This window comes from Asterias rubens, chromosome 1 (assembly GCF_902459465.1).
Source record: "Asterias rubens chromosome 1, eAstRub1.3, whole genome shotgun sequence".
Lineage (NCBI taxonomy): Eukaryota > Metazoa > Echinodermata > Asteroidea > Forcipulatida > Asteriidae > Asterias > Asterias rubens.
The window spans coordinates 10,302,444-10,446,622 of record NC_047062.1 but is presented as its reverse complement, the minus strand read 5'-3'; the positions used below and the strand labels follow the sequence as shown (position 1 = coordinate 10,446,622).

The 144,179-nt window shown below is 38.3% G+C and overlaps 5 protein-coding genes across 5 annotated transcripts; all 5 read right to left on the bottom strand.

The window, feature by feature from the left end:
* Positions 1-23,939: 23,939 nt before the first annotated feature.
* On the bottom strand, positions 23,940-57,683 carry LOC117296707 (ryanodine receptor-like). The gene is made up of 6 exons (XM_033779750.1): positions 57,125-57,683; positions 46,656-46,781; positions 38,464-38,562; positions 35,580-35,648; positions 25,364-25,439; positions 23,940-24,091 (listed from the first exon to the last, which is right to left on the bottom strand). The coding sequence occupies exons 1-6, from the start codon at positions 57,173-57,175 to the stop codon at positions 23,940-23,942; spliced, it is 573 nt and encodes a 190-aa protein (XP_033635641.1). The 5' UTR covers positions 57,176-57,683.
* Positions 57,684-64,165: 6,482 nt separating this feature from the next.
* LOC117295355 (depactin) lies at positions 64,166-73,093 on the bottom strand. The gene is made up of 3 exons (XM_033777959.1): positions 72,966-73,093; positions 70,174-70,469; positions 64,166-66,175 (listed from the first exon to the last, which is right to left on the bottom strand). Exons 1-3 carry the CDS (start codon positions 72,966-72,968, stop codon positions 66,019-66,021), a joined length of 456 nt encoding a protein of 151 aa, XP_033633850.1. The 5' UTR covers positions 72,969-73,093; the 3' UTR covers positions 64,166-66,018.
* Positions 73,094-78,126: 5,033 nt separating this feature from the next.
* Positions 78,127-113,738, bottom strand: LOC117290858 (WD repeat-containing protein 81-like). Its single transcript, XM_033772416.1, has 27 exons — positions 113,614-113,738; positions 112,667-112,823; positions 111,609-111,790; positions 110,127-110,289; positions 108,415-109,581; positions 106,760-106,975; positions 105,753-105,941; positions 105,001-105,191; positions 102,349-102,517; positions 101,614-101,792; positions 99,461-100,944; positions 98,126-98,268; positions 96,288-96,407; positions 95,557-95,800; positions 94,499-94,672; positions 93,747-93,876; positions 90,868-90,992; positions 89,979-90,029; positions 89,132-89,309; positions 88,801-88,868; positions 87,552-87,608; positions 86,205-86,428; positions 84,863-85,052; positions 83,720-83,859; positions 82,722-82,818; positions 81,165-81,265; positions 78,127-79,981 (listed from the first exon to the last, which is right to left on the bottom strand). The coding sequence occupies exons 2-27, from the start codon at positions 112,763-112,765 to the stop codon at positions 79,853-79,855; spliced, it is 6,210 nt and encodes a 2,069-aa protein (XP_033628307.1). The 5' UTR covers positions 112,766-112,823; positions 113,614-113,738; the 3' UTR covers positions 78,127-79,852.
* Positions 113,739-120,282: 6,544 nt separating this feature from the next.
* LOC117291923 (breast cancer metastasis-suppressor 1-like protein-A) lies at positions 120,283-131,191 on the bottom strand. The gene is made up of 9 exons (XM_033773934.1): positions 130,960-131,191; positions 128,767-128,857; positions 127,562-127,769; positions 127,178-127,274; positions 126,619-126,708; positions 125,910-125,974; positions 124,155-124,191; positions 122,544-122,670; positions 120,283-121,825 (listed from the first exon to the last, which is right to left on the bottom strand). The coding sequence occupies exons 1-9, from the start codon at positions 131,084-131,086 to the stop codon at positions 121,708-121,710; spliced, it is 960 nt and encodes a 319-aa protein (XP_033629825.1). The 5' UTR covers positions 131,087-131,191; the 3' UTR covers positions 120,283-121,707.
* A 2,503-nt stretch (positions 131,192-133,694) lies between these two features.
* On the bottom strand, positions 133,695-140,725 carry LOC117299324. Its single transcript, XM_033782846.1, has 6 exons — positions 140,593-140,725; positions 139,167-139,232; positions 138,308-138,440; positions 137,350-137,412; positions 136,516-136,651; positions 133,695-135,899 (listed from the first exon to the last, which is right to left on the bottom strand). The coding sequence occupies exons 2-6, from the start codon at positions 139,183-139,185 to the stop codon at positions 135,096-135,098; spliced, it is 1,155 nt and encodes a 384-aa protein (XP_033638737.1). The 5' UTR covers positions 139,186-139,232; positions 140,593-140,725; the 3' UTR covers positions 133,695-135,095.
* Positions 140,726-144,179: the final 3,454 nt, after the last annotated feature.

Below are 144,179 nucleotides of genomic sequence, written 5' to 3'. Positions count from 1 at the left end.
GCTCCCCTTGTGAGAGTGCATTGTTTGCTGACTCATCTAAATGTGCTAATTATGCAGGCGCGGAATTAGGAGTTTTACCAGGGGGGGGTCGAAAGTATATAAAAAATTAATATGTGAGAGACTGCTTTTGCAGCAAAACAAAATGGGAGGGGGTATTTGGACCCCCATTAGCTCGATTTCAATAACCACAAAAATTCATCCTATGGTGAGTTGGCAATATCACCATGGTTTGACCGACTATACACTGAAACCTCTGAACCCCTATAAATAAGCCCACAGTCTCTTCAATCTCCTGACGATGACTCAAAACGTTGAGACCAATTTAAGAACTCACTCTGCGTTAGTACAGTTAATAACAATCCTATAAGCTAAAGTAGTAGTCCCAGCCAATTTTCTAAACCTTCCGCCCAGGTAGTAATTAAAAAGCAGGACTTTTCAGAACTGAGAAGTCTCCCGAACAATCCGATTAATCTACTCCGCGGTAGTATAATATAATAAAGCAAGACAGTTCTCCAAAGAACAAACTCTACCTGGCAAGTACATACACACATGGTGTTACCGCAAACCAAATATATATTTATACCTTACCAAGCAATGCCTCAAATCAAAGATATAACCATTGTTTATGACATTACAATGTGCTAAGCAAATTGGGATTGATACACATCTTAAGATACATCTTAAGATAAATCTAAGCTAACCCCCGACACACCACCTAGATGATCGACCAGCAGTCAATTGTTCACATTCTCCAAATGTGTAAATTCATATTTTAATTTTAAACACAGGCATCACTTCCTGTTTTCCAAACTGCCTATTAATTAAACTTGGTCAAAACATCTAAGCACCAAAGACTTCAACAAATAAAATATAACTACTACCGGCCGTTCTTTTTCTTTTTCCTTTCTTTTTCATATCTTCCATTCCTTCTACTTCATAATGTTATTTATATTTTTTCTTTCCCTTGAGGGAGAGGATTCAGAGAGAGAGTTAAATCAATTATTCTTCTCTAATTTTTTTAATATAAATCGTATCGGATCATATGGGCGAGGGGGAACATATGTAACTTGGCACATATTATTCCAGTTGACTTCTCAAAAAATTAAAAACCATTTAAAACAGTAAAAAGAAGATAATGAGAAAAGCTTACTCGCTCATCAACAATGAGCGAAGACCCAAAGTATTGTGCCTATTTTCTAACAGATCCGGTAAGCAAACATTTTGTGCTGAGCAATAAGTGTGCTTAACAGTTTAATGACACAGGGCCCCTTTAACAGCTGTGTGGTCGGTTAAAACCATAAGAGCAAGGTTGAATCTTTCCAGTCTAAAAGAGTTCCAAGATGTCAAGTTACCTTTTCTTTTATCGCCGCGGATTTATCGTGGCTATTTTCGGAGCATTGCCTGTGATTAAGCCACATGATATTTCCACAGCCTTGGTATGGTGGTTTATATTTGTACACTGTGGAATCCTTGATGTTGCATTTGCCATCCTTCAGCAGTCATCACCTCTGCCAGATGGCGACAAAAGTTGATCACAATTCAGTTGAACTTGTCCTAAACCTAAAATCCAACGCAACTTAGCAATGGATTTTGAATAACGATTTCACTTGTTTGTGGTCGCAAAGTAAAAGTTCATCGCAATCTTAGGATACATTGCGCCATTTTGTGTTTACCTAATAGCGGTGTACGTCTTTACTTTAAGTTTGTGCGTGAAAATGGCACTATATTTACCATTTATTATCTTCGCTGTATTTTACTGGCGGTATTTTACTGGGAGACATATGCAACTGCGGCTCAAACATGTAAGAGAGCTTAAAATCAGTATAAAAGTGACTTTCTCGGGCAATTCAATTATTTTAACCATCAATTTTTACTATAAAATGTGTAATGTTGACCTAGGCAAATTGACATTGCAGCCCAAAATCGTCCTTTTCGATGTAATTTCATGGACCACTTTTCGATAAAATCACTTCTGACAATATTATTTGCCTATTTCAGACATTCAGAAATGAATTATGTCGTCTCCCTTTTGACGTTCCTACAATGGCAGAAGGCAGTGAAGCTTATGGAGACAGACATTTACAGTTGTCAGAAACAAAAACCGTCATTCTGATAATAGATTTTACAAGTTGTAAAATTGTCATCAATCTCAACATTACAACAGATTTACAAAAATTGTTTGATTAAAATCTATAATTATAGCCAAAACGGAACAAGTTTCATTTAAATGAATGCATAGAATTTTAACATCGTCTTCAATAGTAGGTAATAACTTGTTATACACCAACATGAAAACAATTTACACTTTAAACTGCACATTATCTTCTTATCATGCATTTCATTTTTGTTTAATCCCGATGACCGACGATTTTGTGGCAGGTTATGTCAAAGGTCACTACTTTTAGCCTTGTACAAAACTTTATTTACGCAGTTGTGATGGATTTGCAGTTTGCAACGCAAGTGTGTTAGCGATGATCAAAAAAAAACATCGCAAGTGAAATCGGCCCCTAGCACTTTTCCATTGGTTTTCATCAAAGAGAGCGGTCAATGACGACAAAAGTTGATCATAATCTAATTGAACTTGTTCTTGATTCTTTTTGAAATGTAATGTCTTCATATGGTCTTACTGCTGAGTGTGTTTCAATGTCTTACAGACTCATTGCATTTGGCAGTCATCATTGGTGTCATTGACTGCAATCTTTGATATATAAAAAAACACAATGGAAAAGTGCACTTAGGTACGCATGCATTTTTCATCAATGATAAGTACAGTGAAGTACAATGTGCACATGATGTCGGATATGTCACTGACTACAATCTTTGACGTAAAGCAACGGAAAAGTACACATCCATCTATTGTACAACCTCGATAGTGGTTAACATCGAGATTTATTTTAAACACATGTCATGACACGGCGAAACGTGCGGAAACAAGGGTGGGTGTTCCCGTTATTTTGTCCCGACTCCAATGACCGATTTTCACAGGTTTGTTATTTTATATATAAATTGTGATACACGAAGTGTGGGCCTTTGGACAAACCTGTTTACCGAAAGTGTCCAATGGCTTTAAAGACATTCAGGGCATAGTGATTGAAACGGTGAATTGTAAACAACTGGTTCTTTTCAAAACCAACATTACTTAAAATAAAATAAACGATTTAAACATGGTGCTCACCTGAGTACTATTATGCTAATGGATCTTTAAGATATGTTGTACAAAATTTTATTGCCATTTTCAGGTATTTAAAACAAAAATTCACGTAACAAAAACGTAACAATTACAATTGACCCCTTGATTGTGTTTTGCGTCACAGATACTCAAGTACCATAGAAAGAAGTCCAAAGCTATTATTAAAGCTGTGGTGTTTTGAAGAGTACCAACTGTGTCACATAGATGGAATCCTCCTTCACACCAGGCCTGCTAGGATGTCAGTCTACGTTTACACTAATGTAAAATGACATCCGACCATGGTATGTGCCCACATCCGACGTTGAATATACTTTGAACATTTTGTCTGGAGCCGAGGATATGTTTCCTCCTTTAGTTCATGCATTTTTGCATAATGTGATGCGTTCAAGCAAAAATGAGTCATTTGTCAACCCAGGTAATTTTTCATTCTTGAAAAGAGCATCATGTATGCTTTAAAGAAACTATTAAAACCCCATCATGATACCAAATTTTGTTTGAAAGATGTAGTAGAAATACCTAGAAATGTAAGAGGAGAAAACAAAGGGTTTTAAGGTCGAGCTGTTTATTGATGTACAACAACCCTGCTGAGAAGTCGTCTTCGTTTGATCGGCCATGCTCTTCAGACACCTGAGGTGCCTCTCGCTACCTTCTTAAATCCACAAAACCAGCCATCTGAACCATTTCGACAGGGTGGAAGCCTCCACTGCACCTATATATCACAGCTTATAGACGACCTGAACACAATCGGCCTACAACATGATCAAGCTGTTCGAGCTGCCCAGGTTCGGACTGGATGGCACAGACGAATTTCTAACAATAGACAAACCCGTGGTCACAACGCCTCGAGCCAAGTTTGGCCCGAGTAGCATCAACTATATATACATTTATGTACATTGGCTTAATTTATTTCAATGCTAATTCTAGTCCCTTTTGATGTTATTTATCAGAAAGGAAGTTGCCAAGATAAATAAAACAGACTTTGGCATAAGTATATAACACAAATATTTGTGAAAAATTTCAGCCCTGCTGACCTATTATGGCTGGTTTATCCATTTACTGATATTTCCTGACAAACGACTCATTTAGCTTGATCGCATCACATTTAACGAAAAAGTAATTAGAACAAATTGAAAACCAATAGAATTTTGAACATTTCCACCCAAATTCCTGTTTCCATATTGAAATGTTCACAGCTGTTCGAGGTCATCATATGTATCGAATCAATATTATGCAAATTTATTCAACCTTCCCAATGCAGTACTTCAGTGTCATGAGTATTTGTTAAAAAACAATCAGCTCGTAATAGTGGATTCTTCTTTTTAGTCGAGTATACATTAAATGCCCATGAATACTTATGATTTTTAAAGAAACACAAGTTAATGTGTTGATAGGAGAGTCGCGCTTACTATGAGAAGTTGATGAGGAACATTTGCCTCAAACTTCTCTGAATTTTGCTGAAAACACCTACAGTATGTTGTAATTATTGAGCAGTGTTTTAATAGCCAACTGAGTTCTGACATGAAATTATATTTGTGAGGCATATTGTACTACTTTATCTTTATCGTTCATTTCGTCTTCATATTCAATTATCAACCCGACAGCAACAGCCACCGTGCTCTTTTCATGGGGTCTGATACTTCACAGGTAACAGAGGCAATACCACAAATGCTAAAAAAAAAGCAGCTCAGAAGAAATGGAATTACATGGAGGCAATGGCCTCTATTGCCCCTGGTCCTGACCTTGGTGCACCTTTAAAAAAAATTCCCATTTACTTTAAAGCAATCGTACAACATTGGTAAACAGTATTGTCCAAAGGCCCACACTTCATGTATCACAACTTATATATAAAACAACAAACCTGTGAAAATTTAGGCTCAATCGGTCATCGGAGTCGGGAGAAAATAACGGGAAAACCCACCATTGTTTCCGCACATTTCGCCGTGTCATAACATGTGTTTAAGATAAATCTATTATTCTCGATATCTAGAATTGATAAAAAGTAAAGCATTTCATGAAATAATATTTCAAGGGAAGTCTTTCACCATTACCTTCTGTAAACCCTGTAAGTTATTTGTAAATCTGTGAACTTTTAATTTTTGTTCAGAAAGTGTCCAATAGCTTTAAAGATTTTTCAATGAAAGTACCCTTTGCAAAATGAACATATCCTTGCCCTCTAACTTTTTTTTGTCTCATTTTGATTCTGGTCTTGCACAAAAAATGCTCATCCAAAACATTTTGAGCTTCCAGTCAACTTTTCTCCCCAATTCGAGCCCTGAATCAATCAACTCAAGAATCAACATCGCCTTCAAATCTTGTCATACATAAAACCAGTACCCTAATGAGTAACCACAGGGGGAATGGAATGTAGAAAAAACATTTGGAGGGAGGGGGGGGGGGGACATACCTTATTAGGATATTAACAACGCAAGCCTCAAGGTTTTCAGGAAGAACAAACACTTATGAGTTTCTGTCTTTGTATTACTTGAATATAAAAATATGAAGAAATTTATGGTTGTACGTTGTCAGTGAAGTGTATAGTAAATACTCATAATGGATGAATCTTGAAATGTGCAATTAGTCATCAAATTAACATAAACATCTTGAATTATGAGCAATGAGAATGGATTCATTCTTTATCCCATAGAGAAGTAGGGGTTATTGCTCCATGATTACTCTACACAAATACATTCTTCGAAAACCAAGAAGTAATTTGATTAGATGAATAATAATAAAAACTGTGTATTCTTATACAGAGCTCAAATCCGTCGCTCATGACGCTTCAACATTCAGTATTTTCCTGTAAGGTATTGATTGTGGAGCTTGAAGTATTATGAGACAAATTTCTTTACTGTAGCACCATGTTAAGGTTTACAGGGTGCTGTGGTGAAATATGCAGCAAATCAAACCAGGAACATCAGGGCAAACTCCTTCTCTTTCAATAATTGTACTGGGTTCTTTAATGTGCATTACACAGCACACTGGACCAACAGTGTAATGTCCCATCCGATGGATGAAACAATAATGGGGTCAGGTGTCTTGACCAGGATTCGAAAACCCTCACTCTGCTGAACAGAACATCCGAGTTTTAGTCTGGTGTTCTTAGCCAAGACATGACACAGTGACACAAGTGCAAGCAATGAACATAGACAGTTGTGTGGAATGTTCGTCTACATACTATTTTATGTCACATTTTTGTGTAATATACAACATGCAAACACTGACACACTGAGATTTTGCAGACACTGAACAGGATTGGTATTTGTCAAAGACCAGTCTTCTCACTTGGTGTATCTCAACATATTCATAAAATTACAAACCTGTGAAAATTTGAGCTCAACTGGTCGTCGAAGTTGTGAGATAATAATGAAAGAAAAAGAGCCCTTGTCACACAAAGTTGTGTGCTTTCAGATGCTTGATTTTGAGACCTCAAATTCTAAGCCTGAGGTCTCAAAATCAAATTTGTGGCAAATTACTTCTTTCTCGAAAAATACGTCACTTCAGAGGGAGCTGTTTCTGACAATGTTTTATACTATCAACCTCTCCCCATTACTTGTTACCAAGTAAGTTTTTATGCTTGACAATTATTTTGAGTAATTACCAATATTGTCTACTGCCTTTAAATTGATTCTTCTCAGTATCTACAACACAGACATGGTGTAAGTCATCCTGATTACTGTATTAATAGGGTGTTACAAAGTTTGGAAAAAAAATAATCCTTGGCTACACTGCAATTAACAGTTTCTAACCCCCGCATCCCAAAACAAAACTTATTGACAAAATAGGAAGCCCGCCAGCATAGGGCTGGATGGCTCATCAGTTGGTAGAGACCCCGCTCATTAATCCAGAGGTGGCTGGTTCAAATCCCGCTCTGGGCAGTTTTTTCTTCGCTTACCCCAAAATCAAACGAAAAGGAAGATAAAATACCAGGCTGGCCAAGATCCTCAATTTCAGTCCTGATTTAACTACAAAGTAAAAGTTTTAGGTGGTTTTTTTAAGCCAGGAAAGCTATTGAAAACTACTGATGTTAGACACCTTTGTATCAAATATCTGGTTCATTTGAGACATAACTTTGTTCTTCCATGTACATATTATTTTATGAAGCCACTCATTATTTAAAAATCTAAGTTTGGGGTGGGTGGTTTGGGTCAAAACTTTGACATTTTTAAACATTGACTACCATGATTTGCCCCTAACACCAGTGATTTTGCTGTCGCCTAATTATTTGAGACGCTTCTCACACCCAATGTGCTATTGTGTTTCCCAAAAACTTGGAGTAAAACAAAATCTTAATTAAATTTTGTAAGGGCATTCACCCCTGTCCAAGTTCATCAGCACCAAGCGTTAATCTCAAAATAAATTTTATTTTATACAACATCCAACAGCGCAAGAACCAATTACAGGACTGATAAAAATATTCATATTAAACTTTCAAGAAAGAAAAAAATTCCAATCTTTCCTGGTAATTTCCTGTTCTTTTGCGATGCACTTCCTTGTTTCTATACGCACCACCAGCATAAAACCTAATTAAGCAGAGTGAAAAGGAGCAAAAGGCCTAAAAACTCAAAATTCATCAGCTTCACTTTCACTTAGAGCCGGCATAGTAGTTTGGTAATTAAAGAATTTGCACACCAGGGCTATTGAAGTACAACCTTTTCCTTTCTTTGGTGAAACTTGAAGACACTGAATTTGGTATGGGGTGAAGATGTAAATGAAGCATTCTTCATTAAAAGTGGTCGGCTGGCCAAATGCCAGTTAAAATGCCCAAGGGCCAGTCAAAAGTCTCTCCAAGTGGTCCGGATGGCTAGTTCAGTGTTGAAAAGCATCTCTATTTCATATTAATTATGGACAAGTGACAAAGTGGCAAACTAGTGAAATGACAAGCTAACTAATAACCTGTCAGTCACCAGGAAATGAAAAGGGCAAACCTGAAATGATGTATGGATCAAAACACACTATAGACCCCTTCCATTTTCCGTGCAAAAACTATTATTAGCTGAGAGTCGTGCCAATCGTATACTTTATTCTATTAGTTGTTCAACTCGTCCAAAATACTTTTTTTTTTAATGGTAAAAATATTCCTATGGTTAAGGTTTGTTGAACCCCTTCATCTGGTTATAAACTAATTTGTGTAACTTTTTAAGCAGAAAATATTGTTCAGCTGCACACAAATTTGGAGAAAACGACCGACTATCAGAATCCACTGCATAATCAGCCAGGGAGGTGTCTGGGTGTCTTTTTGATACCTTATTATTAATTTGGACACCCTGTTTTAAAATTTCAAGCAAATTTGAACACCCTTTTACCAAATCCACGCTAAAGCCTTGAATTTCATGGTTTTGCCAATAATTTTAAAAGCTTCTAGCTAAATTGCACGCTTGACAGCCTATATACACAGCTGGCATATTATGATATTGGGACAACTCTGCATAATTGGGTAGTCTGGTGGCAAACTGTAAATAAACATGTGAAAAATCAATTATACATATAATTCCTGATGGGTCATCCATTCATGCTAGGTTTGTTCACTAACATTGTGTACAGTGTACATGTGCATGTGCATGTAGTGAAGCGGTGCTGTACTCATTTATGTGCCTACGTTACATTAGACTTGTGACAAGTCATTGAATGTCTGTCGTGGAGATAGCGTTCCGACTCTCTCGGCGATTCCCACGACACTGACTGTATTCTTAGGAGTTGTAGTCAGCAGACGGCAGCTTCGTGCAAGAGCACTGATCTCGCGAGAGCAGTATTATATTGCAGAGACCTGGACCATTACTCCGCCACCATGACTAGACTATCATCGCGACAGACCATTAACGACTTGTCTACAAGTCTAACAGTACATGGAAAATCTACAAGATATTCTTGAAGCTGTCCAAGTGTGGGATGTCCTAGCATTCCTACAATATACAATTTTAAAATAAAACACTCAATTTGGGGTGAATGAACTCAGAGCATGGAGCTATTAAGTCATGGACAATGGGAGACTTTCTGGGACGATAGAGGGCAGCAGACTTACCGGGTAAATCCATTGTTCTCAGAATTATGCGCATGTTCAGAACTACGTAAACAATGGAAATTTACCCGGTATGTCTGCTGCCGCCTAGCGTTGGAAAGTCTCCTATTACACAGTAGCCACAAGGCGCCCCCAGGGATAATTATTTTAATTAAATGGAGTCAATGGTACTCCAAAAGCAAACTCACATTTGATTTTTACCTTTAATCCAAAAGTATCCCTATAAATCTCTTCCACAAAACACATCGCCAATTATAGATTTTTCCAAATCCGTTTTTCGCTCATTTGCACATTTGCCAGAAGTGTTTTACAGATAAACTCTCTTTTGAATTTTGCCGTTAATTCAAGACTATCTCAATAACTTTCCACAACACCTCGCCCACAATAGCTTTTCTAAAATTGGATCCCGCAGATAATGTGTTGCCGTTAATTCAAGACTATCCCAATAAAAACCTTTCCACAACACCTCGCCCACAAACGCTTTTCTAAAATTGGATATCGCAGATAATTTGTTGAGTTTTTTTAATCACTTGCTTAAGGATCTTGTGAACCTTTGTTACGGTTTTGGATCATTTGCAAGGGGTTTAACAGATTGGCTGCAAATAGCCGACTTACAGTACAAGAAATGGCTTACTGAACATCCCTGTAATCCATGCTCCAACACCTTGCCCAAAATAGCATGTCCCAAGTTGGATATCTCAGATAAGTTGCAACGGTTTTCCATCATTTGTACGTTTGCCCAAAATAGCATGTCCCAAGTTGGATATCTCAGATAAGTTGCAACAGTTTTCCATCATTTGTACGTTTGCCACGAGTGTCCTACATTTACCTTAAAACAGATTGGCCGCAAATCACCGACTTACAATACAACAAATGACTTTCTACACCATGCATGTAAAAACACGATATATTATTAGCCTTGAATCATCATCTTTGGACATGATATTTACATACTAATTAGCATACTCCATTATCATATTCTATGCTGGGCAGACAGTTATAGACACAAGGATTACAGTTCACAAACAAACACTGTCAGGTGCTATGCAAGGTTCTCTCTTATATATAGGCACTGGGGTGGATTTCACAAAGAGTTAGGACTAGTCTTATCTCGAGTTATTTTGAAAAAAAGTATACTCTCACCTTAAAGGAACATTCCAGAATTGGTAAGAAACAAAAATCATGAAGATCACAGATTTACATAAAACTTACACGGTCTAATAATGATGATAGAAGAACAAATTCCTTGAAATATTTCTGTCTAAAATTTCATATTCGATGAGAAATAAATAGTTTAATTTCGCGTTTGGAGTTTATCGCTCAGTGAGCGTTTTATTCATTTTTGTTTTTGGCATCGATGCAATGCAAACATTGGAATCGGTTTTTCACTATTCTCTTGTGACCCAGATGGCTGATCGATCTCTAACGTCTACAGGTTTGTCAGTTTATGTATATGATGGATTACATAAAGCAACTTTTTTGCTAGCAAAACCAATTCTGTAATGTTCCTTTAATAGACCACTATCTCTCTATGTAATCATCACCAAAATGCACCCAGACATTTTGATTTCTTTCTCTCTTTCTTTTCAAGCTTTTAAATGAGCTTCAAAATGATGTCAAGAATATGTGTTCAAAAACATCTGTTTTGTTAGGAATGCAGATGGAATCATGTATTGTCAAGTTGGCTGAGTAGCATGCCTTTATACTTTGTTTCTGAAAGGGCATGGGCACTAGGGCATCCATCTTTATCCTTGGTAGAGGGCACTCTATGAGGTTTTCTACTGAAGTATTTCAGGGGCAACCAGGCAAAAACCAGGGAGCTTGGAGGCAATCGTCGTTGATCCCTCCATGAGGTATCAGGCCCGGAGTGGCATTATCTTAAACCGCCTATCCACTCTGTGGACCCCAGTTCCAATTCCATTTCAGCCTCGAGCTCGCAGGTAGATTAAGTTTTCAGTCCCATGTTTGTTTTTTATCTAGTCAGATTTTCCCTCCAAAGACTGAACATTTCTTCTTGTATCTTCAGGACGAAAGAATGAAGTGCCAGTTGGTTTTTAGGATACCTTGGTTCGGGTACCAGAAACAATTCAAGTAAACCATATAAACAACTAATCAAATGAGTAATATGGAAAATTGTGAACTTGGAACATGCCCTTTTCAATGAAAAATGTTTGAATGAGCTGCCTGTAAATAGGTTAAATTTGTAAAGACTTTTGGCCACTAGTGTCTCTAAAGGGTTCAAGAAAAACATGCATATTGCCACCAACTCTGAACAATTATTCTAAATGCAAATCATTTCTTACACAAAAGAGTTAGTACAGGACCCCTTGGCATCTCTAAGTTCTGATGAAACTGTCTCAACAATTCATGGATATAAGTGTGTGTCAGTCTAGGTGAAACAATCCACTGACTTTAAAAGGTCTCGTTGGGAGTTCTCAAATTTTTAGCTTCAGCGCTTTAGAATAAGCCAAGAAACTAAACAAATTCACTAGGATTATACTGCTAAAAATGGTGTTCTCGAAATAGACCACTTGCAAAGCGCCCTCACTGGGGTCAATGGAAGCAAATCATTAGTGGATAGCTGTTCTTTGTGCGTAAAAACGTGGGCGTGAACTCAGCGTCCCATTAACACTTTATATCATGCAAGGAGTTTATAAGAACAAAATATATATTTCAAGGAAAAAAATTCTCCAAAGAAATTTTGTCTACTAAGATTTTTGGGAGTGACCCAAGGAAAGTTTTTTAAAATAAGTTGTTTTCTTATTTCAAGAATACAATTTTTACACGGGAGAGAGTTAATTTGTATGTTGATTGTCAACAGTAGGGCGCCCCTAGTCTCCTTTTAAATGCCTCAAGAAGGTTGCTCATTGTCCCATCCTCATTGTTTCTTCATTGTTTTAACCTTTACGATGGCGCCAGATGACTTCATAGCTTAAGGTTCCCTGTTTCTTATTAATATGCCAGCGCCATCGATGTCCAAGGATTTCCCGTCACCCATACCCAACATCTAGATCTACACCAACTCTATAAGGTCTTTAAAGGGAAGGTATCTGTTTGGTAATCGCTTTTAAAATTAATGGTAATAAAAACTATTGGTCAGAAGTCTACACAAGCTCTTTCGTAAGTTTAAAGCCATTGGACACTTTCGGTAAACAGTATTGTCCAAGGCCCACACTTCGTGTATCACAACTTCTATAAAATAACAAACCTGTGAAAATTTAGGCTCAATCAGTCATCGGAGTCGGGAGAAAATAACGGGAAAACCCACCCTTGCTTCCGCACATTTCGCCGTGTCATGACATGTGTTTAAAATAAATCCGTAATTCTCGATATCGAGAATTGATATTGTTTTAATGTTTTCTCAAAAAGTAATATGGAATAATATTTCAAGAGAAGTCTTTCACCATTACCTTCTGTAAACCCTGTAAGTTATTTGTAAATCTGTGAACTTTTTTTTTTTTTTTTTCTGTACCAAAAGTGTCCAATGGCTTTAAAGCATTTTGAGAAACATTTCACCTCAAAGTAATGTGGATTTGTAAAAGAAATACATCAGTTTTTATGCCAAAATTTGAACAAATATGGATTATTCTCACTGCATAGACATATTCGCTCTGTACTTTTGTTGATATCTTAAACACTGTCGTCTACCTTATGAAATAAAACTAAAACAATTGAACAGTTCCAGAAAGCAAAGGTGTATTTTGCCTTTGATTGTCAGTCATTGTAATGGCATGCTATACTGAATAAATCATGAATAAACCGAGACTCATGAGTACAAACTTTTACTGCAGCCCAGGAAAATAAAAACCCAAATCACAAAACCAAATACCCTTTAGGGACGGTCGAAGTTTGACAATGCATACTAAAATTGTCATTATTTATTCCAGAAAAAAAAATTCAGTTAACCTCAAATAATTGTTAGCAGCAGAACAAAAAATCCATATTTTTCTTCTCACCCCCACAGGGAGAAAGAATCTTTGATGTTCTCAGAATTCGACTGGATTTTTTGTCGCTGACATTTACTGTATTTCAATGAACAACCTTGTAGTTATAAACCGATAAACTCTTTTCACTTATTCATTCACAACTTGTTTTCTCTGATGATGGCTGGCTGGCTTAATTTCCAGAGCATACTTAATTCATGGTGTGTCATTCAATTCAATTCAATTCAATTCAATTCAATATTGGTTTATTTTCATATAAAAATACAAGACCAAATAAAAAGTCATAGACTAATGGCATTTGGTTAACAATAAAATTACATCAAAAATATATGTACAAGTTTACATGATAAGACAGTAATTATTATTAAAAATATTACTATAGTAATGGCCTAGCAGTTAAAGCACCGGGTTCAAGCTTTGGTGTTGGATCAGCAGAGTGTGGGTTCGAGCCCCGGTCCTGACACTTGTGTCCTAAAGCAAGACACTTTAACATGATTGCTTGGTAAAGTTGGGGAGGTAGTGCTTTCTGCTCTACCAGCCAGGCTTCTGATGAATAAAACCCAAACCTACATCCGTACGGACTATAAAGGAGGTAACCCTGTTTCAGCCCCAGGAGTAGGTGGTAGCCGGGCCCCTGGAAAAATAGATTGTAGCCCACACCTTGAAATGGCCTTCAGGCCCCCGTGTGTCTGGCGACTTGCATACACATTTTTTGTTTGTTTTGGGGTTTTTTTGACAAATTTACCATGATGATTGTGTGGCGCTTTCATTCTACACACATCAGCAAAACACCTCTAATTAATGTTAGACCTAAAGCAATCGATGGACTGACATGTTATATAGGCCAATTAATAAAAGTATTGATTTTGCTTTGGACAGTAAGTATCTATTGATGATGATGTTATTTATATCACATCAAAGTAAAAAGGTTCAGTTGTGAATTTGCTGGCAGGCTCTCGCATGAACAAGCTGCATGGGTGTAATTTGGGCTGGTGTAATTGCTATTGACATTTGAATTTAATAGATTTTTATTTATTTTTGTAAGAAAAGAATTTATTGACACAAACATCACTACCATTTCCTCAGAAACCATCGTTTAATCTATGCTATTAGAAGGCGCAAAAAAATAGTTAATGGCCTGACGTTTCGACTCTAGTAGAGTTAGAAGATAGAAAAAACACTTAATGGCCTGTTGTTTCGACCCAAGTAGAGTTAGAAGATGCAACAAATAGCATACACTTGTAACGGCCTGACGTTTCGACCCAAGCAGAGTCTTTCTCAATAAAAATTTATACTTTCAGAGTTGCATTGCTCTAGCTTAACAAGTCACTAACATTAATTTCATCATTCATTTCATATATTAAGCACCAAAAGTGTTATGAAATGAAGCACTGAATGACCAACATAGGAAATGAACCTGCATGTGTTACATAATCTTGCTGGAAGCAATAATTCTATTTTAGTAACTTGATGAGAGGAGTTTGTAATAAAATGAGGGTTGATGATTTATTTATTCAAGGTGTCTGCCATTTGATGAAGATGTCTAAACGTGTACAACTTTGACACAATAAACAATCACGGACTCTACACTTTTTAACCCAAAAATTTTGGACAGTGACACTATTGGTAATTTTCAAAGCCCAGTCTTCTCATTTGGTGTATCTCAACATATGAATAAAATAAAAAGCCTGTGAAAATTTGAGCTCAATTGGTCGTCAATGTTGCGAGATAATAACGAAAGAAAAAACACACTTGTCACACAAAGTTGTGTGCTTTCTCATGCTTGAGTTCGAGACCTCAAATTCTACATCTGAGGTCTTGAAATCAAATTCATGGAAAATTACTTCATTCTCGAAAACTATGTCACTTCAGAGGGAGCCGTTTCTCACAATGTTTTATACCATCAACCTCTCCCCATTACTCGTCACCAAGTAAGGTTTGATTCTAATAATTATTTTGAGTAATCACCAATAGTGTCCACTGCCTTTAAAGACACTGGACACCTTTGGTAATTGTCAAAGACCAGTCTTCTTACTTGGTGTATCGCAACAAAGATGCATAAAATAACAAACCTGTGAAAATTTGGACTTAATTGGTCGTTGAAGTTGCGAGAGAATAATGGAAGAACAAAACACCCTCGTCAAACAAGTTGTGTGCTTTCAGATGCCTTGAACTGGAGACCTTACTTCTTTCTCAAAAACTACGTTACTTCAGAGGGAGCTGTTTCTCCCAATGTTTTATCCTATCAACCTCTCTCCATAGCTCATTACCAAGTGAGTTGTTTTATGCTAACAATTATTTTGAGTAATTACCAATAGTGTCCAGTGCCTTTAAGTCCAGCTCCCATCAAGCATTTATTAAAAACTGCTCTAACAATTGGAAGCACTTAACGCATGTCACTCTACAAAGACCAAAAACCTCATTATACTTTCTGAATTGATACTTTTTCAAAATTCATCCTGGTTTAACACCAATATATGTGTGTAAGTGTTGCGCACTTCGATGTTAATTCTTTGTCTGAATTAATTTCACCTGCTGTCAAGCCCAATGAATTAATAGCGGCTAAAAATCTCTGAATCAACCGGCAAGCATCGGACATCTTTAAAGAATTGTGAGGGGGAAAACTCATGCATTGCTAGCTTTACAGGTAAAATTCATTTACTAAGTGAGTGGAGCAATGAGTGGAGCAGCTAGGCCAGCAGCTGCTCCCACTTGGTCAATTCATACAGGCGGGGGACATGACTTAGTGTATGCGGATCTGTTATTTGTAAAGATTCATGGTTAAAACAGCGCTGACAAGCAACGACAAAGACAGTGCTAGATTAGACCCAAAGATCATATGTCATGTTTTCCGTGAAATTATTGAGTTAGAAAATACAAATGGTACTTAATTTTTTTTCTGAATAAACTGTAAAACTTTCAATTTTGCCCCCCCCCCCCCAAAAAAAAGGTAGTTATAAAGATACGCGCCATTGGCAATGAGAAATATGAAATATGAATCCACACATGGCAAGTTTGTGCAATTACGGCCTAATGCGTTAAAACTACTTTTAAGATATGATTTCACTCAATTTTATAGATAAATCCTGATAAATGCCTGATCTTCTTCTTTTTTACGGCAACCTCCGTTTCGCCTTGAATTTTTATGAGTGGTTGAATCTTACTAGCTTACCCCCCCCCCCCCCCCTACACCCCAAGTCAGGTAATTACAAAATACGTAATAACAGTCCGCACTATGACAAACCAGCACAAATACATGTACCCCCTCTTTGAACAGAAGCTAAACATACTCTTTACATCCAATTTAGTATCGAAGTATAAAGGAGAAGAAAAAATGTCCCGCCATCAATCCACAGGGATTATGACAGCAGCAGCAAATAATCAAGATATTTGTTTTGATAAAGAGAACACCTTCATGATCCTCCGGGAAAACTTCCCATATATTTGACTGGAGAAGATGCGGCAACAGTGATATTGCATGACGTGGATGGGATAATTCCCTTTGCTTAAAGGCACTGGACACTATTGTTCCTCCAAATAATTGTGAGCAAAAAACATACTTTTTTTACGAGCAATGGAGAGCTGTTGACAGTATAAAACATTGTGAGAAACAGTTCCCAATGAAGAAACTAAATTCTCACTAAAATATTTGAATTGAACTTGAGACCTCAGCTGAGGTTTTGAATTCAAGGCATCTGAAAGCACACAACTTGTGCAACAAGGGTGTTTTTTCTTCCATTTTTCTCTCACAAGTTCGACGACCATTCGAGTTAAGAATTTTCACAGGTTATTTTATACATATTTTGAGATACACCAAGGGAGAAGACTGGTCTTTGACAATTACCATACACAGTTTAGGGCTCAGAATGGAGAAGACAAAGTTGTAGATGTGGCAACAGTGGTATTGTATGAAAGTGGATGGGATAATTCCCTTTGCTTAAAGGGGATGTATGTCACTGCGTTTTCCCTGTCAAATCTTCTCCTTGTCAATTCGCTGAATACTAGCTTTATGGTTTAGAATAAAGAAGACAAAGTTGTCAATTGAACATCCCTGCCATTTAAAGGGTGTGTACAACATTGATAAAAAAGTAAGATAATCAGATATACATACATGTAAATGTTCATTTTGGTTTTACGCATAAATCTTTTCTCAGAGGGGTTTGGGTCCGTTGGCGACTGCTGCAGCCAGAGGAAATATAAGAAAGATACACTTTCCCTTGAACTCAAATCTGAATTCATTCCATTTTTCCAATATGGAGGTGTGTTTGCAAAGTAACAATATGCACACGTGGGATTGTCTAATAAGCAATAAAAGATCAATTTTGCATTTTGACAAAATCTCATCTTACAAATTACATGCAGATGAAAGTATGAAATAACTCAGTTCAAGACAAAATACATTGAGATCTACGTAAAGATAAATAGGCTTTGAGAGGGCAATGGCCATGTTCATTTTGCAAAGGGCACTACCAATGGACAATCTTTAAGTTCATAGTTGGGAAATTTTGAAGGGGCACAAAGGTCACGGCCAAGACCAGGGGCAACATATTTCATGGCCTGAGTGGCCTCCATGTAATTCCAGACTTGTGGTACATACCTAAATTCACAATATTGTGCCTCCCCAAAGATTTTACAAATTCCTGATCGGGCCTGAATTATAGCTCCACGATCCTTTGCGGTCAGCAAACTATTTGGTTTAATTTCGAAGAAGTATTACTTGCCCCTGTAAGTAGTATTTTTATTATTCCCTATTATCATAATTTTTTTGAAATAATTAATTAATTTATTTTCCATTTAGGCTAACTGGTGTAATGAAAAATCCATTTATTATCCATAAACTTGCCGAGTAACCATGGTAACTGCGAACACCAGATATATTTTTTAAGATAAAAGAAGGTCAAACCAATTCTCCAGGGCCTGAGCCATTGACAGACAAAAATACCCTGAGCAGATAGGCACTGACATCGCCCCTCAAAAGTCAATACATTCACTCACTCAAAAACTGTTCTTTTTAGAACTGTTTGACTCAATATTGGAGAGGAGTGGGGAAAATCCATATTACCATCTCAAATTCTCTAAAGCGCTCTTATCTTTGATCTTGCCTTTCTGCTATTTTTCCTTTTTTGCGGTCAGAGAGGGGTACGAGGGAAGAAGTATGAAGAGAGCAAACCGTGACGACGCTAACATGCACACCACGTCCCCCGAGAGCCATGCAGGGAGAGCGCACCAAGGCAGTGAAATGTATCTATCCGTAGTCTGGCAACACGTGTCAACTTGATAGCCCGCATAGATTTCATCATTGGCCTGGGAGATATAGACCGGTGCTTCTCCACAATAGAAACACAATACAGTCACCTGGATGAGAGAATTTGTGTTTCCGCACGCTCATCAACATTATAGGCATCTTTCTCATCTTCCTTTTTTTGTTTTGAGAGGGATATTTTCCGTTTTTGTTTTATTTCTTTTTTAAAAGAGTTTTTACAGAGGGATCAATGGAGACAAATTTATATTTTTTTATATTTTATAAATTAGTTTAAATTCTAGTTTGCAGACTAGTTAGAGTATCCATAATTTGAAAAGCATTTTATTACTAACTGGTCAAGTATTAAACCACAAGGGAAATTTTCAAAAATAATTTGGGGTTTGTTCTTCTGTGTCATTTGTTGGTATTTCTTCCATGGTTGCCTTGCCAGTAAGTTTAGTTTCTTCACATACTGTAGGCAAACTTATCTTTTAACATAGCATTGTTACTTGGAAGTGAAATTTTCTCAAAATACTTTACACTATCGAAAGCTGGCTGTGTTCCCTCTAAAGTTTTGATTGCCATTAATTTTGAGAGTGAATTCCAAACGTATACCTGCCCTTTAAATGTTTAATTGCACTAGTGGTTCAAAACGCTTTCACTTGTAATAATAAAAATCAAAATAATTTGACCTTTTAAGAAAAAGAAAGAAACAAAAGGTGCTAAAAACTATTGCAAAATGGTGTCAATAAACGACAGGATCTTGTCCTATGACAAGGATACATCCGTATCCTATCCGATAACTCATTTTTGTCAGACTTTATTTCCATGAAAACCTCCTGAGGCTGATTTCAATTTCCGAAGCCATCCATCGCTGGAGCAATACTTGCAGCATCATCAGGAGAGAGCTGCAAGATGCTTCTAGGAACACAATTGCTCCTCATGAACACACAGGGACTCTTGTTCTCTCTCGCTGTAAGACGTATTGTCCGAGGGGGTCTCTGAGGAACGGTTCTGATAGGGGATTAGGGTGCGAGACTGCCACTGACAAATTTCCCTCTCCTTCAAGGGGCGTTTTTGTATTGCGAGATGGACTAACGAGCACAATGTATTCGGAAATTTGTCTCTTCTTCTCTTCTGGGTTTCATATTCCCATGCATGCGTTTTGTGGAATTCTGTGTTTATAGCGCGTAGTTCTTTACAGGGCACCCTTAAGCACAGAATTCTGCGGTTAGCAGAGCCATGAAACTGGGCCGTGTTTGTCTGTTTTTCTATTCTTATGATGTACTATTTCTGTATATATTGTGGTGCGAATGCATAAACAGAACAGTTGTGCTTGGGTCTATTTTTTATATTTTATGTTCACAACACAAACATTAAGCAGCAACCGAAAATATCAGTCTTCATTTTAGGCTTCAAAATATACACTTAAGAACACAATTTGTTGATATATTCATTTTAGAACGAATCAAATATTGATTGTTAAGGTCCATATCCAATAGCCACCATGTCGCAATTGGGTTTGAAGACAAGAGGCTCCTGCTGTACCATGATTAAAGGGTTTTGATACTTTTTGTAGATCAAGATTTTGGCCATGAAATGAATCCCCACTCACGGTGATTGAAGTAGTACAATTGTATTGTAAGCAATATAATTTACCAGTAGAAGTTTCAGCTTCATTAGCTGCTTAGTTTTTGAGAGAGAAAAAGTAAGTGAAAATCGCAGCGCATTCTTATAAGGAGAGTCCCAAAAACTGTCGAGAGTTTCCGCAACTCTTTTAGCTTGAAGCTAAAATAATTTTCTACAAAAGTACAGCACCTCAGCAAGTAATATTTTAAGGGAAGCTTTCTACTATCATTATCTTTCAAAACCGAGTAAGTTCAATGTTAATCTGTCATGTCTGTAGACGTTTGTGTGTTGTGTCAGACAAAAAGTACCCAAACCCTTTAAATATGTTCATGAATTGGAGACTTTCTGGGACGATAGAGGGCAGCAGACTTACCGGGTAAATCCATTGTTCTCAGAATTATGCGCATGTTCAGAACTACGTAAACAATGGAAATTTACCCGGTATGTCTGCTGCCAACTAGCGTTGGAAAGTCTCCCATTGGACTATTTCGGCTATCACAATACAACAAGAGGGTGCTGCTTTACTATAGACTTCAATAAGGTCACACATTGGGACCATTTAGCCATCATAATACATGTTACAAGAGGGTTGATCACACGCCCCACCGAGACACTTTGATGCAATGTTGACTTTACAAGTTGTGTTTGTGAACCACCTTTTTTAGCCTGCAAGAGGTTCAGTTCAGTGTGAAATCTTGTGTCATAATAATATGTGTTCTACACGTATGTACAAAGTCTATGCATGTGATAAATAGATGAGTTACTGTTTGCATTATGTACTAGTGAATCTGCACTTAATTAAAATTGCAAACAGTATCAGGGTAAAGAATGCAGGTACTGTAGGTTTATATAGTCATCATTAACAGTTACATTTACATCATTAAAGGAACGTTACAGAATTGGTAAGAAACAAAAATCGTGAAGATCACAGATTTACATAAAACTTACATGGTCTAATGATGATGATAGTAGAACACACCCACTGAAACATTTCTGTCTGAAATTTCATATTTGATGAGTGAAAAAAATAATCTAATACCGCGTTTGGAGTTTATCGCTCAGTAAGCGTTTTATTTATTTATTTGTGTTTTGGCATCGATAAAATGCAAAATTTGCATTTTTTTTTTTTTTTTTTTACTATTCTCTCGTGACCCAGATGGCCGATCAATCTCAAACTTCTACAGGTTTGTCAGTTTATGTATAAGGTGGATTACATAGTGCTTACACTGCCAGCAACTCTTTTGCTAGCAAAACCTGTAATGTTCCTGTAAAATTAACAGTAACTGTCGCTACGTACTGTACTGTACTGTACAGTCAAGAGTTCCCGACAAAAAAAACCACTGTACTGTTAGAAGACAAGACTAAATATTTCTGGCCAGCATAGTGTTAGCCAGAGGGGTGCCAGGGTGTCTTTTGAACACCCTGTTTTAAATGTGGACACCCTGTTTTATCTGTCATTTACATGTAAATGTATTGCAATGTTTTCCTAATAACAGGGGTCCTCGCCACAAGTATTTAAAACACCAGAGGACCATTCAAAATTGACTCAAAGTAATCCTGCTGGCTAGTTCAGTTTGAGAGAGAGCAATCTCATGGAACATTTGAAATTTTGTAGGGACTAGTAAAAAAAAAAAAAAGCTGACGGACCAGAGAAAGGACAAGTTAACTGGTCCTGCTGGCCAGTCACTAAACAGTTTAAGGGCAAACCCTGTATAATTGTAATGTAAGTGAACAATTTAAACAACCAGTTTTTAACTTATCATTGCTAAAACGTTGCAGTGGCCAACACTGTACACTGATAATTCTACTTGGAAATAATTTCAAAAGTAATGACAATTTATGGCAACGATTTCACACAATATTTTTTGATGCAGGAATTTCAAAATAAGCCGGTATAGACTGCTACTACTAACTTTACACATGTATGCAGGGATTACTTTAATGTGAACATTAAAACAAATGTAGCATAGGAAATTCTCATACTCAGTCTGGAGCATACATTTTATAGTAACTCTTAAAGACATTGGACACTATTGGTAAATGTCAAAGACCAGTCTTCTCACTTGGTGTATCTCAAAATAATGCATATAATAACAAACCTGTGAAAATTTGAGCTCGATTGGTCGTCGGAGTTGCGAGGTAACTATGAAAGAAAAAAACACCCTTGTCACACGAAGTGGTGTGCTTCAGATGCTTGATTTCGAGACCTCCAATTTTAAACTTGAGGGCTCAAAATCAAATTCGTGGAAAATTACTTCTTTGTCGAAAACTACGTCACTTCAGAGGGAGCCATGTCTCACAATGTTTTTTACTATCAACCTCTCCCCATTACTCGTTACCAGATGATTTTTTAAGCTGATAATTATTTTGAGTAATTACCAATAGTGTCCACTGCCTTTAAACTTCTGGGGATTTCCAATCCTGATCATATCTCGTTGCCTCGTTAAAACTTCATCAAATTGTAAGCATTGAGAACATAGTAAAAAGCTGAACACACTTTTTTAATGAGCTCTGGACACATTGTGTCAGTTCATGGCATCATCAGTAGTGAACTATTTACATCAATGTAGCTGAAATTATTAACAAAATCAATTCCAGAGCGGAAAAGTTAACAAAAAAGAGGGACAATAAGAGGTTCACAATTGCAGTGTGCCATAGAAATCAAACTGGAAGCGCTGCGTGATCCATTGATGTACGCGTTTAGACGCGCATACGGCCTGCCCTACAATATGGGCAGTTTCTTTGCAACGAAGGGGTAAAACAAAATTAAATTATCAATATCCCTGATGCAAATCTAACATCTCTTAAAATCAGTTCCATAAAAGAATCAGCAATTAAGAAAACCGGCACACTTTGTCTTTGAATGGACCCGTCACGTAACTCCAGGAAGCCCTACAGTCTTCGCCATCGTCTGCCCCACATTCAACAAACACCCCAGTGATGCTTGCACAGCCTGCTATCCAGTTCTCCAGTGATTGGCGAGCTATAAACTCAATCTCCATAGACACTAGATTCAATTACAGTCCAGGGGTGGGGGGTGATGCCTCAAATTCCCCCATCATCCTGATGCCTTGTAGCGACAGCGCAACTACATTTAAAGGCACTGGACAATCTTGGTAATTACGCAAAATAATTGTATAGCATAATTATTAGCAATGGAGAGCTGTTTAATAGTATTCATAGTTTTTTTAGAAAGATTATTAAAAGAATTTGTAGGAAGCCTTTTGAGGCATTTGAAAGCACACAAGGATATCTTTTCTATTTCATTATTCTCTTGCAAATTCAAGGACCAATTGAGTTTAAATTTTCACAGATTTGTTATTTTATGCACTTACACTGACTTATGTTTTGATACACTAAGTGAGAATACTGGTCTTTGATAATTACCGAAGGTGTCCAGTGCCTTTAAAGCGAGTGAGGTTTAACCCTTTTGCTCTTACAAGATCAACCCACAACAAAAATATCTGGGATCACCCAGGAGCAACTACAGGTTTGAAAATCAAACAGACGGGTCTTTTATATTCTAAACAAACCATTCATTAAAGGAATCCTCAACCAGTCATGGATTATGCTGGGGTATACTATATGCTGGACTATCGACAATTCTACAAGTATCTGTCAATGAAAGGCCTGATGGATAATACCCAGACAAAACCTAGTCAAAATTATGAAATCTCAAGTCATTACTTGATGTTTGAAATAAAAAGTCACATCCTCTTTTGGTGATTCCTCTGCTACTTATCCCCAGGTCTAAGGGCATTTCTTGTATTTAAGTCAATTCATTTAAGCCTCAGAAATCACAGGCAAACTTATTGTTTACTGTTCGGCAGATGCGAACGCTTCCTCCTTTCTGATAAGCGTTAGCGTCTTATTAAACACTCCTTATCCACTAAAAACCTTTCGGCTGATGATCCTCTCTCATCTAGTGAATGTCACTGAAGACACATGAGATACAAGTGTACACAATCCCAGAGCCCAAGACGCTAGACCGTCACCTTCAAACATACAGTCTCGCCCCTGGTTCACTCGTTGACACTTATTACCCATTCCGATGCAATCCATGCCAAAGACTGATTGCACGAAGTGAGAGAGTGAGAGTCAATTAGAAAGAAAAAAAGATAGAGTGCGGAGGTCGAAACACGAGGCACATCCGCTTCCCCGGTACTTGCACTGTCCCTGTTAGCTGGTAACAATAGCCACGAGCCACATCATGAATTACGGATGGGGAATCAGGGACGGGAACAGCCAACCTCGGTGGGAATCCGACTGAATAAATCTCAGTATAAATTAGGGGGGGGGGGGGACATCTGGGTTTTCAATCCAGGGTTTAAATTTTCGGGGAAACTCTACAAGACGTTGCTCAGCATGTTTGCTGGACCGTAGTTGTACAATTACAAGCCCAGAATCAAGACGGAAAATGTCTTGACACAGGTTGACAAGCATTAACTTTTTTTTTTTTTTTTTTTTTTTTTTTTAAAACAAGCCCCAAGATCTCTACAGTCAGGGCTTGATTTTGGGGGGATAAAAACAACCCTTGTTGTACCTCAAACTTGAAAAAATTACTGCACCCGAAAGTGACTGAATTTCCCCTTAGAGCATCTCTATACGTGGATGTAATAACTATGTATCGGGATAAAGAATACTATATTTTCACTCTTAAACTACACTGATGTGTGATAAGCTCTGTACACTCAGGTTGTGGGTTCGAACCCCACAAGAGAAGAACCTCAATCCACAAGACTCCGGAAAACACAGGGCTCATTACACATTGAGGTAAGCAAACATTGGATGAGGGACAAATAAAATTGTCCTCATTGGGATTTGAACCCAAGACCCCTGACACTCTGGGCAGATGCTCTACCAATTGAGCTATGAGGCACAGCGGTATACTCCCTCAGGAGTTTTCCCTAAGAACCACTTTTTTCTCTCGGTGTTGCATGGATGCGCAACTGGGCAGCGTAACGAACACAATGATTTGGTATGGTGCCCTTTGGTATGTTGCCCAATCACCATCGAAGTGAAATAATCATTTCATATTGTCTGTTTTCTAAATTGTGGCATCAGAAGTTTAACTTGATAGTAGTTTAGCTTAATTTGTTTTTAAATCCACCAGCGGTGCTACTTTTTTTGTTCTGTCTCCTATATGAATGTGTATGTTTTCTTTATAGTTCCTATATTTTGTACTTTGCATTCTTACATGTGAAAATAATAAATGAAATACCAATAATAAATCAAATCAAACTTCGGATGAGAGAACCATTCAAATGGTCCTCATTTACATTGAGGTAAAGTAAGAGTGAAACAAATGACAGCATTTTAGCTAGAGCAAAGAATAAAGTTACCTTGTAAGGATTCCTGAAGACCGACATCAAAGGCTAGCTTGTCTGAAGAGGAGACTGTCGAAAGACATGCAAGGTACTGCAAAACAAAGAACAATGGTCAAAGGTGAGAAACACATGGCAAGGTTATAATTTGAGGGATGCAAGACATCCACATATTACAATGCTTTCTAAAAACTAACAACAGACTCTTATTATGGTTATTTCCTTGCCTTTCATGCAGTAACAGTGTTCAACTTTGAGTTCTGCAAAAAATGGACAACCACACTTAACTTTGTGGGGGGGGGGGTCAGTTTTCTATGGCACTATTATCACAGAAAACCAGCTGAAAAGTTTTAAGCCCGAGTAATTCCTAAAATTTTACATTGTGCTCAATACAAACCAGCCACAGATCTCAAGCCAATATACTCTCAGTCTAATTTAAATTTTAAAGGCAATGGACACTATTGGTAATTGTCAAAATCCAGTCTTCTCATTTGGTGTATCTCAACATGTACATAAAATAACAAACCTGTGAAAATTTGAGCTAAATTGGTCGTCGGAGTTGCGAGATAACTATGAAAGAAAAAACACCCTTGTCACACGAAGTTGTGTACTTACAGATGCTTGATTTCGAGACCTCAAGTTTTAAACTTGAGGTATCGAAATCAAATTCGTGGAAAATTACTTCTTTATTGAAAACTACATCACTTCAGAGGGAGCCGTTTCTCACAAGGTTTTATACTATCAACCTCTCCCTATTACTACTTACAAATTAAGGGTTTATGCTAATAACTATTTTGAGTAGTTACCAATAGTGTCCACTGCCTTTAAGAGGGTAGAGTTGAGCAAATAGACACTCTGGAAAATTTTCAAATAATTCTCTTTCTCCAAAACAAAAGACCTACATGCACATGTACCTCTAAATTAATACATTTAAAGGAGTGAACTAAACAGCAAAGTCCCAAATAAAACGGGGGACAAGGTCTAACATTACTAATCCTCAAGAAAAACTTGAGTCCTTGATTCTGATTGGTCAGTTCATAGCTACAAGAGTGTGATATAGACCTACATTGCACGGCCGATTTTCAAACCCTGTTCTATAACACGCTGTTCTAACTCTGCGCTATTTTAAGCTAAAATTTGCTTGAAGATAAATTTGTTATCACGGGTGCACTGGTGGAATACGGAAGAGTAGAACGCATAGACTGCGTCCCATATCCAACTCAGCATTTGGCCTCGTTGGATATGGGACCAAGAAGCGCTATAGTTTTCCATAAGCTACTCATGCTTAATACTCACATGAGCTACAAAATGTAGTACTTTTGTTCCGAGCACATACTACATACACAGACAGTTTTTTAAGGCATTCGTTGTAAGGTCATCATGTTACAAAGATTTCTCCTTTATTTTAAGAAAAAATGCAAGTTTTTTTTTTCTGGATTCCAAAATATTTGTGTGGGGTTTTTGTGTGGGTTTTTAAATATTATTTCTGAGATTAGTATACAACTGCCTGCAATAGTAAGCACCCCCCCCCCCTCCCACTCATTCCAATTCATGAGCCTTTAATCAATACTAAATGCACTTAATAAAAACAAGGAGGAAAGAAAAAAAGTTATCCTCACATCCACTGTCCGTTTTTTGTGTGTTTTTTGTTGTTTTTTTTCCATGTTAAAAAAAAAAACATATCCAATAGTGTGTAACATCTTCAGTTGTATCCTTCTCAACTGACAGTCTTCACCTAAAGACTTCACCTAAAGTCGACTCTATATTAATGGAAAGTCTTTCAGCCTGTCAGATGCTATCGGCCATTTCATTAGCTATTTAGGGGGCTTTCATCCAGCGGTGAAATTACACGTAAACTAATATAAGCTCCAGACGTTCTCATCCGTATCGCCGCCGCCAAACTACACGCGTTGCTTACAAGAGCTTCTTACATCCAGGTCTGCTTTGTGCATTAATGCATGAACGCCATGATCAACACCATGTAATTGCTGTTGTGGAAGGCAGCGTGGCCAACAGGCGTTCAAATACTCTCGTGACAGCGGGAAATAGAGTGGTGCACGTCTCACTGCGCCAGACGTGACTTAATTTGGAAGTAGCTTGTTAAGACCTGATTGAGCATGTGATGCTTTAGAAACAATGGCTTCTAATGATCCATGAGAAATGCCAGAGTTCCCCGTCGTGACATTTTTCTAAAGACACGTCTTAATTTTCATCCAGCGTAATACCCTGCATATGTGAAGCAAAATAGGTCACATAAATCAGGGCCCAATTTCATAGAATTGCTTAGGCACAAACATTACCTAAGCACAACCAGAATAAGGTTACCAGCCAAAAAAACATGTCACATGTACAATCTGTGACTGGTGTCCTGCCTACTTTTGCTCAGCAGATAGTTTTTACCTACTATTTCCTGCTTAAAAGCCTTTATAAAAGCGGATTAAGAAAACCAAGTTTTTGTTCGTCAAGCAAATACACATGCATCCTCGCTATTGATGGAGTCCATCATGGAAGTGCATATGAACACACCGGTCCAATATGGAGTGACTATCTGGTCAATATTAACCACAGATTTCCGGAGTAAAATAGGGCAACTTAATTACCAGCAACCCTAAACAAATATCAATTTGTCTGCCATCTCAATTCTGCTGCAGTTTTCTACTGTGATGTGAATGAGGCATACTCAACGCAATGAAGGTTGTGATAATTTCATGGACGATTGCCAAAACGATGCGCATGTTGAACTGTGTCACGTAGGCCTGGTTGGATGGTCGGAGTGGAGACTATGAGAGCTTACTTAATGCGGGGTGAGAGCGTAACTCTAGTAGAGATACTTAAAGTACAAACCACTGATATTAAATATTTAATAAGAGGAACCTTGTGTAAAGTGCCTGCAAACAATCTATGACAGGTTCCTAGCAAATTCTTGATGCCTTTTATGTTCTCCTGCTGGAGATTCGGAGACTAGCACAAGACAGGATAATAATATGATGATAGTAACTGGATTTATATAGCACCAAATTAACAAAGGATGCAAGGCGCTTATAGAGAAAAGAAAGACCAAAGTGAAGGCCACAAATGGCTACACTTTTTGAAGGACTATAAACTGACTGAGCATTTTAAATGGAGACATGAAGACCATTCCATAGGCGGGAGGCAGCAGTGGAATAAGCTGTCTCACCACATGGTTAATGTGACTTGTTCATCACAAGGGAGATGGCATCATAGCTTCAAAGGGACGATGGAATGGGGATTCAATTACCAAACATTGATAAAATGTTATATATTTTTGCATTGCAAATATTTCCAAGACACAGTTAGTTCCATGGTTGATTTATCCATCAAGTGTCCATCATATAACAACACAATACACGGTTTAAAGGGACAAAAGTGGGAATATTTTATAGAGGGCAAGGATGGACCAACATGTCGGAAATCAGACTAAAGTAGGATGAATATCACGCCTGCATCTTACTTAGGAACTTGAGTGTCCCTTTAAAGACAACAACTAACCGGTCTCTTGAGTCGCAATGGATGGGAGTCCCTTGGGCTGCGCATGAAGAGGTTCCGCCTCTTCCGTGTAAATTTACATGCACGCTTGTTTATCTTCGCTCCCCGAAATCTCTTTCTGGGGGTAACTCAATCCTCCATGGACATAGATTCTAGAAAGTTCCTTGTTTGTACATACGGACAACTGCAATTTGCTCCGCGGTGTAAAAACCCGACATGTGATTAATGCAAAGGGATTAAGTGTGCGGACTAAAATGGCGCAGCCATGACGTCTCCATGGAAACGCTACGATCATTTTTGAAAGGTTGTCACTGTATGAAACAGTGTCTGTGTACTGTACATCTCACTTCCGTTCTTCTACACATGTACATATTCATATTATATAGGGTCATCACAAAGCTGTTTAGAGCATCAAATTAAATTTAATGCATTGGAGTGTGGGTTCTAATCCCGATCATGACACTTGCATCCTTGAGCAAGATGCTTTACTACAACCAGGGGTATAAATGTGTACCTGCGAGGGCAGAGGTTGATATTGTGTTTTGATAAAGCCTTCTGAGGGCCACGGCAGCTCGGGGCTGTATACTCCCCAGGGAGCTGAGAAACATTAAATGTTATTGGCCCAATGACCAGGCCACTAATGTGTAAGCGCATTGACACGTATGTAAAATGCGCTATATGAGAACCAGTTTTTATTAGCGTTGTGATGAATGACCTCCAAAAAAAACAAATTGAGTAATTTCTTTAGCAACAATTGTAAAGCTTCCTGAAAATTATTTCTAGTATCCATGCAAACCTTAAAATATTGTAATATGTGATAATTTTATCGTAGAGGTAAAGAACAAAAATTGAATATTACCCTCTTATCGATAAGTAATAAGCACTGAATATTTTCGTAACATCTATATAAAAAAAAAAGCAACAAGTGTAAACAAAATAAGTAAAAAGTCAAATCAAAACAAAAAGCGAAGACATCTCTCGTCCATTTTACAAACTACTCTGCACTCAGGCAGATATTCCAATAATATAATATCTACTGCCATGTAAAATAAACCAAAGCCTCTTGTTTGGATTTTAAGAAGATAAATAAAGACCTCTGGAATGTCTGACGTGAGATAGAAAGGTCATCGGAAGCTGGATCTAGCGATGTGTAATGTCAAAAGGACTCGTTAATAAGTCAATATATAACGACACTGCTCTTTCCACAAGGGTTGTGTAGACAATGAACTGAAAGCGGTTGTCCGATATCGGTTGTCCGTGGTCCTTTCTCTATGGTTTAACACATGTTAAGTTTGCATCAGCGATAAAGAATATTCATTTTATATGCCTTCATGCATCACCGCTGATCCACCGCCCAGTACTTAAGCAGCATACAGCATCAGAGTCCAGCATTCTCCAGAAGACGATCAGAGCATACTGATCGAAACGTCGAGTTAATCCAACGGTTCTTTTCAGAACCACCCCAACTCATTGAGAGATTGTTATTACATGGTGTTACCGCAAACTTTTCTATATCTTACTTCCACCATGCAAAGTTTCAAATCCTACTTAATATTCATTTTGGTTTTACCCATATACACCGATGTGTGTTGGCACTGTATTCAGTCATGGGTTGAAGTCCCACCCGTGTTATATGCCAGGAAAGTACTGAGTATACAGTGCTAACACACATCGGTGTATGGGGAAAGTACTGAGTATACAGTGCTAGCACACATTGGTGTAAGGGGAAAGTACTGAGTATACAGTGCTAACACACATTGGTGTAAGGGGAAAGTACTGAGTATACAGTGCTAACACACATTGGTGTAAGGGGAAAGTACTGAGTATACAGTGCTAGCACACATTGGTGTAAGGGGAAAGTACTGAGTATACAGTGCTAACACACATCGGTGTAAGGGGAAAGTACTGAGTATACAGTGCTAACACACATTGGTGTAAGGGGAAAGTACTGAGTATACAGTGCTAGCACACATCGGTGTAAGGGGAAAGTACTGAGTATACAGTGCTTACACACATCGGTATAAGGGGAAAGTACTGAGTATACAGTGCTAACACACATCGGTGTAAGGGGAAAGTACTGAGTATACAGTGCTAACACACATCGGTGTAAGGGGAAAGTACTGAGTATACAGTGCTAACACACATTGGTGTAAGGGGAAAGTACTGAGTATACAGTGCTAACACACATTGGTGTAAGGGGAAAGTACTGAGTATACAGTGCTAACACACATTGGTGTAAGGGGAAAGTACTGAGTATACAGTGCTAGCACACATCGGTGTAAGGGGAAAGTACTGAGTATACAGTGCTAGCACACATCGGTGTAATGGGAAAGTACTGAGTATACAGTGCTAACACACATCGGTGTAAGGGGAAAGTACTGAGTATACAGTGCTAACACACATTGGTGTAAGGGGAAAGTACTGAGTATACAGTGCTAACACACATCGGTGTAAGGGGAAAGTACTGAGTATACAGTGCTAACACACATTGGTGTAAGGGGAAAGTACTGAGTATACAGTGCTAACACACATCGGTATAAGGGGAAAGTACTGAGTATACAGTGCTCACACACATTGGTGTAAGGGGAAAGTACTGAGTATACAGTGCTAACACACATCGGTGTAAGGGGAAAGTACTGAGTATACAGTGCTAACACACATCGGTGTAAGGGGAAAGTACTGAGTATACAGTGCTAACACACATCGGTGTAAGGGGAAAGTACTGAGTATACAGTGCTAACACACATTGGTGTAAGGGGAAAGTACTGAGTATACAGTGCTAACACACATTGGTGTAAGGGGAAAGTACTGAGTATACAGTGCTAACACACATCGGTATAAGGGGAAAGTACTGAGTATACAGTGCTAACACACATTGGTGTAAGGGGAAAGTACTGAGTATACAGTGCTAACACACATTGGTGTAAGGGGAAAGTACTGAGTATACAGTGCTAACACACATTGGTGTAAGGGGAAAGTACTGAGTATACAGTGCTAACACACATCGGTATAAGGGGAAAGTACTGAGTATACAGTGCTAACACACATTGGTGTAAGGGGAAAGTACTGAGTATACAGTGCTAACACACATTGGTGTAAGGGGAAAGTACTGAGTATACAGTGCTAACACACATCGGTATAAGGGGAAAGTACTGAGTATACAGTGCTCACACACATTGGTGTAAGGGGAAAGTACTGAGTATACAGTGCTAACACACATCGGTGTAAGGGGAAAGTACTGAGTATACAGTGCTAACACACATCGGTGTAAGGGGAAAGTACTGAGTATACAGTGCTAACACACATCGGTGTAAGGGGAAAGTACTGAGTATACAGTGCTAACACACATTGGTGTAAGGGGAAAGTACTGAGTATACAGTGCTAACACACATTGGTGTAAGGGGAAAGTACTGAGTATACAGTGCTAACACACATCGGTATAAGGGGAAAGTACTGAGTATACAGTGCTAACACACATTGGTGTAAGGGGAAAGTACTGAGTATACAGTGCTAACACACATTGGTGTAAGGGGAAAGTACTGAGTATACAGTGCTAACACACATTGGTGTAAGGGGAAAGTACTGAGTATACAGTGCTAACACACATTGGTGTAAGGGGAAAGTACTGAGTATACAGTGCTAACACACATCGGTATAAGGGGAAAGTACTGAGTATACAGTGCTAGCACACATTGGTGTAAGGGGAAAGTACTGAGTATACAGTGCTAACACACATCGGTATAAGGGGAAAGTACTGAGTATACAGTGCTAACACACATTGGTGTAAGGGGAAAGTACTGAGTATACAGTGCTAACACACATTGGTGTAAGGGGAAAGTACTGAGTATACAGTGCTAACACACATTGGTGTAAGGGGAAAGTACTGAGTATACAGTGCTAACACACATCGGTGTAAGGGGAAAGTACTGAGTATACAGTGCTAACACACATTGGTGTAAGGGGAAAGTACTGAGTATACAGTGCTAGCACACATCGGTGTAATGGGTAAAACCACAATTAATATTCTCCAAGGTTTTTCACAGCATTGGAACAAAATAATTATGAGCATTTCAGCCAGGTAAAAAAAAAATACAGCAGCTGATCATCCAGGTTGGGGGGGGGGGGAGAGGGCCTTTTTATTTAATTTTACTACTCATTAGTTTTGGGGTTTTTTTAAGTTGGAAAGAGTGATCCTTAAAAAATTCCTGGCTTTGTAAAACTTAGAAGTCTAAAATACTGGTAAATTAAATCAATCATCGAAAGAAAAGTGACACAGCGCTGCTAACCATAATCACAAGAAAGGGCATGCTAACCCTTCCGGTATGAAATTGAGTGATGTAATAACTGAAACGCGCAAGCTGGCTGCCTAATTTCTTTCTAAACTGTTAAATACGCTTAAGCTTTTAAAAGCACATTTTTCTGCTATAGTTTGCAGAAACAATTTGCTTATCAACCGAAAAGACCTGTGGTATAAAAGCAAGAAATGGGAGAAGAAAAGGAGAAATCGTCTTGCTGTTCCAACCATAGCAGAATCTTTCAAATATAACTCTGGCAGAATAATAATTTGAGGACATTACCAATGATTTACAATTACATACTTAATGAATAAAAGATTCACATGTAAAAAAAAAAAAGAAAACAAAAAAAAGGAATTTGAAAGACTTTGCTATGGTTCAAACTGTGAGGCTGTACAAACTTTTTTACAACTACTTAATAAGATGTATTTACTGTACAAAAGATGTGAGTTAACAATTTAAAACAAAAAACATGGCATTGACAATTATACTTGACATATTTCAACCCTAGCAGCATCTCAAATCTCTTCTAAGGGTCAAACTTTGAGACCTTTTCAACAGTTCTCCAATTACTTAAGATGTAGTTTCACATACACTTCAAAATACTAAGCCATCAAAGCAAATTATGACAATAAAACATTAAGAAATTTACCATTAAATATTGCTTCCCACTGATAAGAAAAAAACACCTGCCACGAGTGCCACTCTCATCCTATCCAAGTTCACTGAACTCATGTCTAAACTTTCAACTATTAACGAGGAAGGGAAATGTCAACTTTGATTTTGTGATGTACTGATTTTCCAATCGAAAGAGTCCCCCTTGTGAGTGGGACATTTTTACCCGTGTAAATTTTTGTACAGGGATGTTTTGGATCGTTCCTGTTCTTTTTAAAGAGCAAAGTTCGAACATGACATCATTGGCTTTTTAACAACTAATGCGTCATTACATCCAAATGAGGAATATTTCATTAAACAAAATGTCTAACTCAATGCCGTTTTCACTGAAGATCATTAAGAAAGTCTGGAATGAACCAAAACATCCCCCTACAAAAATGTACAGACCCATTTTTTTTTCAGAATGATGTACTGTAATTGGATGTTTTGAATGTTGACAAGTTTTGCCCCGAAAGGATATCTTATGCCATGACTATTTACATCATTTTAACATGAGGATAGCATTAAGCAGGCAAGACATTTGGTCCCTGGGGGAAAAGTAGGAAAATTGTATTGAGTACAAGGGCTGGCCCACTTATACACTCATAGGCTAGACTTTTCTGACCATTTAATAAATATTTTGATGATTTTTTATGAGAGTAAATCAATTTGATTAAAGTTCTATCAAGCATGGGTTAGAGAGTTGTCATTTTTTCCCCACTCATGTGAGGACTCTATCAATTTGAAGAATAAGTCCATCACAAAATTGAATTTGAAATTTCCCTTGATATTTAAATATAACAGAGTCAGGGCTGCAAACACATGAAAAACATTATAGGCAAGCGCTCACTCTCAGTAGCACTACAGTCAGGCAATTTTCTTCAAATATCATAGTTCCTATACTTGAGAGAGAATCAAATTAATATAACCGTAAGGGTGTTAAAGCCATTAAACACTTTCGGTACAGGGAAAAAAAAATTCACAGATTTACAAATAATTTACAGGGTTTACAGAAGGTAATGGTGAAAGAATTCTCTTGAAATATTGTTCCATGAAATGCTTTACTTTTTGAGAAAACATTAAAACAATATAAATTCTCGTTAGCGAGAATTACGGATTTATTTTTAAAACACATGTCATGACACGACGAAACGCGCGGAAACAAGTAAGGGTTTTCCCGTTATTTTCTCCCGACTCCGATGACCGATTGAACCTAAATTTTCACAGGTTTGTTATTTTATATATATCAGTTGTGATACACGAAGTGTGGGATTTGGACAATACTGTTTACCGAAAGTGTATAATGGCTTTAAAATAACACAATTTTATTGAACTTGTTTGTGCAGAATTTTTTTCACAGTGTGAATGTTTGTTCTCTTTTTAAAATCTATATGTGACAACACCAATGGTGTAAATTTAACACCCCAGTTTATGCAGTATAGCTTTAAAGGAACAGTTTCCTCACTACTAGAATAGCTGGAAAACATTAAAGCTGATTTTCTTCACCAGGCTGACTTAAAAATTCTGAGTTCAGATAAAAGTCTGAAATTTCTCATGCCTCGTCCCAATTTCATAAAGACTGTAAGCACACAATCTTGCTAAGCACATAAAATCCAGCAGAAACAGGTTACCAGCCAACATTCCATATTCCATAAAGTTTCTAATGTTGCCATCGGTGCCCCACTCATTTCTTGCTCAGTCAATTTGCTGAGCAGCATTTTAAACAGCTTCATGAAATTGGGCTAGCTGGTTTTTAAACACAGCATTTGTTAGCTTACCATGTTACTAAGGCAGTGTCGTAGTAAGATTGCGTGACCATAAAGCAGTGTGCGATGACCAGCTTGACCCTGCAAATATAAAATTACAAAAGCATTATTATTCTTCTGTTTAATAATTATTATATATCTATGACATCATTAGTTTGGGGAAACAGTGAGCCTTCTTGTATATTTTCCAATGGAAACACAACACAAAAAGCTCATTCAGGGGTGACGAAAAAATCTGAAACTTGGATACAAATTGAAAGGTATGTTGAAATGATGGTATTGCTACCATTTGGTAACCCCCTGGGGTTATAGATTCCATTGAGCTTTTGGAAACAGTATCCAAATCACTAGAGAAGTAGACCAATGAGCAGGATTTATTTATTTGTGGAAACAAATATTGACTGATTTTCTCCACCAGGCCGACATAAAAAGTCAGAATTCAGACGCCGACATAAAAAGTCTGAATTTAGACAAAAGTCTGAAAAATCTCATCCCTGCTCATTAGAATGTTTGTTCATTGTGCTTCTTCTATAAGCAAATGAACATAGGAATCTGAGTGTTGGGGGGAAAAAGTTGCCTCGCGATATTGGACGATGATATTTTTCAAGAAATTTGAAATTATAAAAATTGTCCTTGTGCTAATTAGTGTCATTATGAAAATATAACATGGAACACTTGAACCTGGTGGAAAATGTTGATGTCATTAATTGTTATTAACATTGAAAATGTGTGAAAACAAAGGTTTGCCAAAATGTAGATTTCTTTAAAAAGGTGCCTCTTAGCAAAACCTGCTATCAACAGTGGTAAAAGCTATATATTTTGACTTAATATGTATTAAAAGACAACTACGCCATTCAGAATGATCTCATCATCTAGTTAAAATTCCACAAAAACTACGGAAACCACTTGAGACCTTTTGCAAACAAAACCTCAAGTGGGAAATGGAATACCTGAGCCAGACATCAATACTGAATTCCGAATGCACTTTAAATTATTCCCTGAAATATGTTGGCCTGAACAACTTTTCCTGGGGTGGATTTCACAAAGAGTTCAGACTAGTCTTCTCTCGAGTTAGAATGAGTTACTCGTCCTAACTTAGGACTAGCCTGAAGTTTTTAACATCTCCTAGGACCCCAAAATCGACCCCAGTGCCTTTAAAGCGAGTGAGGTTTCACCCTTTTGCTCTTACAAAGATCAACCTAGAAATAGATCTGGGAACGCCCATGAGCAACCACAGGTTTGAAAATCAAACAAACCAAGATCTTCTAGACCAGTCCCAACTCTTTGTGAAGTCTACCCATGAACACCCATTATAAGAGAAAATAGAATCAACTGTTGCAAACTGCTGACAACCCAAAAGAAAATATGGTATAAATGCAAAAAAATGTTCAGCGGCCTGATGTTTTGACCCTAGCAGAGTCTTTGCCAGGGTCGAAACATCAGGCCACTAACTCAGGGTTGCTACTTCACAGAGGCAATGAAGGCAACTGCCTCCATGCACCCTGGTCATTGCCTTGATGCCCTTGAAATGTTCCAGCAGGAATTTACCATATCCTCATAGGGTGCCCTTTATCAAGGAGAAAACGCCTTGGTGCCCTGGCCCTTTCATGAACGAAGCAAACAGACCTGCAAACTATTTCATGTGAAATATTATGTATCAAAGTCAAGTCTTTTGGTGCAAGTATTTCTGATCCAGTGTAATAAAAGCCATGAGTCATAAGTCCCATGGTCTATGGGATTTTTGTTTCTTGGCCTCATGTTTACCAAGGGCATCTCAGTTTTCTAGAAAAAATGGAAAAGCCTAGGTTCTGGCCGATGCAGGTGAGGATACCCAGCGAGGGCCAAGGGGATAGTGCGATTGATCGGATTGATTAACCCCTCGGTGCTCATTAGTCGCTTCAGTGTACAGACAATGCTCCCCGGGGAGTTGAGAGAAAAGTCCCTAGAACTTATTGGGATTTGTATATTTGTGCATCTTCACATTTTGTATTCAGCCTTGTCATTGATGCTAAGTAGTAATAATAAAGGTAAAAGTCGCTTAGGAAAATGCTCACATAAAAACGAAGAAGCACCTTAAAGGAACGTTACAGAATTGGTAAGATAGAGTATTAAAAAAATTGAAGATCAATCATGATTTACATCAAACTTGCACGGTCTAATGATGATGAAAGTAGAAAACATCCCTTGAAATAGTTTTGTCTGAAATTTCATATTTGATGAGAAATAAATAATATAATTTCGCTCAGTGAGCGTTTTATTCATTTTTGTTTCGGCATCGATGCAATGCAAAATTTGTAATCGTTTTTTCACTATTCTCTCGTGACCCAGATGGCCGATCGATCTCGAACGTCTACAGGTTTGTCAGTTTATGTATATGGTGGATTACATAAAGTGCTTACACTGCCAGCAACTTTTTTGCTAGCAAAACCAATTCTGTAATGTTCCTTTTGAGTGGTGCATGAAAAAGCAACGCTTAGGCTGTTTGACGTGGAATCAAATAAAATATGATTTGAGTTGAATGAAGAAATATTGACGAGAGCAGGAGTTGAACCTGTGATCTCATGATTATTGTGCCCACTCTACCAACTGAGTTGTAGCCTGAATGTTGGCAGTCTCCCCCTATTTTGCCAGTCAGAAGCCATTTAATCTGTAACAGCAGAATGGATGGGGAGTGGTACAATCCTCCTCACCACCCGGGTCATCCTAAAACCTTTTAAACTTAAGTACAAAATTAAATTAAGTATGCTGTTTGGAAAAGCAATTACACATACATGGAGATAACATGTGTGAGTTGCAAGATGAAAAGGATGTTTTATTCTAGGTCTCTTCTTTAAATTGAACTTTCCCGTCATAAAAGGGTTAAATATTAAGAGAACATTTATAAATCTTTTCTTACCACTTCCACGGTGTCAGCCATGACCATTTCTTGTAGCGCTCGTACTGATAGAGCCTGCTCAAGAACAAACATACAGATGGACAAATCTGGAGGAACACTCTGTAAATAAAAGAAAAACACACCTCAGTCACTAAAAGTACATTCAATTCCCAACATCTCCCGACGATGACTAGATGACTAGAGCAAGCCAGTCGAAACGTTGAGACCAATTCAATAACTGATTCTGCGATAGTACAGTTAATTACGACCCTATAAGCTAAAGTAGCAGTCCCATCCTATTTCTATACCATCCGCCCGGGTAATAGTTAATAAGCAGGACAGTTCTTTTCAGAACTGAGAAGTCTCCCTAACACCCGAACAATCTACTCCGCGGTAGTATAATTTTAAAAGCAAGACAGTTCTCTAAGAACAACCTCTACCTGGCAAGTAGATACACACATGGTGTTACCGCAAACCAAATATATATTGATACCTCACCATGCAATGCCTCAAATCCTATATACATTAAATGAAATCGTTCTCCAGTCATCAATTGATCTAAAATGATTCAAGCTCATTGATTATTGGCAGTCTACCTGGATCTTGCAAAATGTGATTGTCTTTTTAACCGATGAATTTTTCACAAGCAAGTTTTATTGTTTACGATCTACATTTAGGATTAAAACAAATGGTTCCAAAAACCAAAGGTATACTTTGCCTTTCATTGACCAGTGTAATTTTGTGTATTTTTTCACCATGTTGACTTGGCGCAATCCAATTATTATAAACGTTTTCCACATCAAAATGTGATTTTTTTGGGGGGTAAGCTGTTTCTATCTGGAAACAGACTATTTATTTTTGGTCAAGTGGTCAGAAAAATATTGCTTTAAATTAGAAAATTTAATGTAGAGAGTCAAAATTTCTTATATGTCGTGGCTGATAAAATAATAGGTAGTAAATAGAGCTTCATCACGCCCGAACAGGCGCATTAAAGTGCTTACTGTTTTTACAGCCAGTAAGCTGATCTATGGTTTGTGTTGTGAGACACATTTATAGCGCCTTATAAGAGTTTGCAAGTTGATGTGGCATCTGCAGCCAACCATGCAAGGCCCCCCCCCCCCTCGTCCCCTTCTCTTAATGGTATAACAAGGTTCTTTAACATGAATTACACAACACCATGGGACCTAAGGGCTTGATACTAACATCCTATCCCCAAGGATAAAGAAGTTACAGTTAAGTGTTTTGCTTAAGAATGCAAGTGTCATGATGGAGACTGAGCTCACACCCTGACACTCAACACCCAGGGAACACCAGACCTTTAAGTCCAATGAAATAGGCTTGGGGACTCCCCATCAGGCAAGAGTAGCTAGGATAAAATTGGGCATCTAAAAGGAATACATCACTCCTCTTGCTAAAAATTTGTCCTTATAAATCTAGTCTGACATCCCCTGCTGAGTCTTATTGACGCCATTTGTGGTCAATCTTTGCTGACAATTTTCCGGCCTGTGCCCAATTTCATAGAGCTTCTTAAAAGCACAAAAGTAGCATCTCACATGTCACACAATATGTTGCTGGTAACCTGCTTGTGTTTGCTTAGCAGAATATTGTTTTTAAGCATCATTCTCTGCTTCAGCAGCTCTATGAAATTGGGCCCTGGAATTTAATATCTTGAGGGATCTGGTTGGTTCAATCATGACTCTATGGCTCAATGGTTTTTTTCCCTGCTATTCGCCTCTGTGGACCCGGATCGAATCTCATCTCAGACCAGAGGTGAGGTTTTCAGTCTCTACCTGATTGTGTGGGTTTCCCCCATTTGAGGTCTTTTTGTTTCTTCTAATCTCTTCATACTGTTTTTGGCACTAATTGTGATGCTGGTTGTGTAATAAATAAAGGGACAATGTCACTCTGTGACATAAAGGCACTTTCATTTGAAACTCCCATTCTATGAAAACAGTTGTAAGGAACACCAAGGAAAAGATATGGGCTGCATAAGCACAGCAAGCCAAGAACATCACAAATTATGCAATACCAGAACAAGGCTACCCAAAAAACACCTTATCATATGTACCATCTATTACTCGGTCATCCTGCGCTTTTTTGCTTAGAAATTGTTTAAGCAATATTTCTACTTAAAGGCAGTGCACACTAGTGGTAATTGTCAAAGACTAGCCTTCACAGTTGGTGTATCTCAACATAAAATAACAAACCTGTGAAAATTTGAGCTCAATCGGTCATCAAACTTGCAAGATAATAATGAAAGAAAAAACACCCATGTCACACGAAGTTGTGTACGTTTAGATGGTTGATTTCGAGACCTCAAGTTCTAAACTTGAGGTCTTGAAATCAAATTCGTGAAAAATTACTTCTTTCTCGAAAACTATGGCACTTCAGAGGGAGCCATTTCTCACAATGTTTTATACCATCAACCTCTCCCCATTACTCGTCACTAAGAAAGGTTTTATGCTAATAATTATTTTGAGTAATTACCAATAGTGTCCACTGCCTTTAATAAGCAGCTCTATGAAACTGGACCAAGGGGGAAAACAATGGTGGCAGTGGTCTCCAATGGTTCAGATGAATTTCGTGAACTGAATTTTGAAGCTAAAAGAGCCTCTTATAATATTATGGCAAAGGGAATCTAAAATGATTAGAATTGTCCATACAGAAGGATCCATCTATCCTAGTAATAATAATAAGACTTGTAATGCGCACATATCCACCCGGCTGGGTGTTCAAGGCGCAGTAAAAACCAACAACAAAACAAAAAACAAAACAAAGAAAAACAGACACAACAAAATTAGTCCTTGAAAACCTGTGACATAAGATAAGTTTTGAGAAGAGATTTGAATTTTGTGGTACAAAGACAAGATTGAAGATTAAACGGTAGAGAGTTCCAGATGCGTGGCACAGCTGAAGAAAAAGACCTGTCAGAACACTAACGACCCAAGCTTTTACTTGTAACTTCTCTGGGGTTTTTTTTTTCCTCTTCAGTTTGCTTGGTCATGTAGATATTGGAACAGACAGTTTCAACATCTAAACATCAGCCTGAAGGGCAATCTGAAACCCTGCACCACGCCAAAGAGAAATTCAATGGTAAAGTGTAAAGCCACACTAATAGATTCATCACGCCTTCTCTAATTATTCTTAAGGCTCTGGGAAGGATTGAGGGGTCTGAACGTCCCAATCAACTCAGGTTGGTGGACTCGAGGAGCCCTCGAGAGTCAAATTTAATTCCCAGGTCTTCCCACACCGCACTTGAGCTTTTGACTTCTAATCATCATCTGTTGCAAGACGACTTTGTATAAAAGTGACGCAGCGCAGATTAAGGACGGCTATAGTAATTTTTGATCCCTTATTGATATCAAGTACATTTTTATTTATTTTTTAGAATAAGCTGATTGCAAGCTGCTTAAGGACCTAAGGTATAAGTGCAAAAATTATTAAACAACCTAAAGCATTTGTAAAGGCTGAATGAGAACACACCACATAAACAGGTAAACTAGTTTAAACTTGAGCTTTTGACTTCTAATCACGCATCCGTTGCAAGACGACTTTTTTTCCAACAAGGGACTGATTTAGGATAGAAACAGTCACTTTGGTTACATTATTGAAATTAAGTACCATATAAATACACAAAAAATTGAAATAGAATTAGCTGTTGCCAGCTGCTTAAGGGTCTTAAGGCTAGATGACAACACAACACACATAATGTGTATACTAGTTTAACCAGAATCAGTTATAGGCAGTGAACACTATTGGTAATTAATCAAAATAATTATTAGCATAAAACCTCACTTGGTAACGAGTATAATGGGGAGAGGTTAATGGTATAAAACATTGTGAGAAACGGCTCCCTTTGAAGTAACGTTGTTTTCGAGAAATAAGTAATTTTCCACGAGTTCGATTTCGTTACCTCAGAATTAGATTTCGAGGTCTAGAAATCAAGCATCTGAAAGCACACAACTTAGTGTGACAAGGTTGTTTTTTCTTTCATTATTATTTTGCAACTTCGACAACCAATTAAGCTCAAATTTTCACATTTGATGCATATATTGAGACACACCAAGTGAGAAGACTGGTCTTTAAAAAGTACCAATAGTGTCGAGTGTCTTTAAGTGGTATTAAATGAAAAGAGAGAGAGAAAGGCAGAAAGCACAGAAAAATAAGGGGTTGAAAAAAATGTTTTTTATGAGAACATTAAAAGATACCCTATGCTGTTTCTTATATACTGTTATTAATCTGAAATGACTTGCAAGATTTGGCTGCATGCTTTATAATTATTGTTTAACCTATGATTCTGTGCATTTTAAGTTTGGCACAGGTTGTCCATGTTGCATAGCAACACCTTCATGTGCATGCATAAAACAAGGTGTGTGAGAACTATTTGACTGTAGGTAAACTGATCATATTTAGCAACACTGAATGTTCATTTTGAGTAGAAACTAATGCATAGTTTCTCCTGAAGACAGAGTTTACTGTTCGAAACTTCAAGACCAAACCGGAGCCACCACTCCTTCAAAAGAGATTTTACTCATGGTTGTACCCGCAAGTTTACTATTCATGTTTATATTTACAGTTACTCTTAATGCATTGTGTGTAGCATTTTTGCTACTTTATAAAATGTACAAGTCAAGTGTACAATTCAAGCCCTGTTGTGAATAGTGGACCACCAGACTTGTAAACCAATTTTTCAGAAAACCAAATGAAAACTTTTTGACTGACAAACCCTTATATTAATGGGATGGGATATCAAAATACTATACTGAGCACTAGAGCAGACCCCTTTTGAATTCAATATAAACCACAAGGGAAACTGACAGTTTCCCTTGTGGTTTATATTGATATCTGAAACAAAAAGTCGCATCCCCTTAAAGCCATTGGACCCTTTCGGTTCAGAAAAAAGAAAAAAAGTTCACAGATTTACAAATAACTTACAGGGTTTACAGAAGGCAATGGTGAAAGACTTCTCTTGAAATATTATTCAATGAAATTCTTTACTTTTTGAGAAAACAGCAAAACAATATAAATTCTCGTTAACGAGAATTACGGATTTATTTTAAACACATGTCATGACACGGCGAAAAGCGCGGAAACAAGGGTGGGATTTTCCGTTGTTTTCTCCCGACTCCGATGACCGATTGAGCCTAAATTTTCACAGGTTTGTTATTTGATATAGAAGTTGTGGTACACAAAGTGTGGGCCTTGGACAACACTGTTTACCGAAAGGGTCCAATGGCTTTAAGGTGATCCCCTGGCTGCCGCTTCCCAGGTTGTATCGTAATTTGGGTGTGATCCCTGGCTACACAGCAGTTAACGGTTGTATGGCTTCTGACTGGCACCCCCGAACAAAGATATTGACAAAATAGGGACACCGCCAATATAGGGCTAGATAGCTCAGTTGGTAGAGCGCCGGCACGTTAATCCGGAGGTCATTGGTTCGAATCCCACTCTAGTCAATTCTTTGTTCAACCCCAAAAACCCTTTTGAATTCAGCAGAGATTTCAACAAACTACGAAATGTATGCATCATTGTCAAGGACCAGACCTTGCTCCATGATCCTACTGTGTACAGTTCATCTTTACATTGCTTATAATCTACAACAAAACTTGATCTTAAGCTCATTGTCTGCACAGATAATTAAATTTGATAACATCAGTCTGATGTTTGATTATATGCTTGCACAGCTTGCGTATTGTTTGCCGTCTGTTCTTTTCTATAAAACTCCAGTTTGATTTCCTGTTTGCTGTATTCCGTAACTAATTTAATTTTTCTTGGGGATTTTCTTTGTAGGGGACGGGTTTTGTGGATTCTCAGCTTATATGAGCAGACTTTGTAGTTGACTGCCTTAATACATTGCTCATCAACGGGCAGACTCTGGCATGAATGTTTGCCTGATTTATGGTACTCTTTAAATTTGTTTGTATTGCACAGTTGCAGTGAGCTGAACTGGTTGTTACATGTAGTTTGCAAACACAGCCTTCACCACTAGTAGCATCTACTGTAAACCACCCCCACCCCCATTTTAAGTTTTGACTTTTGAGACTACAAATTAGGTCTATCAGAATTAGAAGATTTCTTTTAAAAATTTCAATGTTTTTAGAACTATTTTTATTATTCACACGCTCGCAGACATTGTACTTGTGTGTTAACTTCCACATCAGAGTCTCTTATAAAAAATAATAAATGACGAAATGAAAGCGCTTGTTTACGAAAAAGGCTTAAAGTCAACGCGAAAGAATGGAGTGACTCCTTGTAAGGGGGCTTTTCTTCTAACCCCCCCCCCCAAAAAAAAGTACCATAGTTCCGTCACTAAGAGTACTAACTAATAATAGAGGAAAAATACTCGAAGAACGTTACACCACCCTAACATTAACAAAATACATAACGTCAGGCCACGAACTATTTGGGGGTATATTACAACGGTTTACAACAGCTAATACTATTTTTCATTTATACCCTTAACAAATACTGCTTAGTTTTATGAAACTGGATTTTTGTTTAGTATAAATAAAAATCCTGATCCTCTTTAACTGCACTGAGGCTCGACCAAATTAATCACCAATTACTTAATCAGGATTGAGCTGCTAACGATGTCTCCAACCTCAGTCCCATCCGTCCTTGTCCCCAGGGGGCATTCTTACACGCAGCCAGCCACCTCTCAAGTGGCTCTTACTCAAATAGAAAACGTGTCGTTAATTTGAAGAAAGGGCATTTTGTATTAGACGGGTATTCACTTTGAGCCATGAGATGAGAAATTGCTCGAGACGGTTTCACCCGTTAGACCGAGGCCTTTTTGAAGAACAAACATCGGTATACCCCCTGTGATTACCAAATTAATTACGAACCATGTAGGGGTACTTTGAAATATCATTATGTGGTAATATTTTTCATTCAGATTTGGTGCCTTTTGTGTAGATTTGTCCATTATGGATTGAGGCGAAAGTTTCGCTATGGGGAATTTTGCATTTGCCTATTGAGGAAGAATTCATAATCAGAAAGGGCTGTTTAAGTCCTTGATCAATGTCACACAAGAAACAGTATTTAGATTTAGTATGAATATTCATTTTTATTCTTTACATGATTTACATAATACCCTTTGTATACATTGTAAATATGACAGCCTGGCAAACAGACCTTTACCATGGTGCAGCCATCTTGACTTTTTTCCCATTCAACTCAATGTAACTAAACCAAGGCTGAAAGAACAAAATAGTCTGGTTCCTTTTTGTGCATGAATATTAGCATCAACTGCTAACAATGGATACAGGGAACCTGACCAAGACGGTGACAGAATGATAAAGGTATATATAACGCCAGAAAAGCCGATTTCACAAAACGCAAGGATTAATCCTATAATGAGTTAGGACGAGTAGCGTGTCCTAACTTAGGATGTGTTCAATGCGTCCAAATGTCTTTGAATACGGAACTTAAATCGTCCCAAGTCCTAAGATTAATCCCAAGTTAGAAAGAGTTTGGTGAAATCGACAGTAGAACCCAGTGGCCATGATTGTGTAGTCCATGTCCATTGCACAGTGCTGAGCCCAGGTTTGTATAGTCACAGGTTTAGGGTCCAGTAAGTCAATTTGCATATATTCTAATAAGAAAGAGATGTGTGCTGGTGTGATGTGTGAGGGTATACAGCGTATGCTAATTTGGGATGGCAATAGGGGGTAGAGCAATTGAGCTTTGGTGGGAAGTGAACACAGTCCTTCTGAGAGCTTGTGCTGGATGCACACACCCTGTTTTGCTGTGCGGTTTTTGGAAACCAAAGATTTTCTGAGAAAGACATTGGAAAACCAACCTGATATTTGCTGTGCTAGCTTTGCAAGCTTAAGTCATTTTTAACAGCTTTTGTAAGCTTTTAGCCTCATTTTGCCAGCTTGAGAAGTAAGACAGGTTTAAGGATACATCTACAATTGTAAGTAATTTCTTCAAAATCAATTCATTTATTCAAGAAGTCTTAATTACAAATCTTGGAAAACTTTCAGGACCGGAAATGAAACTGAAGACATAGAAATATCAAACAAACAAAAACAAATTGTTGCTTTTCGTCAGGTAGTAGTATAAATGTTTGGGGGTTTTTTTTGGGGGGGGGGGTGGGTTCTTAATGGTTGTGCGTTATCATTTTTATTAGTTCGATGTGATGTATAGTATATAAACAAATATATAAAATAAATAAAAAAAACATTTTCTAGAATATCAAGGAAACTTACCGGATTACAAGTGTCTTCCAGAAAACACTTCCTACTTCCGAATCCCTCGCCAGCAAGAAGAACGTGGGAAGAGGTGCCATCTTTGCTTTTACCCTGCGTGGAACACACAAGGCACAACTGGTCGCCCTGAAATGGATAGAAGAACACGGACTTTAATTCATTGAAGGATACATCTTTAAAGACACTGGACACTATTGGTAATTACTCAAAATAATTGTTATCATAAAAACTTACTTGGTAATGAGCAACAAAGAGCTGTTTTGGGTTTTCTTTTATGCAAGTCGCCAAACACACAAGGCCGGAAGGCTACTTCAAGGTGTGGGCTACAATTATTTCATACCAGAGGCCGAAAGCACTACCTCCCCAAGTTTATGTAGCAAGTGTCACCAAGAACCGGATTCGAACCCACACTCTGCTGATCAAACACCAGAGCTTGAATCCGGTGCTACCGCTCGGCCACGACACGCTGTTAATAGTATAAAACATTGGGAGAAACTGCTTCCTCTAAAGTAACGTAGCTTTTGAGAAAGAAGTCATTTATCACTAAAATATTTGAATTGAATTCGAGACCTCAGCTGAGGTTTCGAATCAAGCATCTGAAAGCACACAACTTGTGCGACAAGGGTGTCTTTTCTTCCATTATTCTCTCGCAACTTCGACGACCAATTGAGTTCAAATTTTCACTGGTTGGTTATTTTATGCATATGTTGAGATACACCAAGTGATAAGACTGGTCTTTGACAATTACCAGATTGCCAAAGGTGCCAATTGGCTTTAACAAGTTGACATTTTTCAGGGCTTGTATTTCAAGAAAAATTTCCACTTTATTACAGGTCTTGTCACTCAGAGCTTTCACTGGGCAAAAGGAATTTTTTTTATATGAGACCATACTTATGTTTGGCTTTTTAAAATAAAAATAACAAGGAGTCTATGTACATGTACCTATCAAAAAGGAAATCAAGGCACGTGAACAAGCAGACACATTTGACGACAGACAAACATTCCACCACCTACATGTAGCTCTAACGCAATAACTACATCTGCGCACCAGACAACAGAGTTACAATCAGTTCACTCAAGTCAATCAATATCTTTTTACATACATTGAAATGTTTCTCAAAATGCTTTAAGCCATCGAAAGCTGCCGCCGGCTTCAAACCAAAAGTCTTTAATACCATTAATTTTGAGAGTGATAGTTACCGAACAATACCTTCTCTTTTCATGTAAATCTCAACAACCCCTCCCATAACACAGGTAATTAATTTGTTATGATTGTAACCATGTTCATCCACTCCATCTAGAGGTTATGTTTTCAAGTGTCCAATCAGCAAATGGACATGAGCAGCAGCAGTCAAGTTGAATTTGTTATTGCCATTTGTTTATGGAGGCAGCCACAACAATTGTGGTAGGGAAAAAAATATACCAAAGAAAATGGTGTCCACTAACCCCTGCCCCCCAACGAAACGTGGCATGAATTAATAGATCCTGACAGGAACTTCGCTACCAATGCTTTCAGTCCATCTCAACCGTCCCTAAAGTGCATTTTGGCATTACCACATCTCTTTAATCTACGTCCGACCTTTCTCTCATGGAAAAAAAAAAATATCGGCTCATTACTGATTCTTCCCTCGCAACAGCGCCTAATCACAGTTAATAATGATGGAGAATCGTTTGGGAGTACATTGCCTGTCCATCATATTGTGAATCCCTATCAAGACACACAGATCAATAACAAACAATACCTGTATAAATTATATCATTCATTAGAGATATTAACCGTCTGCTTTTGTTTGTTTCTGTACAAAGGTGTGCTGCGCAGGCTGCTAAAGTTGAAGGCAATGGACTCCTTTGGCAGAATCACATAATATCAAACATAATGCATAATATCAAACATAATGCATAAAATAACAACTCTGTTACAATTTGTGCAAAGTCTTGCAGTGCCATGTACTTGTTATCTTCTTGTAACACACTGTAGTTGCATGCCTCAGAAATAAAAACTGGATATTTATTAGAGATGTTAAATTTGCATCGGGGATAAAGAATATTAATTTTGGATATTTATTATAACAACCTGAGAAGCAGCAGCCAGGTGATCACCTTGAGGGGAGGTGACTTTTTATTTCAGAAATCAAAGAAATTTACATGTGTACATAAAGTATTACCTCAACTTGATCTTTAAGCCCTCTGTACGTAGCTGCAAATTACAGCTTTAATCCCCAAACAGAGACCATTTTTACTTCTGAATGTTTTTTTTAACTGAGTGAATACAAAACTGTCCATCATTTGCCATGCTTAGAGAGAAGGTATAAATTAGTGATCACCCAATTAAAGTCAGTGGGCACTATTGGTATTTGTCAAAGACCAGTCTTCTCACTTTGTGAATCTCAACATATGCATAAAAAAAAACTGTGAAAATTTGAGCTCAATTGGTCGTTGAAGTTGCAAGATAATAATAAAAATGAAAGAAAAAAAACACCCTTTTCACACGAAGTTGTGTGCTTTCAGATGCTTGATTTCGAGACCTCAAATTCTAAATCTGAGGTCTGGAAATCAAATTCGTGGAAAATTACTTCTTTCTCTAAAACTAGTCACTTCAGAGGGAGCCGTTTCTCACAACGTTTTTATACGTTCAACCTCTCCCCATTACTCGTTACCAAGTGATGTTTTATGCTAATAATTATTTTGAGTAATTACCAAATAGTGTCCACTGCCTTTAAATATAGTGGCAATAAAAACTCACTTGGTACGAAGTACAGCAGCTTTTGAAGAGATATGTTTTTAAATCCCCCCCCCACCCAAAAAATAAAACACGTTACTGTCACAATATGATTCTGAGATTGTGTACCCTATTAAGGAAAATTCTTTCTGCTTAATCACTCCAGATTTTGGCGATATATTAAAAAAAATTCTCCTACCTTTTGCAATTAAATTTGTGCACATGTTTGTTTGTTTTATTGTGTTGTCATTAACCTTCGAAACAGACTCTGCTAGGGTTGAAGCGTCATGCACTTTATTTTATGAAAATAATATTTACGTATTTTTTAATTGAACTTAATGTACTTAATTGTTTCCTCTTCTTTGAAAGGTCCCTGAAGAGTTTTCAACATATGACATTTCTGAATGATGTACTTTTAAAAGCACATTATGTTTCATAACCAAGAGGCTCTTTCACTGAACAAACAATGTCTCTATTTGTGTTTGTTTTTGTGCGTGTATTTGCTTTGCAGTCATGGGAGTAGTCCTTAACAACCTCTAGTAAGTCTAGAAAATGTTTTGACGAGTTATTACTGACATGGGTGTTGTAGCATTAGGAAGGGGCGAACTAAATTGACAGTGTTCAACACATAAATTAACTGCATGTGTTAAGGTGTTTGAACTGCAATATTAATTGTGACACTACAGGGTACCCGGTTACAGTTAAGCCAAATCAATACATGCCGAATATAACCAATGAAAATTCCATAGCTCTCTTTTAAATAGTCAGTCCAGCTCCTATTTCATCTGCCCCTTGCTTTAGCCCCGTTAGTTTTAAACATCAGGGCTTGAATTTTACACTGAACAGAGGCCAGTAGATTCAGTGTCAGGCCAGTGAACTCAAGAGACGACAAGTCCAGCAGCCGATTTTCACGAAACGCTAGGATTAATTCTTTAGCTTAGGATGGGTTCAATATTGACTAATGTCTTTGGACTAATGTCTCCTAAGATTAATTCTAAGTTAGAATGACCCCGTTCCCACTGGACCCCGCATTGATCTCCCAATTCGAGAAAAGGGCTATCAAGACCCTGACAGGCTCCAGTGGGATCGCAACGGGGATCAGGATCTGATCATGCAATTTTGATCCTCCTCGGGAGTAGGATTAAAGCGGGATCTGATCGCCCTTTTGGATTAATGGGCGATAAAAAGTCTAGTGGGAACGCAAAGGGCGATCAGACCCCGCAATTTGCGAGTAAAACAGTGTTCTTTTGAACCCACTTCCGTTCCCAAAAAGGGGGATGAATGCGCGATCATACTCAAGTGGGAACGCGACCGCGATTTCACGCCTGCAACCAATCTTGTTGCGTGATCCCGATCTCGCAATTGTGGATCCAGTGGGAACGCGGTCAAAGAGTTTGTTGAAATCGACGGCAGCAGTCTTGTGTTTATCAATTGATTAAAAATAAAACACTGTGTAATAAAATCTCAAAAAAAAGCAAATATTCAAATGTCTAATGTTGACTTTGAGTCAGATAAACAGCAATAAAAACAGCAAGTTAAAGGCAGTGAACACTATTGGTAATTACTCAACATTAGCACAAAACCTTACTTGGTAACCAGTAATGGGGAGAGGTTGATAGTATAAAACATTGTGAGAAACGGCTCACTCTGAAGTGAAGTAGATTTCGAGAAAGAAGTAATTTTCATCGAATTTGATTTTGAGACCTCTGATTTAGAATTTGAGGTCTCGAAATAAAGCATCTGAAAGCGCACAACTCCGTGTGACAAGGGTGTTTTTTCTTTCACGATTATCTCAAAACTTTGATGACCGATTGAGCTCAAATGTTCACATATTAATTTGTTATTTTATGCATGTTGAAATACAGAAAGTAAGAAGACAGGTCTTCGACAATTACCAATAGTGTCCAGGGTCTTTAAACTATTCTGGTCTTATAAGAACACTTCTATGCTAGTAAACACTTCGAGCAACAAGCCCTTTGGTTTTGTGCATTTGTCAAGCCCTGATAATTCTCTCATCGCAACCCAGTCTGTTTTCGTGTTTTATTGTATTCCTGTTTGTCTTGTCTCTGTGTTTGTGGTTTGTCTGTCTAGCCTGTCTTCTACAAGCCATGGCTTCATCTGACAGCATCACTCTCTTTATTTTGGTTTTACATCCGGATTTATTATTTTCCCTCCATCCTAAGTGCTTATTATTTTGCTTAAAGCCAAAAATACACTTACAAAACAGACAACAAAATAAAAGTTCACAGATTTACAAATAACTTACAGGGTTTGCAGAAGGTAATGGTAAAAGACTTGTCTTGAAATATTATTCCATGAAATGCTTTACTTTTTGAGAAAACAAAAACAATTATCAATTCTCGACATCGAGAATTACGGATTTATAGTAAACACATGCCATGACACAGAAACATGCGGAAACAAGGGTGGGTTTTCCCGTTATTTTCTCCCGACTCCGATGACCGATTGAGCCTAAATTTTCACAGGTTTGTTGTTTTATTGATACACGAAGTGTGGGCCTTTTGACAATACTGTTTACCGAAAGTGTCCAATGGCTTTAAAATCAGTGCAATATTTTGTATATAGATGTCATAGCCTATATTGAGAAGAGTAGAATAAAATAAATTTATTGAATTGAATGAATGACTGCTTTGCATTCGGGCATCAATGTTGTACCATGTACTGCATGTTCAGTTCAAGTGTGAGAACAGCATGTGCAAGGGTAACAAACATGAAATAACAGTCAGCGACCCTGTCTCAACTGTGTGGTAATGAGACCACCAAATATGGGCATAACCGTGCAGTGACACGGGGTCAACTTATCACACAGTATTAAAATGGAAACAAAAATGATAAAATCATTGAAATTTTTGTATTTTTTATAAATACTTTAGTTGGTAAACTTAAAGGCAGTGGACACTATTGGTAATTACTCAAAATAATTATCATCATATATAACCTTTCTTGATTACGAGTAATGGAGAGGTGGATAGTATAAAACATTGTGAGAAACAGCTCCCTCTGAAGTGATGTAGTTTTTGAGAAAGAAGTAATTTTCCACGAATTTGATTTCGAGACCTCAAGTTTAGAATTTGAGGTCTCGAAATCAAGCATCAGAAAGCACACAACTTCGTGTGACAAGGGTGTTTTTTTCTTTCATTATTATCTCGCAAATTCGGCGAGACTGTGAAGACTAGTCTTTGACAATTACCAATAGTGTCCACTGTCTTTAAATGCTTTGTACGTGTGGTATGAACAGGCATGTGGCACCAAAATCACCTGCCAATATAACAAAACAATTTAAAGAAGGCAATTAATTCCATTCAATTTAATTTGTAGGTAAATGTTCTGTTCATGTACTATTGCTTCTGCTTATAAGGTATGCTGATACTTTACATTATTCACTGAGAGCAAACACTGTCCGTGTCGCTTTCATCTATGAACTCGTCAAAAGTGTAAACTAACTGACCAATGTAGTTTTCTCCTAGCCTCGGTGACTGCAGTCATTTGCACTTCAACTTCAGCGCAAATGCACCACGGAGGCCACAAACTCATTTGCTTCGTTTTTAAAAGGGAAAGGGCACCAAGGCATTTCTATTGTAGCAATTCAAGGGCACCAAGGCATTGACAATGGGGCATGGAGGAAATTACAGCATTGCCTCCGTGAAGCATCAAACAGGCCTTAGTTTTTAGTTTCTGGCTTTTATTTGCTTTTTGATTTTCTCTCTCTCTCTGTTTTCATCCACGAGCAGTGAGTCCACAAAGCAAAACAAATGCACTAAACAAACATCGAATCATTTATTATAAATAATATTGTAAAAAATGACCAGATGCACCCCAAGCATCTAGCCTGCGCTGCGTGAACTACACCCGTCAGACAATGAAACAGATTTAATCCAATTAATCTGAAGATTTTCAAGGTTCTTGCTGTTGTGTAATTGGTGAATATATTATTTTTGTATAATAATGATGCATCTAGCTTGTCATGGCATGTACAATAACAATCTGTTATCTGAGCACTACTCATGGTTGTACACAATACAGGGTGTCTCAACAAAAAAACTCCACACATTTAAAATGGCTGCCGAATATGATTCGGGGGGGGGGGGGAAGGTTTATGTATAGATAGCTTGGATTCAACTTTCACACGACACCAACAAGTCTGAAAATAATTCATGATTGGGTGAGCACTGCTCCCTTTTTAAAGGGTATGAAAATGAGGCTGGGCAGGAATTAGCCTTCCAATTTGTGAGAGGCACAATGTACATAAGTCCTTTGGAGCTTACCAAAATGTGATACTTATTCTTCAGTGAGCAGTGCTCACCCAAGCAGGGACTATTTTCAGAATTTTGAATTTTAAATTATGAAAGTTGAATCCATAAGGTATCCGTATCTAAACCTGTTCCTCCATAACCCTTTTTTTTTTTTTATTCAGCAGCCATTTCAAAAGTGTATAGTTTTGTTTAGACACACGGTATTGGTAAGATCGAAAGTATAAACCTTCACCGTAAATTACATGATAAAGATAGACAGGGTTCTCTCCATGAACTAAGCTACTAATAGGCCTACCATCGGTTCCATTGACCGTTGCGAAGACAACAAATTTTTTTTAAATAATAATAAACCTTTAAAATGTTAAATTTGCATCAGGATAACAAATATTCCAGTTTGTTTTATCCTTATTATATACATTGAAACTACCGATGCGCGTTTGCACTGTATGCTCAGTACTTTCCCGAGTTCTGTGAGTAATTTGACTTGGATTTTTTTCACAGAACTTGGGAAAGTACTTAGTATACATCGGTTTCTATGGGTTAAACCGAAATGAATACTAATAATATTCTTCTTTTATTATTACTAGTTTCATCAAATAAAACCATTGATGCTCCAGAATGAACATTTATGGACACTATTGGAAATTACTCAAAATAATTATCATCATAAAACCTTTCTTGATTACGAGTAATGGAGAAAGGTTGATAGTGTAAAACATTGTGAGAAACGGCTCCCTCTGCAGTGATGTAGAGTGAGAAAGAAGTAATTTTCATCGAATTTGATTTCGAGACCTCAGGTTTAGAATTTAAGATCTCAAAATCAAGCATCCGAAAGTGCACAACTTTGTGTGACAAGTGATGTTTTTCTTTCATTATTATCTCGCAACTTCGACTACGGAGTGAGCTCAAATTTTCACAGGTTTGTTATTTTATGCGATATGTTGAGATACATGTACACCAAGTGAACAGACTAGTCTTTGACAGTTACCAATAGTGTCTAGTGTCTTTAAACCCACCCCACTTTACCCCAATCAAATTATCTAACTAAATAAAATAAAAACATCCTCATTGATATTTTGTCCAGTGGAGTTTTGACTATCCTCAAACACTCCAGAAACTAAAAGCTACAAAGTACAAGGTTATGACCCGGCAGATAAGCCTTAGGGTTTCAAAGGGCTTTAAACTGAAGTGCTTTTTAAAGCAGATAAAGTACAGTGTACAGTGTATATGATACATACTGTACATAAACCCTGATTTAGAGCAAATGAAAGTTATGGTCATATTATTTGTTATGATCCTAGGCCTACATTGTAATGGACTTTAATTAAACACAATTTTGTTTTACTCGACTTTGACACTTTTTTTGCAACAATAAATTTGTTGCTGCAAACTCTGTTTATCAGTCACTGTTGAAGTATTACCTTTTAATAAAAACACTTTTGTAGTTTGATAATCAGGTGAGGTTTATGACCTATTAAATGTATTGGATTACTCCTTAAAATAGAAAAGATTTGATGCACTCTCAAAAACAAACTACAGCAACTCTTGGCGCAATTTCATTCATAGTACTCACTGCTGAACAAGTGAACTTTAAAGGCAGTTAGTGCTTACTACTTGGTGTTTGCTTAGATGTGTTCTGTACCCAAAGGCCACATCACATGATACAGTTTACAGACAACCCGGTCCAGGCAATCTCCGCAAAAGTTCAGGCCTGGAATTTCAACTTTGAGAGAGGGCAAGGCCATGATTGATATTTTGCAAAGGGCACTTCCAATGGAAAATCTTAAAGTCTATGGGAAATTTTTGAAGAGGCACCTCAGCCCAAGACCTCATGTAACAGAGTCCATGGCCTCGGTGGCCTCCTTGTTATTCCAGGCCTTAAAGTCACCTGGAAGTGGTATTTTGTTAAAGTAAAGCTTTTGTCACTAAAATATGTGTTTTGATGAGTGGAATATGAATAAACAATTAACTAAGGTTTAAAAAAATTAGTTTCCATGTTATTTACAAATTTGAAAATAAGCCCGACTCGAGAGGGTGCTGCTGGTGACGTCAATCGAGGCGCGATATTTGAAGAGAAGGTGCTGCACAGTGCTGAAAAAGACGTCGGACCGTTGTTTTGTTGCATCCAGCAGCAAAACAAATGCAAGAAAACAACTTTTTTGAAACGTACAAACTCAATGACTTGGACTTGCATTTGCACGTGTGTTTACTCTACGCATCAAGGCAAAGTCTGCCTCGATTGATGTCACAAAAGGGGTAGGCGGAGTCAACCCCCAAACAACTTTAATTATTTTTTAAACATATAAATCGTGACAAACAATTACTACAAAAATTGTTTTATTGTTACTAAATATACTCTTATGTTTGAAAAAATCAAAATTCTATTTCCAGGTGACTTTAAAGTTACCTTTACATTGAAGTTTTCACATAATTAACATGGAGGAGGTACCGGTAGTGCAATCACTGTTCTGCCCCAACTTGACAATCGCCCAAACTATAATTGGGACTGTTGATAACTAGAGTGTTAATTCTATGCGTAGTACGTCTTTCTCATTCAGTATAGTCCACTCCATCATAACTACACGGCAGGATGGTTGTACAAAAAATTGAGCAAGCTCAAAGTTCTGGAGCACAATCCCGATCAAACCAGATAGAGCCCGGAAACATGAAGCTCACAAACATATCGTAAAAAGTTGCCATACGTCCACTCCATTTGCAAACAGATCAAGTACGTTCCTCTACATTTCTTCTAAAACCTACGTAGGAGAACGCTTTCGGTGTCATGGCGCTTACAGTTGGGGCGCCACAACAACAGTTCAAAAATGTTAGTATTGCAGCATGATCGGAGCCAGTCTCCACTTGTAATCACTAATCCCAAATGTAACATGGATATTTTTTTGCATAAGCACCATGAAATTTGAAATAGGCCTGCCAACTTCTTTTGGGATGTTTGTTACCATGAATTCATTTATGCCAGCATATATTATCGCAATGCTGCCCGTTTGATTATGCACAAAGGTCGACAGGCATTGTGGGAAGGAAAAGGGAACACTGTTTACACCCTTTTCATTCCCACAATGTCTTTTGGCCATTCAGCTAAACAGGCAGTATTTGCGATAGGTAGGCCTATGCTTTCATTGTGAACAAAATTGGTTAGGACTTGGGTAGGATACAATATTCAGTCATATCATACATCAAATGTCAACAGTTGCGTTAAGGTAACCCTCCTCCCAACGGTGGGGGGGAGGGTGCAATGACGTAACCCTCCTCCCACGGTGGGAGGAAGTTTACGTTGTCACATTTGAGATACAATACACACCTTTTTTATAAATGTGTTGGTGTTCCTTCATGAAATTTTTTAGACCTTGCTTTTTATGATGATGTGATATGATTGATAAGCAGTTTTTTCCTCTTTAGTCAAGCAGGTTCATTATTTACTATTTAGTGTGATCATCTTCAATCAAAATGCTACTTACAATTCTTAAGAAAGAAACCTCATCCTCTCCATCTGCTGAAGCCGAAGCCATCTTCCCAATAAATCACATGAGCTTCAGCATTCAGTAACACATTTATTTACTTCCTCTCGAGATGGCGAGCCACCATTTAAGTCAACAAGGCCCAGTAATTAATTCCTCCAGCTAGGACATAGAGTAAGAATAGCTGTCCATGAGATGGTAACACAAGTTGGAAGTATTTATCAGTATGTATGGGTCCGAGCGCGAGGGTCGGGTATGGTGCAACGACTGCTCTCTCCTCCAGTCTCACTCAGTCTCTCAGCCTAAACTGGCTACGACCAGTACAACGAACAAGCACGACAAAATGAACATGATGATGAAGGCTTTAATTTTGAAATTGAAGCAGATGTTGAAGACAGTATTATTTCCTTTGAGCAAAGGGAAGCGTTGCTGTCGATTGCAGACACGTCGTCTTCGTTGGTGATCATGCGCTTTTAACGATCCTTCTCTTTGAGAAAATGTCAAATATTTGGAGAATGTGGGATGGAGGGACGTTTTAGATGCTGCGCTGATTCCGGGAGCAGAGAGACATTTGCGAGATGATGGTGTGGTTTGTGATTGTGTTATAGCGCCACCATTAGTCCAAAAATAGCCACTCAATAATTATTGTAAAGTTTACTGTACGCAATGACTCCGCTGCGGCCGCATGAAATTTAAAACAATTAGCAATGAGCAAAATAAATCGACCCTGTCTGCGTTTTATGTCGTTTAATTAATGAGTAGGTTTAATTACCCTATCTCTAAACCAAAGATAAGCGACGAGGGATGCAGAGGGAAAACGCCCGCTTGTAAAAAGTTTCATGACCTGTCGGATTATTTTAGAGGGACCTCTCCCTAGCCCCTCGAGTCTTAGGCCGTGTCCGAAACGACGACTTCGGCTACAGCTACGTCTATATCAGCGCGTCTACCAGTGTTGAAGAATAGGCAGACGCGCGCGATCTAGCCGTAGCTGTAGCCGAAGTCGCCGTTTCGGACACGGCCTCACCCTGGATATGTTGTATGCAGGTGATGTGATAAATGCAATCGGATTTAACTTTAACTTAAGCGTGAAAAAATCTGCCCCACGGTAAATTTGAGTCATTAAAATAAAAATAATAGTCAGCAAGAGAAAGTCACGATGAGTGCCCCCTCCCCCATCCCGCCGGGGGCGACATGGATGATCCAAACACCTCCGAGTATAATAGGCCGTGTCCGAAACGACGACTTCGGCTACAGCTACGTCTAGATCAGCGCGTCTACCAGTGTTGAAGAATAGGCAGACGCGCGCGATCTAGTCGTATAGCTGTAGCCGAAGTCGCCGTTTCGGACACGGCCTAAGCATATCATGGAATGCATACTAAATCATTTCTGATTTTTTCCGCTACGGTCTGTTGTATTGCAAACAAAAACAATAATGTCTCCCCAAAAATAAAATAATGATTTAATACAAATTGTGGCTTTCATGGCCGAGCGGTTTGTGTTATGTGTGTAGTTTTTAACTTAAAAGTCAATGGGTATGGGTTCGAATCCTGAGTTTCCTTGACAAAGTTATCTTACAGGATGTAAATGGGGTCGACGGGAGTTACGGTTACCTGTAATGTGAGGTTGTAGGTTGAATATTGTGTTTGAAAGGAAAGAATAACTGATTTCATTTGCATGGAACAGCCAGTGCTTACCTAGTAGGTAAAGAACGGAAAGTGGCCCAAGGAACAGTGCCCCGTTTCATAGAGCTGCAACGCACCAACATTAATTTGCTTTACATTAAACGTCTTCCTTCAAAATAGGGTTACCAGCCAAATTTATATTTGTTGCATATTGCTTGTTATTGATATTCAGCTGTTGTATGCTCAAATATATCCTGAAAATCACATGAACATTTGGTTTGTAATTCTGTTTTGTTATTTTTCAAGGAAGAAATGTCATGCTTAGAAATTAATGTTTGTGCTAGGCAGCTCAATGATATTGATTTTGGCCAAGGTGTCACTTGACTAATGTAATGTAAGGGACGTCCTGATCCTCCCTTATAATATACCACATAGAGTGTCTGTCCTTACTCTATGCTGGCATCAAATCGAACAACATGTAGATCATTATGAGGAACATGCACCTGGCTGCAGGAACTTGAAAATGGAGCACGCAGCTGTCCCAAGAGCTAGAGAGGAATTATTAGGCGACGAATGTGTCGTGTCGCGCAATGGCTCCCCTAATAGCACCTTGACAGATTTCCTTGGGACACCCATACGACGAACTGTGTACTAACTTCTGGTAGCCCCTCTTTTGAATAATCCTCCTCCCCCCTTCAGCCCAATGCTAATTTCTCATATAATTAGGGACAAACTCTCCGGTGGACAGATTTCCTTGGGGACAACAGCATAACAATAAGATGTTCCACATCTTCACATTTCTTGAATTAAATTTTGTTGGGCAACATTGCCAATTGCAGCGAGTTACCAGAGTGAGATTGTGATTCTTGTCTTCTATAATAATGTTTCAACAACACTGAACCGAAGATGGCAACCCATGCTTGACGACTTTAGCTGGTGTGGCAGGCGACTGTACCCCCCCCCCCACCCCCACCCTCACCCCCCCCCCCACACCCTCACCCCCCCCCCCCCACATTTGGCAAACTGTGTACAAACTTCTTCTTATAGCGCCCTCTGTCGAATCATCCTCCTCCGCCCATGTTGGGGACCGAATCTCCGCCCGGCGGACAGAATTCCCTAGGACACCGGTCTCCCGGGGAAGGTGTCCGCCGGAGATACTACTTCTACTTCTACTTGGTAAAGCCGATGGACTACACTTTTCCATGAACGGTGCAGGGTTGCATGTGTACAAGGTGCAAGTAAAACAACTCATTGCTGCTTATAGGTGAGCAGTCAACAATCCCCTGGATACCTCAACTGAAGGGGAGGCGATGATCTTGCCGTGGAGAGAGTTCCACCGTAAGTGTAAGCACGACCGCTTATCTAGCATACCGCCCTCGACGCCAGTAGCGCAGCCTAACCCCAAAATAGTAACAACATCACGGGGATGAGCTCTCCGAGTAGACGAGCGGATAGGATTTGTAACACAATGTGAGATGACGTGGTTATAAGCCGACGAACAAACAAGGGCGGACTGAGCGGCCCACCCGTGTTTGTTTGATTCCCTATAGATTAAACAAAATTGACTTAAGGTATTCTCAATGAAAACATTGCTGATGATTGTGAACGATTATCTCACAGCCACGTCCAACTTTTATTCAATGGTGATATCAAATAACAGTTTTGTTTGAATTGAATTTGGTTTATTGTGGTGACTGACTGGAAATTACTTTAGTAGGGGGGCGGGGGGCTAACCCAAAACCCAACCCTTCGAGTCCATAACAAAAATTGATAAAATGAACTGCTTGTCTGCTATATCATGGAGGAATAAACTAATTTATTCCTCCATGGCTATATCCACCATTAAGGTCAAGAAAAAGAAGGGGAAACCTCCACGATGCTACCAACCACCAACATCAAAAACACCGAGCTTTGTGGTTGGCCTACCTGGAACGATTTTGTTATCAACAAACGCACCCATCCCAAACGGACCTCGCACATCACAAGTCCCCCTCTTCAACAACTGTTATTTCGACCTTCGCACTCGGTCATCAACTGTAAAACCTTGAATAAATGTCGCTTGGTCGATTAGTGCGTGTGCACCGACATCCCTACGCTATAAACTCAATCACAAACAAGTGCATGAACACAGTGCCTTCAAAATTTGTATTTTGCAAATTTGACGACATGTATTAATGGACATCATTCACGAATCTAATTCAGTCTTCCATTTAAATTTTTAAGACAGTCTGATGACTAAAATAATGGTATTATGAATAAAACAATGTTTTTTTTTTTGCCATGCAATAGAAAAGACAATGACTAGTAATGACCTCTGTGTGATGTGGTAAACGAAGAACAAAAGCAAACTGCCATCCAAACCCCTAGCCCACCTTGTTGGAATAAAGACTTCTTTTATCATCGGCCTTTGACAAGGCCGCGGCCGATAAAAGACAGGGCCATATAATAGGTCAACATTAGAATCACATTATTCCTTCCTTCACACAGGGGTTGTTCTACAACCCCCTCGACCCCCACGACTCTCCACGACTCTCCGACGTCCGCCCCGTGTTCGAATAATGTCCCAATTCCGAATTCATAAAACGTCGCTTTACGGCCGAGTAAGAATTAAGTCCCCGATTTAGAATTCACAGTGTGTGATCCCGCGACGCAACTTCCTTCCACGACTATCTGCATCAGCCACACAGAATTGGGAGTATTTACTCTCCGCTTCCGCACGACAAGTGCACACCGATTGGGGACCCCAAACACGTCCGTGTGGCCATTCGGTCGGTCGGGTCTACAACCTTGAGCTCCACTTAAAGCAACTAGTAGTACCATGGGGGAATAGTACACAGGACGAGAGCGATCGGCCGGAAATGGGTCCGCCTGATCATCACGTAATGAATTGGCCGTAATCGTACTCGGGCGGTACACGCAGGTTCCCAGTTGGGATAATAATCTCGGATCGGCCAAGAGATACACGTGGAAATACCGCGTTTTTTTATTTGTACATCACAATTGCCATAGGCCCGATCGTGCATACTACGTGTCTCGTGCGCTGTTGTGATGTGCGAGGCATGGTAGTCGATGTCAGCATACAAAATTGTGTGTGTGATTGGCTGAGGTTGTGAACTGTGGCAATTTCGGTGTACACAAAAAAAGATCGCGCAAAAGTCGATGGTCGAGGGGGTCGTGGGTCGTGGGTCGAGGGGGTTTTAGAACAACCCTTCACACAGTTACATATATCATCAATGAACGTTTTTAGTACATGACATTTCCCTTTGTTGTAGAAAAGAATACGCGAGTGGTTTTGTCCTTCGTATAATAATCACCACTGTTGAACGCGGAAGTGCACATTACAGCAGACATGTACAAGTACATGTACATATACATGCAGTACACAACACTGATGCTATAGTACACACCTTTTCCAAACAAGGAAATAGAAAATGGGCACAGGCTGGTGGGACGGATTTCCGATGCTGCTATCGATGCCCTACGCACCCAACAGATAAATAATCCACGACTGGCTATTTACTTTAAGATAGCGAATCTTTCCCCTCCAAAATACTTACAACCCTATTTCTTCAAAGCCAAACGATGAATGTTCATGACACTTTTAACTTTTGTGTGTAACTCATTTTGTGCATGATTCACGGGTGCGATGACCTAAACCCATGAACATGTAATATGAATCATCCACATTTAAATGTTTGCATTTTGTATGTGTTTCCAAACCAAACAAGAATGGAACAAACACCCCTTTTTATGACGACAAAAACAGCAATGTGTTGACTTCTGAAATGATTTTCCACGAGTTTACCAAGAACCGACAACGGACCACTTGCGAGGTTGGAGCCTGCTGCTGGAAGATTCTTACGCATGGGGGTTTCCTACACTGTACATGTGTTACCAACAAGTGGTTGGCCCAATTTTAATATTGGGCCAAGTTCCTCCATGATTCAACAATGTAAATTTGGCCTTTATAGAAGTTGAATCACAGTGAGTCATCATGGTTGTATTTTTCCCAACAAATTTTAATCTATAAAGTGAAGTGAGATAACAAATAAAAAATTGAATTAATTTTGTCCTGGCAGAAATTACACTGGTAAATATGTAGCTGTGATTGGGGTGGGGGGGGGGGGGGGGGGGGGATATGGCACAAAGGTGTTACGTGGGCACATGTTCATGAAGTTGTTAAGCAGAAAATATTGCTTGAAAGTCTAAACAGTTGTGCCCTAGCCTTTTTTGGCTTGTTTAGCATAATCCTTTGCTAAGTAAGCAGTATTTTCTGCTTAACCAAATTGGTTCCTTGCAACTTCAGGTCATGTAATCATCCTATGCATGGACATGCACAATACATTGTACACCAGGCATTTATAACGCACATTGACCGAGTTTGGAAATGGTTTATCTTGTTTCCTCATACTGATCACTATTTCCTTATTAAATTATCTTTATTTCCTCCACAGAGATCCCTATGATTTTATTTATGCAACTCTAGCCGTGGTTGTATCTTTTTCTCATTTCATTCAATACTTGTAAATACAAATTGTTGGGGCCACATAATATTATCTGGTATTTCATTATTGCGGTCCATCATTATTTGTTCATAAATACCTCAGACAGTTTCACTATACCTATTGGTGAAGAGCGCGTCACGTGGGTGTGTATAAACCTTTGTTTATGACCAGTAAAAAGTGTTGAAACATGGGCGTAACACGCGAGCTTGCACCTGTTCTATAAGACAGTTTCTTCATACCTATTGGTCGAGAGCAACGGCCGAAACAGTTGTGCCACATCACGCGACGCGCACAGCATTCCCTTATAAGGAGTTGTTTACCCGAAAGAGCATTCCCTTATAAGGAGTTGTTTACCCGAGGGCGGCGGAGGGCTTTACCATTTCATAGCTGGAGCCTGGAGGGGTGTTGTGTTGAAAGAAATCGCTGAACAATTAGAATTTTTGCATTTGAAAACCTCTTCACCACACATCGATTCCCTTAGTTACAGTCGACTAAATGTTTAACTGTAGATTATGACATCATAGACTAAGGGAACTGCCATGCTGAAGGTACAGTTCGGCATGCTCAATGTTCGGCATGCTCAATGAAACATATGTACTCATAATCCAATGTAATGTTCAGTGGTAAAAACAATGGCTGTAAAATATAGTGTCTAAAATCCTTCAAAAAAAAAAAACCCTAATTAATGCAAATGACCCAGGCAAACCATTCCAACTCATTGCAAGAAAATGACCTTGTAGGAAATCTTTCACACACTGTATTAAATATAAAAGGCTCCCAAGACTCATTATTTATGCATCGTTGACTTTACACCTCTGCCAAAACCTGAACCAGTGTCTAGAAAACGAGAAGCCCATTAATCCACGATAAACACACTTCGCTAAATGAAAAATGACACATTGAAAATGAAAAAGTGTGAGACTTTGTGCATACATATGAATGAATGCGGAGGCCATTTTAATATAAAGCGGATTACAAACTACATGTATTAACTAAGTATATAAAAGAACATACAATTTGAGCATACTCCATCAAAACTTATCATATAATTTCCATAATTACTTGAACAAATCTGACTCAAATATTCTCATTTTTAAGTTGATCTTATGAGAGTAGCCGTAATGTGTGTTAGGAAGAAATATTTTATCTAGTAGGCCTATAAATTATATGTTAGTAGAAACTTATCACGTCTGATTTTCTTTAGATGGCATGGATCTCTTTAAAGAGAACTGAAGCAAGCAAACGCAAAGCAGTAGGGTACATTTATAAGGGGCCTGTGACACCACATTGAGTTAAGTTTCCTTAAAAAAGACAACTGTTTTCCCAGACAAGGTAATATTCATAGTATCCACCATTGTGTTCCCACAAAACAAATATTGACAAACAAACCCCTCACAGGCTAGACTGCTAGTAACGCTTCATATGAGAACTTAGGCAAAGAACAAATGCTCACAAACACAGTGATGCTTTGGTGGTAGCTCGTGTAGATTCATAATACAGGAAAGACTACAGTCATACCCATTCACAAGTGCGTGATTACATTGCGCAAAGAAATGTTATTTCTCCTCGCAATGCAAACTTAAATCATGCATAAACCTGGCGGAAACACATTGCCCTGCAGGCCTTCCTGTGTTTTTTTCAACGCACACCCATTTTATTTTATATTTTACATTTATTAATTGTTTGTTTCCCCCTAGTTTACACTTTAAAGATGAGCCATTTGTTATTTTGCAATTTTGCAGATAATTTATGCTCGAGTTGAAAATAACCACCCTGGTGTGTGAGAAAATCAGTCATCAAAATGACCTGGATGTTCGAGGGGCTTGTTTTTCACTTTCTTACACAAGATAAACTATCTGTAAAACTTCCAAAAAACTACAGGCCGTCAAGTGTCAATCTCTCAGCATTTCTAAATCTATCTGTAAACATGTTAACTTTCAGAATAAGTATTGTTAAATTGTCAACTGTTGGATTTGCTCAATTTTTAAGCTTATTTTTCAGAGGTCAATCAAAGTCATAATTTGACATAATTTTTTTTTCAAATGATGATCGAACCATATACACCAATTTGTTGATATCTGTTACCTGATTTTATTTGAATCAAATCAAATTTTGCTAACAGAACATGGCTTGATGATTCTATACAATTTTAACAACTGGCACCCAAAACTTTTAAACTTCCAAGAGAAAATTAAAATGTAGCTTCATTCAGCAAACTACAACGACAGTAAATGGACCGTAGGAGAAATGAACTTCAAAACAAAAGGCGTGTCACTCCAAACAATAATCGTTACATAATCAGTTGTATTCAATCAAGTGGGGGTGAACATTGCATGCGTCTTAAGCATGGCTGCCCAATATTAAGTTTTATTTTATTTTTTGTAAAAAAATTGTTAACTACTAAAACAAAGCATGCCAACCACCGTCAATATATATTTATACCTGGGGTTTGACCTTCAAGAAAAAATTGCTTGTTTTTGTTTTCAATATACTATATAATTGAGATACACACCCTCCCCACGATTCACCAGGACAAACACCCAACGCTTTTCTAAAAAGCGTTGGTGTTTGCAACACACAGATGTATGATAAAATGCACATTGGGAAAGTGAAACAAATTAACACTCTTTGCTTTGTGGAGAATGGTTGTATTTTGTACAACATATATAACAGCTTCTTAACCTCCCCTCATAGTCACCGATCATACTACATGTACTATCAATAACCATAAAAGAGTGCTACATGGACGAGCTATTTAGCATTGATCTTAAAAATTCTTAATCTTATCTCCGATGGCTTCTTCACTGAGATCGTCGAAATCGTGAGCTTCAAGGTACGTTTTCAACGTACTGGTTGCCGACTTCAGTGTTCCAACTGTGGATGAGTACTTCATTTTAAGCTTGATGTTGGCAGTTTCCATTGACCTGAAAGGAAGAGACAACAAAAATAATAAATTTTTAATGCAGGCCTGGAATTTCATTTTTTGATATGTTGAAAGGGCAAGGCCATTATCATTTTGCACAGGGCACTTCCATTGGAAAATCTGAAAGTCAATGGGAAACTTTTGAAGGGCACGAAGGCCAAGACCAGGTGCAACATGGCAAGGAAATACCATTGCAAGGAAAAACTGTGACAGTTGCTGTCTTTTAAGAAACCTACCGAATTAGCAATTCCCTATGATTTTTGCCGCATATTAAAGGCAGTGGACACTATTGGTAATTACCATAGATATAGAACCCGGGGGAACGCTGAGTGTCTCATTGTGCGTGCGGTTTCGTTGGGAGACCATTTTTATGGACGCGCACACGCCATTTTCGTAACGGGTGTATGGCAAAATATTTTGCCATACAATTTTGCCATACAATGACATCATCATTGACCAATGAAAAGACTAGAAATGGTCTATGTGCGCTGACATCTTGCCATTTTGCCATACGCGCGTGTCACACGATGAAAATTTTGCCATATGCGCATATTGCGCGGTATTGATACGCCGCGTCCACAGAAGACACAGAGGGTGGTCGAGCTCAGCGTTCTCCGGGTTCTATTTCTATGGTAATTACTAAAAATAATTATTAGCATAAAACCTTTCTTGATTACCAGTAATGGGGAGAGTTTGATAGTATAAAACATTGTGAGAAACGACTCCCTCTGAAGTGACATAGTTTTTGAGAAAGAAGTAATTTTTAACAAATTTGATTTCGAGACCTCAGATTTAGAATTTGAGGTCTCTAAAACAACCATCTAAAAGCACACAACTTTGTGTGTCAATGGTGTTTTTTCTTTTATCATTATCTCACAACTTCCACGACCAATTGAGCTAAAATTTTCACATGTTTGTTATTTTGTGCATATGTTGCGATACACCAAGTGACAAGACTGGTCTTTGACAATTACCAATATTGTCCAGTGTCTTTAAGACCAATTTCACCAGATGAGAAACAAGTAAACAACCATGTTTTTTTTTTTTTTTTTTTTTCTGTTATGAGTTTGCCTGTGTATCTTTTTCTTCATTGATGCAAACAAATCTACTGCCTATTGATAGATCTTGAAATTTAGCTTGAAATCTGAAGGATGCCTTGCAGTAATTTTTTGGGTCGCAGGGCGAAACATAAATGATGGTAGAATTCATGCTCAAAATATTAAGTTTTAAGTATCTTCTGATGCAATCAATTCAAATGGGAGAAAACTCAAACTGATAACGACATACTTGGATGTCGGAATTCACAACAAGCAATTTCGGATAGGTGCCCTTCTAAAAGTACCAAATGCACCCGTTCAAAAATGTAGAGCCCAGACACAGTTATCGGGTGTCCAGGCAAAATCGTCAGCACTAAGCTTGGGCGATATTGATTTATTTTATTCACGATATATCGCCGACAATATATCGCGATATTCGATATAATCGCGATTAATGAAATTTGACATCATCAGTCTTAAAACTCCAAGTGAAAGTTGTAGAAGAGACAGTCCTAGCATAAGAGAGGTGTTCTAATGACCTATTCTTCTGGTTTTACTCCAAACCTATGGGGTGCAAGATGTCTCAGCTAGCAAATACATCGCGATATTTAATCGATATATTGCGATATCTCAATATTTCGATTAAAACCAAATCCATCTGATATCGAAATCGTGTCCAAATTAATATCGCGATCAGCACTCGGAAAACATTTTGAGAACATGGGGCAGAACATGTTTTCACTGCTACAACCAATAACTGTTTCGGTATACTACTGGCCAGTTATTGGTTATGACCATGAAAACGCACTCATTTCAAGAGTGAGTTGAGGGCGCCAAGCTTTGTCCAGAATTATTCACTTGGTATTTTTGCCAATGCTGCCTAATTTATAAGCTTGTCTTACATTATTTTATAGACAAAGTCTTCACCAGCTAAATTAATTAACCTGATCTTCTATGGCTTATTATTATATTTCAATGTCCGGGTGACTATGATTGCAGAAAATATCTCCCAATCCAAGCAAAGAGATTATCTGTCTACAAACGGATACTAAATTTTTGGGGGCAGCGCATGATGTAGTCTAGTCAGTCAAAAGTTTGGACTCTTCTGATGCAACAATATATCAAAGCAAAAAACGAAAAATTCTACAATTTCTATGAAATTCATAACAAAGTAACAAAATGCTTAAAGAAATAGCACCAGTTTGTAAACTGAAAACTACATGACGCATTCCCCATAGAGTTGCAGCTACGCTTACTGTACAACCAACCTCCTCTGATAATCAACCAAACCACACAATCCCACAACGTGATAGTGAGTAGTGCTGGGCGATTAGTGAAATTTTGATATTCGGATATCTCTGGCCAACTATCCGAAATTAACCGGATATTCAAATAGTTTTTTCGCCACTAGAGGGCGCTATTAAAAAAAATAAAAAAAATATTTATATATATTTTTTTGCCGCTAGAGGGCGCTGTTCGTTTGTGAATGAGATCGTATGGGCGGATTGATATTAGTTTTAGACAGTGTCACTCGGTTCATTCATAAAAATAACCGGATCTAATTTAAAGATGGCGATTTGCTTTTTCTTTTGATGTGATTGACTCTACGTGAAGGAAAACTTTCTTAATCTTTGAACAAATTACGTCAGAAACGTCATTGTTTGAACTCTTCACGGAGGTGAGCATAGTTAAATACTTAATTTATGCTGTTTTACGCTGTCTGAATAGAAGTTTCATAAGGATTCAGACCAAACATTCCTATCAGTTGTCGCCCGACTTCCGCGGATATTCGGATATTAAAAGAATATCCGGTTACTTGGTTGTAATTACTGAACTATCCGGTTTATAAATAGCTATTCGCGCCCTTTAAATAGCTATTCGCGCCCTATGCGGATATCCGGTTAAGAAAAAAAAGGCATTCGCGGTTACGGATAGGAAAACCTATTTGCCATTAACCGGATATACGATTAATTCGCCCAGGCCTAATAGTGAGTATGGACTGGATGAGCCTGCATAGTGCTAAAGGAATTCCAGACACGTGCAACAACAAGTCTGGAATTTCACCCAGGCCAGAAAGGCCATAAAGCCAAGGCCTCTGTTGCCCAGGTCTTGGCCAAGGTGCCCCTTCTAAAGTTTCCCATAGACTTTTAGCTTTCCAATGAAAGTGCCCTTTTTTAAATGAAAATGGCCTAGCCCTCTACAAAATTAAATTCCAGGCAAGCAACAGCAATCCCTTAACTGCGCAATCAACAAGGCTTTCGTCTTGAAGGATGTACAAAGATGTGAGGGACACAAGTAGTGTGGAAGCAATAAGGTAACCTTTTTTGTAATGGTCGTGGCAGCTGTTAACCAAGTAAAACTGTTTTTAGCGTGCGATTGAGCCATTGTTGTCCCCTTCTCAGGCATGCAACTGCCCGTTGAAAAAAGAAGAGGAAAATTTTCGGAGGCACAACGCAAGTGCGGAGCAAGGCAGCCGAAACGCCGCGGGACATGAGACCCACAACGGTACTCAAGAAAATGCTGAAGGTTTATTATGCTCTAAGGTGCATTGTTAGCATGTACTAGGCTTATTTTACATTGTTGCAGTCCTATTTAAGGCCCGTTTCTACTGCGGAAAAATTTCAAAGCTTCATAACTAAAATCTTACCACTAATTCCTAATAAAGCCACTAATTTCACAACAGATTCACATTCCATGGCGGCATAAATTCTGTGGTGGGGTTTGGTCGTCATATAATCCTCACAAATCCGTCATTTCGTGAAAAAATACAGCTCCCAACATTAAAAAATTCCTGTTTTGATCACTTGCTAACAGTGTTGTCTGTTGCCGTGCGTACACGTATACATTCACGTGCATTTTTTAATCAATCACAACAGGAAATGTGCACATACAGCACTGTTAAAATTAACCAGAAAAGGGGGTCAATATTCATTTGCTATAACAAGTCAGAAAATTTACTTACCAAAAGCATGTCAATGGGTAAGTCTTGCCTTTAGGGATATTGTGTTTCGCTCTCTTCTCCTCTGATGGTTCATAGTCCAATACAAAATATACCACTTCTCTTTGTTTTAGTTCTTCCCGGAGGGTTTCCAAATTATCAGAGGGGCCGGCTTTTTTGGTAACCTTGACAACATCGATGCGGTCGTCATTCTGCACTATTTCCATAAGCATCCATGGAACCTTGACTTTCGATTGATCCATTTTGAATGCTCTGATCTCTTCCTTGACATTCTCGTCTAGTGCTGTTCCTGATTGTGGCTGGAAAAACACAAAAACAGGATTTCCTATTAATCTTCAGGTTGTTGACTTTCAATCAAATTTCAAAAACCTAATCCCTCTTTATTTAAAACACTTAAGATAGTTTTTCAAATAAAAAACTATTTTTAAGTCTTGATATTTGATAATGTGACCACGATCAGGAGCGTGAACGTTAATTCAAGTATACAAACGTTAAAACACGGATGCACATCCCACCGCCCGCCGGTCATCCATGCAAACACAACATATGGTCAGGGCTGTATGCTTCGTTTTTTTGGCAAAGGGCACCCTATGAGGAAATTGTAAATTCCTACTGGAGCATTTCAAGGGCACCAAGGCAATGACAAGGGGCAACGAAGGCAATCGCCTTCGTTGCCTCCGTGAAGTATCAGGCCTGCATGGTGAATGTGCAGTACACCAGATCAGGTCCATAAAACCATTCTGCACGCTGTAATTGGCCATTTGACAATTCAGGCATGAGAATGGGTGATGACAAAAAAACAGAAAAAAAAATTCAGTTTAATGCAAATGTTAATATTTCAACATTTGTGTGCCCATTCGACAACAAAATAAAGCATTTGCAAAGTGATACGACAAGTTCAAAATACAAACCTGGGAATTCGCTCCGGGATCTGGTAAGTTTGTCCTTTTTCTTCAAAAATATTTTCTCAATGGTATTTTGATTGTTCATTAGACATTGAGGATTAAGTTTGTGCCCTCAGAATTTGTGTCATGATTTTTGAAAGTGGTAAAAACGGGGCAAATCTGGTGACTAGCTGTCGAAATTATACGTGTTGTCAATTGCCGATCAACAGAATCTTGTAACTTACCCTACGGCTGCCAGGCCGTCGGGAGGAGGGTTACGTTATTGCAACTAATCTTCTAGTTGCGATAACGTAACCCTCCTCCTGACGGCCGCCAGGTTGGAGGGTTACGAGATAGGTTCGAGCGGCAACGATTAAACTGGTCCAACACGTACTGCAGTGCGTGCGCGCCATTATGAGTGAACGGCGTGCAATGCAAACGGACAGCGCGCACACGTACTGCAACATTGTAACACCTCTTTCACAGAATGGTTTAGCCCCACAACAAAATAATGCGTTTGCAAACTGATGCGACAGGTTCAAAATATAAACCTGGGAATTCGCTCCCGGATCTGGTAAGTTTTTGCTTTTTTTCTTCAAAAATATTTTCTCAATGGTGTTTTGAGTGTTCATTAGACATTGGGGATTAAGTTTGTACCCTCAGATTTGTGTACTGATTTTTGAAAGTGGTAAAAATGGGGCAAATCTGGTGACTAGCTGTCGAAATTGTACGTGTTGGACCAGATTAACTGTTGCCGCTTGAACCGATCTCGTAACCCTCCGGCCTGGCGGCCGTTGGGAGGAGGGTTACGTTATCGCAACTACTAATCTTATACAAGCTGCCGGTAGATGGCGCTCTAAAGATGTAGCACCCAACCATTGATGGCTTGAAATCTGGCTAAATACCGGTGGCAAGACGTGCGCACTGCTCGCTTACGATGCCCGCCGTTCACGCATATAGCGTACACTCACTGCCGCATAACACCCCTTCTACAGAATGGTTTAGTCAAACTCGGTCGTGGCTTGGCAGTTCGGCAAGCGAGTAGGCTGGTGCCCACGTGTACAGCACTTGGTGACCAAGTGATCAAAAGATAAAGCGTCAAGCATATTGAGAAGTCAAAAAACGTGCGATGCGGCAGAAAAACAAAGGTGAATAGGCCTACCGAGCAGAAAATGCCCTTTTTTGAAGATGTTTTTTTTTATTTAACTCCACAATAAGGCCATACAAGCATCATGAATGAATGTATATCGAGTGTGTGGTGAAAGTTTCTGGTGGTGTAGGACTGTAGACTAGTAAGTATTACAAAGGAAATTTTAGTTAGGCCTACTGATGGCGAACGGTCGTAAAACATTCACCTATCAACGCAGATTTTAAAAACGTATTGTATAGCGTTAAGGAGGTCCAAAATATTAGACCCGCATAAGGCTCACGGGGGAGCCTTATAGTTTCCAGAAGTACCACCAGGCCACCAGTTTTTGTTTTCACTGATTTTTACAACCAAACAAAAAAAGAATCTCAATCTCATCGACTCTCCCCCCCCCCCCGACTGAACTCTCATACAACGAATGAAAAAGTGGTGGCATGAATCTGGACACTTTTCCCATTTTACCAATTGCCATTTCACCCAGACATGCCATATGTCACAATTTCTAAAAAGGGGCACAGTTCCCCAGTTTTACTGGGAATGTTGTGTCTATTGAGGTCATGGAGGACTAGTACAGTGACAGTGACACTGTCCCGTCTACGGTGCGATGTTGCCGTGACCGGTTCCACCCTCGATGACACGACATGCAATCATGACTTGCCTCCACATTATTAAAATTACTAACTAAAATATGCAATACTTATACAAACAAAATAAATGTCACATTCCTTTGTTTTCGAAAGTCCATGATGTACTTTCTAACTTACCATTTTGATTTATTAATTGTCGCTTTCTACACGGAGAAGGATGGACTTAAAACTTCTTCCTGGATTCACACGACGGAAAGAGACGAAAAGAACGTGCGGATACCTAAAGTGCGCGGAGGAGCAATGAAATAAAATAGGATGACTATAAGAACCGCTAATATATCACCGCACATTTGATTGGATCGATCCATCAAGGTGCAGAGAAATTACACAAGATTAACCAATGGGAATGCCTGTCTCAAACAGTCTGGTGATTTACGCGTATTAATATGCAGTCTGCAAATAGAGCCAATGCATGGACATAGAAAGTACAAATGTACTTGTTTTTACCACCAAAATATTTGGTCGCAAGTCATAATCTTAATGCGTCATTGTATTAAAACAAATATCGGAAACCAATATTTTATGCTTAAAACACTGGGGATAATGTCGATCAACATTTCAGCTCAGCTCGAAGATCTGGCGCCGCCCTTTTAAAACTGCATGTACTGGGCTAGACGATTTACGAATATTAAACTTTGACCTTAGCTGGTTACAACAAGGGAAGACATAACTTAAACCAATATTGCGCGAACCAGCTAAATGCATTGCCGATGTTTTAAATAAATTCAACGCACTACCCAGAGCCTTCATCACTTCTTCGGCAAGCCAGATAGAAGGGGCCAGTCTACCCCGCACGCCCACCGTACCACAGCATGGCATTACGTCACTTGATGGGCGAGGCATCAACTTCATTTTCACCAAATAAGGACTGGACACTTTTGATTGGCTGTACCTGCAGCACTAATGTCACGTTGACACAACGGTTTGCACTGCTGGTACTGTAGTCTCGGTGATCTTTTGTAGTAATCTCAACTCGTAAATAGCGCGTCCCCGTTTTCGATATGGACCATCTATTTATAGGTAAGGCTCAACCTCACACAAGAGAAGTTTGACAACAATTTTTTTTATACGGAACGCTAATTTCTTTTTTTGACAAAATAATGTACACGTAACAAAAATTAAATAAATACGAAAACACATGTCAAATCATGCTAAATCAAGCAGTTTTACCAGCTTTTAGCAACCACCGCTTAAAAATGGTAATTGTTCAAAAATACTCGACAAATAGAAAGTCTCACTCAGCCTCTTGAAAACCAATCAATGATATTGTTTTCGGACAAAATAAACTTAATAAATTTAAATTTTTGCCAAGTCGGCCGTGCAAAAAATTAATGTTGCCCACAGAAAAAGCGTTTTTCACAACCGACATGACTCCTCAAGTTTCTAAGATAAATATGACCAACTTTAACGCATAAATTTACAAATCTCCACACACAAGTTGAAAAACAGAGCTATATACACCACTACAAGACCCAAACACGTTCAAAAGTAACTCGTGGGTTTAAAAATTATAATTAGTTTGGCGCATGATTTTTGTAACGCTTCTTTTGAATCAACCTTCCAGGGGCCAAAGTTCATAGAGTTGGTTAAGCAAAAATAGCTCGCTTATTTTACACATGGTTACTGGCCAAAATTTCCTGCCATATACACTTGACTAGCTGTTGTTTACTTAGCATAACAATTGGGTGGAGTCTTGGCCGGTAATCTGATTTTACTAAGCAATGAATTTGTTGCTTAAGCAAAATTTTGTGCTTAAGCAGCTCTATGAAATTGGACCCTGTAGTTACCCTATAAATATTGGGTACAGAATCTCCACCGGGGGGGGGGGGGGGGGGGGGGGGGCAGATTCCCTAGGACACGGCATGCATGCTGATCCGGAGGTTCAAATCCCGTTCTATAGTCAATTTTTCTTTGATCCTCAAACCGCTGTATCTATGGCCCATCATCTTGTAACCTGCATCGAAGAGGCACTGCATAGCCTTATAAAAGTTATGAATGAGAAAAGGGAACGTGTTATTCAGCTCGGTGAGACTATTTGAAGCACTCTTACAATGTGGAAATTATGACAAACGCTATCTTGCCTGCCAGAAATTAACGATGGTGGAAAGTTTACACTGTCACCCTTTTCAAGGCTTGGTAAATAATGTGACGTCAGGATAAAAACCCAAAATTAATTATATCAGTGTAGCCTAAAATGGTAATGATGAGTAGCCACACCAACTTTGCAGCGGCGTTGGCTCGATTGACAAAGTAGGCCTACTATAAAAGTTTGGTTCAAAACTGTTTTTTTTTTCAGAGTGAAACATGACGTCACTGCGGGATTTCAACAACTCTTTACATTCCTAGAAGATGATTTTTTGTCAGTCAAAATGGAATTAATTCAAGGCCACTCTGATTCAATATTATCCATGAGTCAGTTTTGAATGAAATGGATCACGTCAACTCAAATACAAACCAATTTTTCTCAGAAAAATGCCTAACCAACATTACGAGGACTCTATCTATTGTAAAATGGGTAAGGGCCAATAGGCCTACATCACATGTTATTTTTGACATTTTCCCCTTCCTCTCTAAGACGAGTTATCGATATTTCCATAGTGATTTGTGGTAACACACTTTGCTTATGATTACAGGTGTATACAGACATGATCGATCTTTAGCCCTTTGTGAAATCTGTTTGTATGGTCTATTTGCATATGCAAAGAAATAAAGATGACACTACGGTCGTGACCGTATCAAGTTTTCCATCTTCGAATGGAATATTTCCTCATCATAATTTTGATTGAACTTCCTAAAAGGAACGGGAAATAATGTATGAAATTAAACCTCTCTGGCCTCCTACATAAAGGGAAGTTATAAAGTTGGTTTCATATTTAAATGAGTGGTAAAACAAACTGACTTGGTTAACAACAGTGCAGCAGCTGTTGGTATAGTACAAAGCATTTTGAGAACAATTTCACTTTGATGCGGTAAAAAAGGATATCAGTTTTAAGTTGTGTTTTTCAGTTGCAGATTATGATTCTTCCAGCGTGAACATCCATATCCGCTACCACCTTTTGAAATGAAATTGTCACCGTTTAGTGATATTATATAATTATCTACATTTGTATAGGATCATGGTAGAATTAACAAATATTGAGATGGTTGGTTAAATCGAGAAAGCATAGGCCTAGAATGCAACCACTAATCCGGTTGGTTGAATAATTACCTCTGCTCGGGATAGATAATCATGCCCGTCGATCCACGTGCTGTATGAGCTGGTGCGTCAACACGCACATCTGTATATGCATTTCCTGCATCTCATCGACTTTGGGGCATAAAAACGAATACATACATAATTGCGAAATGCTTTTTCGAAATGCTTTATCTATGGAAAGGTGATGTGCATTTAAACAGCTACATGAGCGGAATGTTTTCAACAGAAATTGGATTTTTACTTGTTTATAATGCACTTGTTTACCATTTTAATGTAATTTTGATATGTGTACACTTCTGAACTTTTCGTAATTATCGACTAAAAAATCAGGCCCCTACCTGTTTTTTTGAAAAACTAAAAACACTTCAGCCGTTGAGAGCGGGCGCCAAAGGACAATGCCGCTGACGTCATTTGTGGGAGTTTGCTTTGTTATACATCCACGCTGCAACAAAGCGCCTTTATCTACTTATGACGTTTTGAGAGTGATTACGTAACGGGGCTTTTCGCAAATCTCGCAGAAAAGCTCTGGACAAGGGCATACAAAAAGATTGTTTTTTTACACAATTGAAACCTATTCATAATCATATGACTCGATTTCCTTATTCATCGAAAACATTTTAAGTGGAATTCAGCAAAGTTCACGACTTGACATTTTCGTTCAAGCAGGTCTTTAAAGGAATACGTTGCTTTGTAACAGTTTGTTATAAAATGCATATGGGTAGCAAGAGATAATGTCTAAGTAGAATACAATGATCCACACAAACATGCCTCGAACGTAGTGCACGGTTTTCCTTTTACCTCGTCGACTTACACAGTCGGCCATATAGGAGTAAAATTTTTGACTTCTAATATGGGAGTCAAATTTTTGACTCCTAACATCTTTCTACCCATATGCATTTTATAACAAACGGTTACAAACGCTTTTCAAAGACCAACTCGACCGATCCAAGGCAACGTGTTCATTTCAACTTGCGTGATCCGGCAGAACAAATCGCCTGATTGGAGCTATTCCCGGCCTCCGGTTGTACAATTTCAAATTGCAAAAGGGCTATTTACGCCACGTGTATGTTGACGAAATATATTTTAAAATCCATTAAATAAAAATCGTTTACATATCCAGCAATACATACGTTTTAAAAACATGGAAGAAATTAAAACCATTTGAAATGACATATCATTACCTACCTGCAATATAGTGTAATTTTGAACACAGAAAAAAGACTTGAACACAGTTTTGCGATGATGAACAATATTTTTAGATATAACATTTTCTTTAAAAAAAGAAAACCCCGACTATGACAACATACATCATAATGTATCTGCAAGACATATTGACATTTACAATTTATAAGGACAAATACTGTGGTGTGCCAAACTCTCCTTTACTCCCTTCCTTACAATTCATACATGCCACTTTTCCTCGGATCAGCTGATTTTCTCTTTTTTAATCTCTATTTCACCATTCAAAATTCAAAATTACTTTACAAAATCATTGAAATTTTGTAATTTCCTCTTTTTTTGGTGAAGTTACAGTCACATGCCTGACAATTGTTAAAAAAGTGCATTTTCAATATCCATTACATAGCTCTTTTACTTAAAGTCACCTGGAAATAAAAATGTTTTTCTTTCAAACATAAGAGTATATGCTTACGAACAATAAAGCAAGTTTTTTAGTAATTGTTTGTTGCGATTTATATGTTTAAAAAAATATATAAAGTTGTTTGGGGGCTGACTCCGCCTACCCCTTTTGTGACGTCAATCGAGGCAGACTTTGCCTGCAATGCGTATAGTAAACACACGTGCAAAGTACATGTACGTCCAAGTCGTGAGTTGGTACATTTCAAAAAGTGTTTTTCTGCATTCAGCAGCAATACACCTGGTCGGCATTTTTTTTTTGAAACGTACAAACTCACGACGTGGTCCGTACATGTACTTTGCACGTGTGTTTACTCTACGCATTACAGGCAAAGTCTGCCTCGATTGACGTCACGAACAGCGCCCTCTCGGGTCGGGTCTACTCTTAAATTTGTAAATAACATAAGAACTGATTTTTAAAAACCTTAGTTAACTGTTTATTCACATTCCACTCATCAAAACACATATAATAGTGACAAAAGCTACATTTTGAAAAAATACCACTTCCAGGTGACTTTAATACTTTTTGATTGAGGCAATGCATAAGGCGCTATATACAAACTTATTATTACTTATATGAATATGATTATCAATCTTTTTATTTGCACCATTTTGTCACCAATCCTTTTTACAAGTAAGGATGTTTTGATATTTTATAAATATTTGTCCATTTTCCACAATAACACAAGCATTAACACCTGACACCAGAAACCTCCTGTTGTCCCTCTGTTGTTGTACCCTTAACTTTTTGGCAACAGCTCCCATTGGTTTTGTACACACTTTCCAACTGGGTACCATTGTCTTCTTTTGTTATAGGTCCTCGGTTCGTGTTTAAAGTCCCTACATTATGTGCACCTCTATTGTTCCAAGGTACACACTGCGTATGTAGCATTGAAACACACAGACACACGCACATAAAGAAAAGAATAAATTAATATTTTGTACAGAACATCAGAAACAACAGACGCCTTACATTGTTTTGATTTATAGTGAAAACAAAATCAACTTTTAAAATAGCACAAAACCTGGAATCATATTTCTCACCATTTGTTGAAGTGACCTGTGATATTATTGCACTTTCTGTTTTGGTTTTCAACACCATGTTCCCATTATTGCATAAAGACCACAGCTGCGTATTGAATCCAGACAGCTTCACAGAACTTACTTCGAAAAATACTGTTTGTATATCAACTATCCTCATTTTTCTTTTACTAAGCAAGAAAAAACCCAGAAAAAAAGCAATGTAAGCACATAGCTGCCTAAATCTTAGCAGCTCTATGCCTGGTAATGCACATAGGTAATTTTTTTTAAATTTAGAACCAAGATATCAAAATATAGCTAAGCACAGACAAATATCGCTTACCAGAACTGTTTGACAACAATAAATCATTAACATATCGCATAAAAGTTGTCTCTTCTTTTCTTCACATACACTTTTTAGCAGTGCCCCGTTTTTTATGTGTAAATAATGCCATGACTTTTAAGTTGTAAATTACTTTTTTGTTCAGACTTTTATGAACAACGCCTGCAGTACAGGTCTAGTCCATGCAACCTTTGTTTACATAAATAAATATAGTTATGGTGACATGGACTGGTCGAAGGATTCTCTAATGGAGGGGGGGGGGGCTTTGTTTTTGTGCCGCGTAGTTCAACCTATGTATGTGAAACTACAAGTGCAGGCCTGAGAAGTCTTAAGGCCCGTCCCACTGCAGCGATAACGATAACAACGCCAAGAGAACGCATTCTATTGGTTGAATGAGCGTGTGCGTATTCTGCGTGGAGCAATTCAACCAACAGAACGCGTTCTCTTTGCGACGTGATCATTATCGTTGCAGTGGGACCGGTGCCTTTAGTCAATCTCAATTATGGTCATAACTGTTTTTTTCCTGAGTTTCTTGGAAGGGATTTATGCCATTTAGCCTTGTTTTGATCTGCATGCTTTTTTTCCCCGGGAGGAAAACCAAAACAGTCAAGCACTGTCCCTATCCAGATTTATAGGGATGCCCAGTCCCTCCTAGATAGCCTACAAAATAGTTGATGTAGCGCCTTCTGCCAGTGAAGACTAACCCACCCCCCAAAAAACCCAACCCATAAACAATCCGTTTATCCTCCTCATGTCAAAGATAGTGGAAACAATCAGAGATTGTTTTCCTTCACGTTGCTTCTCCCTGAGTTATGCCAGTAAAGTGACTAAGCCGGTATCAGAGCCGACAAGGAACAGTCGATTCAAAGGCATCACATCCAGGGTTGTTACCATTCCTTTCACCAAATCTGAGCGAACACGATGACTCGAAAACGAAGCCTGAATAATTGGCAAAACAAAAATGTAACATTGTTACAAAATACTGTTTTTATCAACAATTTAAAAAAACAATTCTGAAACTTTTTTATAAACAGACTTGGTGCATAAGGCTGGAGTGTTAATAATATGGGAGGGGTGGAACATTTGTAAGGATTGAAAAAAAAAACCCCAATAAAACACCACAAATGTAAGCAAATGACAATGACTTACATTTCCCAAAGTGTAAATAAATTTTGGGTCAAACAAACAACATTGACTAGAGCGGGGTTGGAACTATCTAGCCCTATCCAAATCATTGAAAATGTACCCAGTCAGCTTCTCTTGTGGTTTATTATTTAAATTAACTCATTATAAATCCATTATCTAGTCTTAAATTCTTAATAATAAACACCAAAGTGAGTTTATGCACTCTCATTGGTCAAAGACTGGTCATCGGGGGGCTGTATTAACATGTGAGACCGGCTCAATGAACTAGAGGTTAAATGCCACAAAAATAAGCACATTGCATTATATGCTGGTAAAGTCAATTGACTTATGTTGGAATTAAGCTGGCCACATTATAGTAATGATAATAATAGTATTTGTTTATACACCGCTTTAATACTCTGTTTCTAAAAGCTATAGTGCTGGTGTCCTTGAAGAACTACATTCATAAATACCCAAGACAGTTTCTCTACTCCTATTGGTGGAGAGCTCGTCACTGGGGGGTGTTTAAATGGTTGGTAATGACCAGCTGGAGCTGTTTATAACCGGCTGGCTTCCGCGTATCGGGCGCACGCGCGCAAGATAAGCACGTGGAATGCAATTCAAAGCCATTAGTAACAGCGCACAATCTATTTCTAAGTGCCCATGCGCGTTAACACAACCCATGCGCGTTAACACAACCCACGCGCATCAAACAGATTCTTTACAAAGCTTTTGAAAAAATATATTTCAAATCTCAAATTTTCATATGTCAAAGTGTCTCTAATTGTACGTTTAAAAAAAAAGAAAAAAAAAAGGGGGCAGTTATGAATGGGAATAAAAGAGTAGTGACTCGTTCTTAAATGTCCGTTCAGGAACTCGTCGCTACCCTTATTAGTAAAACCAGGGCAACAGCACCAAAATACAAAGATACAAATTTACAAAAAATAATGCAATAACAAAGCAAAAATAAATATGAGAAATTAAAGTTTCATCTTACCTGTTGGTCCAAGGTGGTATGAATCCCAACTCTATTGGATGTTGTTGCTGATACAATCTGACCATCACAAACACTCATGCAGTGGACGGGCTCTGACGCACCTAAAGGCAACAAATAAAAACATCCTCACTTGAACAAGAAAATCTTAACACATCAACCCGGTACTCAAAACCCTATTACTGGCTTCCAGAGGTACAATGCATAATTTTCACAATCCTCACCAAACAGTCTAACAAGGGCACAGCACTCTAGTATCTCAAAGAACTAGTCTGCCGCCACCTAGTGTTCCCAAAAGTCTCCTGCTGTTAAGTTTTCCTGCTGTAAGAGTTTCAAAAAACAATAAACCTCATTCATATTCTTGATTGAGAGCCTATTTCTCACTGGTCCATTAACCATCCTACTATTTACCAAGTATGCGCCAGTATCATGCAAAGGTGTGATACATAAAGTGGTAGACGGGTACGCATGTGCTTTAAAAAGCACTACTACATCTGTCACACGGGTGTAGTACACATATAAAAAGATGCAGCAGCCGATTTCACGAAACGCTAGGATTAATCCTATAACTCGTCCTAACTTGAGATTAATCTTAAGGTCTGAATGCTACAGTGCAGGGTTGGGACTCATCCTATAAGTCCTAAGATTAATCTTAAGTTAGGAAGAGTTTGGTGAAATCGACGGCTGCACACGTAAATGTCAATCCGCGTTTTCTCTAAGCTCAAGGATCCGAACTAGATGAATATGAAATATAGTAAAGAAATCATATGGTTTATTTTGGGTGGCAGTGGAACGTCAATATTAGCTCTCCTTGGTATTGGAAGTAAACTAGATCCCTCGGCTTTGTCTGAAAGACTAGTTTGTCAAATGCCAATACGGCCCTAGCGTGAACATCTGACGTCAAACTTTGAGGCTCATGAATAACGCCAGAGACCGGCCTAAAAAAATTGCAAAACCGGCGTGTAGTTTGACCTCTGACATTTCACATAGAGATGCGCTGTCAACTTCTATTGCGGACGTGACAGCAGTGACTATTTGGGCACTGCATGTTTATCAAACGATGATTGTATCCAATGGAATCAATGGATCTGACAGCGGGGACCTGTCTTTTATCCTTGCGGATAAAGACAGGTCCCCAGTCTAATACGGCCCTTCCATGGCAACACAGCCCAACTCCAAATTTCTGGGTAAATTGAGAGTGAAAGTTTCAAAGGTATACAAAGTATGGTGTGAATATAACATTTCCTAGCTCAGTCTGTGTACAGTAGCTAACAGATGCAGATGCAGATGTCTCTTTCTACAAATTTCTGGTTAAATTGAGGGCAAAGTTTCAAAGGTATACTAAGTATGGATGTGAATATAACATTTCCTATCTCAGTCTCTTTTTACACTTTCATACTGTTTTTACATGGCAAAACAGCTTATCCATGTACTTGCTTTTCTCAAATTGTTATTTTTTACATTTTTTACATGGAAGGGCTGAATTCCTAGGGGAGGTAATATCAACTGTTCACCCTCAAAACCATAATCAATTTGTATCATAACCCACTCTTGACATACCCCTGAAAGTACACGCCTTAGTTCCATCTTCCCTCCATAGCGCAATGGTATGATCCACAGATGATGTCAGGAACCGGTTACCACTACAAGCTTTTATCTGTGACAAAAACAATTCACAAAGTTTGCCTTTAATTTTTTTTTAAGTCAGAAAAGGGTTGGATGACAAAAGTGATCAAACACAGAATCAAGGGCTAAATTTTGAAAAGTTGCTCAGCAGAACATCTTGCGTAACATTTTTCTGCTAAGCAAAACTGGACGGAAAAAAAATAGTTCAAAATAGGTAGATAAGATTTTGTGTTTTGGCTGATAACCTCATTCTGGTAAGAACAAATTATTTGTGCTTATAGCTCCTTTTGTGCTTTAGAAGCTACATGTACACACGTTTGTATTGAAATTTGGCCCAGGGTTAAAGGCATTTATTGGTAATTACTCAAAATAATTATTAGTATAAAACCTTACTTGGTGAGGAGTAATTGGGAGAGGTTGATAGTATAAAGCATTGTGAGAAACGGCTCCCTCTGAAGTGACATATTTTTTGAGAAAGAGCAGTTTTCCACGAATTAGATTTTGAGACCTCAGAATTGCATTTTGAGGTCTCGAAATCAAGCATCTGAAAGCACACAACTTCGTGTGACCAGGGTGTTCTTTCTTTCATAGTTATCTCGCCACTTTGACGCCCAATTGAGCTCAAATTTTCACAGGTTTGTTATTTTATGCATATGTTGAGATACACCAAGTGAGAAGACTGGTTTTGGACAATTACTAATAGTGTCCAGTGTCTTTTACACAAGGATACCGGGACAAGTTTCATGGCAATGGAGACAATTATCCAAGGAAGCCAAGGGACACCTTGACTAAACAGCTAAGCCAAATCAAGTCAAGCAATATAAAAAGGCATGTTATCCAGACTATGCTGTGCATTCTGATCATGACAAGTAGCCAACTAGACACGTTTGTTTAAGGCAGGTGTACGAATTATGTGTGGTCACAGTTCTTACCTGCATAACCTCTCCATCGTGAGCACGCCATCCACCCAGTAACAATCCAGAGCTCAAGTCAACCATGGACAGCACACCCGAGGAAAGACCAACACCCAGAGTAGAACTGCCTGGACTGACGGCTAAGCAACGAATCAGTCCTGAAAGAACAACGGTAAACACTCTATTGATAAATAAAATTAGTCCCTCATGGTTTATTACTTGAAATAAAATGAAACATTCAGGGCCAAAATGCTGCCAACAAACAACAGGAAGAATGACGAACGAACAAAAGCCCACATAACATGCCAAGGCCAAGTTTGGGCAAGAACTGTTGTTGACTACGATCAACTACCTTTGCCTGAACTCTGTCTAGTCAATAATAGTTAGACTGCACTAGTCAGCATGCCAAGATGGTTGGAAGTGTTGCTTGAAGTCAGATTTCACCAAAAACTAATTGCCTGCTGATCAAGGGCATATGGACATGCAAGATGGACTAGTTCATTTCATTGTTTCCCAATTGTGATGTCTACTCTTAATAACCCGTTTTTATATAGCATTTTTCATATGTGTCTCAAAGCGCTTCCGACATTATTACCCCTGGTCACTGGGCCTTAAACCATCTCAGCCCCCCTGGGGAGTATACAGCCTGTGCGCAATATATGCGCTACTTGTCTGTAGTACTATTTTATGTGAAATTAAATGCCAGTCGGTGTCGGCAACTTGTGTCTGTGACTAGGGTCAGCAATTTGTGTCTGTGATTGGAATTTGGCATTTGCTTGAGTTGGGATTGGTGTAGCCCACACAATGTTCAACTATGGTTCAACCTTTGAGAAGATTGCGTCCCCATATTTTCTTTGGTTCAATACCATCTGCGCGTGGCCCACGTGTGGACCGCCACGCCCTAAACTTGCAATACCCTTGCGACATTTTGCGTGATAACCCAAGAATGTACGGTGCCTTGATGATGCATGATTCACCGGTGCTTTGATGATGCGTGATTCACCAGCGCCATAATTTATTATTTTGTGTGTTTATACATGTACCACTCCCCCAACCACTTAGTTTAACTTAGCAGAACATTTTTCAGCAAAATTTTCTGCCAAAGCAGCTTTATAAAACTGTGCCCAGCTAATAGTTAGTCTATGACGTTCAACACCTTACCCAGGGTTCCAGAGGCCACTTTGAGCTCCTGCTGTACGATGCTACTGCGAGTGTCAATAAGCCTTACACTGGTGTCTGCCATGGCAACCACTAGCACTGGGCTTGGTGACGGCATCTTGACTAGAAGGCTCGGCACAAACTTGGCAAGATCGTAGCGGTGAACCTGGGCACCAGTGAACGGGTCCCACAGCTGGAAAGAATCGTTTAAAAATGAAAATGAATTATTAAGAGCACAAAATTACTGTCAGTTTCCTGTACCATTTCCACTGTTGTTTGTACATGTAAGTTTGAAGGAATACCAATAGAAAAAAATTGTTGTCATTAAGCGTCCGATAAAGGCTCTGATAAGGTTAACTGCAAGACCATTAATAATTTCATTCATTTATACCACAGGTCCTTTTTGTAACTTCTTCAAATAATAATGGAATATTTTTTTGATCAGTACGCTAGGATCATCTAAGGAGAATGAAATGTTCATTTTTTTCAAACCCTACTTACTTGAAAATAGAATTAGCTGTTGCAAACAACTTACAAACCAAATGGACCGAGGGTATAAATGCAAAAAATAGTTAATGGCCTGACGTTTCGACCCTAGCAGAGTCTTTCTTGAAGGATAAATGACAACACAACAAACATGAACAGGTAACTAAGTGAAACATAAGCAGTGAAGTGGAAATACATGAAAGGGGTTAGAAAGCATACAGAATTTTTTATTATTTTTGTAATGTTTTACTGGTCTTTCGTTTGAGTTGCCAGGCTTGGCTTGATGGGTTTTCTCTGGTTTTAGAACCAAATGGTCAGCCACTTTGAAAGTGATTCTCTGTCACTCTATAGGCTTTCTCTGCTTATTTTGCTTCTAATGGATTTAGTGTACGTCCCCAATGGAGGTAATTTCTTACATGTATCTGCCCCCTATCCCGGGTTCCTCATTACTTTGCTAGTTTTTACATTTTAGTTTTCCTACATGTATCTGCCCCCTATCCCGGGTTCCTCATTACTTTGCTAGTTTTTACATTTTAGTTTTCCTACATGTATCTGCCCCCTATCCCGGGTTCCTCATTACTTTGCTACTTTTTACATTTTAGTTTTCCTACATGTATCTGCCCCCTATCCCGGGTTCCTAATTACTTTGCTAGTTTTTACATTTTAGTTTTCCTACATGTATCTGCCCCCTATCCCGGGTTCCTCATTACTTTGCTAGTTTTTACATTTTAGTTTTCTTCTTTAAACTATTGTACTGTTTTTTCTTCTAGATCCTATGATTTGCAATTTTTTTATTTCAAATAATAAAAACAAACAAATCCTGGTGAACAAATTGAAACGAAGTGAACTAAAAACTCACATGTACATTTCCATCACAAGAAGCAACAAGCCTTTGCGACTCGAGAAAGGTGACAGAGAAGACACCTTTCTTGTGATGTGAGTAGGTGAAGCGGCAAGACGATTTCCCTGACCCATCGCCTTGGTTTCGTAGAGACCAGAGTTTGACCGTCTTGTCCTTGCTGGCACTCATGAAGGAGTTCTCATTATCCATGCCAAACAAGGCCTTGATGCCTCCAGTATGACCTTGACAAAGAGGGCGACAGACAACAATTATTTCAAAACAATTGCACGGTACTGATAGTATCTAAAAAAAAATTGAATTATATGATATTAATAATAATAACCAGTTTTTATATTAAAGGGTCTATGTACTTTTTTTGAGACAAAAAACACAATGTCCACAGATTTACATTACACTTACACAGTTTGCAGATAATAATAGTAGAAAGCTTCCCTGAAAATATTACTTGCTGAGGTGCTGTAGTTTTTGAGAAATGAGTAAAACAATGTCATGAAAATAATTTTCGTCTCACTGATCATGAGACGAAAATTTTTTTAGCATGTAAAAACGTATTTTCATGACATTGTTTTACTCATTTCTCAAAAACATTGTGTTTTGTGTTTCAAAAAGTACCCAAATCCTTTATAAAGCGCTTTTCACACCCGGAGGGCATATCAAAGCGCTTCACATTATTACCCCTGGTCAATGGGCCTTAAATCATTCTCAGCTCCCTGGTGGAGAGTATGCAGCCTACGCATTATTACAATGAGCTACTCGGCTAAATTAATCACAAGAACCATCTCTGCCCTCACAGGTACCCATTAACCCCTGGAAGGAGAGAAACAATGATAGTAAACTGTCTTGCTCAGGGACACAATTGTCACGACCGGGATTCGTACCCACGCTCTGCTGAACAGAAGCACCAGAGCCTTGAGTTCAGTGCTCTTATCTGCTCGGCCACGAACAATGCATCCTATTGACCCAATTCACCTGACGTCATCATCAGAATAATCTTGGATGCGCCATTTTGGTGGTCAATGTCAACGTGTGTTATTTAGTGAAGTGCGCATTTTAGGTATTTACACGTAAACCTATTGACCACCAACATGGCGAACGTGGCATCAGTCGTCGCGTGTGACGCATGTCCAAGGGGTCAACTAGAAACAATACACCAACATTTTTTGTAGAGAAGGACAATGAAGCAATTTAAGTTTTAGACCTGGGAGGAAAACCACTACAGGAAAAACCCCTGCAGTCAGGTAGGGACTGAAAACCCCAATCCACATGCAAGGCTTCCAACCGAGGTCCAAAGGGGTGAAAGGCAGGGAAATGGAGTTAGATTTGCAAAGAAGTCAAATAACTTACCAACAAAAGTCTGCAGTTTGATTTGGTTGTAGGTCAGAGAGGAACTTTCAGCGTTGTCTGCGGAAACGAAAAATCATGAAACCAACTGTTTAGTGAGATTAATATTTTGTTTTATATATTTAGGCCTGATTCAAGGGAAGGTAATTGTTTGGTAATTGTCAAAGACCAGTCTTCTCGCTTGGTGTATCCCATCATAACCATAAAATAACAAGCCTGTGAAAATTTGGGCTCAATTGGTCATCGAAGTTGCGAGAAAATGATGAAAGAAAAAACACCCTTGCTGGACGAAATTGTGTGCTTTCAGATAAGAATAAAAGACTTCTAGCTAGAAGTCTTTTATTATTTTAGTGAGAAATTACCTCATCTCAAAAACTATGTTACTTCAGAGGGAGTCATTTCCCACAATGTTTTATACCATCAACAGCTCTCCAATGCTTGTTACCAAGTCAGTTTTTAAGTTAACATTTGTTTTGAGTAATTACCAAACGTGTACCTTCCCTTTAACGAGAAGGTATTCGTTTGGTAATCACTCTTAAAACTAATGGCACTACAAAATTACTTGTTTACAAGTACAGCAGCTGTTGACAGTATAAAGCAGTTCCAGAATAATTCAACTTTAAAAAAAAATGAATGTTGTTATGGAAAAAGATATCAGTTTTGATCCCCCAAAATTTGAATCTGAGAAATGTAACTGTCAGATATGTTTCTTGGATTGTGCATTCCAAGTCAGGATTACTCTTCCTGCGTTGACATGAGGATCACACTTATGGTTGTTAGATTTTAAGGTTAGGTGATTCCTGTTCTTTGAAGGTTTATGATTACCTTAAGAAAATTATCTATGTGTTTTCTTGAAAGAGTAATTTGTTTTGACCAATAGGGGCCTACTGATAAATTTTGTTTATAATATATTTATTATTTTTGGTTTTTACCCATACATGTATACACTGATGTCTGTTAGCACTGTATACTCAGTACTTACCTGAGTTCTGTAAACAATTTACAGGCATTTTACTTGGGTGAGATTCAAACCCACAACATTTGCAATTCTGGAGCAGTGTCTTACCAACTAGACCACCGAGATTGCCTGGTAGCAAGAGGCAGTTCGATTCCCATGTTTTAGCAGTGGGTACTGCAAATGATTTTATAGATGTTAAATTTGCATCAGGGATAAAGAATATTTTGGGTTTTTACCCATATACACCGATGTCTGTTAGCACATCTATTAAATATATTTATTATAAAAACTCACCACAGAAGTTCTCCCAGTAAGACAGCCATTCTCCTTTGAGCTGCCGTTTACTTTTTCCCATCAGTAAGCTGATTGGATCAAGGCAAGAGTTTGAAAGGTGGATTAATATTGGAAGTAGTATAATAGTGTGAAATAAAGTAGTGTGCGATAACAAATAAATGTCAAGACTGTAAGTTTATTTGTTTTGGTTGTGGCTTCCAGCCAAAGTTTTGAAGTATCAAGCTGAACAAAATCAACATAAAATGAACCTCAGGTGTAGTTTAGGAGAATGGAACAAATTCCAGACAGTGAGTGGTAAATCAATGAGTCACAGGAATGCTTGAACTTTTACCTTGGATTCTGGCGCTTACTCTTAAACACGTTGGTCGATCGGGCCACATTTTGACTGGTATCCTCCTCATCACTGTCCGAATCACTGCTGTAGGTGGTAATGTCAATCCGATTACCGATGACCTGTGCATTGGGGTTCTGGTTAACGTTTCCAGGGTCTAAAAGATCTTCTGTGTTGTCTGGCAGGGAAAGAATAGAATAGAACATTTCAATTGGTTGAGCATGGGATAAGGAGGTAAGTATGGGATTTTGGTTAACCTTTGCGTTTACTGTTCTAACCTTTGCACTTCAGAAACACTAGAACTTGAGTCCGGTGTTCTTATCAGCTCGGCCACGACACACCAGGGGTTTTAAACTGGGGGGGGGGGGCCACTATTTAGAACCCTTGCCCCATGCAGTGCAGAAATCTCAGCCTGCAAACCCAGCCTCGCTACCATGGGCAATACCTCTCGTCACTATAACCCCTGGGAGGCATGTACTGGGAAACAACTCTGATTGGCTCAGGAAATTGGTTATGCATTAGATTTCAAGTGCGTGCGCGCGTAGTTTTAAGATATTTTTCTGTTGATCACGCCCGCGTTTTTTATGACACGAACACGTTTTTTAAAAACAAAAACAAAAACATTCTTTAAGACGAAAGACATGAGTGCGCGCGTAGAAAAGATTGAATAATGAATATGTACGCTCATTTATGGCTCATTTAAATGTGCTAGCATATAGCACATTTAAATTTGACAATTCCAGGGGTTATAATTGAGCAAGGCACGCTGGGAAAAAATGGCGCGGTGAGATCGATCAACCCTGGGAACGAGGTTGGTTTAAACCTTCACAAATCATTTCTAACTTACCCAGTGCACCAATGTCCACAAACCAGGAGGTTTGCCTCTGCACGGCTTCACCTTCAAAAAGAAAAGGTCATCAAAATGTGATCAATTTTTTCTAAATTAAAATAGATTTGATTTTAGTATCAAAAAAGAAACACATGGGTGATTTCATTAAGTTTAATTTTGTTGTATTTGCCAGCAAATATAAATTAAAAAAATGGCCAATCAAAGGATTCCAAGAACAAAACAAAACAACAGTTTTAAGAAGAAGTGTAACATATATTTAGACAAGTACTCAGCAACCTGGCTGGCGGGCAGATACATAACCCTTACCGCAAATACTTGGCATGCATGCGTTTGGCGTGGAATGACGTGCATGCTTGTTGATCGCTTGCTAGACCCGCATGCACCTCATTCATCATTTAGCGCTTGCGAAATGGGTATTTGCGAAAAGTTCTATGAAAAATAATAATAATAACAAATTCTTATATAGCGCATTTCACAATAATCAATGTGCTTTACATTAGTGCCCTGGTCATAGGGCCAATAACATCCATTTAACGTTTCTCAGCTCCCTTGGGAGTATACAGACCAGAGCTGCCTGTAAGGCGCTTGTGGCTTTTCATACAAATTATCAACCTCTACCCTCGCAGGTACCCAATTATACCCCTGGGTGAAGAGAAGCAATTATAGTAAAGTACCTTGCTCAAGGACACAAGTGTCACGACCGGGATTTGAACCCACACTCTTAGCACTGCACCAGAACTTGAATTCTATGCTCTTAACCACTCGACCATGACAACTCGTTTGGGGGTGGGGGGGGGTGTTTGAGATACAGCGTTGTTGCACTGACACGGCGATCAATGAATGACCTTGGAACTCTGACCTCATGAGATGACTAAAGGGAACTCACCTTGATCTCCGACCTCGGCGCTGGTGGAAACAGCAGCCGCCCTCTGATCTGCAAGGGCTTTCTCATGCTGACTGGATAATCTCCAAATGAGGTCATGATTGTAAAGGATTCGCTCCATGTGGATACTGGCAAATAGGAAACAAATAATAGCCTACATCAGTTAAATGTAACCCTCGCCTTGAAATGGCCATCCAACCGTGTGAGTTGGGCGATACCTCAAAACAAAATTTACTCGCTGCAGCGACACTTGGGAGAACAATTTATTTTTTGAAATGACAGTTCCGAAATTACAGTTAAACTTAACAGTTACAGTTGAAATTAACATCAAATGCCTTGCACATGTTTCTAGTTTTGAGGCACTGACCCACCTTCCTATCCTATTGTTGCCTAGTAAGAAGATGCAACGCTTAAGTAACGTAAAGTTAAAAGTTAGATGCTATATGAAACGTGTGTGCGATGACGACGCAGTGACGTGAGGAAATGACCTCCATTCATTGCGCTTTGTGAACGTCACTTTGCTCAATCGTGGGCAGTGTCGTAACAATACCACACAAGCGTTAAAAAAACAGCGGAGGGCTAGGAAATTCATCAATTCAGCCATTCCATTGTGACTCGCATGACAATCTCACTGGTTTTTCAACTTTTGAAAGATCTATACTCCAAAATATAACACATGGCTCTCATGTAACTCAATTTATATAAACTTAGTGAAGAGCCCTACAACAAAAAATAAAAAAGGAAAACAAATTGTGTAGGTATCATGTTTTTATAGGAGTTCCAAAAATGTGACTCGCGTGACTGCCAAAAAATGAAAGGTGTTGCATCCCTGTATGCCATTGCCCAGTCGTGAGAACTCAGAGGAACGTTTTAGTTCCAGATCACTTTTTTTTTTAAGTACAAGAGAAGCACTTTATTATACTATAAAAAGTACAAAATAAAAAGTTTTTAAAAAATTGAAAATTTGTTAAATGCAACGTGACTCGCGTGACAGAAGTTTGTGATTCGCGTGACAAGTGAGAAAATATACAATAACTAAACAGGATACTGCATAACAAGAACATTTTATTTTATTCAGAACACTCAGAACTTGAAATTGAATCTTTTCATAAAAGGAAGAAACACCTGAAGCAACATTTAAAGGAAAAATAATCTGAACAGGCTTTGAACAGGCTTTAAACATGGTAATGTTGGGGTGGTTCTGAACAGAATTGGTGGTTTAACAACACTGTCTGGTCGAAACGTTGAGTTGTTAAACCACCGGTTCTTTTCAGAACCACTCAAACCCATAGAGAGAACCCTTACTAGAAATTATTATATTGTTTTGTGATTGGGGAAAGGACTTTTTTCTCACTACGCTTGGCAGAGTGGTTAAGAAACCACAAATTTTGGTGTCAAGTTCTAATGGCATTAGACTGTGTTAGGCTGAGTACATGTAAATCTGATAAGTAATTTCTTTATTGATGCCCCCCTCCAAATCTAACTTAAGAATACTGTCTTAAAATACCCAGTTTCATCAAATATTTTTGTTTGTTCTTGTTTTAAGTTTATCATTCCTTGTATTATTTAAATAATGCAGGTAAATTATGCAGATGTGAGCGTATTGTACAGTGCAGTATGCAGTGTATGTAGTTCAACATGATCTGCTGACAGTGTGCCAGGTTACAATTGTACACTGTTATAATTCATTGTTCTAACAAAAATTTATAAATTCAGGGGCATAGTAGTATGTTCCAGTGGGCTGGGGGTGCTTTGGTAACATTCCATAGACATCATCCCCACGATACTTTGGTAGCTTTTGCTAACCATGTGCATTAAGTGCATTAGCCGTGACTCGCGTGACAAAACTGAGGGTGTTTTTTTTTGTTTAGGTAGAAGGCCTAGGTAAAAAAAACTAATTAATTCTTGAAAGACCCTTTGAAAAGACCACTATTATGAGAGAGAAGAAAAAAAATGTTGAGGGTCTATAATAGAAAAAATACTATAATCATTTTTTTTGTGACTCGCATGACAGTAAAACGAGGGTAAAAATTAACTCCGAATTTTTCAAAAGTTAATAGTTCAAAAAGGCATATTTAATTTTGGCTGTCCTTACTAATGACTCTTTGTTGTTTATACATAATGATTAAATCTGAACATCTATTGTTTCATGATTTTTTTTTCAAAACCTGAATTTCAAGGATTGTTCAGACTTTTGTGTACACTTTTTACCCTTTACTCCCAAGGCTGTCGCAAAAACAATAAAGAATATTTTTATAAAGTCTTTTTAGAAGAAGAAGCACTAGGTGTTCTTGTTTCAAAATAAATGTAAAAACTTCAACGATTACCATTTTAAATTTTTTACTATGAAGCGCAAATACCACGGAATGGCTGATTTGTATTTATACTTTTTTCATTAGCTGGTTAGGGATCCGGGCGATTTTGACTGCGTAAGGGATGTTGAAAGATTGCCGTCAAAAACGGGAGTCTTTCGCAAAAGCCGTCAGAGTTGGCAGCTTTGTTATATTTTGAATTGCTTATAATTGGATCGCTCATTGGTTAATTGTTGAATTAAAACAGTTTAGTAAAACCTTGACAAGTTTCTTTTCTTATTTCATATCTTAGGCCAGGGTGTGTTATAAAACACATATGGACTGGCATAATTTAGTCACTAGTGCACGTCTATTCCCCGCACATGTGAGTTACCAAAGGAGGGACCTGCTTCCCTCGGCCTTTGGCCCTCTGGAAGCACATGTAGGTCCCTCTTTTGGTCACACAAAGTCTCCTTGGGATAGACTTGCACAAGTGACCGACTTATGTCATTCCATAATGTGTATGTTCAAATGTATGCTATTGAAACACAAAATTAAAAAAATTCCATTGTGAATTAAATTATTTGCTACCTTCCAGTGAGTCGACAGAGTGGAATGTAAGCTGTATTGGCCATCTCAGGACTAAAAGTTTCTCTTAATTCTTTCATGATCTCAGGATCTACACTGTGTCCATCCTCCAGCACATCCACATGCAGATTATCTGTGGGTTTGCAACATACAGTGTTTAAATTTTAAACCGTTTTTAATCTCAGGCCTTGAACTTCGCTCATGAAGGGGCACATCAATTTTCCTCTGGTGAGAGGCACTTCCATGGGTACCATGGCAATTGCTAAAACAGGTTTTAAATTGAATTGAATTGAAAACTGTCATGACCAGGATTCAAACCCACACCCTGATGCCTCGGCATCTGGTGCAGTGCTTGCTAAACTCAATTAAAAAAAAAAAAATATGCAGTTTGTGACTGGAATGACAGCGATACCTTTTCTGATCATGAATGTGATCTGGGTAGTCTTGTTCTGAATCGTATCACTGCAGCACTAACTCCAGAGAGGAAATGCATTTGAATAATAGAAAATGAAGAGAAAAGATTTCAAATTTTAAAGGAAATTTGCAGAACTAAGCAGTGTCCCGTTTTCCGAATTATACTCCACGGCAGTAGAATAAGTACAATATCGCTAAGAACAAAATCTACACAGCACAGTAAACTTACACAGGGTGTCAACGCAAACTGAATACAATACATTGAAACCTCACCATAATGCCTCAAAACCCACACCTATGAAAGTAGGGCCTAATCTCAAAATGTGACAAAATTGACTGACCTGAAATCCGAGATGAAAACGCGTTTGGTGATCTGGCCATTTCTCCATGGAGGTTCTCCAGCTTAGTAGGGGTTCCTATCTTGTACTGGTTGGTCTGAGAGTCCACCTTAATCTCACAGTACATATCCTCACTGTCTGTACTATGGGAAAACTGATTGTAACGTCGCTCCATGTCTGGATATATACAAGAAAACAATGATGGCTTTTAACACAAAAAATACTATACAAAAAAAACAATGCTTATTTTTATAATAAATACAAAAAATAAGAGATCATCACAGGGTTGTATGGCCACTTCAGGGCTGCACATGACTGATTTGGGCTGTCAACCAATATCAACTGTGTCACCAGGGGCACGCTGTCACCTACTCCTAGGGACTGAAACAGGCTTACCCCCTTTATTCACAGGCTGCAAGTGTCTCCCTGAAATGACATCACTGCAACAGCGCCCCCAGTTGATCAGATAAGAGAGAATTTTTAAACAATATTTACCGAATTTCACTTTTCAATGAAGTTTACCAAATATGGATGTCAATTTATTTTCATAAACATAATGATTAGGAAAAAAACTCAAAATGTATTTCTAAGACATGTTTTACCAAATATGGATGTCAATTTATTTTCATAAACATAATGATTAAGAAAAAAACTCAAAATGTATTTCTAAGACATGTTTTACCAAATATGGATGTCAATTTATTTTCATAAACATAATGATTAGGAAAAAAACTCAAAATGTATTTCTAAGACATGTTTTACTTCAGGGGCCCACCAACAACATTTTACAAATGCATTTATTTCGACACAGCAACAGCTCAAGCACCAATAACAAGATAGGGAATAGATGGGGTGAGGGTGAACCTAAACAGTTATGGACTGACAACCCAATCATCATGGAAGGCTCCAGGTCTGAGGTGGGACTCGAACCAGGGTTCACTGAAGTGAAAGGCAGGGAAAGAAACCACTGAGTCAACTTGATGACCACCATGAAGCTTCAACATTTTTATGACACTGATACCATACCCATACCAGTGATGTTTACAGCTAACTTTACTTACCAGGACACGGCTTGGCACCTGGACTTCTGTCGCCGTGTACCAATTCAAAACAGACAAAGAAATGCTGCAGGGTCCCTGTCATGTGCTCCCGTGCCATCTCCCGGCCAATGCGCAAGCCGATGGTCGTCATGACGTCTACCAGCTTGTAGCAGATGACTGCCCTCCCTTGAGCTCCGCTAGGAAAGCTCAGCTGGCAGGATTGGACGACATTGACCAAAGGCTGAAGGATTTTCCTGAAGATAAACTGTCGTGACCCAAAGAGTACAATCAATAAAAAACTGAAACATAATATTTGCCTATACACATTTGTATTATGCACTTTATACTCAACACTTTCCCGAGTCCTGCGACAAAATACTTTTATCAAGTATATTACTCCAACATAATCAATGTACGGCACCGATCAATTTCAGATAACATAGTAAGATCATTTTTTTCTATAAATATCAATTTGTTGTTGCTCTCTCTATGACCAGCTAGAGAGGAGAGCCTCTAGACAGGAACTTTGTTTCTTTTAGACAATCCTTTGAGCTCCATCTGATTCTCTCTCCCCCTCATCTCTGTATTTTCATTGCTCATGTTGTATCTTCTAATTTTTTTACCTACATGCATTTATGTTCATTTTATCTGCTCGAAAAATGAAGTAAATATAAAGTGCAACAGCGTTTCAGTTTCATAAGTCATGACAAAGAAGTTTTAGAGAACACTCACAAAAAAGAGATTTCACTTACTGTAAGTTTATCCATGAGCTGTGAGTCTGTGATGAATGGAATCAGATGTCTTAATAGCACGATGCAGGAAACAAGGTTGGCTTCTGCTTTCAGATTAATCTTACGCCTCACAGAACAAACCTAAACAATAAAAGAAGCACTTGGAATTCAAAAGATATTTACCAGTGCTCGAGGACTCTAGTTTGATCAAGCGGCTCTCGAGACTCTGTTTCGAAGTACCGAGACTTGGATTGGACAATAGGGACTCTACAACAGCACCGATATTTACATGTATAGATTCGTAGGATTTAAAACTTTGCATGGTGGAAATACGTTATGGAAAGGTTTGCGGTAACACCATGTAATGACTATCTCTAATCGAAACGTCGAGTTGAAACCAATGGTTCTTTTCAGAACCACCCCAACACATTAGAGATACATGTACCTAGTCATTACATGGTGTTACCACAAACCTTTCCATAATGTATAGATTCCTCTAAACTTAGCCCTGGCATCCTTACACTTTCGTATTGTACTACAGTGACGTCCTGGACATCAGGGTTCATTTCTGGGGCGGAAAATTTTCACAGCTTCATAACTCAAATCTTACCTGCGAAAAAGCACCAATTTCAACAGATTCACATTCCATGGCAGCATATGTTTTTCTGCGGTGGGTTTTGATCGTAAGTTATTCTTCACAAATCCGTCATTTTCATGAAATAATGCAGTTCCCAAGGTTAAGGAATTCCCATTTTTGTACGTACTCTCACAGTCGCGCAAATTTTGAATTGTGTTGTGTGTTAACGCTGTGCAGTCAAGATATGGTGACCAAGTTTTCATGCGTCTTTTTTTTTACGTTGGAAGCTGCATTATTTCATGAAAATGACGGATTTGTGAGGAAAATATGAGGACCAAAACCCACCACAAAAAATGTATGCCGCCATGGAATGTGAATCTGTTGAATTTAGTGGCTTGTTGCAGGTAAGATTTGAGTTATGAAGCTTTGAAATTTTTCCGCCCCAGAATCGGGCCTGTGTACAGAGGAAGAGTCCTATATAGGGCTACCTCTAAACTGACCTTTTCTTGCATGGTACAACATTGTGAAAATACAGGAATATCAGGCAGGACCCCTGTGGTTTATGATAAGGGCACTGGATTCTTTTATAGCATTACACAACACATGGGATCTACAGCTTTAATTCCCAGGCAAATGTGTCACGACCGGGATTCACACTGACACTCTGCTTATCAGAAACACCGAGCCCACTTTCATAGAGCTGCTAAGCACAAAAATTTGTTTAGCATGAAATGTCTTCCTCTGATAAAAACAGGATTACCAACCGAATTTCCATTTGTTGCATATTGCTTGTTTCTGGTATTCAGCTGTTACTTGCTTATCCTGAAAATCATGTGGAAATTTGGTTAATAACCCAGTTTTTATCAAGGAAGACATTTCATGGAAAGCAATTTTTTTGCTTAGCAGCTCTATAAGCCTTGTTGAGGTATGGTGGATGTGATAGGGGTGTACTGTTTGGTTCGGGTGTACACACACAAATTTACCCAAACCTTATAGTGTTGAAGCAATGTGTCCGCCATATCTCAAAAAGGCTTATGAAATTGAGCCCAGAGCTCGAGTTCAGTGTTCTATCAGCTTGGCCACAACATATTGCACCAGGCATGCAGTTCCATTATTACAATTATTGGTATTCCGGTTTATCAAAAACATTTAAAACTTGCAGCCCAAGGGCAAAAATGCATCTGAGTTAACAAAATTGATTGAAACAAAACCCAATTATTAAAAACGGAAAAAGACACACACAAAACTTGGGACAGAATATTATTTTACTTGATTCACTTACGGTTTCTTTGATGTAAGTAAGGTAACGTTTGAAGATGAACTCCTCTCCGTAAAGTACTGCTACGTCTGTCAGACATCCCAATACAGCTTTTGCATTGCTGTCACCAAGAACAGTTCGCCGTTCAATGTACACACCATATTCATCTATGTATAAATAATTAAAGGAGATAAATCATTTTGATGACAAATTAGAAGACACTCGCACAATTGAAATGTTTTAATCTTGATTTATACTTAAAGACAATGGACACTATTGGTAAATGTCAAAGACCAGTCTTCTCACTTGGCGTATCTCAACATATGCATAAAATAACAAACCTGTGAAAATTTGAGCTCGACTGGTCGTCGGAGTTGTGAGATAACTATGAAAGAAAAACACCCTTGTCGTACGAAGTTGTGTGCTTTCAGATGCTTGATTTCGAGACCTCAAATTCTATACTTGAGGGCTCGAAATCAAATTTGTGGGAAATGACTTCTTTCTCGAAAACTACGTCACTTCAGAGGGAGCCGTTTCTCACAATGTTTTATACTATCAACCTCTCCCCATAACTTATTACCAAGCGAGGTTTTATGCTGATAATTGTTTTGAGCAATTACCAATAGTGTCCACTGCCTTTAATATGAATCTACCAGCAGTGCCAGTGATTTCAGTGTCGGGCCAGTTAACTCAAGACGGAGCAAAGACGGTGGACTTTTTTTTCCAACTCAATATCTTTGTCTCAAAAAAATATTGTTCAACTATTGAGTTTGAGTCTCACAAATAATCTGCAACCCTGCCGACTATCATTCATAAAACAGAAGAGGTAAATCTTACCCGCAGAGTTTGTTCAAATAAAACTGCCTAGATTAAAAAATTGTGTCCTCATTTTGATTCTAGTCTCTTCTCATTTTGATTCTGGTCTTTTAAATAAAGTCCTGAGGCCGTGCGGATTTTGAGCCCTGACCAGTGAGGTATATTCATGTAGCCTCAACAGTAAAACAATGCCTTAATATTCAACATCACAGCAATTCATTTTTGTGATCAAGCAATAATTCAAGAAAAAATTGAAACAATAATAAATAGATCAAATTAACTTGAGTGATTTCGTTCAAGTTGATATTAGAGATGTTAAATTACATATTCACGAACCAGAAAGATATCATTGTAAAAATAAAACTAATTCAAATATTAAACCAAAAGGGAAACTGATTTAGAGCACGGGCACATTAATCTGGAGGTCGTTGATTTAAATCCAGCTCTACAAAATGTTTCTTTGTTCAACCCTCAGTCCAATCAAAGTAATTTTCCGTCAAATTTAAACAAATTTTGTTTTCAGTGTTTAAAAGTGAAACCTACCATCACTACTGTCACTGTCGCTATCCAGATCAAAGTAGGAGAGAAGATGTCCTCCCATGAAGCAGGTCTTGAGCGCCTTCAAAAGCCTCTTGGTAAGGTGAGTGACAGTCAGAGCAGGTCCAAGGCGACGACTCAGCCACGTCACGCTGTCCACAGCCACGTCCATCAGGCGGGATCCAGGAGGCAGATTCCCCAGGGAAGTCAGACGACCCTTGGTGAGACTCGACATGAGATACTCCTGTATCGGGTCCTCTGATGGCTCCTCTATGGAAAGGTCTGTTTCTGTAACTGACGGGTCGGGTTCAGCTGTTTTTTTCACTGCGTCGGTCACAATGGCGTCCACATCGAGAGTACTGTCTGAGGTGTCTTTAGGAATATCTGCAGGAATGGCGTCATCAGACTTAGGGACCATCTCTTCTTGAGATCCATCAGAGTTGTTGGATAATAAGGCATCTGTTGACATTCTAGACTTGTTGGTCTCTTCTGATGACAATTCAGATGTTCTTTGTCCATCTGAAACTTCATTCGATACTTGGCTGATATCACTTTCCTCAGATGTTTTTTCCGACTTACTATCATCAGGGTGAGGAGTGTCTTCTTGATTTTCCGTTTGAGCTGTTGGGCCAAGACTACTTGTATCTGTGCTCTCAGAGTCTTTCCTGCTTGATGATGATGGGATGTCTTCGTCGCTACTTAAGCTCTCCGATTCTCCGTCCCCTTGATCAAGAGCAATGTCAACATCATTAGTGACTTGAAGATCAACTTCATCATCAAGGTTTATTAGATCCAATGGTCCACGGCCCATGGATGTGGGTCTTACTTTCTTGTCATCTGCACTGATAGATATCGGGTCGTCCACCGCAGGCCTGAACTCTGGACACTCTTTCAGACCCGTGACAGCATCCACTACGAAGGCAATGATATTGGAGAGGAACGGCCTGAGCCCAAACCACACAATGAGCTTTGCCAGGAAGGACTGATGAAAAAGCAGCATGAAGTTTGGCGAGGTGAACTCCGAGTCGTAGACTTGCGACAAACAAGGCAAGAGCTTCCGCGTGGCATGCTGTGGTCCGATAAACTGAGCGACCTTGGTTAGCAACAGGAGACACGCATAGAGGGCGGTGTCTACAGACTGGAACAGCTCCAGCAGGTAGGGAAACAGTAGCTCCCGACCTTCCGCAGTCAACTGACGAACGATCTTGGGTAGATGGCGGGAGACGTGGTGTATTTTTGCGACACTCTGTTTCTTCAGGTCCATCTTACCAGCGCTGCCCAAACCGGCAGTTTGAAGATCGCTTAGTAATTTATATACATTGGGCATGTAACCAGGAAAGTAGATAACTTCAGCTGCGGGTTGGAGAAGCATATTCGCTGTAGGATGCGGTAGACCCATGGCTGGTTGTCGATAGAGATGATCCGTTATATCCCCAAGGTTTGGTTTAGTGTCCATCTCCAGAAGTAATCTGGTGACCTGGCGTACTGGCCTGCAAAATTCATTTTTTAAGTCGAGAGAAAACAAAGAAAGGAAGTGTCACAAGACAGCTTTGATTCTTTTGGGATGACTTTTCAGAGGAAAAATATCCTTTGTTTATAGTTTTGTACTTACATCAGAACAAACTTTGTCTCATAAGATTTGAAACATTCACTTTGACATTGTCATTGCTGACTAGATATTCCAAATATAACAAGCCCACTATTGTATTCAATTATCTAAACTGAAAACAAGTTTTTCTAAGGTTCCAAGATCCAACGGTTTGGCAATTCAACAGCTTACAACAATCATCTTTAAAAAAATTTATTGTGAAAGTGCATTTTCTTTCCGAAAAACCAGTAACTAAATACTTTTTTGTCACATGCTTTTCAGCAGATTTTTTTTCTTCAGAAATAAAAAAAGCTGTTTACCTATGGTAAAAATGTAAAAAATAGTTTATGGCCTGACGTTTCGACCCAAACGTAGTCTTTCTCGAAGGCTAATGACAACACCGTCTCAAAAAGCCTAACCGAGCCAACAATCTTTTCTGGGTTGGTTTGAACCACTGTAATTGAATCGAAGATTGTTTAACCAATGACCAAAGCTCAAACTGATCAGGGTTGCCAAATCGCTCCTCAATTAAGACATTGCTTTAGTTTCATCTCAAAGATTGATCTTGTACCTCGGAAGATCCAGCCAATCCGTATCAAAAACTCTCCTGAGTATCTTCCATCTCTCCAAGAGTGGTGCGTTTTGATGTAACATCCTTAGCTTAGGAGCAAGGAACATCTCAACGATGAGGCAACCCATCACGTGCATGTCCTGCCCAAGGAGATGAATTGAACAATCTGCCGGGGTTTTCTAAAAAGGTGAAGTAAGAGAGCAAAATCATATTTATCTATATCTTTTTTAAAGAAAAAAAACACCAAAACTTTTTGTTATTTTCTTTTCACAGGACTCGGGTATTAGGTACCGAGTATAATTTAACACACATTGGTGCATGGGTAAAACACAAACAACTTTCTTCCTCAATCGATGCAAATTTAAAATGCATTAAAATTTTCCCAAACTAACCTTCATATCTTACAACATGTTGGACATATTTTAATGCTGATTGATATTCATTCTTTTGTGTCGGTTTAATTTATCTGTTTGTTTGTTGAAGCACAAAAAGTATGCTTACCAGAACAGGGTTACCAGCCAAAATACCATGTCGCATGTTCAGTTTATCACTGTGCCCAATATTGCTTTACATGTACAACTGTCTGGCAGGCAGAAATGAGCAGGATACCAGTTACAAATTGTACATGTGACACAGTATTTTTGCAGGTAACCTAACGCTGGTAAGTGTTACTTTGTTATGCTTAGCTACTTTTTGTGCCTTAAGCAGCTCCATGAAATTGGGCCTTTGTCTTACCTTTCCTCTATTGGCCGGCAAGCCTTGCAGAGCCTTTGAAGAGAACGAATAGAGAGACTCTAGTTGGTTAAGAGCGGCTAGAGGCTCGTAGTCATCTGGTAGACTGATTCTCATCTGCTCAGGTCTCGGGATCAATGGTTTAGTCTCGATCAGGGTATCTGCCTTGGATCTATGAATGGACATTAACAAAAGTCATTTAGTTTTCTTAGCAAGATAGTTTGGTGCCTTATTTCTTTTTTTTTTGTAATTATATTTTTGGTAACGAAACCAATGGACCCTCAAAAGTGACTGGCTGATTTAGCTTATATAACTGGCTCAGAACACTGCTTAGAGTTAACCAATGATATGGACCTTGCCTACATATTGTAAGCCCCAATACCAGCTCCATTACCAGTACTTATGTTATTAAAGTCACCTGGAAATAGAAATTTGTTTCTTTCAAACATAAGAGTATATGCTTACGAACAATAAAACAATTTTTTTTAGTAATTGTTTGTCACGATTTATATGTTTAAAAAATATATAAAGTTGTTTGGGGGGCTGACTCCGCCTACCCCTTTTGTGACGTCAATCGAGGCAGACTTTGCTTGCAATGCGTATAGTAAACACACGTGCAAAGTACATGTACGTCCAAGTCGTGAGTTGGTACATTTCAAAAAGTGTTTTTCTGCATTCAGCAGCAATACACCTGGTCGGCATTGCCGGAAAAAAACCACAATTTTTTTTTTTTAAACGTACAAACTCACGACTTGGTCCGTACATGTACTTTGCAATTGTGTTTACCCTACGCATTACAGGCAAAGTCTGCCTCGATTGACGTCATGAACAGCGCCCTCTCGGGTCGAGGTCTACTCTTAAATTTGTAAATAACATAAGAACTGATTTTTTAAAACCTTAGTTAACTGTTTATTCACATTCCACTCATCAAAACACATATATTGGTGACAAAAGCTTTATTTTGAAAAAATACCACTTCCAGGTGACTTTAAGTATAGTTCCAATAACAGGGATGTGACAGGCTGTTGAGAAAAAAATGAGATCTGATCGCAAAGCATGAAAGCATGCGAGCTCGAAAACTTGCAAGCATGAAGCCCGATATTAACATTTATCTTTGGTTTCAAAAGCCCTACTCTGCAACCTACTGTAGGGCGTTATTATAGGGTTTTAAACTATTTCTGTGACGTCACTCTATTGTTGACAGTGTAGATTATTTTTACGAATCTACACTTTCGTTACGAATCTACACTTAAGTGTAGATACGTAACATAATCTACAGTTGGGTGTAGATTCATTTTAAGTAATAAGTTCAACATGGAAATTATTGTCTTGCCAAACTGAAAGATAGCATGAGGTGCCACAAAACACAGCTGACAATATGTTATGTTTCAATTTACAATAACATTTCCAGCTTAGAAAAATCACTTTAGTGACACAATTTATTGTTAGCTGAGCAAACTGAAGTTGTACCCGATAATGTTGCAAGCACGATAATGTTGAAAGCACTAAAGGCCCTCACGGCAACGACCCTGCAGGTTTTAAAGGGCCGTCTAAGAAGTCGTAGCTACCCTTTCATTCCCTTATAAAGAAATCCAATTCATTGAAACTGTTACATAACCAACGGGGGAAATAGTTCAAGTCAGAGAATGGGTCTACAGTGCAGATTCGTGAATACAATGGACTCACCTTCCGCTCGTACATTCTATTCACGAATCTACACTTTCTCGTTTATTCTCCTTAACATATCTCCACTGCTTTTAGAAATTGATCTTAAAAAAAAAAAAAATCTGATTGAAAACAGAGAAATCACATTCTTGCAATAAACAAACTGAGCCTCCTTCCAACCTAACCCCGATACCCCCCAATTATTCTCCAATTATCAAGCTCCTGTCCCACATCCTTGTCCATGAACCCAGGCCCATAAATCACCCCAATGGTATGCACACCTATTACCCCCACCCCCCCCCATGGACCACGCACTTGACCACCACCAGTCAGTGACCAATAATAGCCCTTATATAATGTCCTTAGTTTCATGCTTGGATTATTCTCTGCTGTTCTATTTTTTGTACACTGTGGTCGGCTCCAGTTTTTATTCTTTACTTCTATTTTTAACTCCTTCTTTTATTGAAGGCCGTGGACACTATTGGTAATAACTCAAAATAATTATTATCAGAAAACCCTTCTTGATTACGAGTAATGGGGAGAGGTTGATGGTATAAAACATTGTGAGTAACGGCTCCCTCTGAAGTGACATAGTTTTCGAGAAAGAAGTAATTTTCCACGAACTTGATTTTGAGACCTCAGATTTAGAATTGAGGTCTCAAAATCAGGCATCTGAAAGCACACAACTTGTGACTATGGTGCGACAAGGGTGTTTTTTTCTTTAATTAATATCTTGCAACTTCGACGACAGTTTGAGCTCAATTTTTTACAGGTTTGTTATTTTGTACATATGTGAGAAACACCAACTGTGAAGACTAGTCTTTGATAATTACCAATAGTGTCTAGTGTCTTTAACCAAGGAGTAATCTTCAATAAAATTTCTGATATAGCCAAATATTTTTTCCTAGTGTCTTCGTTCATCACCCACATTTTTACGTATTACGATATCATAAATGTTCAATCTTTTCACATATATCTTTATAATCTCACCTAAAAAATGGCAGTTTCTTGATGGGGTTCTTCAGAAGAGACGATTCGTCGGCCGTCTGTGCCATGAGAGGCTGTACTGATGGTGGTTGGGATGGCATGTCTATAGCTTTAGTACCATTACCGCTACTGACGATGCTGTTAATAGTGTCGATGGTGTCAATGGATACTTCTAGATTGGTTTCGGAAACTATCTGTGGCAGATTGGGAAAAACAGATCTCAAACAACCTGCTACAATGGGAGAATTTTCGACGGTCCTTTTTCACAGTAGTGAGTGTGCTCAGACATGCATGCGTTATAAACCTTTGTTTATAACCAGAAAAAAGTGTTGAAACATGGGCGTGACACGCGAGCTTGCACCTGTTCTTATAAGACAGTTTCTTCATTCCTATTGGTCGAGAGCAACGGCCGGGACAGTTGTGCTACATCACGCGATACGCGCACAGCATTCCCTTATAAGGGTCTTACCATTTCATAACTGGAGTTGTGTTGAAAGAAATCATTGAACAATTATAATATTTGCATTTATTTTACTTTTTGACAAAAAGTGTTGATGTTTTTGACCGAAGGTATTTATGAATGGGAATCAAAGTGTGTTGAATCGGTTTTCAATTAGTGGTTTAAACCCGCTGAGGCCTTTGTCTCGGTAAAATTATCAAGAACCAGGCCTTGTTGGGATTAAACCACTAGTTGAAAACCTCTTCACCACACATTGATTCCCTTATTAAAAAAACATTTCAAAAGTTATTTTTACCTCCATGCCGGAGCTACTACTACATGTACTTCCATCTGTGGCTGTTGAGGATCCTCCAGTCCCATCTGACTGCCCCGATGTCACAATGATTTCTGGAGTGGCTTCTTTCGCAGCAACAACACCAGTAATGAACTCTGATGACCTCATTGTTTGCTCATTGCTAACTGTGATGACCTCAGGTTGTACAATCTGATCAGGGCAACAAAAACAGCAACATACGAGTGATTTTAGAAATTGGCTGCTTATTCTGTTATCAAATGCATTAATTATTAGATTTTACTATATTGCAAAGGGAATCAAAGTGCGGTGAAGAGGTAACAAACTACTGGTATTAAGAAATCTGCTCCAGCAATGCAAAGGTCATGAGTTTAAATCCCACCCGAGTGATTTGCCCGGGGATTTGTTTTCACAGAGCTTGGGAAAGTACTGCGAATACAGCGCTTAATACACATCAGTGTAAGGATAAAAACAAACTACATTCTTTATCCCTGATGCAAAACTAACATCTATGAAAAGGTTCTAAACTAGATGTTTAAACATGACAAAGCCGGCTCCTTGATAATTTTTATTGAGACAAAGTCTCAGTAATTCTTATTAAAACTTATCAAGAATAATGTTAAAATAGTAATTTATTGATTTTATATTGTGCTCTCTCCCGGACCAGCCTGTTCGAGGGCGCATAAAAAGATGGCATAAGAAAATTACATACATGTAGTAAAGTTTAAGAAAAGTACACCAGTAAAAAATATAAGCAAAATAGATATCAAAGCCTTACAGGCAAAAAAGAATCAAGTGTCTGTGAAATTTGTATTCACATTCATAACAAAAAACCTGTAATAATTGAGAACAAATTCTGTTTAGCCTGTTCTGCATTGAATTTCTCATGTCTTCAGCACTGAGAAGGCCTTACTCCTAGTGCAAGTTTTGAGTATGTACGGAAGTTACGCCAGCCAAATCTGTGACCAAGATGCTGAGGAAAAAAGTGGAAACAATTAATTCCAAAATACCTCGATGTCAGCAGTTCTGCCGGCTACACTTCCATCTACTCTTGGTTGCTTGCGGATGATTGTGGGTGGAGATGGTGACAGATAGGGTGACGGGATGAGTCTGCGGGGGTGGGGGACGTTGAAGAGCTGTACAGCACCGTGACTTGTCGGGTGTGTGTGCTGATCCACCAAGTGAAGACAGACGTTCTTGGCCCGGATAGCAGCTCCACCAGACAACTGAAAAAAGTCATTTACATCTTGAATTACATTGTATTGAGGTCCTGTGTTTGCAATTCTGTCAGGTAACTTGGAGCTCTTCGTTAATTTTGGTAAATCCCTCCTCACCTCTGACAGATATAAACAATGGCTTCCCCCACCTAGAAACAACAACCTGAGAAATTCCAATAAACTTTGTTCAATTAAATGTAGGACTAACCGTTTCAAAGACAGTTGCATCCCCTCCCTAGTTGAGCTGCTCAATCACCAATAATTTTACTGGCCTGTAGATAACTTGTTTTCATGATGTAAATATTTGTATTGTATTCTTCTTACAGTTTTTAAATTGTATATTCAAATCTAATCTCTTACTGTATTTTTGCTGGTTTTTGATGTATGAATGTATTTTTATATTGTAAACCTAAACACAATTCAGCCTTTTGGCTGCTACGTTTGATTTTTAATAAATCAATAATAATAATGGAGGAGACCACTTTCAAAATTAAAAGCAACTTTATGTTAATTTATGGAAATAATGGAGGGCCGCTTGTTTAAAAAAAAAAAAATGTGGCTCAAGTAACTTCAGGTAATGCTTTATTAAAAACAAATGACAAAAAGTTAATATCATCAATTTCATTTTTTTCAAAAAAGTTTCATATTCCAAGAATGGCCCTTCAAGCACTATGTTATTATTATGCTTTTCTGGTAATAAACCAAAGATGCCTCGACACAAATGAACTTAAAGGCAGAGGACACTATTGGTAATAAATCAAAAATTATTAGCATTAAACCTTACTCCGTAACGAGTAATGGGAAGTTGTTGATAGTATAAAACATTGTGAGAAACAGCTCCCTCTGAAGTAAAGTAGTTTTCCACGAATTTGATTTGAAGACCTCTACAGATTTAGAATTTGAGGTCTCAAAATCAAGCATCTGAAAGTACACAACCTCGTGTGACAAGGGTGTTTTTTCTTTCATTATTATCTCGCAACTTCAACGACCAATTGAGTTAAAATTTTCACAGGTTTTGTTATTTTGTGCATATGTTGAGATACACCAAGTGAGAAGACTGGTCTTTGACAATTACATGTACCAATAGTTTCCAGTGTCTTTAATTACTGTAGCTTGCACGGAACCTGTAAACAATGGTGCCTGCAGCAAGAACCAGAAACACCAGAGTTAACCCCTACTCTTCCAAAATAAGTTTTCTGGGTTATTTTACTTGTACTTCCAATCCTAGTACACAGAATCTATGGCTTTAATAAGTTAGTGTTCCATCCAAAGAGCAAAGCAGTTACGGTAAAGTGTCTTGCTTAAGGATACAAGTGTCATGACCGGAGACACACGAGCTTAAGTATTTAACAAGCAACTTTGAAAAGCAAATTTGTTTTCTTAGTAGCATCTTGAAATTGCGCCCCTTCACACAATGTGTTTCACATAATCTGTGCACCTTGTCTTACCTTGAACCCGAATGTCAAATCAATCCATCGGTGAAGTCTATCAGACACATAATCACTTTCCAATATGGCCCTGTGTTTGGCAATAAAGTCCTCAGGTCCAGAGGACCACGTTGGTACTTCAAGATCCAGTAGGTCTTCATGAATAGACTGAAAGATCTTAGGATCGGTGAAGAACTCTGGAATACACTCATCGGGCGTCCACTCTTGAAGTCTCTGGATGCTTGACGGGTACTCGTTCGGAACCCACGTGGATCGCACATGGGCGCACAGTACTGACTTGGGCGTCCGCCGGGCTGTGTAGACATAGTACGTTATCTCCGAGAGGACATCTGAGATATGATGAGGATTCTGAAGGGCGGTGTCTGTCGGGGAGGAGGACTGGTTCAACGAGGACTCATACATGAAATCCAACTGGTGGTCACCTTTGGTGAGCCTGTACTTGGACTTGGAGAGGTCACGGTAGCCACCCTCTGGGCGGGTGAAGTCCATGACCCACGGAAGTACTGGGTAGTGGTTTGGGTTACTAGCATGACGACCTGCGAGGGAGTTCAAAGTCATGAGATAGTCAAAGTTGGAGAGTTCACCTTTGACCCAGCTGAGGACCAGCTCAGGTAGGGTCTGGATAGGATCATTTGCATTTGCAGGTGTTTCCATTGCACTCAGTCTTTCAGTGGATCCACCTTCAGAGCTGGAAATGTCATTCGTGATCTTGCTTTCCTCGCAACAGTTTCTCTGAATTAAGTCGTTCCATTTGGGACCTCGAAACTGCACCCAGAGATTTTTGTCCATTGAGAAGTCTCTGAGAGTAATCTCGCCGCATGGTACACCTTGCCGATGACAAAAGTCAAATGCTTTCAAGATTTGGTAGATGACGAACAAGGGCTTAGCGTAAGAGTTCCCAAGCATTGCTGGACTGAAGGTTATACAGTCTTGAAGAGTGTGCTCGACACAGTTTCTGATAATAAACAGAGATTTAGTACTGCTGATAATGCACACAACGGGGACCATATTCGGATGCTCCTGATGCTGCTGATAATTGACTTGGGTTGTCTGCAACCCACTGGTTGTTGTTTTGTCCAATTCTTGAGGTCTGTCCCTTTGGCAAGTTTTGAAGATAGGGCAGTTGAAAAGTGCCTTTAATGATTCCTCAAGTTCCATGCTTGAATCCTGAACAAAGTAATATTCAAATATCGAACAGGAGTTAGGGTAAAAGCTATTACATGAACAGTAACCTGTAGAAAAAGAAATAATAATCACGATAATTGTGGCTTCTCATTTAGAACTCGAATTCATTACTCAGTGACGCTCAAGGCGGTTCAACATACAGTGTTTTTTTCTGCAAGGTATTGTGGAGCTACAGTTTTGAAGTGTACAACTTCTTTTCCTTATCATAGCACCATGTATTGTTTACAAAGTGCTGTGTGGCGCAGTATGCAGCCAATCAAACCAGGAACACCGGGGTGAACCCTTCTCTTTAACTAATAGTGCACTTGGTTATTTTACGGACATTACACAACACAACAGGACCTTTGGCTTTACGTCCCATCCAAAGGACACAGCAATAATGGTTAAGTGTCTTGCTTTTGGACACAAGTGTTACAATCAGGATTCGAACCCACACTCTCCTGGATCAGTAAAAAATCTTTGATTTTTACTCGTATAAATTATTCTTTATCCCTGATGCAATTAGTAAATCTATGGAGCATACTCACCTGTTTTATCTGTTGAGCATTTCTATTGGTCGTTAGGAGAGTAGCGTGCTTTTGGTACATCCGCTCCCATTGGTTGAGGTAGTTCTGTTTAGCCAGGCACTGCATGAATTCCATGAATCCCAGGTCTCCTGTCATCAACCACTTGGGATTTATCTTAGGCACTCTGTTAAAAAAAGTATGCCAAAAAAAAACCCAGTTATTTTATCAAATCAAAGATTACCAGTGTATAATTAACCAACAACCATTTTATCATTAAATTCAATTGTACATGTTGTTTTATCCTGCTGTTTTGTCCCAAAATGCACAAAGTAAATGTTTACAATTTTTGAAATTTGCTAATAATGATAACTAATAAATATACTTGGTTTATAGTGCTTTATCACACACCTATGGTGCTCATTGTTTCTAAGAAACTCAACTTAAAACATATTTGAAAAAAAAACAACCTAAAGAGTTCTAAATTTTGCACTCATTTTACTGTATGCAAAAATGCCAACCCAGGCAGGCTCAGTGGTTTCTCTTCTGAGTTTCACCTCTGTGACCCCATCTCCCAGCATGAGACCCATTGTAGTTTACTGTGCTCAGGAAAATCTTAATAAGCCTGGGTAAATAAAGCTATTTCCAATATTTTTCACGCCCAACACCTTTCAGAGGGTCTAGGTATAAGTTGGAAGAAAGAAAAAAAGGGAAACAAATATTTGCTTATAATCTCTTATGCACTTTCATTGATTTTCTTTGAAAAAAGAAAAAAAACAAAAAAAAACATGTCTGTCTTCAGATTATAGTTTTATGCAAGCTAATCAAAACCAAATAGGTACAATTCAGTAGGGGTTAGGTGGAATCAATCACCACATGACCAACGGCTTAGCATGGCCATTCAACTTTGGCAGTTTGTTTCATAAAGGTATGAAGTTGGATTACACCGAAGCCTGTTTAAAACAAATTATTATTAGTAAAGTTATGCATAAAAATGCAAATAAGGGCAGTGAAACACTGCATGTGGATTTGGTCTTCAGTCCCTGATACCCGAGTAACTGATTGGGTTGGATTTTCCTACTTTGGCTTCTCCTCCAACATCTGAAACTAAGCTTCAGACCATTTTGAGAGTCCCTCAGTTTCTTTACCAGATAGATTTTAAAATAATAATGACAAATCTTTTGTTGTGTCTCTATTCGTTAAGCTTCCATGGGTCAACCCCGGTCTGACCCCGGTGCGTTTAAATAGCTTTGACGTCATTCCAGGGGCTCACCCGGGTCAGCCTCCAGTGCCCTGCTTGTGGAGTGGGTCACTTGGTGCATGACGTCAATACGAGAACGGTGAGTGATCGCTCGTTTAGCTCTTGTCAGGGTCTCACCCGAGTGACCACCGTGGGGTAGACCCAGGGAAGCTAATCGAACACACCCATAGCTGTAGCTGTAGCCGCGGGTTCTGATAAGGCCTAATTGAATACTCAGGTAAGGGGGATAAATCAACTGAACTCACATTGTCTTCCCTGATGTTGGTTTGGAAATAATTTCTATTTCCACTCTCTTCCAAGGGCTTTCCACCCTCCCATGAGCCGGTCTCCCAGGTAGTTTCTCCCAGCAGGCATGTGGCACATTCAGCTGTTTTGCTGTGGGGACCACTCCATTTTTAAAGAGGTAATGCAGCCAGTCATTGTGAACCTAAGATAGGAGAACAAATAATTAATAAAGTAAAGGGTAAATTTTGCATTAGATTCATCTCAGAGGCATATGGTAGATTTGTAACTTGGCCCTGGACCACAATCCAGGGATTAAAATGATCTTGAGTTTGTGCCGTCACCAAGAAAGGTTTTATGTTAATAATTATTTTGAGTAACTACCAATAGTGTCCACTCTACCTTTAACAGGCATGCAACTGCCCGTTGAAAAAAAAAGAGGAACATTTTCAAAGGCACAAGGCAAGTGCGGAGGGAGGCAGCCGAAATGCCACGGGACATGATACCCACAAAGGTAGCCTAGAAAATGTTGAGGTTTATTACGCTCTTAGGTGCATTTTTAGCATGTACTATAGGCTTATTTTACATGATTGCAGTTGTACACTGTTAATGCCAGGCATTGATTATTCACCCCCCAAAACAGCAAATGCTAAGAGCTTCCAGTGGTTTCGCACCCCCCGACCCCCATAAGGCTTTGTCCCCCTAGACCCCCACAAGGCCAAGCCCTCTGGAATCCACCAGGAGTCGTATGGTCGGCCCGTGGACCACAATCCAGAATCCACACTCAAGAGACTTGTGCGATTAAAATTTTCTTTCGAGTCTGTGACATTACAGAAACATGGATAACAAGTTTATCTTTTTTACTGTATAATAGTCACACATAGGCTTGATTTTTCACCACCCACACGCAAAAAGCTCAAAACTTCAGGGGGAATTGCTCCCTAGACCTCAACGTGGCTTTGTTAATGGACCCCTCCCCGTCTTTGTTAACATAATGGTTCCATAAAACCCTCAAGTCTCTGACCACCAGCAGATTGCAGGGGTACAGTTATTGCATTTATTGCAACTAATCGCTACATACCACTGCAACAATGGAACCCGGAACTTCTTGAACTTGAGATGACTCTAACTTCAGCTCCTCCAAAATGGTCTCCAAGGTGGATGGGACGGGAACGGCCATTGTTTCTGTGACTATTCAAGGATTCACTCTGCTGAGATCTTTATCTGCACTAAACTCTCTAGCAAAAAAACATACATCAGAAAGAAGTTTAATTTAACTGTCTTAGCCTATAATTTACCTCAATGAGATATCCCTTTTTGTAAAAATGAGTGAAAAAGTTTCGGCGCCATACGGAAAGTTATCCATAATGTGATTTTCAATTTCCGTCCCGGATAACTTTCTGTATGGCGCCACCACTTTTTCACTCATTTTTACAAAAAGGGATATCTCATTGAGGTTAATTTAATTAGATGCTATATTATTTCATATCGAATAAAAAACTGGTGGCGCCATACGGAAACTTTTCCTCCGTCCTAACAAAGCATTCGTTTCAACTGCCATTTCACCTGTTAATAAGAGTCAAGCTGGGACTGATCATGGATGGAGGAAGAAAATTGGACTGACCATCAATTTAATTCAATAGGCCTAACACTCAGTTGAAATGACAGTTGAAACGAATGCTAAAGTTGGGACGGAAATTGAAAATCACATTATGGATAACTTTTTTTCGTATGGCGCCAACACTTTTCCACTCATTTTTACAAAAAGGGACATCTCATTGAGGTAAATTACATACTTTACTAGTTTACTATACTATTTCATATCAAATGAAAAAGTGGTGGAACAAAGCAGAAATTTTCCACATTATTTCTGATTCATATTAAACTATTACGCAAACCAAATCATCAAAAAACTTTCACAAGCCAACACAAACAATGAACGAGTGTAAACACTTCACACAGCTGACTTAAAATTTACTGCTTACTAATACCATGGAGGTAGAAATACCTCCATGCTTAATACCTTACCCTACATCCCATTCAGTCCTGCCAGACTATCACGGTCAGTAGCACTGCAGCTGTAGAACTAGAACTTAGTTTACTGTACTGTATTTTTTTTGTAGACATATTTAAGACTAACTAAGTCAAGACAAGAGTAACTAAGACTAGAGTAAGACAGAAACGACATTCATTCAGCAAAACGAACACCAGATTCTATCCCTAGAATGCATATTTCTATTTCTAGTTCTAGTTTTTGTGTAAACATAATCCTGAAACTTTGTGAGAAGGCCAGCCACACTGTCTGCCTGAGGTTGCTTTTTTTTTGACACCAACCTTTATTGCCTCCCTCTATCAACTCTCGCTCGAGATACAAATAATACGTGTGTGTGTGTGTTTGCATGCAGTACGTTATTTATGTTTACGTTGTTCACCTTTCAACCCGGACCACTTTACCTTTTTGTATGGCTATTTCTAAGAGTCGCTATAATTACTCCCATTCCGTAAAACTAAAACAAATGATATTCTTGCGCTATTTTCCTAACGTTGAAGAATTAAATAACTCATAGACAATGTTAATACAAAGGCACTATTTCATACGTACATCGATAATGGTGTTTTTATTTCTGAGTTTAAGTACCTATCCCCTAATTTAAAATGAACGAGTCCAGATGTGAAATTAGTTATTCAACCGTAGCGAGTACGCTATTTTGCACACTCCAAAACCGATAAACTAAAAACCCTTTAATCGCTTTAATTAATTAACTACGAACCAATTCAAAGAATTGATGGCACGGATGTAGAAAGTTATTATATAAACCAACATGAGTTACATCAGACTTCATATAGCAAAAAAAAATGCAATTTGGGGCACAGTTTAAAACCGTAGGTTGAGATTTTCACAAACCGTGTGGTTTATAAACTACCTCGGCAACCTCACTCATCGGTCGTGTGGGTGTATCATCGCCACCAAACCAGTGATTGACCGCTAGAGTGTTAGCCAAACCGCTTAACTCGTGGTCCCGTACCGAGTGGCCCTGTAGTGAATTCAACCCCGTTCTCAACTTCGCCTCTCCCGACGCCCCGCGCTCGGTTGCAGAGCTGTCCAGTCAAGTCCCCGTTCCCAGAATGGTGCATTGGGTATATTTAGTGCTTCCTGAAGATTGCGGCTAGTGTGCAGTGCGTTTACTAACGGCTAGGCATCGGCTCAACCGGGTGGGAGGTTCTTTCATTCCAGAATGGCACGACCAAAACAGAGCCCTGCATGTGGCGGGTTGCTCATATTTTTAAAGTTTTATTTTACAATTTTCGTTTGGTCAATATATATTTATTCACTCCGAAATAAAAAACATCAGTACAGGGCTCTAATTGATGCTTGGTGAAATAATAAATTAAAATAGTGGCCATAACATTACATTGGATATTGGAAATAATTTTTGTAATGAAGGGAAGGAACTCTGCACACTCACTCTCAAGGGATAATAAACACCAAGCTGGCAACAGCCAATCTCTCTTAAGTTATGAATGGCACAAATCAAGAAATTATTATTCAAGAACGAAACGACAACGCTTGTTTTAGTCATTATGAAATCAGCGCTTAGCTTGGTAGGGTTCAAAACCCTGCAGTCTCATCACTGGACCGATTTGAACATGGGTTAATTACAGCAGAATGTGGAAAACTCTCATTGAATGATTTTGCTTGCATCTATTTTTTTGAGAACAAACAATTAGTTTTGAACTTGGAAGTTCCAAAAACCTAATGCCTGAAAGCAAATATTATAAAGGAATTTTCCACAACTTCTGACAAATTGTTTTTACCCAGGTAAATGTTGAGGTCACATCAATGTGGATACTGGTCTTTGATAGTTACCAATGTTGTCCGCAAGCTTTAGAGAAAGAATAATTTTATTTAAAAGACAAAAAAAGAACCGACACCTCAAAAAGACAACTATCATTTTTGCACTAACTTTTAATATTTATAATATAGTCTTATAAATGATCACTGTGAAAAGTTGTGTATGGAGTAATGTGTATTTCGTTGTTTGCCTATGGAGTAAGAAGAAACAAGAAAGTTTTTATTTGCTTCATACTATCTGTTCCACTTTCACTCCCAGTACTGAGGTAGAAAACAAAGTGTTCAGAAACTGAAACACAAATCATACGAACCCGATGTAAATAGTTAAAGCTAGTTCCGATTGCTATAACAAGTTTTTCTGCTCAGAACTAAGCTTAGGTCACTTATGGCAATTTCATTTGTAATGATCAAAAGGTAAAAAAATTAAAAAATGCATATAAGTTTGAAAAATAGATCAAAATTAACAAATTTATGTTTGACGACTAAGGGCCGGTTTATATTCGGTCGCGCGATGGAAATCTTGCGTTCGATCATAAGACCTAAAAACTGTGTCTTTTTATGATTGTGTGTCAAGATTTCCATCACGCGACCGACTATAAACCGGCATCAACACTCAAGGGAAAATGAATGAGTTATTGTTGGCAAAATCACTTTGAAGACCACTTTTGATCAATAAACCCTGATTACCAGGAGCTCCACAAAATACACAAGGAATTGATCAAACCCATACAAATTGCACTTATGACCATATACTATAGTTCTGAGCAGACTAGTTATTGGACAGAATTGACAATATCATAGTCAAAACACTGAAGGGGGGTACATTAAGTCAGGGATGTTACCAATAAACCACTCAATGTTATCAGTCAATATTTTCAGATAAACTTCCCTTCAATTGCTTGGCTACTAATTTAAATAAAAGGCATTACATGTACATGTAAAACAGATGACATCACTATTTTATCGCACACCATGCTTTAGTACTTATGCGCTCACGTCACCACGTTACAAGAACGGTAATGCCGGATGGCACTGCACATAATGTATTCAACACATGTGCAAAGCATGGCAGACCAGAGCCCAATTTCATAAAGCATGAAGGCACCAAAACTTGCTAAGCACAGAATAGTATTGGTTAGCGGAAACAAGTTACCAGCCAAATTTGCATTAAGTTTACATTAGTGTGGCTGGTGCCCCAATAAAGAAGTTTGCCAAGCAGTATTTTTTGCTGAATAGCTTTATGAAATTGGACCCTTATGTTTTAACCATAACCAAATTCACTAATTTCTGCCAACTTCCGATTGAATCAAATACGTTAAATGATTGGTTGTTTTATTTCCAACAAGTTAAACACTTAGTCTAAATATTATTTGTGTAACATTGTTACAAACAGTAGCTACCTTGTTTCTTTTAACCTAAGTTGGCAAAAACTTGGGCTGTGACATTCCAATAGAAAGGTCTATACCAGAACATGTAACTGCTGTAAATTATTTTATTTGAAAATTCATTCATTTATTTAATGACATTTTCCTCAGCATTTCAGGGTTTTTTTTTATATAAAAAGAAATGTAGACTTTTGAAGGAATGTACCCATCTCAAATACCAATGATGCGACATCACTTCAGAAACATGAGTTCAATTTCCATTAATTATCAATAATAATATTTTAAAACAAAAACAAATTAGAGGGAAACCTGGGATATACAAAAATTCATAATATTGGCGAGATCAAGAAAAATTTAATTGATTTTCAGTTGATGGTTATACAAACCTTCTGATTTCTTGATACTATTTTACTCAATCAAATTTAAGGTTTCACAATGTTTTTTTTCACAAACCATCTTCTCTCACTTGCAACCTTACAAATAAGAAAATGTTATACTGTACATATATACATTCTTGTTATTTCCAGTAAAAACACTAAACCCTAAGCTTTGTACATATTATTGAAATTTAAAGAGGTATCAAATGTACAATTTTGTTGAAATCTTGAAGAAAAAAAAATACAAAATGTGTAAATAACAATAATGAACCATTTTTATATAGCGCATTAACCCCGGTTCATACTTTCTGCAAATGCGAAGCGAATGTTGACGTCACAAACTCGCAGCGTTATTTGCACTTGGGTTGGCCTCAGCTCAACTCACTTGCGAATATCGCCGCGAAAGAAAGTATGAACCGGCTTAACACATAGTATGTCCTTATGCGCTCTAGAGAAAAACACAACAGAATACAAATACAAGATGTACTGGGTAACAAACATAAATGCATGAATTAAATGCTAAATAAGTGCGTCTTTAAAGCAATCTTAAACTTAACAATGGAGACAATGTTTTTAAATGTTCCAGGAGATCGTTCCATAAAGTTGAGTAATTGTGAACGAAGCTGCCTTCACCGTACAAATTCCTGAGCTGGGCTCAGTTTGGTCATAAACAATGAAGTTTTATCTTACTTGGGGGAAAAAAGTGTAAGTGTAAGAAGTCCACTAATCAAACTATAAAGTGGTCAAATTTAACCCCAACCCATCTTAATTCTCTTTGCTAAAATTAAGAATTCAAAAGCAGAGGGCTGTAGGCCCCCCAAAACCAATAGCTTCCAATCTTATCCATGTTCAAACATGTTGGTATTGATTTTGGTTTTACCATTACATGGTTGTGTGCTAGCACTTTGTAATCAGTACTGTGCCGAGTTCAAAATTACAGACATATTACTCGGGTGGGATTCAAACCCAAGACCTTTGCAATTCTAGAGCAGTGTCTTACCAACTAGACCACCGAGACTGCACGGTAGCTAGAGGCAATTCACATCCTATACTTTAGCAGTGGGTGCCGCAAGGATTTAATAGATGTTAAAAAAGTTGGTGTGAAGTAATATAGGATGGATACTGGAAGATTGAGGTCACCTGTAGGCAAGTGGTAAACAGGAGTAACGTTTTAATTCATGTTCAAATATGTGATTCTGTTCAAGCTAGCCTCAAATTCGAGCCTGTATTTCAACCAAGTTCAGTGATCTATTTATTAAGACAGCTGCTGCAGAAAGCAGGTCATGGGTTCAAATTCATCTGAGACAACTCTAAGTTTTGCCCCTTGGACATGCTAAGCATCACGTCTGCAAACTTACAATCATTGCCAACCTTGAAATGACCTGGACTCAAGCTCTGGTGTTTCTGAACAAAAGAGTGTGGGTTCGAGTCCTGATCTTAACACATGTGTTCTTGAGCAATACACTAAATCATTATTGAGTAGGATTTGAAACTTTGCATGGTGAAAATACGATATAGAAAGGTTTGCGGTAACACCATGTAATGACTATCTCTAATGAGTTGGGGTGGTTCTGAAAAGAACTGTTGGTTTCAATTCGACATTTCAATCAGTATGCTCTGATCGTCTTCTGGAGAAAGCTAAATCATTATTGCTGAGTCCTTCGGCTGGGACGTTAATACGTGTGTTGTATAATGCACACAACTCCAGTACACTTATCAAAACAAATTGCCCCTGCATTTCTGTATTTATACGAGTGGCTGCAGATTGCGCTATAGCACCTTGTAAACCATTACATGTTGTCAAGGAAACAAAATGGGCCTTATAATTTGAACATAGGTCCACATACCTTGTGGAAAAAAATAATGAGTGCTTTGAGATGCACTTAGGTGTTTTAAAGCACTATAACAACTGCGTATTTAATTATAAGTAGTATACGCTAGTTCCTGCAAACAATGACAATTCAAACCTAAAGGAGATTATAATAATGCAGCTATTGTATCGTTATTTAAAATTGTAAGATAATTATTAATGTCCATTCTGACACAAACTCAAACTGCTAATTATTTTGTTTGAAATAACACGCACAGGTAAACATGTAATGCAACAGTGACCACACATACATTGCCTCAACCAGATCTTTTTGACTGACAATACACATCAATTCCAAAGCAAGGACCAATTTCACACTGGTCCACACGCCCCAGGCAAGTGGTTTTGTGCCGGGCCAGTAAACAAGAGACAGTTATGTGGTGTTTCAACTGAAAACAATAATGTACCTCACCGGTAATATCTAGAAACAGAAACACATTTTTGACTTTGAAATGTTGACTTTGAACTTGATTGATAAGCACCTTTTAAATTAATTGATAAAAACATTTCAATTCTATTGAGTAATGAAGTATTCATATAAACACCCCCAAGTACCAGATGAGATAAATCTTCTCTTATGTGTCTTAGTGCTTAACTCGGGAAGTGACTTTCTCGATTCTGGTTTTATACAAAATTTCTTCTCCAACACAAACTTTTTAGCTGCAAGCCTTGCAGTCTTGTGAAATTTTCTTCCAATTCAAGAACTGCAAAGTGATTACTTTGATCAAGGAAGAAACATAATATTAACTGTTGAAGCAAGTTGAGATTGGTCTCTGTTGCTATACAATGCTTTTGCTTATAAGAGTATTATTGCTCTCAAAATCCAAAATAAAACATGACGGCATAGAAACATAAATTAAATTGCTTTGTACGAATCTCAATATGTGTAGATCCTTTGGTAATAGTGAAATGATGTATTAATGTTTTTAAAGGGTTTGGATACTTTTTGTACAGCACAAAACACAAACGTCTACATATATACACTAAACTTACAGTCTAAAGATAATGATGGTAGAAAGCTTCCCTTAAATTGATACTTGTTGAGGTGCTATGGTCTTTGAGAAATGAATAACAAAATTCCCAAAAATACTTTTCTTCTCAGTGAGAGGAAAATTATTTTAGCATGTACAATTGTGTACATTAGTTACGCGACTCTCCTGTAACAGTGCTGTGTGATTTTCACTTTTTTTTCTTCTCAAAAACTTGACAACTATTGAAGCTGAAACTTGTAAAGGTAAATTATATCACACACATCATCATCATCATTCACATTGAGTCCGGATTCAACCTACAAAAAGTATCAAAAACCCTTAAAACTGTACAGGCTATTTCATAATCTTCATATCTTATTAAGTAAAAAACAGTATTTCTTCAGCCAAAAACCCAATAAAATAGAAAAACACGGCTGATAGTCAACAATAACAAAATCAAGCTGTTTCAATAGTGTGAGACATGCGCATGAAGAAAACAGGTTTCTGTTTTCAGTGCGGTATTGGCAATTTTTTTGGGGGGGTAAAAGCATGAAAAAAATACAAAAACCTACACCTTTATAAAAGGTTACCTTTGTAGGGAAGCTATACTCAGTCATGATATATGGCCCTCCAAACACGATAGTAGAATTGTATGTTGTTAAAGCCCATTAAAAATGTTTTTCAAACAATTTTATTTAAAGCATGTTAAGTCTTTAAGTAAAGGCTTTATATAGGGTTTTATTCATTATTCCGAGGACCCAAAAATTGAAAAAAAAACTGAATTAAGAGTTATCAAGCATGTATATTTATGCTGGCAGGTAGAGCTTTATATTGAGAAAATACAATGGCTCCATCTTAATACAAGGAACTCAATGCATAATGTAAGAATCTTTTCCGACATAAATACAACTACAATTTTTTTTTTTTTTAAGTTCATCTTCTAGCTTGAATGGCCATTGAAAGTGTAACTACATGTGGTAATACTCGTTTGGTATTAATGTTCATACTGATCCTGACCCCATTGAACAATGCACAGCACACACGCGCCTTTCCTGTCTTCTACTCTGGGTATCAAAATATACACAAAGAAATTTACCCCCAAAATAGTGTAGAGCCTTTTTTTCGCACAATGTTTCACAGGAGTTGAACACAGTTATGTTTATTCGATGCAAACTAATGACATCAAAATTCGTATCGCGTTCGCAGGAAGTATGAACCGGGCTCGTGCGGAGTCGTGTTCTGCATCTGCAAGGGGAAGATAGGGGCGCTATTTGATGTTGCAGAAAGGTATTCTTTAAGAACTTATTGATGTGTCAGCATTCCGCTCTCAAGTCACCTGCAGATTTCAAAAAAGACTTGATGGACACAACCTTGATGATCAAGTTCATAAATAAGAATTTACAGTTCCCTTTACAGACTTCAATAGTGTGTAGGTACAACTAACCAGTTCAGACGCATAGACTGGCATTCAGATTGTGTACAACTTGGCCATTTGCAAGTTTGTTCAAAATCTTTATTCGATTTGAAGAAAAAAACCTGATCAAATAAAAATGTGGGGTTTTACAAGTTGGTTTTATGGCAGTTTTTCTCACAAGTAAAAAATCATTCAGAACCCCAGCTGAACCAGCCAATGGGCTCGCACTTCGCTTTTATTTGCGGCTTATCATCACGTGTGTCGTATTGTGTACTTGCCCTTCTGCAAGTTAGCTATGTAGAGTTTGGACTTGGTACCGTCTGTCCGCCGAACCCAAACCTCTCCTGTATTAACAGCTGTTATGGTGGCACTGTTAGAAACACAAGAAGAAAGAAGAAAAAAAGAGAAACATAAATTGTGTTGTCCAAGTGTGTACCTATGCATTCAATGAAAATGGCAGGTGGCATAATGTGGACCAAAAATACACTTTATTATGCATAACACAAAAGAAATGCATAAAAGCATTAGTGACACCACTATTCCGTTGTAATAAAAGCTGAGAAAACTTTTCTCTGAGGTGCCAAATTTTGAAATCCTAAAAGTGGGTCTCCTTTTGGTCGGCAGAGCAATCCTCAATGTCCTGGGTGTTACATTTTTGAGGATTTACAGACTCTGTATATAACTGTATGGACAACTAGAGACCAGGAAGCAAAATGGGCCATTTCTTAATTCAATTGATCGCCAGCTACACTTTCCTAAAAGTTTCTAAAATGGGTATTGGTGCAGAGCCAGTTGGCAGCTTACTCTCACATAAAAATGTCTCTGTTTTCGTACTGTTTTGGTTTTCTATCAGTAAACTTCCGACAACGTTCCTTATTAGATCTATAGAGCACCATGAGCCCATTGGATTTTGACCAGCGGCTACCAATGCAAGGAAAGGAATTTTCGTGTTGTTATTGGGGTCGTATTTGTACCAATATTCAAGTGTATCCAAGTGTAGATCAGTCATAGACGCCAGTTTTCTATTTGAAAATGACAGATGGAAAAAAAACAAAGGTGAATGCATTCTGCGGGTACATCACACTTACAGTACAGGTGTATCATCCCTATTTTCGATGACAATTCGGTCTCGGCGATTGAACAAGTTTCCTTCGTAGTAAAGTTTCCCGTCGTCATATCTTGCCGAGAATGGATTCCTTTCAGGCTTCAGACCCTCTGTAAAGAAAGAAATGAAAGATGTCAAGTGTTATTTTGAACTGTTCAAAGGGTAATGTAGCTGATGCTTAATTCCTCCCTTATCCACCCTCCCCCCACAAAAAAAAGAATGAAAACAACATTACAACAACTTCATCAAATTATTCAGTCTTCAAGTCAAATGTCACGTCATATGCCCGATAATGGGAGATTGACAGGCCTGGAATATCACAGTAGCCACCAGTTGCCACATGTCTTGGCCTTGGTGCCCCTTCAAAAGTTTCTGATGTACTTTAACAGACATGCCAACCTCTGGGATCACAAAACTGTATTCTGAAACCCCAAAACCTGTATTTTGCATCAAAAACCTGTATTTTTTATAAAACATGCGTAAACGTAGTTTTAAGCCCCGAAACAGGCAAAATAGAGAAGGTGTGAAGGCCATTAAGTTATCAAACAGCCTAATTAAACCAGTAATTCAAAACTTGAAGGGGGAAGAAAAAAAAAAAGAAAAAAAAAAAACTTTGGCAGAGGTTTCCCTACGGGTGGTTAATCCAATGGAACAGGTTTTGTATGAAAAACAGATATTGATAAATCATATCTTAAAGATAATGATAAATCATATCCTATTCATATAGAAACCCTTGTCAATTAATTAAATATCATTTTCTTTGTCAAAAGAAAACAAGTACCAAACAAAACTAATTTAATTTCAATGAAGAAGACAAAAATAACAAATCATCCCAAAAGTTTTGTTTATTGCATTTGGGGGAATAGTTCTTAAATTTATCTTATAAAAATCTCGCTTCTAGGTGCTCTATATCTTTTGCGTCTTTATTTTGGCAAATTCTTTTGCAAACTCGATTCGTCCGTCCGTTCACAAAACGACCGATACCATATAAGGGCATTTGACAACAGCGCCCTCAGTTGTTCAATGAATTGTGTTAGACTGGTTCCCTGTGAAATCGGGACGTCAGATAAACTGGCGTGTAGTATGCAATGCAGGTTTGTGCAATGTTGGATGCGAGGGAATCTCCGTTGCGCTCGATGTGTGGTGAAAGTTGAATAAGGAATACCCCATGGAATAGAGTTCATCATTATCGGCCGTAAGTAGTCGGCTGAAAACTTATTTGTGTCAATAAAAAAATATTGAACTTGAGTTAAAAAAGGGCACGACGGCCAACAGGGATAAAATTGTATTTCTGAGGTGGCGATGCTCAAAATCGTGCATCCGTATTTTTTACAAAAACCCGTACGAAATACGGGAAAAACGTACTAGTTGACATGTCTGCTTTAAGATTTTCCAAAGAAAGAGTACTTTGCAAATAAAAAAAGGCCTTGCCCTCTTACAGTTGAAATTCCAGGCCTGGATTCTCATAACATTTAGAAAATCAATGGTCTGTTTTATCATAACCAAAACCTTTACACATGCACACCAAGAAAATAAAGTAATGTGTACACTTGATAACTGGCAACTTAAAAATATGAAAAACTTGGTAACTTACGCTCCTGTTCTTTTCGCCTAGCACTTATGCCTCTTGCCTGAAAAAAAATAAAAAAGAAAGGAGTTTTATTTCTTACAAAACAGTCACCCATGTTTCCTGTTCCGTTCCTCGCCTCCCTCTTGAGCCTTAACACCCAGGATATTGATTTGGAATCCCCCCACTACAAAATGAAAATCCCACAGTAAACGCCCAGCTCAAATACAAATTTATTGGAATCTAATACATTGATGTGTCGTGGTCGAATGGATAAGAAGAGCACCCGACTAAAGCAAAAGAGATTGTTGGGTTAGAGTCCCAGTCGTGAACTTGTGTCCTTTTAAAGCAAGACGCTTAATATTGCTGCGTCCAGGGCCCAATTTCATAGAGCTGCTGAACGGTAAGCAAATTTTTTCGCTTAACGTAGCAAAAATAATTGCTTAAAACCATTCGGATTCCAGGCTAAACGTACACGAGCTTAAGCACGTAAAAAATCTGTGCGCGGAGATTTTAGATCGTTTGCTTAAGCAAAACAGAAGAAGGCAGTGTATTTTGCAATGTGTGCATGGCCTAGGGCTGCTTAACGGTAAGCAAATATGTTGGCTTAACGTAGCAACAAAAATTGCTTAAGCGTAAACCTATTTCACCAGCGGTTGCTAGCTTAAGCACGTAAACAAACTGCGCGCGCAACATTTTAGATCGTTTGCTTAAGCGAAAAAGAAGAAGGTGCTGACAAAATGGCGGGCGAAATAAATGCGGAGTGCACTCGAGTGGCGATAAAAAAAAATCATCACCTTCTGTGTCTGATATGTATTATTTGCAATGCTTCAAAGTGCCCCTCGAAAGGTTTACACACTAACTTGAAAGTAAACAAGAAGATAATACATTGTACAGCATGATTTTGAAGCATTTTAGACACTCGTTTATTCGCTACACCTACCATACAAACGCACGTACAATCACCTCTGTGCCGGCACAATAATATCGTTTGCAATGAGTGTTGCACTATGCGCTGTGTGAATAGGGTGCTTAAGCAAAATAGAGGCTTTAAGGACCCTTTTTATTTGCTAACCTATGTAAGCAAAAAACCTTGCTTAAGCAAGGGTATGAAATGAAAAATTTGCTAGGTGCGCCCGTTAAGCACAAAATCGACCGTTACGGGATGCAGCTCTTTGAAACTGGGCCCGGCGCTTATAAAACAGGGTGCTTAAGCAATGGGGCTTTAAGGACCCTTTTTGCTTGCTTGCATCGCCGTTTTAAGCAAAAAACCTTGCTTAAGCAAGGCTATGAAATGAAAAACCTGCTAGGTGCACCCGTTAAGCACAAAATCGACCGTTAAGCAGCTCTATGAAATTGGGCCCAGATTGGACGTAAAGCTACTGATCATGTGTTGTTTAATTCACATAAAAGAACCTAGTGCATTTATCAAAAAGAAAAGGGGTTCGCCTCTGTGTTGCTGGTTTGATTGGTAGCATATTGCGCAACAGTACCTAGTGAGCCATTACACTGTGCTATATAAAGGACTTATACTTCAAAGACCATCACTCCACATTGACTTTAAGAAAACAAATGTTGAAGCGCCATGAGCATTACTGAGTGAGGTATATGCAGTGGGAGCTATATAAGAATTCACTATTCTTAAACCTAAACCCCTTTGCATGGACGTCTGAGCTGAAAGGTCCTGGTTTTCATCAAACTCTATCAAGTACTTGGGTAAAAAATGCTTGGATAGTTGAGTGAGCAAAAGTAGAGACTCACAAAACTAAGAACTGACAATACCTTCATGATTTCTGTCCAATCCTCCAGAATTTCTTGATCTCTCAGCTTGTAAACAATATATGGTCGTAGAAGTTCTGGTTAAGGAAAGTAACTTTTAATAACAAGAGAATTTCTACAAGACACTTTTGTTTGACCTGTGACTTGAGATCAACTAGTCAGCAGGTCTAGAATTTCATATTTGAGAGGACAAAAGGTCATATTTATTTTGAAATGGGGGACTCAAATTGAACACATTTGAGAGTCTACAGGAAACATTTGGGTGTGAAACAAGGCCAAGACCAGGGCAACAGAGAGGGTGGCCATCATGTGATTCCAGTTCTGGGTCAGGTTTTACACATTGGAATTTTACAGTTCATGCATTAGTAGGGATGAAGTTCAAAACTACATGTGCATATTGTGATCATTGGTTTTACAAAATAAGTGATTGAACAACATTTTGGAATTTGAATCAAGTTTAGAAAAAGAAAGCATTGAGAGTAACATGTTTGGCAGCACAGGCTGTATACTGACCAGGGAGCTGAGATGGTATATAGAATAAACTAGATGAAGGGAGGCAGCACTTTGTAAAGGGCTGTATAAAAATCAATTGTTATATCAAGCCAATAATACCAGCTATTAAGTTGGATTTATTTTGGTGGAAGGTGTGTGTGTGGGGGTAGGTGAGTCCAGGGGTAACTACAAAAGACTAAATGAATAATATTAAGGATATCTGCCACCGTGATGGGTTTCTTCTTGCGATCAATAGTTAGATCAAACTTCTTCCCTTTGCTCTTGAGTGCTTGAGTCTCATTCCAAAGCTCTGAATGGGGGAAACAAACGGTTGGGGAAAAAAACAATTTCAAGATTAGACAAAGGTAATGTGAGACCCGAGATTCTTTATAAATGTTACTTTGCAAATTTACTTGGCGATAAAGCAAACAACCTTGAAATAAATGAGGGTTGTTTTTGTATGAAATGAAAGCTTTAGGTCAGTCACAAAGGGATTTACACTCTATTTTATAATAGTAAGGCAACCATTTTAATTCCATTAAAAAAACACTAAAATGTAAAAAAAAATGGGTTCAAATTAAAGGACAAACGAATTGTACAGGTCAGTTTTTGTATTAAAAAAAAAAAAAAAAACACCTTTGAATCAGGCATGATACCAACAGGGCAAAGGTTGACACACTTGTGGTATAGCTTTAACGACTTTTCAGGCTTTTTAGTAAAAAAAATGGAAATGATATCAAAGTAAGGAAGCCTACAGAATGAATTACCGGTAACCTTACCTGTTGTGAAGTCAATGTTGTGTCGATCTTCCTCTAATCGTCTGATTTTCTCCTCTAGATCAGCTCTCAATGAGTCCCTCAGAAGCATTTTCTCACTCTGCCAGAAAAAAAAAAAGAAAAAAAACACAGAAGTGATCCAGATGTTTCTAAATTCTTTTTAATTAACATGCAACAAACCTCAAAATGGGAAATTCCGCAGCATTTTTAAGATTCAAATTTTGTGAGTGAAAATTTCCCTCTTCCTGGAAAAAATACATTTCTTTAAAGGGGGTCGTTTTAGATTATCGACAACTCTCTACTTCTCCGCATCAAGTACATTTTTATTATCAATATTTTGGAAGGAATTTGGTAAAAATGAGAAGAAAAAAAGAAAAAATCTCTCACCTCGTGATTCTCATGTGACGCTTTCCCTTCGCTCTCGTACTTATTCTTGATGTTGTTGAGACGTAGTTCTCGCAACACGCCAGCAATGTGAGTGCGCATCTGCATGGTCTGTTCTAACTCTGAGAGGGGCTTGTGGTAGTCCATGGCATCGCCCTTCTGGACCTGCCCCAGCTTGGACTCCAAGTGCCCCACTCTCTCCACATACAGCCTAAGGCAAACATAATGGTATTTATATTTTTGAGTATGAATTAAGAGTCCCTGCCTGTAAGAGTGTACCAAGTGGTGATTCATGGGTTCTCAAATCTTCTTCTAAAAAGTTAGAGTGATACATCATCATACCAAACGAATAAATCCAAAATTTTAGTTTGCTGACGCTTTCGGTTTTGGAGTTACCAGTTATCAAAGTTTGGGCCAAAAAGCCCTCGAGAAACGAATAGTACATTCCCTGTAAACACAAAAACGTGCGCCAAGGTCATCCCAAAAAAAGTAAAACATTTTTTGAAACCTTTAGTTGGGCTTATAACAAAAGTAAAAAAAAAAATTTGGGATCTCGTTGGCGCGTCATGTTACGTGCACCTGAACCTTTGACGAATAGTGCCCTCGTGCCATTTTCAACGCCTCATAACTCAGCGTGCCTATAAGATCCCATGAATTAAACAAGTTCAAATGAAAGAGCTTGCATCCCTAAAACAAATTTAAGTGCAAAGTGCGTGGGATCTCGTTGGCGCAGAGAGATAATAGAGGTGAAAGTTCAAGTTTTACCAATATATTGCGTTTTCGCACCTCCGTAACTTCGCGCGCCAACAACAAAAAATTGTTTTTATGGCAACTGGGTATTGGAACAGTTTTCATCTAATGACAAATGAAAAAAGAATTTTGGGATCTCTGCAACTTGCATGTCAAAAGATTTTTTGAAAATTTTCTAAAGTATTGTCATTCCACACATTTTGGCCTAAATTGGCACAACATTCACTTTTTTCATCACTGTAAGTATCTATGCCAACAAGATCCCATCAATGTTTTCTTGTATTTGGTTAAGTTGAGTGTTCCTAAACAGATTTCAATTGAAAAATAATTGGGATCATGTTGGCCCACCAATATAACAAAGGTCAAAGGTCATATGAAATTACACTACTGCCTATTTCGGGCGATTTTGCGTCGTCTAGAAATCCACGCGCAATATTTCTCACAAGAGATCAACTTACTGTTCTTTCAGGTCAGTAAACTGACGTTCCAAATCATTCATATGATTCAGACATTCCACTCTCCTTCGTTCACAATCTTCCTCATCGAACTCTGTGGAAAAATCAAGTAAATAAATGTGAGTTTCCTTAACAATAAATAGTAAAGCCTCGATTCACACACATATCCTCCCTGCTTGGTATTCAAGGCGCAGTAAAACCCAAAACAGCGAATGAAAACAGACAAAATTAGTCCTTGAAAACCTGTGACATAAAATCATTTTTTTCATCGGAGCTCTGGGATTAGTGAAGAAGGGACTGGATTTATACGCGTATCCCTTGCAGCATAAGCTTCAACTTAGTCCAGAAGATAGCACTCCTCGGCACAGCCCACATACTACGTAGAATTCTGTCCATTAAAGGCAGTGGACACTATTGGTAATTGTCAAAGACTAGCCTTCACAGTTGGTGTATCTTAACATAATATGCATACAATAACAAACCTGTGAAAATTTGAGCTCAATCGGTCATCGAACTTGTGAGATAATAATGAAAGAAAAAACACCCTTGTCACACAAAGTTGTGTACGTTTAGATGGTTGATTTCAAGACCTCAAGTTCTAAATCTGAGGTCTCGAAATCAAATTCGTGGAAAATTACTTCTTTCTCGAAAACTATGGCACTGCAGAGGGAGCCGTTTCTCACGATGTTTTATACCATCAACCTCTCCCCATTACTTGTCACCAAGTAAGGTTTTATGCTGAAAAATATTTTGAGTAATTACCAATAGTATCCACTGCCTTTAAATAACATAACCCCTTTAGCGCCTCAAATCCATAGTCTGGATCCGGCTCTATAGGATGTATCGTAGATAGCATAAAATAAACTTCTTCATAATAATAATAATAATAAGACTTGTAATGCGCACATATCCACCCTGCAAGGTGTTAAAGGCGCAGTAAAACAGAAAACAAAACAAAAACGAAGAAAAACAGACACAACAAAATTAGTCCTTGAAAACCTGTGACATAAGATAAGTTTTGAGAAGAGATTTCAATTTTGTGGTACAAAGACAAGATCTAAGATTAAGTGGTAGAGAGTCCCAGATGCGCATCGCTGCTGAAGAAAAAGACCTGTTACCCCAGGAGTGTTGAGACTTGGGTTGAGCTGGGTCAAAGTTTTCTTTCAGAGTGTAAACTTTAAATCGTTTTGAGATTTATAGAGGGGCATCACATGAACTTCATTTCCTGCCGATTTGTTTGTTATGCAATTTTTTTTATGTGTAAATGGTTTTAATGAGAGGCAATATATTAATCACATGAAATATGCAATAAACGGATCTGGTCTCTGTAAAATGTTTAAGTTGTGTATAGACAGAGTCCGAGGAGGAAGAAATGAAGATCGAATAAATCAGAGCTTTTTTAGTTGCCAAAAGAAAAGAGATTGTAAGTGATTCAGTAGGCACACAATTTTTAATAACAGAATAGCTTAAAAAAAATTAATACAATTTGAACTATATTGTTTAAATTAATGATTTATGGTTCTAATAAATAAAGGAATACTTTCAAACAATCTGAAACAGGCAAACTTACTAATAAAAAAGCCGACTAAAAATCAATTTTCAATAATCTTCCTTTTGGTTCATTGTGAATAATTAACATATTCGCAATTAACAAGAAATGCCGTCAACAGTTCATAAAAGAGGTGACCTTTAAAAGGATACTCCTACTTTTGCCCCCCCCCCCCCAAAAAAAAAAAAAAAAAACAGTTTACATGTTGCGTTACTATATCATCCAGGCTGCCAAGCCATAAAACAAAAACAAAAGAAATTAAATCAACAAATAAAATAATCCAGGCAAAATGAGAAGTTTAAAAACTGCATTTTTGGATAACTTTCCGTATGGCGCCACCACTTTTTCACTCATTTTTACAAAAAGGGATATCTCATTGAGGTAAATTAGATACTATTTTATTTCATATCGAATGAAAAAGTGGTGGCGCCATACGGAAACTTTTCCGCATTTTTAAATAGACAGATTTGTCCAAATATATTTTTACAATACTTAATTTTCTGGCACTTACGTAATCTTAAAACAATTATTATAAATTATTATATTACATCGCCAAACCACAATGTCCACACGTTTCGTCAGATTAACTCTGAAATAAAGAACTTTGATTTGAACTGTTTTACTGTTTTGTTGGATAGAAGACTCACCCGAACTGTCTTCGGAACCCGACGTATCCATGTCCGATTCATCGTCGTCATTTTCACTGTCCGGGGTGCTCCGGTCTTCTTCCACGTCCTCCGGTTCACTCTCTGCCGTGTCCTCCGCAACTGGCATCCTTCGACGAGGAATCCTGACGGTTTGATGGGGACTTTGAAGGAGAAAAACAAAAATCTTCCGATTTGTCAAAGCGCGAAAAGCGTGTTCTGTTTACAGCTGGTTGAAAAATGGCGAAACGGGATACAATAACGCGTTGTCTGACACCACATTCCACGCCACGACAATGCACATACCTGAAAAACGACACAAGGAGCACCAGGCTATTGTCAACGAATCGAGAGCTATTTCATGGCAGTATTGACAGTCAGCGGCTGTTTTATGTATGATTAAACTGCATTAGGGCACTCTGTTTCAGCCCAGGCATTGTCCATAAATCATGAGGGAAAAAACCCTAAGTATGATCATGGAGGTGGAAATAGATGATTCGTCCATGCGGGAACTTCCTTAAATTTTTCACTTTTTGTTGTTGTTTGTTAAACAAACTTGACTACTGCTGAATCTAAACGGCTCTGTGCTGAAAGTGTAAAGAGCGCCCCCTTTGGCAGCCCATACCCATTCCATCAGCATGCACCAACGAAAGTAAAAAGGTATGCGATGTCGGTGTGGGATTTCTCGGTGTGTCACGCTCATATAAGTTTTCTTTGATAATTTTATGGAGCGAGGTCATAATCACAATTTTAGTTTGGGCTTTGTTACTGGAAGCGAGAGAAAAACCCGCGGGCGGACCCAATACTTCCATCCTTGGTGATATAATGGACGTGCACCATTGGCATGCGGAATGCAATTTAAACGATTAATTGTGCCCTGCTTCGTTTATTTCTGATGCCACGATTCGTCCATAGACAGCAAAACAAGTGATGTGTAAACAGAGGAGTAAAACACAAAATAAAATGTGCAACAAAAAATTAATATACAGGCGAAGTCAACAGACTGATTATTGCAAAGTATTCATAATCAAAGAGGACACAAGCAAAAGCTTGTGCAGATGCCCACAGAACTTAGTAGTAGATTCGATATCAAGAAAAATCAGGGAGACTTGAACTTCCTCTCACCTAACGTGGTACACAACTATCGCACTCTGCATTATGGAAACTACTGAGCCTGATTGGAGTTATATGTAAACCATGGTATAACTAACCACCGTATGACGTGCAAACCCGTGCTTACTAAAGTTACCCAAGTTGATGTTTCCACTAGGAAGCTTTGGCAACTATAATTCGGATTCAGATACACAAATTGATTTGTGTACGTTCTTGATTCACTATCAAAACGTGTTTTTATGCCTTATCTGGCTGCAGCCAAATAATTAGAACATCGAGTGGGGCACCATACCCTGTTACGCGTTGTAACTCCCAATATGCATTATATGCCTACTTTATATAAACTTTTTTAAAAATTGGCTAGCGTCCTGCGGACAAATCTTACTTGGTTTCGTACCAGTACAATACATGTAGTTGTACGTTTTCTAGATCATAACAAATTTGATTTAGGCATTATGTTCGACCATGATATTCCTCCATGGGTCAACTTGAGAACAGCATGTTGAGAGTTTAAAAATCGACTGCTCACCATTTTTTATAATAAATATAAAGGCAAAGTCTACTTGTATCTAAGCGGCCTAAAGTCCACAATGTGTAGACCCTAAAAATTAAACTGGTTGCCTTTTTTATCACATTGTGACAACGCGCTGCAGCGGTTGCATTGTTTATGTTGCAACTTACACCAAGGCAATTTTTCTAGGGAAGGACTTACTATCACCTTTCTCTTCAGACCGATTCCCGGACACAAATGAATTAGTTTATTGCCATTTTATGCCCGAGTAATATGCCTGTGGTTTTGTTTTCATATAACCCGTAAAGTATACTGAGTCCACGTATAATATACAATGCTAACACACCTCGATGCCATTATGGGTAAAACCAAAAGATATATTCTTTACCCCGATGCAAATTTCACCAGATACACTCACAACAAAGTCATTGTGATGAAGTTTGAAGGCAACACCACGAAATGATAATGAGAACAATTGTTTTCCTCATAATTATTACCAAAAAGATAACCACAACATTTAATTCAACCACCGATATCACTTCGATTTGTCATTAATATATAATGTACACTGTATAATATTTAGTATGTACAATAATTACAATAAAACAATCTAAAAAGAGAAAGTATTAAATAAGGAGGTATTCAATTCTGAATTTCCAACATTTTACACGATAGGCCTACGAAAATTATAAAAATGTCTTTAAAAAATTAAAAGATTTGCTTCATAAAAAAATTGTATCTTTTTAACTGATCCTGAGAAAGCCACTATAAATATATAGAACCAGAAAACATAATATTCTAAATAAAATATCCGAAAGTTTGTTAACTCGTGAGCGTCAGTTGGAATAACTTTGGACTCATCAACTTTGCTGTACAGTGTAAAATAGTATAAGCGCGGCAAACCGCGCCATAGAACGAAAAGAAAATGATATAAGGGCAATATCGACACATACATTGTAAAGTAACGTAGTTTTCGAGAAAGAATTAATTTCCACTAAACTATTTGATTTTGAGGTCCTAAAACCAAGCATCCGAAAGCACACAACTTCGTGTGCATGACAAGGGTGTTTTTTCTTCCATTATATTGAGTTCAAATATTGAGTTCAAATTTTCACAGGTTTGTTTTTGAGTGCATATTATGTTGAGATACACCAAGTGAGAAGACTGGTCTTTGACAATTACCAATAGTTATCGAATGTTTAATCACTTTTTAGCCTTAGAGAAGACTCAAATTGATCGGATAATTGGGCCATTTTTGGCACTCTTTGTACTAGGTGTAAAGTACCGTAAAGAATTTTGAAGTTTTGAAAAAGAACATTACAATTATTATTTTTGTAGATGCGTTATCGTGTTTACCTATGATTTTAAACTTCAAAATATACGACAAAATCTTTCAAATTTCAAAATTCATGTGATTTTAAACGTTACCCACACATACGAATAATTATATGGATATGTATTACTGAAAATAAAATCATGCGTGCCTTGAACCTTTTACATCAAAAAACAGATAACACTAAAGACTTAAAATGCTGCTCATACACTCGGCAATGTTTCATGAGTTGATTTTGATTGGTTTGTATGCCGTCTCAAACGCACATTTCTTAGGTCACCGTCTTGGGTTAGTGAATCAGTTTTAGTCGGGGTGGTCGTGCAAATGGTACCACTCTATTCCATACTACCGATGTATACACCATTTTTTAGGATGCAGAAAGATACAAAATACATGTATTTATAGAAATGATCTTGAAGTGTAACTTCGTGTAGGATAAAGTAAAACTTGGCGAATGGGACCGCTCTATGAAACTGATTGACCAAAAACAAAATGTGACTGTATAAAATATCCACGTTCGTCTTTGGAAGATACGGAAATAAATAAATTGAACATTAACTTAGCGACATGATTAGATACTAAGTTGATGTACATAACATATCGAGGATGTACAAGTACGCGAGACCGGCATATTACTGAATATAGATTAAGTTACAGACATAAAACATCTTGCTATGTTGATCAACGTGCAAATCCAGCAGGTCCTAAATTCGGATAATATTCAAGGTGTTTATATGCCATTATACTGAGTATTCTGATTACTGAATATACATCATACCATTATGACTGGATAACAAAGAATATGATAGGCTATTATTTTGGAGAATCGCAAACTGCATAATAGGATATAACACAATCATGCTTTCACCTTTCAATAAAAGGCCACCAGCACGCTGTTACGACTCTAAAACGGCGAGTGCGGCGGGATGCACTGCCACTGCCACCACTACACGGTGCTTTCCAAGAAGTTAGCTCAGTACGAAATCAAACCACATGTATATCATATATATATACTTGCTGGATTCACCAGCCTTAAAGTTATTAACTCGCGAGGTATAACAACATGATTGCTCTCACTTATTGTTAATACAGTATTGTTCTTTCAGAGTGGATCCATCGTGGGGCGCCCTCCTGACTTCAACAGACCTCGTCCTGGCATCCACTTTGTGCAACGGAACTAATTTAGTTTGTGTTTAATCCGCCACCAACGCCGGCGAATTTTTTCTTAAGCCATAAACGATTCTTGCTTACAGAATCACCAGTGCCTTCGAGGGATAGATTAAAGCTGCTACTGGTCCTCCGTTCCCCGCTTTCGTAGGAGTCCACGACGGACTGATTGCGGCGGGAATTTCTCAGCGTGTTCGACCGGTTAAAGTCTACGTCTTCCGGGCCGCCGTAATGCCGGGCCTCAAAAGCCCGCTGGGTTCCAAAAGATTGCGCGGTTTGAAAAACACGTGGTGCTTCGTAGGTAGGGTTGCCGGAGGAGTAAGGGAATCCACTATCTGACCCATGGATGTCCACTGTGTCATCTTCACTGTCCATATCATCATCAGCCACGAGTGGGTTGTTGCGTGTGTACACGAATCGGGGATCATTTGACGGGTTGGAGACGGAGAATGGGCTTGGGCCCGGGAAGGTCGAACCATCCTGGGACCTGAACGAGCCTGATGGCCGGTCATACCCATAATCTGAACCGCTCGGTACCTCTTCAGGAGGAGGGGGTTTGTGAGCAAAGGGGGAAGTGAACCCACGACGCATGGAGTTATGACGGGACGATCCTGGTTGCCCCCAGGTCTTCATGTCAAGGATGGAGATCTGTTTCTTCTCTTGAGTCTCGGAGTCTTCTCCGTTTTCATCTTGGACATCATCTTGGACATCTTCTACCGGCGGCTCCTCCATTGGGATTTCCACCATGTCACTGGTGCTGCCGGTCTCTTGCGTTGAGACTGCGTCGTCTGTCAAACTGTCGAAACCTGTTAGGGTATTCTGTCAATGAAATAAAAAATTTCAAGTGCTTAAAATACATCGGTGTATGGTTAAAAACAATTCATACATAATGTACATGATTATGCAAAATTAAAATCTATTACAAATGTCTTGTTAAAACATTACCGAACGGTTGGTTGACATTAACAGAAGAGTGTTTTAACAAGTCTATACAAGTCTTTAAAAAGACTTGTATAGATAACATTCGGGAAAACCAAACACAATCCCCCATGTGCCCAAAAAATTGTTTCCATCATGGCCATAAAGGTCATGCATGGCCTTGGTGTCCTTCAAAACGTTTTCTATTGACTTGAAGATTTTCAAATAGGAGTGCCCTTTGCAAAATATCAAAAATGAAATTCCAGGCCTGGATCGGCTTGGAAGTGCATACAATTTAACATAAATTTGTTCTAAAAAAATAGTTTGGGCCTAATGGTCCGACGTGATACATTTTTGTGTATCACTTCGTAAACATTGTATTAATATATTGATTGAGGAATTGGAAATAAATGTTGTATAATGAACTGAGCTGAACGTATGGTTGGTAAGTTGTTTGCAACAGCTAGTTATATTTTCTCATAATTTGTTCTAAAAACAATTTGATGGGATGACTTACAACGTCCAGTGGTTCAAAATCTTTGCCGAATGCAGGATTGCTGGTCGCCGCATCGGCATTTCGACCTGCCTCCCTCCATAATATCTCATCTATGTCGTTGACATCGCCGAATTGCTGGCCGAGTGCGTGAGGGCTCCTGTGATTGGTTGACAAGAAAGAATGTGACAACGGTTAGCGAAGGATCAGTTCTTGCGTATTTTTTAAAACTACTTCCGATTGTGCCCTCTTTTGAATCCTCCTCCTCCAGCGCACGTTCATTTTTCATTATTGCGGACAGAATCTCCATGCGGACCGAATTTCATGAGACACGTACACACCAATGGCCAAGTTTCATAAACCAAATAATTATATTAAGAATTGAATTTAATTTCTTGTGCGCCATCTCCATCCGAGGATGTTCGAAGGCGCAAATTAGACACAAATTCTATAAAAAAATACATAAAAAGCAGACCAAAAAATCCATACGAATAGTGAAAATTTAAACAAAAGATGATGGCAAGCAATATATAGAACCACCGTATTAAAACTAAGGCCCCTCACTGTCAAAATGGTTCGCAAAAACATGTGTACATTGTCAGTTTCAGAACGACTTTGACTCTATTTCCATCAAATCTGTATTGCCTTCTTGCTCTAAAATAACATAAACAAGAAAAGTCATCTGCAAAAATTTATATCTTCTCAGAGCCATCATTCCTTCAAAAGAGATTTTACTCATGATTGTACCCACAAGTTTACTATTCATGTTTATATTTATAGTTGCTCTTATTCTCCACACCATGCAAAGCTTCAAACACCACTTATTTCATGTCGTTTAGAATCTTATTTCCTTCTTACCAATTCAACTCTCCAGTTTTTAGTTGATTTACTGTCTTGTCAAATTGCTCGTCGTGTCTCATTCTGCAAAGGAATGTTAATCATTAATTTAGAGCAAAACAGATTGAAAATAATCTATCATTAGTTTATACCTCCCTGTCGTATTGTATACAAGCATTATCATGTACAATATGTTTTTTATATTTTGCCCGAATAAACACGAAATAATCTCTTTTGTTGTATTCCCCCGAAAAAAGGTTATGTGAAAAAATTGCATTTTCAACGAGCCTCTTTAGGACGGATTGAACATTGTGAATAATTTTTGGTTCATTCCTCTCCCGTCAATATTTCGAGTTTGAGTGTAGACATACAAGCATGACATTTGGCATCCAGTCAGATTGCTATGATAATTTTTTGTTTTGCTATATGCCTTTAGGGGGGTCATTGCAGATTTGGCCTTCAAACAACAATCACAAGAATATCAACCCGTTGAAAGTTAAAAAAAAAAATATCCATTTTACCTTTCCTTTTTGTTCACATGTTCGATGCCCCTATTCCTTCAGCCCCTCTATTGAGCATTGGGTAAAGTTTCTTTATTATTTGGTTCCAATAGAGTTAGAAATTGCATCGGGTCACGAAGAATGTTAATTTTGGTTTAATACCCATCACCGATGTATATTATAGCACTGTATAATCAGTACCTACTTTTTCGAGCTCTGTGTAAACATGATCACATGCATATTACTCGGGTAGGTTTCGAACCTACAACCTTTGAATTTGTATTTGGTTTTACCATACAACTTCCACCGATGTGCGTATTAAAGCACATGATTGTTATACTCGCTACATTCACTGAGTTATGTGAAAAAACAATCCCAGAATCAGAAGGATTCATGAGCCAAACAAAGATTCTTCATCCCCGATGCAATTTGAATATCTATTGAAATAAATTTTTGTAGTTTGTAATTATTCCACTTACTGTCTCTTGTAGAAGTATATAACAAATGCGATGAAGATGATGATCACGATCAGAAAGAGCCCACCAATACAAGCTGCAACTGTGATGATAACAGACGTGTCCGTTTCATTGCCGACCGGCACGGTTTCTTCTGCTGTAAAACGAGATAAAATGTAATTCAGTTATAAGTGATGTTTGAAGTTTGCGTGGGGGTGTGAATATAAACTATCAAATTAATAGAAAACTTGCGTGTACATTCATGTAATAATTCTCATTTGAGGGAATGTTGGCTCTGAAAGAGCCGGTTTGGTTTGGTCTTGACTCTTGAAGATGACAATGGCATGGGAAAACATGTATGGTGTATTTAAAGGCAGTGGACACTATTGGTAATTACTCAAAATAATTATTAACATAAAACCTTTCTTGGTGACGAGTAATGGGGAGAGGTTGATGGTATAAAACATTGTGAGAAACGGCTCCCTCTGAAGTGCCATAGTTTTCGAGAATTTGATTTCGAGACCTCAAGTTTAGAATTTGAGGTCTCGAAATCAACCATCTAAAAGCACACAAATCGTGTGACAAGGGTGTGTTTTTCTTTCATTATTATCTCGCAACTTCGACGACCGATTGAGCTCAAATTTTCACAGGTGTGTTATTTTACGTATAATGTTGAGATACACAAAGTGAGAAGACTGGTCTTTGACATCTACCAATAGTGTCCACTGTCTTTAAGTATGTTTATTTGCCGATATTGCTACGCGCTTTGTTGTTTTTCCGTAATTTGTTTTGAGGGTGTGTTGTTTGATCGCCTGGGTTATGATCATGTGTTTTTTGAATATCTTTGCAGTGTGTACTGTGTTTCGTGTTGTAGCATACTTACGTGGTGCAGTGGTGGCCATCTTGGAAATCGCAACACAATGGAAGTCGAACCAGCGAAAATTAAACCCTGCAAAACAAAATTAAAAAGGAAACAACTTGAAATGTTATTCAGCAGGAACATTATACAGTAATCGTGTCCAGAAGGCTTATTAATGAGTAGGGGATTGCTTAAACTTGGCCGATAGATGGAAAAATAAAATTTCCTTGGGAGTCAACAGGTACTATCCTGTCTCCTGCAATATTGTTTAATGTCGATATTTACATTACTATGTTCCAGATAGATGACAAACAATTTGAACAAACTATTTTGAAAAAAATTATTTTTTGCTTCTTTACTAATTTAATTTCACCTACATTATCATGTACCATTTTTACCACGACTCACAAGAGAACCAAAAATAACGAGAATACAGATGTGTATTTGTGAACAAGATGTACGTAGGTTTACTGTTTTAAGGCCAAATACAACAAAATATCAGTTGCTAGTCCCCTCCTTCATCCTTGTTTGCGGGCCACATCATTTTTTGTCTGTGTATTTTCTATATTAACTTAAAACTTTATGGAACTTTTAACTACATCAGCAAGTGGTGGCTTTAAATTGAAGAATTGTTGGCCAGTTTGAGGTAAAATGCTTGGTGGCCAACCTTGAAAGAAAAAAAAAAATTGAAAACAAGAGGCCCTCATCATCCTCCTCTTTTGGAAAAACTCGGAGGATCAATGGTATTTTTGTTGACTTTGTTGAAGTTCTCATCCGGCAACTCTTGGTCAAATTATATATCATTGCCATAAGCAATTGGTTTTAAATGTTTGACACCGTTTTCTGTTATTTGCATGTAGAAATCAATGGGATTAATGGAATTCAATGGAATTGGTGTGGAATTTGGGATATATTCAATGGGATCCAATGGGAACGAGACTCAATGAGATTAACTGGGAATGTTTTTTTTCCTGGGGTTGTAAATGAACAATTTGGACATGCAGTTTGTTGTTAATTTCCACAAAACTCGGACACTCTTTTATACCATTTATACCAAGTCATGGCTAAATGTTACAACAATGTTCCTTTCATGTCAATATGAGGGTAAACAGGATGTATACAGAGAGTCAGTACGCAGGCGGATAACTTTCACTCATTTTTACAAAAAGGGATATCTCATAGAGGTGAATTAGATACTATATTATTTCATATCGAATAAAGTGTGGCGTGATACGGAAAACGTTTCCAGAGTTATGAGTAAATATCATCCAATATAACAAACAGCTTGGTTATCATTTTCGGTGGTCCACATGCTGACGTCAATATAGTGAATGGTGAGTTGGCATGCCTATCGCCTCCATGGTTCGCACTCAGAATTTGTCAAGAAACTTTCGAAAGTTTTAACTCCGGTAAACGGCTTAAACATTCAAATACATAAATAAATACTTACCCTAGATTAAATCATGGAAGACTTGAAACATTTACACACAAACATCCGTCGTTTATTTCTCTCTGAAGCGCCAGAATCCATAAATCCCATGCGATTTCATTCTACGTAGCACAAAATCATAACTGTTCCACGATATACGTATCCAATAAATTATTTCCTTAGAATGTGTACCCAACCAAAACCTGCTTTCAACCATGGTTCAACATAGTACAAAGGATTTTGGGCGTTCACAGTATAACCCCAAAAGACTTTCTTAAGGTCTTTTGTGATACAACCTCGATGTCTTTTGTTATGTAAATTCGATGGTTAATAATGGGTGATGTTTGGGTGGTGGAAGAGAACATATGGGGTATGGGGTGAAAGTATTTGGGAGTGTTGTTTACTGCACACACCAACAACTTTATTAACTTCACCGCGGGGTTGTTTGCATTGACAGGGGAAGCATGGATGAATGAGAATATTCAGAATTAAGTTTAAAGACCGATTTTGTACTTTTCGCGATTAGGGCCTTTTTGATGATCCATTGAATACGAAAGGAATGGGGGGGGGGGGGGGGGTTACGATTGTTTGCAAAATAACCTTGGGAATATCACAGTGCGGTGTTCGTGTTTGCATAGGGAACTGGATGCTGGTGTTCAAAAGGCACAAAATGTGCCCCATCACAATGCAAACAATGTTGGATGTGGGAAACGTATAATTGGGGCAGAAATTAGTTTTAAAAGGGCGTGCCTAAAGGCTGTGTATATACACAAAAACTGCAGCAGTGTCTCGTACCATAGAGAAAGGACATAAACAGATTAAACAAAAAACAAACTCGAATAATAGCCACTGTTATGTGCCATGCAGACACCTCTGAGAACAGTTTCATCGAGCTGCGAAAGCACAAAAAATAAGCTAAGAAAAACAACGGCCAGACTGAGGTTACCTGCCAAAATACCATGTCACATGTACTCTGTTTAGCAAAATTATCTGCTTAAGCAGCTCTGGTGACATCCCGAAAATACATCTTGTTGAGGGTCATGAGACTCAAATCATGGAGGTGGGGCTACCTCCTTGGTCAGATCAAGGAGGAAATCATTGTTATAATCCATCACCGCACATTTCGCCATCAAGGATGAGGAAATAAAGTCAGAGTTGATTTGACAATAACATCAAAGGCCATTTAAAAGTAATGGAATTAGCATTTTAAAATGAAAGGGGATTGACATACAACACGGGTGGGATTTGCATAACCATAGAGGCATGGTCCTTGCTCTAGTGGCATAACATTGGGATGGGGTGGGATGGGATGAGGGGGCGGGGCAGGGGAGGGTGTCTGGGTGGTTGTTGGAAGTGTTGTTTGCTGGAGACCCTTTAGACCTGAGCCCAGCCAAAGTGTCTGTCCATTACGTTTGGCAACTGTGTGTAAGTCCAATAACATCCCAAACCTTCAACATTCATCTGCATGTTTTGCTTGATAATTGCACTGAAGACAACACAGTGTAATTCCTTGCTCTATATGGTGTAATTTAATATGCTGATCATGTATCAGTTATATAACCATCGTCAGACTCCAACCTTTTTGATTTTGTCAGAATGAGGAAAGCTTTTTAGAGAAAGGAGTTTGGGTTTGGAAGTTATACAATAAAAAAATAACCATAGGCCTACAGTATCCTGGGACATTTGTTAACTGAATCATATTACTTTATTGGTTGAACAACTGGCATAAGTAGACATTACATGCAGCCAAATTAGTTATATTTTCATTTAAATGTTGGCTTAAGATCTGGCAAAATTTTACTGATAACTTATCCAGAAAATAGTGTACACACAAGGTAAGCAGCAAGTATATATAAAATGTCTCTGAAGGATAAGTTTACATGAGAACCCTTTAAAGGGGCTGTGTCATCATGATTAAAGCCGAGTGTGTGCATGGTAGTAGCTTTGGAGTTCCATGTACAGCCACAGGCCTGCTTTGATCACCACGACAGTAGTGCCCCCTTTAACTTCAAGATTGAACAAACATTTGCAGAACGCCAAACAATTCAACAATTCTATCATAAGACCAAATCAACTGGGTAAGTTTTGCAGAGTAAATTATATATATACATGTAAATATATACAGAGGAATATATTATTAGTTCATAGCTTAATTAAATTAAGATTATTCAAATTTATATCACTCAGCCTTATTTGGGATGTACCATATGGACAATTTTATAAAGCTCGATAAAAAAACTTCAGTCTTTTCCCTATACAACCTGCAAAGACAAGCGGTGGCTGGATTTCACAAAGAGTTAGGACTAGTCTTATCTCAAGTTAGAACATTTTCAAAACTTCTTTTGCGTGTTGTAATCATGCATAAATCTTTTCTGCCAGTGTAGGGTTCTACAACAGAGGCATTCAAGGGAATTGAGAACAATAAAATTGATTCTCTCTCGATTCCCTTTAAAACTTCCATACTAACCACACTAAAGATAAATGGTGCACAAAAGGATTTCCAACAGCCCAAGCGATGCTTGCAATAGGTTGAAGCAATGCAAGCACACCAGTTCATCCGTTTAAGAAATCGTGCAAATTTGAGTCATTGCAACTAAGTCATTAAAATCTAAGGCACTAAAAACTTCCAAGTGATGCTTCAAAGTAAATAACTTTATTGATATTAAAAAAAACTCAGCATAGCCTCAATTTGTCGCTCGTTTACAATTTGTACAGAGACGCATTTCATGCCAAGTGAGTAAATATACACACTATATTACCCACACTACATGAAAAAAACTTTGCAAAATTTCAGTTTATTTTGGAGCTCTCCCCCCAGTAAAAACTGGATGAAAAAATAAGGCAGAAGAATGCTTTGCTATAGGTTGTAGGTAATAAGCAATTTTTTAAAACTTAAAGCTCGGGCCAGTTTCATAACAAATATAAGCAGACGATTTCTGCTTACTGAGTGACAATCAGTAGAATTTAAATTGTTGCTCGCACCAAAAAGTGACGCCCACAGTAAACAATTCCCCATGCAACTAGTGCACTCCTTTTCAAAATGCCGTTTTAGGGTCTGCTTATTAATATTATTATTTTGTATCCAAACCAAACAGTCAATGTATTTTCTTTCCTGCAACTAGTGCACAACTTTTCAAAATGCCGTTTTAGGGTCTGCTTATTAATTTTACTATTTTTTATCCGTACCAAACAGTCAATGTATTTTCTTTCATGCAACTAGTGCACTACTTTTCAAAATGCCGTTTTAGGGTCTGCTTATTAATATTATTATTTTTTATCCATACCAAACAGTCAATGTATTTTCTTTCCTGCAACTAGTGCACTACTTTTTAAAATGCCGTTTTAGGGTCTGCTTATTAATTTTACTATTTTTTTATCAATACCAAACAGTCAATGTATTTTCTTTCATGCAACTAGTGTACTACTTTTCAAAATGCCGTTTTAGGGTCTGCTTATTAATATTATTATTTTTTATCCATACCAAACAGTCAATGTATTTTCTTTCCTGCAACTATTTTAAAAGTAATTAGTTCCCAAAACAGATAGGTCACTTTGTGAAAATGGCAGTTCATCTTAAGCCCAGATTGCCTTGACTGAACAATTAAATT

Coding starts and splice junctions, on each gene's coding strand:
- LOC117296707 (XM_033779750.1), bottom strand. CDS start 57,175: ATGGCTTCGGCTTCAGCAGATGGAGAGGATGAGGTTTCTTTCTTAAGA. Junction 46,782..57,124: donor AGGTTTCTTTCTTAAGAATT/GTAAGTAGCATT, acceptor TATCCATTTCAG/GGCGACCAGTTGTGCCTTGT. Junction 35,649..38,463: donor TGGCTGACACCGTGGAAGTG/GTAAGAAAAGAT, acceptor TTATATTTGCAG/GGTCAAGCTGGTCATCGCAC.
- LOC117295355 (XM_033777959.1), bottom strand. Junction 66,176..70,173: donor TACCCATTGACATGCTTTTG/GTAAGTAAATTT, acceptor TCTTCCTTTCAG/GTCAATGGAAACTGCCAACA.
- LOC117290858 (XM_033772416.1), bottom strand. CDS start 112,765: ATGGCCGTTCCCGTCCCATCCACCTTGGAGACCATTTTGGAGGAGCTG. Junction 110,290..111,608: donor CCAACATCAGGGAAGACAAT/GTGAGTTCAGTT, acceptor TTTTTTTAACAG/AGTGCCTAAGATAAATCCCA. Junction 106,976..108,414: donor ATTTGACATTCGGGTTCAAG/GTAAGACAAGGT, acceptor GACTTTTTTCAG/TTGTCTGGTGGAGCTGCTAT.
- LOC117291923 (XM_033773934.1), bottom strand. CDS start 131,086: ATGCCAGTTGCGGAGGACACGGCAGAGAGTGAACCGGAGGACGTGGAA. Junction 125,975..126,618: donor GAAACCCATCACGGTGGCAG/ATATCCTTAATA, acceptor CAGAACTTCTAC/GACCATATATTGTTTACAAG. Junction 124,192..125,909: donor ATTGGACAGAAATCATGAAG/GTATTGTCAGTT, acceptor ATTTTTTTTCAG/GCAAGAGGCATAAGTGCTAG.
- LOC117299324 (XM_033782846.1), bottom strand. Junction 137,413..138,307: donor ATATACTTCTACAAGAGACA/GTAAGTGGAATA, acceptor ATTCCTTTGCAG/AATGAGACACGACGAGCAAT. Junction 135,900..136,515: donor ATTTTGAACCACTGGACGTT/GTAAGTCATCCC, acceptor TTTCATTGACAG/AATACCCTAACAGGTTTCGA.